Here is a 140,000-nt window from a genome sequence, read left to right as displayed (position 1 = left end):
GGCAATGATTAAAAATCATGATACAACCCTAAAGTCTTAAACAAAACTTTAAATCATTTATTTAAAAAAACTTTTGCAGATTCATATTAGATCATATACGTTTCATTATAATTCCTGGATCATTTATTACTATATTAATGAGAGAAATGCAGAATTGACGCATGAATTATGCGAAGGGGCTGACGAAGATGTACCTATCTCGACCCCTTGCCAGATTCCAACAACTTCGCCCTTCAACACCCTTCCTTCGCTTACGGAGAGGGCCCCTCGAAGATTATGGTATGAGAAATTGGCCGAAGAGCTCCTATATTCGAGGGGGCTGCCTTATGGTACGGCCATCAGACCCTCGGCGACCTGGCTGACGTCACGGCTGCGCAGAACCTTCAGATTTTGTCTGGGCCATGAGTAAACCCCGTAATCCTTTGACCCTGTACTCGACGACAGAGTAAGGCCGTGGCAGCGTGGTACGATATTAGGGTGTTGGTGGTAGCGAGTGTTCTGAGTGCTAATTGGTTCACGGATAGAGAAAGTCAAATCCGTCAGGATTACTTTATTAAAAAAAATACACAGAGGTCATTGACACGGACAAGACATTCAAGGAACGTGTTTTGTGTGTATATGCGTTTGTGTAGATGTAGTGTAGCTTGACTGACATAAATGTTGGCGTGTGTGTGAAACAATATGTAGAAGGGAACTGTAGCAAGACGAGGACAGGCAATAGAAGACAAACGAGTAACAAAAATACTTAACAATGAAGACGCGACACAACAGACAGGGAGACATTGCACACGAGTACACTTAATTAGTCTGTGGTGCAGCGCCACATTTTCTTGGGTCACCGGGGAAGCAAAGCACACCGCTTTCAGCGGTGGCTGCTACAAGGGCTCCACGGGGCATTCTATCTTGACGGTCCGTTTTATTCTACCACACCGGATCGGGGTCGAGGCTCGCGCCATGACCCCGACCTCTACTTTTTATTTTGTTTTTGCCGGAGAGTTTATATATGGGGAGTGGATGCAAACCCCTCCCCAACCAGCCTAGATCAGGGGCTGGACTTTTTTTTTTTTTTTTTACGTCTCCGCCTATTGCGCCGGTAAGCTTGCTTGAGGGGCATGGATGGTATTCCGCCCCAGCCCGTCATGGCGCAGGCAAGTGTTTATAGTGGCGCCATCTTCTCTTGGCTCATGCTGCCCCCCGGAAGACTTTTTGATTCTTGGACGGTTTCCTCTAGAGTCCGGGTTGATGGGTGGTCTTCAGGACAGCATGTGGGTAGTTTTAAGCCACTCGGCGGTGACTGAAAAATCCGAGGTGGTAGCGTGGGGATTCGAACTCGTGTCGTCCATCACGTGGTGAATGTGGGCCCAGCACGCTACCACTTCAGCCACCACCTACCCTGACTGACTCCTCACCATGCATAGGGCAGGGACGCAGGACTCCTTAGAGGATTGATCCCCCAGTTACCCCAAAAATGAAGCATAAATAGGAGAGAGAAAAAGAAAGAAAGACAGCTCGGGTAAATTGAAGACGGTGCATTCGTCACCCAGATTAACCTGCCCGTTTCATTCAGACCTAATTTAACCGATTCCACGCGTTCCTTTATATTATGGAAATTGACCAAGCCTTCTTAGGCCTCTGTGAATAAAAAAAGGCCCTGCTTGCTATCCTCGGGCTTGCCTCTCCAGTAAAATGCGTGACCCCTCTTAACCCGGTAGCAGCGACGGGCCAAATTTGTGGCTTTACCGTGTAGCAGCGACGGGCCAAATTTGTGGCTTTACCGTGTAGCAGCGACGGGCCAAATTTGTGGCTTTACCGTGTAGCAGCGACGGGCCAAATTTGTGGCTTTACCGTGTAGCAGCGACGGGCCAAATTTTTGCCATGATATAAACCCCCAAAAATAGATGATGCATAAACTGATCACAAATGCGTTGATATATATTATGAATTCGCTTGCGTGAGTGATGATTTTTTCTCATTTTTTCTCGCTTAGAGGGGCCTTTAAGGAACATGATCCCCGCTGCTACCGGGTTAAGCATTTTATGTATGTCAGCAAGCAACTTCACCTCACTGAGTCTCACAACATCCATCTACCTGTCCTTCTATTTATCCATTTGCCTATATCTGTGTAATCTAACTATCGATCAATCAATCTAGCTACCTCTGTTAATCGAGGGAACCAATATCTCTTTTCTCCCCCACAGCGACGAGAAGCACCCAGCGCCACCCCACGCTGAGCCATCTTTCCCTTCAACGAGACTCAGCCACAACACAGATCATCATGTCCCGCACTTTCTATTTGCTGCTTTTACTTGGTGAGATCCTTTGTTATGGCCCTTACATGCAAGCATAAGTGTGTGTGTGTGTGTGTGTGTGTGTGTGTGTGTGTGTGCAAGAGAGAGAGAGAGAGAGAGAGAGAGAGAGAGAGAGAGAGAGAGTATGCTTCTGGCCAGTTACGTGAATTAGTTTTGTGTACTTTTGGAGACTCTTTGCTCAAACTCTATCTTACAACATGGCAGTGATCTGTTTCCCAGCACAGTGGCACCTTACTTGCAAATGTCTTTCAGCAACCGCCTAGATTGATATAGTCAAATTATTTACATGGGGTTCTGTGTCATATGTGGGCCCATTAAGATGGGATATGTTTTAACTTATGTAAGGCAGAAACACTGAGCTTATCATATTGTGGCGCTCCACTATCCTGGGTGTAAAATGTGGCACTTTTGTGCAGGACCTTTACCTCCAGAACCTTTATCTCCAGTTTCCTTTCCAACCGTTCTATCTCTGCTGTGGTAGACGGTCACTGTTCTTCCCCTAAACCTATCAACAGTGGTGTCCCGCAGGGCTCTGCCCTATCTCCCACTCTCTTTCTATTGTTCATTGTTGATTTTCTTTCCAAAACAAACTGTTCTCTCCATTCCTACGCCGATGACTCTGCTCTGCATTACTCAACTTCTTTTGTCAGAAGACCCTCCCCACAGGAACTAAACAATTCCAGGCTGGAGGCCGCAGAACGCATAACCTCAGACCTTACTATCATTTCCGATTGGGGCAAGAAGAACCTGGTGTCCTTCAACGCCTCAAAAACTCAATTTTTCCACCTATCCACTCGACACAATATCCAAACATCTATCCCCTATTCTTCGACAACACTCACCTATCACCTTCTTCAACACTAAACATTCTCGGTCTATCCTTAACTCAAAATCTCAACTGGAAACTTCATATATCTTCTCTTACTAAATCAGCTTCCTCGAGGGTAGGCGTTCTGTATCGTCTCTGCCATTTTTTCCCCCCTCTCAGATGCTATCCATATACAGGGGCCTTGCCCGTCCTCTTATGGAGTATGCATCTCATGTGTGGGGGGGCTCCACTCACACAGCTCTCTTGGACAGTGTAGAGTCAAACGGCCGTACCATACATCTCCCCCGCCACCTTCCTCTTCCTCTCCCCTTACACGGTGTCCCCTTTCTGTTGGGAACTATAACTTGACCTCGACCCCTTCCCTCGCTAGAGGTTCTTAGAGTTGAGTTGGTAGCCTCTGCAAACGCCTCTACATGGAAATCTTGATTATTGAAGCAATATACATACATTAGTGTGATCATACTATATAGTGTGATTATACTTTGGTGATTATACCAAATAAAATGGTTGATTGAATGGTAAATATATAGGTATAATTGCGTACATAGCGTGAGTGAAAAGGTTGGCATCTCTGCGCGGCCCATGCTTCCACCCCTCCACCGCTCCACGCAGTCAGTCCAGGGGCCTACACGTGCCCGCTGCTACCACTTCTCTGCCCCTCGCTACCATCCCGTCAAGCAAGGAGCCGTTAGAAAAGTGATCGAGCCCCATCGGAGCTATAGCAAAAGACTACCTGCTTGAGTTAATTAATCAAGCAGGTGTGTCGACACGACAAGGGTTAAAAATCATGATACAACCCGAAAGTTTTTAACAACATTTGAAGTTATTTGTTTAAAAAAAAAACTTTTGCCGCTTCATATTAGATCAAATAAGTATTATTATAATTCCTGGATCATTTACTACTATATTAATGAAAGAAACGGCAGGATTGACGCATACAATATGCGAAGGGGCTGACAATGATGTGCCTGTCTCGACCCCTTGCCAGATTCCAACAATTTCGCCCTCCAACACCTTCCCTTCCCCTCCGGAAAAAAACCTTCGAGTATTATGGTAGGAGAAAATGGCCGAAGAGGTTCTACAGTCGAAGAGGTTGCCTTATGGGACGGCCGAAAGGCTCTTCGTTTCATCAACTCCCCTCCTCATACTGACAGTCTTCTGCATCTTAAATTCCGCCGTCATGTTGCATTTCTTTCTATTTTCTATCGATACTTTCACGCTGACTGCTCTTCTGAACTTACTAACTGCATGCCTTCTCTTCTCCCTCGGCCCCGCTGCACTCGACTATCTACTCTAGCTCATCCCTATACTGTCCAAACCCCTCATGCAAAAGTTGACCAGCATCTTCATTCTTTCATCCCTTACACTGGTAAACTCTGGAACAGTCTTCCTTCGTCTCTATTTCCTCCTGGTTACGACTTGAACTCTTTCAAGAGGAGTGTATCAGGAGGCCTCTCCACCCGAAATTGACCTCTCTTTTGTCCACTTTTCACTTTTGCCTTCGTAGGGAAAGCGATTTGCGAGCTTTTTTTTTACATCTTTTTTGTTGCCCTTGGGCTGATGCCTTTCCTGTAAAAAAAATAAAAAAATAAAAAAGAACATTTTTTCTTTACAAAAATTCACAAGTGACATATATTAACTATTTCACCCGTAGGTGTTTTAATCTTCCCTTGCTTTTGGAATTGATGAAAGAGTGCATCTGACAAAGTTAAGACTTCAATACAGGCGTCGCAATGCAGATATGTGTTTAGGCTATGCAAGACGAAGCCAGCAATATATGCAATTATTTTGGTGCAGTACCTTGAAAGAAGCCAGGCCACAATCACAAGCTTTCTGCCAATACCAAGATGACCGCTGGTCGACTTGACAGGCTACACTTTTTCCAAGAAGGGGGAGCTCCTATCATACCCCCAGAGGTGAAACATTCAAGCTTCATGTCAAGTCGAGTCTTGAAATGTAACGATACTGTGTTTCCTCTCCAGAGACTGAAAGACCTGGCATGTGTTCATGAGTATGCAGTGGCAGTCTCACATCGGTTTATAGTATTTCCACGAGAATCTGGCGGGCGGGAGGTGGCGGCTGGGGGGTCAGCCAAGGTCAGCACCGCCCCGCGTCCTGCCACACACTTTCAACACCTCCCTCTTCCTCTCATATGTCAGATATTTACTAAGATTTTTGCTTGCGCTGGAAAATATTGAGAAAAGTAGCACTGGCAGGCTTGCTGGGAATCAGGACCAATATAGGGCTCTGCCGAGTAGAGCTGTCATAAGGAGAGAAAAGAAGAGGAATGTCAGGACTTTCGCTGAGAAAGTCGAGGGACATTTCAATACAAATAATCTCTGACCCGCTTACCGAGCCCTGAGGAAACTCCGCTCCAAGTCACCCTTTCAGGTGAGCGTTTTCCGAACAGCAGATGCATACCTCGTGTTAGATATGGATGAGCGGAGGGCTCGTTTGGATTAATATTTTGAGTAGTTATAGTACATGGCAGACCCTCTAAGCAGGCAATTTTCGGTTGCTGGGTTACAAATGGCGGATGCTGATCCACAAACCTCTCTTAAGGTCCGAGAGGCTGTAGCGAGGCTGAGCGATGGAAAGGCAGTTGATATATATTTTATATAAATATATATATATATATATATATATATATATATATATATATATATATATATATATATATATATATATATATATATATATATATAACATCAGGTTACCATCAGTGCGGAACTGCTCAAAGCTGAAGAGAGGCCATGATCCGCAGGATGCATGCGATATTGACTGCCGTAGGCAATCCGGAACCATTCCTCCGGATTGGAAAAATGGGCAAATCGTCCCTATATGGAAAGGTAAATGGAACAGCCAAAAATGCAACAACTTAGTGTAACAGACAAGGTGTTTACCCATCAATTGCTCATGGCAGATTTGCAACCAGTTACTAAAACTGCAGAACCCTGAGCAGTCCAGGTTCATGCCTGGTAAATCGACACCTACCGTATTCTAGCGCTTCGTGTATTGGTGGAGCTCCGACGTGAGATTCGACAAGGGATTCTTGGACCCTATGCAGATCTCAAGAAGGCGTTTCATTCACTGCTTCGGGAGACACTCCAGGATCTACTGCGACTCCGTGAGATTCCTGCAAGGACCGTTGGTCTGGCCTGTACTCTGGGGCTGAGTTCTATGAAGTGTGTTAGTGGGGGAGGCGTGTCTTGCTTATTTCCCGTTAACGCGGGAGAGAGACAGGGCTGCGTCTTTGTCCCATCTCTTTTTAACACTTGCATGGACTGGATATTATTTTTTTTTACAACAAAGGAGACGGCTCAAGGGCAACAAAAAGAGTGTAGAAAAAAAGCCCGCTACTTGCCGCTCCCAAAACAAAAGATAGTATAGAGTGGTTAAAAGAGAGGTCAATTTCGGGTGGAGAGGTGACTTGATACACTGTTCTTGAAAGAGTTCAAGTTATAGGCAGGAGGAGATTCAGACGAAGGAAGGCTGTTCCAGAGTTTACCAGTGTAAGGGATGAAAGAGTGAAGATGCTGGTTTACTCTTGCATAAGGGTTTGGACAGCATAGGGATAAGCTAGAGTAGAAAGTCTAGTGCAGCGGGGCCGCGGGAGGGGGGGAGGCATGCAGTTAACAAGTTCAGAAGAGCAGTCAGCATGAAAATAGCGACAGAAGATAGAAAGAGAGGCAACATGGCAGCGGAATTTAAGAGGAAGAAGACCGACAGTATGAGAAGGGGAGTTGATGAGACGAAGAGCCTTTGACTCTACTCTGTCCAAGAGAGCTGTGTGAGTGGAGCCCCCCCACACGTGAGATGCATACTCCATACGAGGGCGGGCAAGGCCCCTGTAAATGGACAGCTTCTGTACGGGGGAGAAGAACTGGCGGAGACGATACAGAACCCCCAACCTCGACGAAGCTGATTTAGTGAGAGAGGAGATATGGAGTTTCCAGTTGAGGTTTTGAGTTAAGGATAGACCGAGGATGTTTAGTGTAGGAGAATGTGACAGTTGAGTGTTATCGAAGAATACGGGATAGGAGTTTGGTTTGTGAAAGTTAACAGTAAATAAATTATGACTGCCATTTTTTTGGCTTGAAGCTCTGCTAATCCAAACAGGACCGGGTCAGATGCTGTTTGAAATGACGGAATATTACTGTTCGTAATCCCTTCCTCCCTCTTCCTGCAGCCCCCCACGGAGTCCTCCTCACCAGCCAAACGAGAGAACTACAGGTCAGCTTCATCCACCCTGAGTTCCCTGTTGTCAAGATTAAGGCCAACTGCGACCCGTCTTCAGGTAAGGACACACACACACACACACACACACACACACACACACACACACACACACACACACACACACACCACTCAATAGCTCAGTGGTTAAAAGCTCTGCGCTGTCAGGTTTCGCGGCCTGACAGGCATAGGTTCGAGCCTCGCTCAGGTCGGGATTATTCCCCTTACAAGGAGTGGTTACTGTCCCCCCTTGAGCAAGGGAGATGGGCGATGTGCTGTGTGGAGGTCCTGGTAGTATCCAGAGATAGACTATAATGAGCTTGCTTTTGTCAGGACAATACTTGCTGGTAATTGCCAGTCCATCCCTTGACCAGGCCGTGGTGAATTACACATACACATGGTTAGCACGCTCACCTCACAACCGAGAAGTTCTGGATTCGATTCCCTGGCGAAGTGGAGACGGATGGACAGTCTCTTTCAATCTATTTTCTCTCCCTTTTTTTGGCCTTTGCCGATGATACTTCTTTATTCTCTCCTATTCCTGATCCTCGAATAGGTCTCCTGTGGCCACTTAGTTGAATGCGGATCTTGATTTGATTTATTTCTTTGTTGTTAGCGTTGGACCATAAGATTAAATCCTGCCAAGGACCTCTGATCCACCACATCCTGATATCTTAAAATATTGATTGACACCCAAGTAACTCTTGTAACATCTTGTAACTCTTTGAAATTACTTGGAGTAACATGAGGATTCAAGTTGACTTTAGAGAATCATATTAGGAAAACTACCCCTATTTCCCATAAGGTTGTGTATTGTTTTTAACTTTTTTCCCCTTAATTTTACCCTTTTTGAGGGCTGCGGTCCAGTTTGGATGTCGGCAGCTCCATCTGGCGTGTGCTTCCAGACGACTGTTCCTCTTTTTCACAATGATAAGTTTGCAGCAAAAGTCAGCACCCCCCGGTGTCTCATTAGGCATTGTTTTTGTCTACCTTTTTTTTTTTTTTATATTCTTCTCCCAACTCTGCCGTCGCTCTTTCATTTTCATGTCCTTGTCTGTTCATCGAGGTTTGGGTCTTAAGATTTTTATTTTATTTTTATTTTCTCTTGATGCTCTTTCATAAATCTCAGTAATAATAATAATAATAATAATAATAATAATAATAATAATAATACAGGTAACTCTCGATTTACGCGAGTTTGGTTTACGCGTTTTTTTAAATAACGCGGGGTCCAAAATCCAAATAAATGTTTAATTTACACGTTTTTTCACTTATACGCGATATTTTATGGAGTGGCCACCATATGTCTCCAGCAACTGGACTCATACGGCGCCGCGGCCACACAGCTAAGCTCAGTTCTTCCTGTGCGCCACTTGAACAACAATACAGTACCCACGCTGCCACGCTACTCAACAATAGGGGTAGGCAGGTACCGGTACCAGTATCGGTACTAGCGGTACCAGCTATACGGTACGGTACCAGTACCAGAGTGCTCGGTACCGGTACCAATACTAGCCAGCCGTTCATGGTGTCCCTCATTTCTTCCTCACACGAGTGAGGCTGAGACTGAGTGCCTGAGTGGATATCTCGGTGATAGATATTCTCTCTCTCTCTCTCTCTCTCTCTCTCTCTCTCTCTCTCTCTCTCTCTCTCTCTCTCTCTCTCTCTCTCTCTCTCTCTCTCTCTCTCTCTCTCTCTCTCTCTCTCCACTGAATGAAGTGAATGAGCATATTATTCCCACCATCACTCGTAGGTTATGACAGACAACTAGGCAAGACAATTCACACGGTTCTGGTGACACGCGGCATGCAGCTGTTTGTTGTATGGGTGTGGTTGTGTGGTTTGTAAACAATGCAAATGGCGGCCGGGCTGGTATTGCGCGAAATAACTCGTACAAGACTCATGATGTACAGTTTCTGATATCATATTTACCCCATTATTCTCACTAATATTAATTAATAATGAACACATGGATATTTTTTCCAATATGATTTTTTATGTAGCTTGTACTGCTCCTTAGTCTTACAATCGTAAGCCACCTGTGACATCAAGATCAAGATCATACAAATGGCGCCCGACGAAAAAACAGGACAACAGCAAGGCATGGGCGATCGTCCACCGATTTAATTTTTGTATAGTATTTATTAACTCGCCCTGTATTCTATGGTAACATATTATAAGACAGCTATGGACTATGAAGGATTATAAACAATAATAAAGGTAAGTTTGCCGTTGTTATTGGGTAAGACGAAAGACAGACCCTTAAAAACACCCCAAAGAAAGAAAATCATTAAAAAAATTTACATTCGACGTATAACGCGCAGGGCTAAACTTTCAGGCATTTTTTATGTGAAAAAGGTGCGCGCTATACGCCGGAAAATACGGTATTTATTTTTCGACAGAAACCTACCTCTTGTTTGATTTACATTGTTTTTGATTTACGCGACCTCTTCAAGAACGCAATACTCGCGTAAATCGAGAGTTACCTGTAACAGATAAATAAACAATCATTCATATTTACATTACAAATTCACAATATTTCTTTATTTTCGTGTTCTTAACAATTTGAAGTATTCCTAGTAGCATTCAGTACTTAACTCCTGTATTCCTTCCATCTCCGGCTGTGTGACTCTAAAGCCGGCCACACACACGCAGGCCCGCCCTGTCCGGCCGACGAGAAGGGGGGGTTGTCGAGGCCCACACTCACACAGGCCGCCTCATGAAAATATACAGTACACGTCAGACCACCGGGCTACATGAAAAACACCCCGATACCCGCCCCTTTTCGTCGGTAGGACGGTCTTGTGTGTGTGGCCGGCTCGTGACAGCAAAAGCCAGTCACGTATCCACATAAGGGTTTCAATACGTGCCACTCCACCCTGCTTAGCTAAACTTAGAAAAAGACAACCAGGTTTTGTTAATTAATCTCTCTCTCTCTCTCTCTCTCTCTCTCTCTCTCTCTCTCTCTCTCTCTCTCTCTCTCTCTCTCTCTCTCTCTCCTACTCTGTACTGTATGTTATTGCAGGTCGAAAGATGATTTTGGATGTTTACAAGTGCCCCATGAATGCAAGTCAACCATATTTACCAGTGTCGTTAAAGGGAGTCTGCGAGGTAAGTGTGTGTGTACTTCTAATTTGACCCTTACTTATACTTGCTTCATGGTATTTAAGTAAAGCGTCGCCCTACACATAAAAGTACATCAATAAGCTGTTGACTCGGTTTCTATTGTAACAGGCAATCCGTTGAAATGATAAGGGATACTTTTTTTTTGCTTTTCCATCTCTCTTATGCGCCGCACTGTAGTCCGACACATGAATGAAGTCAGTTTGGGAGTGGCCTACGAGATCCCTGCATCTCGGAGGAGAAAGGAATCCCTAGTAAACATTTTTATTTTGGGTGTGACCGGGTTGGTGCAGATACGGCGCCCATCGGCAGAACAAGGCCTAGGACTAGCCCAAGTCTATATACACCAAGTCAAGTCATACGCAGGTTTGTGGGAGGAGACACGGCCGAGGCGTGGTTTATGCGTGACACTGCTTGGAGCCAAACTAGAGAATGTAGAAACAGGGATTTAGAGAAAACGAAGAAAGGCGGACTAATTTAAATCAATCACTTCAACATGCCCTCCCTCACACCCCACACCGCCGTTTGTAGGCATTGGAATTATAGTCACGCTATAGCACAATAAAAAGACATATTTTTTCGTCAGTGGCTTGCCTGAGCGCGCTGTGAAAGAAGGCGAGAATGCACATCCAGAGTGCACATACGGCCCCAACTTTAGTCGCCCCTGAACTGGCGGGTATTTTTGGGGGGGGGCACCAATTGACGTCATCCCGCTGCTCCGCCCCCAAAACCGCCTCCTGCGCGTACCGGTCGCAGTTTTGAAGCAGAGTGACTTCTATCCTTAAACTCTATCACAGAGCAATATATTTCAGTTCACGTTTTACATTATTTAGTAGTCAATGATTGGTGGGCGTGGCAAGAGTACACGTCACGGCCATACGTCATGGCAGACACACCTCAGCCCGCTCCCAGTGCCCCAGCTGACATTTGCCTTTTTGATGACTCGCCTTTCGATCAGATTTTGATGGCATGTCTCTAAGACAACTACCCTAATGAAGCAGAGTAGATACTTGGTTATATTTTTCCTAATTACGTCGGTGTCTGAAACACAATGTGTTTTAATGCCGTGTCAATCAGCAACCTAGTTTAGACGCTATTGCAATAAAACGATATGTCGCGGGCCTTGAAATACATATTTTTTTTTAGTAGGCTGCACTAGGAAAAAAAAAATAACGTGTGAAACAGTTGAGTGAAGCAGTCGAGCAGGGTGCTGGCAGCGCCACCTGGACACAGGTAGAGAGAGGTGCCGCAAGCCCATACTTCATTCTTTCAAGGTGCTTCGACGGAGGCTGGAGGAACTTTCTGTAGAGAAGGAGGTGGGGGGGAATAAGGAATGTGCACTAGTCACTCCGGGTTCCCAGAAATAGGTTTCTCAGAGATCAAAACCGTCATTTTGGGAACCCTCCATGACTATACTCTGCCCGCACACCTGTAACACGGGGAGAGAGGGCGCCGGTCTCGAGGGACGTAAGTGAACAAAATGGTCGCTGACCACTCGTCACAAACGCAAGTCATTTGTCATAAGTGCAGCCGCTTCTCCCGCCGGTGACATGGGTAGGGAGGACGCTGGTCCGGGAGGGAGTAGTTGACCCGCGCCTCCGAGGACGAAAGCGAACATAAGGACGCCAGGCATTCGCCACAAACACGGCCGCCCTTCTCGCCAAGGACATGGGAAGAGTGAGCGCCGGTCAGGGAGGGGATAGAGATCCACACCTCCAGGGACGAAGGTTGACCAAATGGACGCAGGACAAGCGAACCATATGGACGCTAATTACTTGACACAAACACGGCCGCTCCTCTCGCCTGACGGTGGCACGGGGAGAAAACCGCCGCTTCAAGGGACAAGGAACTTAAGCAAGGTACAGGGAATCCAGGCCAAGCAAAATTATCGTCTTGACGGAGCGAGGCGGCTTACAAGAATGAAGTGTGGGGCTTGCGGCACCTCTCTGCGTGTGTCCAGGTGTAGTGCAGCCTAGATTTAATATAGTCTACAAGTTGCGATATTTGCCGTTTTTCTCCAGGCTTTATCGCGAGAGGGAGTATCCCGCTCACATTATAGCTATTGTGCACTAGTCATGCGGGAGTCCCAAAATAGTCGAATATGACGGATTTCCAGACAACAGTTTTCCTTAGAGCGAGTTACAAAGAAATATATATTATTATTATTATTATTATTATTATTATTATTATTATTATTATTATTATTATTATTATTATATACTCAATCATTATTTTTTTGTTCTTATTGTTATATTAAAAAGATTCTTCTATATTAATGATAATAAAATGATAATATTAATAATAATTACAATAAAAATAATGATGATAATAATAATAACAATAATAATAATGATAATAATAATGGTAATAATAATAATAATAATAATAATAATAATAATAATAATAATAATAATAAGGTAAAAATAAAACTTACTGTAATTATTATTATTATTATTATTATTATTATTATTATTATTATTATTATTATTATTATCATTATTATTATTATCATTATTATTATTATCATTATTATTATCATCATCATCATCATTATTATTACCTCCGCATACGAAGTTGGGAGGAGGTTATATTTTCGGTCCGGTCAGTATGTTTATTTATTTGTTTGTTTGTTTGTTTGTTCGTGAACAGTCTCCTGTGCACAACTTTGCAGATATCTCAACCAATTTTTCAGGGAAGCTTCGTGTCCATCCAGAATAGAACCCATTAAATTATTGATGTCAAAGGTCAGAGGTCAAGGTCGCACAAAACTTCAGATTGGCCATAACTTCGGTTCTCGTCATCGTAGAGACTTCAGACTTGGTTCATATATTGGTTCATGGAAAGACGCACCTTGCATGGCCTTGACCATGACCTTTGACCTTGACCTCGAAAAGTTCGCCAAGGTCAAAGTTTGAAAAAATAGAATTTCATCAAATTTCGAAACAAATGCTTCCATATGATGCAGAGGATCACAATTGATGGCCATACCAATTTTCAGGACGATCTTTGGCGGAGGTGTGCACTCTCCGAGTGCTATGCGTCTAGTTATTATAATTATTATTATTATTATTATTATTATTATTATTATTATTATTATTATTATTATTATTATTATTATTATTATTATTATTATTATTATTATTATTATTATTATTATTATTATTATTATTATTATTATTATTACTATTATTATTATTATTATTATTATTATTATTATTATTATTATTATTATTATTATTATTATTATTATTATTATTATTATTATTATTATTATTATTATTATTATTATTATTATTATTATTATTATTATTATTATTATTATTATTATTATTATTATTATTATTATTATTATTATTATTATCATTAATTGTACATTATTATTAACACTTTTATTATTATTATTATTATTATTATTATTATTATTATTATTATTATTATTATTATTATTATTATTATTATTACTATTATTATTATTATTATTATTATTATTATTATTATTATTATTACTATTATTATTATTAGCATTATTATCATTAATTGTACATTATTATTAACACTTTTATTATTATTATTATTATTATTATTATTATTATTATTATTATTATTATTATTATTATTGTTATTATTACTATTATTATTATTGTCAAAATTATTATTAGCATTATTATTATTATCATTACTAATACTCTTATGGCCACCAAGTTTTCCTGGGAACATTTTCTACTCGACTACTGACCCGCGGTGCCACACAAAGATGTTTAACTTGATGGTGGCACGAGGGAAAAAGGCTGACAGCCACTGCTACAGAACGTCGCAGCGCCTCTGTCAAACACAAGGCTCGCCTTTTGTCGGCGCCTTCGTTCCTCGACCTCTAACTCTTGTAAACGGACAGCATGATGTGTGCTACTACGTCATTGGTTTTTCTTGTTAGCCATTCACCCGTAATAAAGTGTCGGTAATCAGACAGATTATTTTCCCTTGAGAGGATCACTGCATCAAGAAACCGTGTCATAACATGGCCTAAAAGAACGGCGTGACGGGGCTCGAGCTGTGAGCATTGCTTTTAATTAACAGAGTCGCGGAGACGTATTATAATAATCACCATTTGTTCTCGCACAGGAGGAGGGCGGGACACACTGCCTCACCGAAGACCTTCGGGGCGAGGATTGCTTCGCTATATCAGGATATTTTTGGAAAGAAAAAACCTTGAAGTACACGTCTTCCGAGCTCAGCCTGGCCAACGTGACCTTTTTCAGCAGAGAATTTACGGTTGAAGCCACATCCTGGTGAGTCTTACCCGTTGAAAAAGCCTCGAAGTTTTTGTAAAAGTTGATTCCATTCAGAAGAAATAAATCAGTTTAACCCGGTAGCAGCGACGGGCCAAATTTGTGCCATGATATAAACCCCCAAAATAGATGATACATAATCTGATCACAAATGCTTTGATATATATTATGAAATGGTTTATGTGAGGGGTGATTTTTTTCAATTATGTCTGAACCCTTCCCCCCTTCCATGCCACGCTCACAACGCTCATGCCCCGACTCCCCTTAGGCGGTACGTAATTTTTGAACGGCCCTTTGCATGCACTAGGAATGCAAAGAATTGTGGTCCTCCAAACTCTACAACAGACATCCTTCTGTTGACACTGCAGTAGTAAGTGTTGTCTCCTAATGTATATTACTATTTTCGTCTTAATTACTTTTCTGAACCTGCTACGTAACTGCGCTCACCTCCCAACCTTTCCACTGCCTCACCGTACCTCATTTTATATTCCAGCTCGTCTCCTTGCTGTCTAACTTTTTAATGCAAGAGTTAACAGGCATCTTCATTCTTTCATTCGTTTCACTGATAAACTCTAGAACAGCCTTCTCTGCAGCCACGCATTTTTCCATGCAGTTCATCTCTAAGCTGGGGGGCTTCGTGGTGCAGAGGTTAGCACACTCGGCTCACAATCGAGAGAGCCCGGGTTCGATTCCCGGGCGGAGTGGAAAAATTCGGGCGGCTTTTCCGATACCCTACGCCCCTGTCCACCCAGCAGTGAATGGGTACCAGGTATTAATCGGGAATTGTGTCCCGTCTGGGGTCTGTTCCCTTCTCCTATAATTCCTTCCCCCTCCTGTCTCTCTCCGGCATATGATCACAGATGTTGCGCCGACTAAATGAAACTTTCCAACTTTTTATCTCTAAGCTGTTCAACTTCTCAATGCAAAAGCTAACAATCATCTTTATTCTTTCATTTGTGGCACTGATATACTCCGGAGCAGCTTCACTGAAACAGTCCCTCTTTCTCTGCACGTCCTCCTTTCTGTGGCTTAAACCATGTCAACAAGGGAATATAAAAACGCCTCAAATAAGATAAAAATCATGATTTCGGAGTCCTGCTGTGTTTTTTGTGACAGCGTTTTCTTTGTGAACTCCTTGCCGGCTCTTTTATTTGCAATTTTGTTTTGTTTTTGGTTTGTTCCTTAGGCATAAAAAATAAATGTTCTCTGTGCAGGAAACAACAAGGCAACACATCGGTGCTCCACCTCAAGCCAGTGGCCGGGATTCCCATCTACATGCTCAAGCTCGAGGATGCCAGTCAAAACAAGGTAAGTTTCCTAAACTGAGGGCAGACTTATCTGGTAGAGTAACGCAGTGCACTCAACCACCGCGAGCTGTGTCCTTCTTTCATAAGAACATAAGAACATAAGAACGCAGGAGTCTGCAAGAGGCCGGTAGGCCTGTACGAGGCAGCTCTTTCTGAATAATTCTTTCCATTGAACGCGCCACATCCAGAACGGAATGGCATGCCCCTAACCTTAGTGCGCCCACAGTTTTCCCGTGAGTATCGCCTCCCAGCCTGTAAGGCTGGGAGACGGGAGTCCTGGAGGCTGAGCGATGCCGTAGACATGTGCTGCGGCCTGTTACACACCTCTTTGGTCCCTTATTCTAGCCAAGATGGGCGGCCTTTCCTGGCTCAGAGAGGTATATCATCTAGGTCGCGTCTTGGGTGACCATGAGCCAAACGTCCACCACTATATCAGGTGATGGCTGCGTATATCCTTCTGCTACCCCTTGGGCGGTTGGGCTTATAGGCCCAACGAACAGCCTCCTTTTGCAGGGCCTAAGCCCCGTTCACACTGTGGCGACTCTGGGCCACGACAACCCGGCGACTTTTCCATTTGACAAGTTGGTTCCCACGCTGCAAGAAGGGGGGAGGTTTTATGGGGGTCTTGGTGTCTTGCCGACTGTCTGGGACATTCGGCCAACTAGTTGCCAGCATGTCGTGCTAACCCTCACGACTCCAGACTCCCGTCACGACGTCGGCGCAGCATTCGGCAACAGTCTCAAGACATCTTTCAAGACATGCCCGACCCTTTCACAGCAACACCCAAGACCTCGTGTACCCTAGAGTCGTGGGTAGTCGTGCCCCAGAGTCGGCACAGTGTGAACCGGGCTTTAGTGGTGGGTTGGAGCGTAGGAGAGTGAATTCTTCCTCAAGACGTTTATGGCATCCAGTACTTTGACAGGGCTGGAGGGGGGGGTAGGAGAGCATCAGTGCCTCACCAACCACACCCACACCCTTTTCTTGGGGACCGCCATGGTGGTGCAGACGAGACACGCTCGAGGAGCCAGGTCCGGGGTTAACCTCCGGCGAGCCCTCCGTGTGTGTGCCTGGAACATCTCGGTAGCAGCGAGGGGCCAAATTTGTGGCTTTACCATGTACCAGCGACGGGCCAAATTTTCGCAAGACATAACCCCCAAAATAGATGATGCATAAACTGATCACGTATGCGTTGATATATATTATGAATTGGTTTGCGTGAATGATGATTTTTTTTCTTATTCTTCTCGCTTAGAGGGAAGGGCCCTTAAGAAACATTATCCCCGCAGCTACCGGGTTAACCTCAAGGAGGAGCAGCAATTACCCCATCGCGGCCATCAGTCAGCTGAGCTCAGAAGGTTGAGAGCGGACATAGTGGTGCTCTTTTAGACGAGGAGACCTGGCAATGGAGAGTTCAGTAGTTGTGGTTATACCTACCACTGGTCAGGCCAGAGCGATGGTGCCCGTCTCAAAGGAATAGCTATAGCCATTTCTAGCCGACTGCAATCCTTCGTTGCACGGGTTACTCCGACTGATGAGCGTATGATGCTGGTGGGGTTGAAGCACACCTTGGGCTTCGTATTTCTTATTGCAGTGAACTCCCCTACCTAAATGTGTGAACTTGAGGAGATAGTGTGAACTTGAGAAGATAAGAGGTGTTCTCTGCCAAGCTCGACCCTATAGTGGTGTGGAGTGAGAAAATAAAAGTTGAATTGTGACATGTAAGGCCCCTAAAAGTTGCCATTTGTCCGACCTAGCTTGCATGTAAAATTTTGCATTCTAAAGCCAACATTTTCTGCCCTTTACACGCAGTTTCTGAATGATCAGTGACAGAGATTGTAACTGCAGTTTTGGAAGACGTAAAGCTAAGAGAGTAGAGGAAGGGGTTGAGTGGTACAGGAACGGAAAAAATGAAGGAGATAGGGAAGATGAAGTGGAGAAAAGAGAGTAGTGGAAGGTAGAGCGGTACGGGAAGTAAACGGACAGTAAGGGAGATATAAAGGAAAATGAAGCTAATAGAATAGTTCTATGGCATAGTGACATCTGAAGACTGCAGTGATGTCATCGACAGAATCAAAGTTGCAGATGGCGGCTGCTGATCCATTAAGACGAAACTACACCCTCTCTTGCAGAGGTGAGAGAGACTGTGAGGATATATGAAGGGTGGAAAGGAGGCTGGGGTCTGTAATTTCAATGCGGAGATGGTGAAAGTCGGGAGTGAAGCAATGATCCATGGGTTGTATGCGGTACTGTTTGCCATGTCCGGTACCATTCCTCTTGACTGGAAAAGGGGGATGAGTGTCCTTATTTGGAGAGGATAGAGGACCAACAGGAGTACTACAATTACCGTGGTATTACGCTGCTCAGTTTGCCGGGCTATGGGATTAAGGGCCAGTTTCACAGTTCCCCATGATTGGTTAGTAAGCTCCCAAACCAATACCAGAACCTTCGAAATTTCCATGTATAGTGTCTGGTGTTTATATTTAAGTTCACAAATTTGATGAAATTATACAGGAAAAGTCTTGTGTATTTAGTGTGGCATCGAAGACCTCACCATTTTGGAGTGTATGGGATTCTGTAGTTTGATTCGGGCTGTTACGAAGACACTGTATTGGACTGTGAAATCGGTTCTAAGATTAAGAGTGGCGTAAAGTGTGGGGGAGGTATGTGCTTCACTCGTCCTGTCTTGGTGGGATGTCTTGTGGTCGGGAGCAACACGTATTCTCCTCTGGACCATTTCAGCCGCGGACGTTTTCTCCTAAGTCTATATACACCAAGTCAAGTCATACGCAGGTTTGTGGGAGGAGACACGGCCGAGGCGTGGTTTATGCGTGACGTTGCTTGGAGCCAAACTAGAGAATATAGAAACAGGGATTTAGAGAAAACGAAGAAAGGCGTACTAATTTAAATCAATCACTTCAACATGCCCTCCTCACGCCCCACACCGCCGTTTGTAGGCGTTGGAAGTACAGTCACGCAATAGCACAATAAAAAGACATATTTTATCGTCAGTGGCTTGCCTGAACGCGCGATGAAAGAAGGCGAGAATGCACATCCAGAGTGCACATACGGTCCCAACTTTAGTCACCCCTGAACTGGCGGGTATTTTGGGGGGGCTCCAAGTGACGTCATCCCGCTGCTCCGCCCCAAAACCGCCTCCTGCGCGTACCGGTCGCAGTTTTGAAGCAGAGTGACTTGACTTGGTGTGTATAGACTTAGGTTTTCTCAACAAAGCTCCCCTATGGATATTTTCCCACGTGGACCTTTTACCCCCTGCATATATTTGACAGCAGTGTGTCACGATAACGAACACTGGCGAAAAATGTAATACTAATTCAGTGGGGCAAGCTCACTATTATGAACATTATGTGTACTATTAGGTAACATTGTCATTATTGGGAGTGGCTTTTGATGGTGATGTTATTATTGTAGTACCAGTATTATTGTTTTTTTTTTTAGAATTGTTGTTGTTATCATTATTATTATTATTGTTATTGTTATTGTTATTATTATTATTATTATTATTATTATTATTATTATTATTATTATTATCATCACTATTATTATTATTGAAAGACTGTCTAGATGGTGTCTGCCGCTGTCTCCCCCATGTGTGTCGAGACTCACTCTGCCACCTAACGTCAGCTCGATGGGATGTAGCTATGACCATTCTGACATATGGTTTGATGACACACAGGCCTATATCTCATCAAACCTTATGCCGGGTAATATTCAATTCGTCATTACTATTATAACTCATCTATGTTTTATCTCCTTGAAGAGCGGGAACTGCAGCTCTCTGGTCCTGACGGGTGGCACGGAGGAGCCATTTGACACAATTGTCTTCACGGCACACTGGCACCAACAAGTCTTCCCGGGCTGCACCTACAGGGTCTGGGTAAGGGCGTCACTCCTGTCATCATCATTATCATCATCTGTTGTTATAAGTGAAAGGCAGGAAGAAGGCCCTTCCTAACGTTGATGTTCACCTCTGTCAGTTTTAGTGCGATTTATTCTACTCCGGAAGAGGTTCTAATTCAATCTCTCCACTTTTTTCCCTCTTCCCTGACATCTACATTTTCTTAATTGACTGTTTATCACGTTGAGTCTCTCTCTCTCTCTCTCTCTCTCTCTCTCTCTCTCTCTCTCTCTCTCTCTCTCTCTCTCTCTCTCTCTCTCTCCCATCCCGAAGGGAGCCTCAGCTTCAACTTTTCCTACTGAGTACCGCCCAATTTCTACTACTCCTATCCTCTCTAAGATCTCTGAGAGGCTTTTGGCTAAACGGCTTTCCATATACTGTGATAATTTCAGTCGGTTACCTGATTCTCAGTTCGCATTCCGTAATGGTTTGGGAACATGTGAGGCTCTCTTGACTCTGTCTCATGACCTGCAGTCTCGTTTGGATCGTGGGCATGAGTCTCGAGATGTTGCTATTGATTTTAGTTCTGCTTTTGATGTTGTGAATCATAGGGCTCTAATTTATAAACTACAACTCCTTGGTATTGGTGGAAGTCTTCTCAGTATTTTTAAAGAATTTTTTAATAATCGATTACAGTGTGTGGCTGTTGATGGGGCCTGCTCTGCTTCTCTGCCTGTTGTTTCTGGTGTTCCTCAGGGCAGTGTCCTTGGACCTTTATTTCTTCTTTATTTCTGACTTGGGCATTAACCTCGAAAATAAGCTTATTTCATATGTTGATGATACAACTCTATACTCCGCTGTTCACTCTCCTAGCAACAGAGGTGAAGTTGCTGCATCTCTCAAAAGGGACTTGGCAATGATCACCGCTTGATGTCAACTTTGGGGCATAAAGATTAATGCTAATAAAACGCATTCCATTACCATTAGTAGATCCCGTACCTTGAATCCACCTCATCCTTGTTTGCATATTTTTGGTGAACAGATTAAGGATGTTTTTAGTATTCGTTTGTTGGGAGTCACTCTTGATTCTAAACTGACATTTGAGAAGCACATCCGTTCCATGTCTTCCACTATTGCACAGAAGACTTCATTAGTGCTTCAAAATATTTGTCTGTGACTCAACTGTAATAAAATCTTTTTATGCATTCATTTTGCCCCGCTTTGAGTATTGTGCTCCTGTTTGGATGTCTGCTGCCAATTGCCATTCAGAGTTACTTGACAGAGCTATCAAATTAATTAAATTTATTACTCCGGCACTTGTTCTTGGTCTTGATCATCGGCGTCAAGTTGGTGCCCTTACCATTTTAAAGAATAATCGGCATCCCTTATACAATGTTTTGCCTGATCCTTTTACTCCTGCACGGGTCACGAGGTTTGCTCTTAGTCAAAACGGTCTTGCTTTTAATCCTATGAATTTTGGTACGACACAATTCTCAAGATGTTTTCTTCCATCGTTGACAAGTGTATGGAATCAGTTACCCAAAGAAATTGTCCTTTCTGCAGACATTTCTACATTTAAGTCTCGTGTGAATGTCTTTTTCAAACAGTAATTTTATTATTCCTCCTTTTGGCGTTGACTGGCCAGTTTCTTAACTATTCGTTCCCTTTGCTTTTTCTCCAGTACCTTTTTGCATTTTGTGCGGTTCAACTTGTTGTATCTGCACCCTGAAGGGAGGCTTTGGTAGCTTATCATAATAATATATATATATATATATATATATATATATATATATATATATATATATATATATATATATATATATATATATATATATATATATATATATATATATATATATATATCAAAGATAGAGAGGCAGCTCACAAGAGGTACCAGAGCCTTCGCACTCCTGCAAACCATGATCTTTACATTTCTGCCCGGAATCGTGCAAAATCTATTCCCCGACTTACCAAAAACTCCTTCATTAATAGAAAATGCCAAAACCTTGCTTTTTCTAATTCTTCCCGGGATTTCTGGCATCTAGCCAAAAACATCTCCTCCAGCTTCACTTCTTCCTCTTTCCCTCCTCTCCTTAGTCCTGACGGCAGCACCGCTATCTCATCTATCTCTAAGGCTGAACTCTTCCCTCAAACTTTCTCTAAAAACTCCACTCTGGACGATTCTGGGCACATTTCTCCTACTCATCCCCCATCTGACTCCCTTATGCCTATTGTTAAGATTCTTACGAATGATGTTTTCTATGCCCTCTCTGGCCTCAATCCTCAGAAGGATTCTGAACCTGATGGAGTGTCTCCTATTTTCCTTAAAAACTGTGCTTCCGTGCTGACCCCCTGCCGTGTTAAACTCTTTCGACTCTGTCTGCCAACATCTACCTTTCCTTCCTGCTGGAAGTATGCCTTCATACAGCCTGTGCCTAAGAAGGGTGACCATTCCAATCCCTCAAACTACCGTCCTATAGCTTTACTTTCTCATCTATCTAAAGCGTTTGAATCAATCCTTAATTAACCGGAAGATTCAAAAGCACCTCTCCACTTCTGATCTTCTATCTGATCGCCAGTATGGATTCCGCAAGAGGCGTTCTACTGGTGATTTCCTTGCCTTCTTAACTGACTCTTGGCAAACAGTGATACCAGATCCCGTTCAATACATAAGCAAGGAGGGTGAGTGGCAGCAACTGTCTGTGAGTGAGTTTGAAGGAAACACCAGAAACTGTTTCGACTGGTATGCGAAACACTAAACGTTTCCTCGAATTAAGTAGGAATATATCTCACATTCAAAGTGTTATGTGCATATCAGCATGTCTGGCGGTCCTTCTACAAGTGTACACACGCCAAATTATCCACACAAGGCTATTTTCTTCCTCTCGACGGTGTTCGGCATGGTGAGACAGGTCCCGCACCCCACTCTTCAGCAGGGTCAGAGTGAAACTGAACCATGAACCTGTATTTGACACCACTCATCAGTTTACAACTTTGCCCGCCAGTCTTTGCCCGGTGAAGGAGTAGATATTGTGGGCTAAACTACATCTGGTAGCACTCTTTGTTGCCAGATTCATCAACCCTCATTCTCACTACCTATTGTGATCTGGTATCACTGTTTGCCCGTCGAGCATGCTCGATAGTGTGGACACGGCTTTAGTCATCCTCTCTTAGCCGTTTGCTATTGCGCTGGACATATCAAAAGCCTTTGATAGGGTCTGGCACAAATCTTTTCTTTCCAAACTACCCTCCTACGGTTTCTATCCTTCTCTTTGTACCTTTATCTCCAATTTCCTTTCTGACCGTTCTATTTCTGCTGTGGTAGACGGTCACTGTTCTTCCCCTAAACCTATTAACAGTGGTGTCCTGCAGGGCTCTGTCCTATCTCCCACTCTTCCTATTGTTCATTGATGATCTCCTTTCCAAAACGAACTGTCCTATCCATTCCTACGCCGATGACTCTACTCTGCATTACTCAACTTCTTTTAATAGAAGATCCACCCACCAGAAACTAAACGATTCTAAGTTGGATTGCAGAACGCTTAGCCTCAGACCTTACTATTGTTTCCGATTGGGGCAAAAAGAACTAGTGTCCTTCAACGCCTCAAAAACACAGTTTCTCCACATATCAATCGACACAATCTTCCAAACGCCTATCCCCTATTCTTTGACAACACCCAGCTGTCACTTTCTTCAACACTAAACATCCACGGTCTATCCTTAGCTCAGAATATCAACTGTAAACTACTCATCTCCTCTCTCACTCAATCAGCTTCCTCGAGGTTGGGCGTTCTGTATCGTCTCCGCCAGTTTTTCTCACCCGCACAGTTGCTATCCATATACAGTGGCCTTGTCCGCCCTCGTATGGAGTATGCATCTCACGTGTGGGGAAGCTCCACTCACACAGCTCTTTTACACCGAGTGGAGTCTAAGGCTCTTCGTCTCATAAGCTCCCCTCCTCTTACTGACAGCCTACTACTTCTTAAATTCCGCCGCCATCTTCTATCGATATTTTCACTCTGACTGGTCTTCTGAACCTCTTAACTGCATGCCTTCCCATCTCTCGCGGCCCCGCTGCACACGACTTTCTACTCAAGCTCATCCCTATACTGTCCAAACACCTTATGCAAGAGTTAACCAGCATCTTCATTCTTTAGATCCTTCACTGGTAAACTCCGGAACAGCCTTCCTTCGTCTGTATTTCCTCTTGCCTATGACTTGACCTCTTTCAAGTAGAGTGTATCAAGACACCTCTCCATACGAAATTGACCTCTCTTTTGGGCACTGTATGCTTTTCGCTGTGTGGAAGCAACAGTTAGCGAGCTTTTTTCCTACTTTTTCTTTTTGATGAGGCATATACAGGGGAGGGGAGGGGTGCGGCATGCAGATCATAAACACTTTGTTCTCCTCTTCGTTTCCTCTTTGCTTCAATTAACAGAAGAGAGTAGTACAGCATTATCTCTGAGGACATATTCTCTCACTTTCCACACCTATATTAGTAGTAGTAGTAGCAGCAGCAGCAGTAGTAGTAGTAGTAGTAGTGTTGGTGATGATAGTAGTAGTAGTAGTAATAGTTGTTGTTGTTGAACCATTTGTGCTAGAGGTAGTATAGTGGTAGTATTAGTAGTTATAGTAGTAGTGATGGTAGTAGTAGTAGTAGTGGTAGTAATAGTAGTAGTAGTGGAAGTAGATAGTAATGGTCATAATACCAGTGATGTAGTAGAAGTAGTAGTAGTAGTAGTAAAAGTAGTAGTCGTAGTTGTAGTAGATATAGTAATAGTATTGGTTGTAGCTACCACTGAACAAGGCTTTCACGTTGTTTGGAGAGCTGAGCTTCCAGGTATCGGGCCGAGAGACTTAAAGCACTGCTCTTCTCTCCCTCATGTTTACCTTGTGGACCATGATTCCCCTTCCCCTCTCTTATTCTCAACAGTTCAGGCCGAGGACCGAATGTCAAAAAGATATGATCGGCGCCAAGGACAAGGAACTGCCGAGGCTTCAGTACGTACAAGCGAGCAAAGAAGTAAGTCAAGCAGATGGATTTATTAATTTACTTCGTTACTAAAAATACATAGTAGTTAGCTAGCTAAGAGCTGAGTACTTAATTTGCTTAAAAGTTACTTGGTTCTTTAGCTACTGATTTGGTTGGCTTATTAATGAGTAACTTAGTGACCTACTTCGTTAATCTACGAGTTAGTTAATCAGAACCTTTGCTATATAGCTTGTTAAATGGTTAACTATTATAATAAGTTTAACCTGGTAGCTGCAGGGATCATGTTTCTTAAAGGCTCCTCTAAGCGAGAAAAATGAGTAAACATCACCCCTCACACAAACCATTTCATAATACATATCAAAGCATTTGTGATCAGTTTATGCATCATCTATTTTGGAAGGTTTATATCATGGCACAAACTTGTCCCGTCGCTGCTACACGGTGAAGCCACAAATTTGGCCCGTCGCTGCTACACGGTGAAGCCACAAATTTGGCCCGTCGCTGCTACCGGGTTAATGAGTAACTTAGTTGTTTACTTCGTTAATCTACGAGTTAGTTAATCAGAAACTTTGCTATATAGCTTGTTAAATGGTTAACTATTATAATTAGTTTAAATTACAGTGTACGAGAGAGACACTCAAGGGAGACTCATTTGACCAAAAGTTGCACAGAGCTGAGACTTCGAATCTGGCGGTCCGAAGGATGTGTGGACTTTCCTCTTGTAACAATATACCTTGAGAGAGAGAGAGAGAGAGAGAATTTACAGCTTGACAGTCACACCACACATGTTAGACGTTTTTGGTGGATATTTGTTTGATTTTTTTTATTTTTTATACATAGCAAAGGAAACAGTTCCTAATGTATAGACACTTGCAGAGTCGTATGTCACTTTCTGCATACCTGAATGAGATGAAATATGATAATCTGAAAGGCTATAGATCGTTCGAGTATGACCAGACTATATCGATGCAAGTCCTCTGTTTGCGGTTCGTATGTGGTGCCCTCGGCTCTCCTGCTTTTCATTTAAGGCACCACTGAGTGTGTGGGGGTTCACAAGAAAACAAAACTAAAAACCATAATAAAAGAAATAACCGCGAAACCAATTCGTGGTGTGGAATGGAGTCTAAGACAACCAGGAGAACGTTAAACTACACTGACAACCCTACTCTCTCCTCGTGTCTGTGTTAATGAAGAGGAAAAAAAGAATTTTGGTAGCGTGTTAAGTATGACACGAAGGAGGAGGGAGTAAGGGTGACTCCTACAAGTGATTAACGTGGAATATGGGGTAGGGTAGGGAGGAAACAAGCAGTGTAACATTATATGGTCTTGGTTTATTAGGACGCTGGGTATTTATAAATAATCTGCCACCCCTTGAAGAGGCGGGGGGAAGGAAGACGATTTAACTCAACCTCTCCTGTAACGGCGACGGGACAGCGAGTCTTAAAAGGACCAAGGGCGACGGAGGCCTCTATAGTGACAACCCTGTCATTATTCTGTTATTACCAATATGACAAGATAATGCAATACATACAAAGAAAATGGGGGGAAAAACATTTATAAATATATAGGCGACGGCAACACTCCCCTTCCTCCTACCAGTCACGAAACTCGCGTCAGCACTTTTCCCTACCTATCTTGATGCGTCACAGAGGCCACGACAGGGTGTGTGTGTGTGTGTGGGGGGGGGGGGAGATCGCTAAACTCCTTACAAACACGCCGATTTGACGCCCATCCTAACTAGTGTGTGTGTTGGGGAAAGAAATTAAAAGGGGCTTCCCAATATGACTGGGGAGGAGGTGGTTACAGGCATTGAGGGATGACTTATCTGCCGGCGAGGTGATGCCTTATGGCTCCTGGGCTGGGTGCTCCATTCACCGGGACGGCGAAGGTGCCGGGGGCACTCACTGTTAGCTGTAAGCCGGGCGAAGGGTATCAGATGACTGACTGTGGTAACCCTTATAAATCATGTGGACACTAATTTTAACTGGGAAGTTATATCCAGAGAGAACAGCGCCTACCTGTAAGCCGGGCGAAGGGTATCGGATGACTAACCTCGCCCAGCGCGGTGCATGGGGGCGGGAGTTACCTCGTGAAGGGGGAGGGGGTAAGAGAAGCAACGGATAGGAGAGAGGGGGAGTGCGTGCCGCTGATCGCCAGTTACCCTAACTAATAATTATGAAGGGAAGGTTATATCCTTCGACGACGGTTCGAACCTTTCTCAATAAGTTTGGAAGTGAAAATTAATGTCCAGACGTTATGTGCTCGTTTTGGGGCACTACACGTATACGATGGCTCGAGTGTTTTTTGTATACACAAACATTCAAATATATCACTGAAAATATAAAGTTGATCTTCACGCAATCACGAACGCGCAGGTGCCACATCTACGTTCGCGAGTGGACAGACGGAATGAAACGGATTATAGGAGTGGTTACTCTCCCCCCTTGAGCAATGATGATAGGGTGTCCGGTGTTTGAGGTCCTGGCAGTACACATAGATCGACTATAAAGAGCACTTGCTCATGTCGGGAGGGTACCTGCTGGCGATTACGAGTCCAACACGTGATCAGGCCGTGGTGATTTTTACACACACACACACACACACACACCTGACCGAGGTCCGACGTGGGTCACGACGCTCCGAATGGAGTAGCTGGGGCCAGCCTGTTGCCCTCCCCCCTTCCCCTACATTTCCCTCTCCCTTTTCATCAAAAACCCAACACCGTAAGAAACTTTTGTGACATCAAGCTTAATCATGGTGACAGACAGTGAGTGCAGTGCGTGTGTGGTGCCGTGAAGACACTGAGGAGTAGAAATGGCCAGTCTAAGTCTATATATACCAAGTTAAGTCACTCTGCTTCAAAACTGCGACCGGTACGCGCAGGAGGCGGTTTTGGGGCGGAGCAGCGGGATGACGTCACTTGGAGTTAAAAAAAAAAAAATACCCGCCAGTTCAGGGGTGACTAAAGTTGGGGCCGTATGTGCACTCTGGATGTACATTCTCGCCTTCTTTCACAGCGCGTTCTGGGAAGCCACTGACGAAAAAATGTCTTTATTGTGCTATTGCGTGACTGTAATTTCAATGACTACAAACGGCGGTGTGGGGTGTGAGGGAGGGCATGTTGAAGGGCTTGATTTAAATTGGTACGCCTTTCCTCGTTTTCTCTAAATCCCTGTTTCTACATTATCTAGTTTGGCTCCAAGCAGTGTCACGCATAAACCACGCCTCGGCCGTGTCTCCTCCCACAAACATGCGTATGATTTGACTTGCTGTATATAGACTTAGTGGCCAGTGCATAGGTGGCCACGATAACAGAAAACCTTATTCCCGATACCCAATAACTGATAATGGAAAACCTTATCGGTGATAACCGATATTCGTTAACTGGAGACACAAATATAGGCGATAACCGATACCTGATACCCGATATAAATCCGCAATTCCGATACCAGCTAGCGATAAGTCCGATAGGCGAAAACGATACTATATTGATATTTCAAATGAAAAACATGGATGAATTCAAATTTTCATTATCTATATTTTTGAAAACTTACAAAACCTGAAAACCACACGTTGACACGTACATATAGACGGTAATACTAGAAACGCCTGAACCGGTGTTGGGTTATTTGGCGTTCCCACCGTCAAAAGCTGGAGCTTTTGTTTACAAACACTGGTCTCTCATGAACTGGCCCATCACTACTTATTCAGTTATTCTTACTGATCACCATTAACACTTTAACAGTCACTTCAGAAAAGAAGCACTGAAGCACTGGGAACCGGAACACTGGCACTCACTCCGTCACTCGAGACGCAGCTGAGAGGCCACGCGCCACGCCGCCACGTGGTAACAAGCCACTGGTCTCTGTTTGCGCTCTTTACAACGGGATCGCAAATTTCAGGCGGTGAATAATAATTTTTGGGGCAAAGTTAAAATATTTTTCTCTCTGATATAATGGTTTTTGAGTCTAACAAAAAAAAAATAACCTAGTGTTTTAATGTTGTGATCTAAGTATGAAATATCTTCACCGAAGATATTTCATACCCGAAGTTTTTTTTTCGTACAACACCGGGCGCCCGGGCCACGCATACGCAGAAGGGAGGAGACAACGTTTTTTTTCCGAGAGGCGGAAAAAAACTAGCGATTATCGCTAGTTTTGTTACAAAAGTAACGAAGTATCGATATTTATATAAATAAGTAGCGGATGGCCGATAACCCGATTTTGTTATCAGCGATAAAGTATCGCGATAACTTATCGCGATAACGCCCAGCTATGGGCCAGTGTGACGCCGACACGGCCTTTCCAATAAGCCGACGCCCCAGGTTCCCCCAGGTACACCAGCCCGACCATCATGCTGCTGGGAGAAGTCGGTTCAGGCGCAGTGCAGTGTTGAGGCCCGTCACTCAGGTGGGCAATCAGCACGCCGCTCACCATACAAGGCAGTGCAGACGACAGACGTTCCCATGCCTCCTGCCGCTCGGTCCGCCTCTTCCCGTCTTGTCTCTCCGGCTGCATGGATTAGCAGGTCATCGCTAAGCCCATAAGCTGAGTGACGACCGACATCGCCTCGACCTGCACCCCCGCCATCAGCTGAGACCTGACCTTTTTTGACCTGGGGTTGACCTGGGGCTTAACACCTGACCCGCCACCCGGAAGACGACACCACCTCTCGCACCGACGCACTGCACTCCACCACCTCCCCCCCCCCCCTTCCCTCCTCTATTTCATCACAACTTTTCCACAATGTAATCCACAGACCCCCTATACCCCTTTTATATTGCACTATTTGAACATTGTATTTTTAATATGTATATTTTCAACTTAACAGCTGCAATCACTTGATAAACCGATTATTATTATTATTATTATTATTACACACACACACACACACACACACACACACACACACACACACACACACACACACACACACACACACACACACACACACACCATTTTCTTCTGGATCATTTTATAAGACTTTTTCTGGACCAATTTATAACACGCACACAATATCAGTGCTGCTAATACGTACATGGTTGTTTATTTTTTCTTCCACATGAAATACTGGTCGAGGAGCCTAGGACCGGAAAACTCTTTGTGGCGTCAGTGGCGACGGCGGGCTTGTTGACCTCATTGGCTATGGTGCTGTTGTTTGCCGTCATTCATCACGCCTGGAAGTCTCGACGAATTCAAAGTTCAGTCCCGGACAGAAGTGAAGACACAGATAGCATAACACCTCAGTCAACTGCCGAAAACTTGCAACTAATATGTAGGTACCGTTAGTTTGAGTACCGGTAATACCGGTCCCGAGAACTCCAGTACCAATAGTACCGGTACCATATATGCTGTCAGTATGTATAATAGGTAGGGAAAGTTGGCACCAGAACTTTGCTAATATCTGCTGTAGTGTTATTAGATAATGAGTCTTTTCATAATACCTATATACTGATTTCTTATGTAGAAAGTAAGTACTCAGAGAGAAAGGGCCGGCACACTCCGGTACTGGTACCGGTACTAACGGTACCAACGATGATGTCGAACGCAGCATGGCTCATGCTTGATTTTTTTTTTTTTTCATATATTTATTTATTTACTTATTTATTCATTTATATATTTACACACACACACACACACACACACACACACACACACACACACACACACACACACACGAACTATCCTTTTAAGATGTGTGTAGCCTAGCATCGTAAGCTGTTCCCTACATAGTAGCAGCATTTTCCATGGCGCCCGCCGCGTCATTATATATATATATATATATATATATATATATATATATATATATATATATATATATATATATATATATATATATATATATATATATATATATATATATATATATATATATATATATATATATATATATATATATATATATATATATATATGTATAGATATATATATATATATATATATATATATCTATATATATATATTAAGCATATTAAAATATAAGGCTAATAATAACTTTTATAAGATGATGTGTGTCATCCCAAGGAGTTCTCCCCACACTGAACGATAACGTTTCATAAATCCATTGTTCTTCCACACTCAAAAAGGATCATTTTATCATACGAGTTAAAATCATGTGCAAGTATTAACGTTGATTATTGATTTTATGTTACGGTTTGAGTAAAAGAGTTGGACATTATAGTAATATAAATAGCGGAAAGATCAGCCATTGGTAGTTGCCAGAAAGCAGAGTCAAATTAGTGACACGATAATTGTTTTAGCATTAAATGGATATTTTCACCCCCAACAAAGTACTGTTACTTTCTTTTATTTATAAGCAAGTGTTTTTATCAGGTATTTTACAAATTTATTGCTTGTGAATCAAATTAATGATTTCTCCCCTTGGTCTGCCTCACGTAAACAAAGATAAACCACGAAAGTCGCCGCCAGTGACGGTGCGCAAGGCGGCTCCCAGAACCGTCCTGCTGGTGTACACGCCAAACCTTCACCGTCAGATGGCTGCCCTCGCCGCCCGCTTGAAAGAGATGACGGAACTGCAGGTATGTGTATTTACCCAGTTGTATTTACCCAGTTGTAATTTTACAGGGCCTGGGCTTACGCTCGTGTGGTCCCGTCTCCGTATCTATAATTATCCAACTTTTCCTTGAAACTTTGCACACTCTTCGCCGATACTATTTCTTCACTTAATCTGTTCCAAACCTCTATATTTCTTTGTGGGAAGCTATATTTCTTTATGTCTCTTGAGCATGGTGTGTGTGTGTGTGTGTGTGTGTGTGTGTGTTTTCGTATTTTTCATATAATTTTTTTAAACTTAACTAGTTTTTTTTTTTTTTTTTTTTTTTACGTTATTGCCTATTGCGCCGGTAGGCATCTTCCCGGTGGGGCCTGATGGTCGGCCCAAGGCTTCTTCCAGGTGGGGCCTGATGGTCGGCCCAGCCCGTTCTGGCGCAGGCGAGTGTTTATAGTGGCGCCATCTTGCATTGGCTCATGCTGCCCCCCGGAACTCGTTCTTGATTCGCTTGGACGGCTTCCTCTAGAGTCCGGGTTGATGGGTGGTCTTCAGGACAGCATGTGGGTAGTTTTAAGCCACTCGGCGGTGACTGAAAAATCCGAGTGGTAGCGTGAGGATTCGAACCCGCGTCGTCCATCACGCGGCGAATGTGGGTCCAGTACGCTATCACTTCGGCCACCGCCTACCCTAAGTTTGACTCTCACAATTCATTTCGTAATTCATTCCCTTCATCAAATGATCGGTTTCATTATATTCCAGAAGATTTTATTATAATCTTTTCATGTGAACTACGAAAATAAACTCCTCCCCTGTAACCATTACCTGTAAATCATTTGTCCGTCAAAAAGTAGACCTTGCCTCCTCTCCAATGCAGCGGCCTCAATGTGCTTGGTGGATGCTGGAAAAGGTGAAATGTTTTGGGAGCTGGCTGGGCTGGCGTTGGAAGGCTTATTTCCAATAGAACTAAAGACACTGTCCACTGAAGTGCAGTAGGGAGCCAGTACAGTGAAGGCCGCGCTGAGCCATGCCGTCGCTGTGATCAGAGTAAAGACACCGAGCACAGAACACAAAGATGAAGTATTGAGTATTGCAATATTGAGCCAGTTGATAGGTTGAGGATTAGCCCCTTGTCTTCGGATTTCCTACAAGAAGACATCACCAAGCTGCAGGAATGGAACGAAAAGTGGCTGCTACAATTAAATGAAGAAAAATATAAAGTCATGCATTTTGGGAGGGGATATCCAGCACACCAATACCACATGGAAAGCACTCCACTATCAACCACAGATGCAGAGAAAGGCCTGGGAGTGTATGTTACCAGGCTACCACTGAAAGGCAAATACGTGTCAATCGCAGCGGATGGGTTAAACAGTGACCGTCTTCCAGGGACGGGCGACAAAATCCCCTCTAAAAAGGAGGACATAATCCGTAGGAGAGTAATTTAGAAGGCAAAGATTTGTGCCAGACTGATAAAGGCTTTCGAGATAGCTAAGGCAACAACAAAAGGTTCACCGAAACAACTGAGAGAAGATGACCAGGGTGGCCTTCTCAGACGCTTCCACCTCTCATGCCACCTACATCCCTAAGTCTATATATACCAAGTCAAGTCACTCTGCTTCGAAACTGCGACCGGTACGCGCAGGAGGCGGTTTTGGGGCGGAGCAGCGGGATGACGTCCCTTGGAGCCCCCCCAAAAAAATATACCCGCCAGTTCAGGGGTGACTAAAGTTGGGGCCGTATGTGCATTCTCACCTTCTTTCACAGCGCGTTCAGGCAAGCCACTGACGAAAAAATATGTCTTTTTATTGTGCTATTGCGTGACTGTAATTCCAATGACTACAAACGGCGGTGTGGGGTGTGAGGGAGGGCATGTTGAAATGATTGATTTAAATTAGTCCGGCTTTCCTCGTTTTCTCTAAATCCCTGTTTCTACATTCTCTAGTTTGGCTCCAAGCAGTGTCACGCATAAACCACGCCTCGGCCGTGTCTCCTCCCACAAACCTGCGTATGACTTGACTTGCTGTATATAGACTTAGGTCTGAGGCACAGGAAGAAGAACTGGTAGAAGGAAACGTACGCATCTAAACAGTGAACCCGAATCGACTCCAATAGTTATTTATACACCTTTAGATTGTTGAGAATCTAGTAAACTAATATATAACACTACCTATATGCTGCTGTGCTCCCCAGATTTTCAATACATCCTAACTTCAACGACTTCGTTCAAGTGGAGCACCGGAGAGCAGAATGGGGTCAACGAGACATACATCAAGGTAGCCACTATCAATAAAATTTGCCTACACCACTATAGCGTACTTGTGTCGTCCAAGAAGCCCCTATTGACAGCCTACAGCTAAGTCTATATACACCAGGTCAAGTCATACGCAGGTTTGTGGGAGGAGACACGGCCGAGACGTGGCTTATGCGTGACGTTGCTTGGAGCCAAACTAGAGAATGTAGAAACAGGGATTTAGAGAAAACGAGGAAAGGCGGACTAATTTAAATCAATCACTTCATCATGCCCTCCCTCACACCCCACACCGCCGTTTGTAGGCATTGGAATTACAGTCACGCAATAGCACAATAAAAAAGACATTTTTTCGTCAGTGGCTTGCCTGAACGTGCTGTGAAAGAAGGCGAGAATGCACATCCAGAGTACACACACGGCCCCAACTTTAGTCACCCCTGAACTGGCGGTATTTTATTTTTTAGCTTCAAGTGACGTTATCCCGCTGCTCCTCCCCAAAACCGCCTCTTGCGCGTACCGGTCGTAGTTTTGAAGCAGTGACGTGACTTGGTATATATAGACTTAGACCTACACGTTCTACAGCACCTAAAAAACAAAAATGATCTCCAGTAGAACCCCCCTGGCCGAATCTATATAAGTGATCACAGAGGTCAGAAGTTGATAGATGTTGAGGATTGTTTAAAAGCTTTAGAAAGACAAGAAGCTACACTCTTAGGACGGTAGTTTGAGGGATTAGAGCAGTCACCTTCCTTAGGCCCAGGATACATTTGGGCGTACTAGCAGATGTTGGAAGGCAGAGAATGAAAGTTTGACCAGGCACTCCATCTGGTCCATAAGCCTTCTGTAGATTCATGCTAGAGGAGATATAGAACTAATCATTCTTAAGATTTATTTTATAGGCATAGTGAAGTCATATGGAGGATGAGTAGGAGGAATATACCTTCCCTGAAATGTCCGGACTGAGGAGAGGTGGGAAAGATGAAGAAGGAAAACTGTTAAATATATTTCTGGAGAGGGGGTGGCTGAATGGATAGCGTGACGGCACCGCGTTCAGGACGACGCGAGTTCAATCCCCGCTCGGTGCCACCAAGCTGGGATTTTTCAGCCGCTGCCGAGTGGCTTAAAACTACCCACATGCTGTCCAGAAGACCACCTATCAACCCGGACTCTAGATTCTAGGATTAAAGATGAGCTCCGGGAGGGCAGCATGAGCCAATGCAAGATGGCGCCACTATAAACACTCGCCTGCGCCAGAACTGGCTGGGCCGACCATCAGGCACCACCGGGAAGAAGCCTTGGGCGACCATCAGGAACCACCGGGAAGAAACCTACCGGCGCAATAGGCCACGACGTAAAAAAAAAAAAAATAAATAAATAAAAGTCTTTGGAAGAATTAAAGATACCAAGGTTGTGACATTTTCTATTTATGAATGAATTTTGGGGGGTCGAAGATTAAACCGCGTGATTCCGAGTATAAATGTAAGGATCATAACTAGCAAGAGTTAAAAGGCTTAAGCTATTACACTGGGCAAATTTTCCGTGGATCTTCAGTCAAACCACTATTTCCGCTGGCTTGGTTCTCATATTTCCGTGGTTTTCTGACGTGTCTGACGATCTTCCAAAGCTACGGTAGATTTCACCGAAGGACGACGGTATTACTCACCATCATCAGCAGCAGCAATAACAAGAAAGAAATGAGAACCACGCTAGCGGAAATCGTGGTTTGACTGAAGATCCACGGAAAATTTGCCCAGTGTAATATATAGCCTCTTTAGGTACCTTTTGTGATCTGTCTATAGCACGAGAACAAGCGTGATTGAACTAGAGCTTTTTAGCATAAGTAGTAGAGAGGGTACGTGGAATGTGTGCCTCCATTCCAGAGACAATCACCTCCGTAATGCGCTGGACACACACGGAGGGGTCTCTGAACTTGAAGCCGTAATTTTTACATGGGAAATCGAAAAATTACTATAGTACAACTTCAATTTGTGGTCCATATATTATCTGAATTTCTATCTATCTTTGGTCAATGGACTCTATAAATCTGTACCAAATAAATCTTAGTGTTGGGGTGAGTAATATAAGATCTATATATTTGTATCTGTCTGTGGGCAATAAATCATCTAAACCTAAATCTTTCCGTAGCCAATCAAACTATCTTAATCTGCATATATCTGTGGTCAGTGAACTATGTTAATCTGCATATATCTGTGATCAGTCAGTGAACTATCTTAATCCGAATCTGAATCAGTCTGAATCTGTGCACTGCTAGATCCAGGACCTTCACGATATGAGGGACCAGGACAAGCTGAACGACCCGGTGTGTGGGTGACTCGACGCCTCATGGACCCCAACACCCGCTTCGTGCTGGCCTGCTCTACCGTCCACCACGACAACAAAGAGCCCAGTCAAGAGCTTCAAGGAGGCGCCACCCACTTCCTCCTCGACGACTTCCTTCAGCACTTGCGTTTATCCAGTCTTGCCTACGACTACACGCCTCCATCTGGTCAGGTACGACTATAAGAAAATGGAGTATAGGGCCAGTTTCACAGTTCCCCATGATTGGTTAGTAAGCTCCCAAACCAATACCAGAAGCTTCGAAATTTCCATGTATAGTGTCTGGTGTTTATATCTAAGTTCACAAATTTGATGAAACTATACAGGAAAAGTCTTGTGTACTTAGTGTGGCATCGAAGACCTCACCATTTGGGATCTGCATGGGGTTCTATAGTTTGGTTCGGGCTGTTACGAAGACACTGTATTGGACTGTGAAATCGGCTCATAGATCTGCTTCTGTGTATAGTTCTTCAATTTCTTTTCTGAGATAGAACGGAGTATAATAATATTCCTCGTGGTAAGAGTCGTGCCTCATTACTTTTTTGTAGGCCTGTTCTTTGAGTTAACTCCTCTCACGTAATTGACTGCTCCTTCGGCCACCTCTTCGGATTCTTTACAGGAGCAACGAGTAGCGAGTTGTTGTTTTTTTCATTGTTGTTTCCTTTTTTTGTGTGCCCTTGTGCTGTCTCCAGACCAGACGACGAGAGACCCAGAGTTCTTACTACTTGGAAGAGGCTTTAATTTGGATCTTGGGGGATAAGCTTTTATGAAACTAAGTAAAAATAAAGAAAATGTAAACAACAACGCGGTGGATTGTTCACTGAATTGCCACATATTCTCAACAGAAGTCAAAATCCTAAACGGCGAGAGGAAAACAGATCTTAGTGTTGTGAAGTAGTTTACAAGTGTCTTACAGATAATGCTTAAAATAAGACAGGATCGTACAAGGAAAAGTTTGACGAACGTTGAATCACGTAGCAGAAAGAGGTGTCAGTCAATACTTTCATTTGTTTTTTCACAATTTTATCATCTCATTGCTGCTATTAGTATTGTGTTCAACGAACTTATCATATCCACGTAGCTTTGCGCCGCGTCTCCGGTGGCCTGTGTTTGGCAGGTTTTACAGGACAGTTCCTCATGGCTGGTCATGTTAAAGGAAGTCACATGCCTTGTGTATAAGGTAAAAAACAATCAAAGCACTAATTCTGCTTTTCTTTGAATAATAAGATTAACAAAATAATTTAATAAAAATAGTATATAAGAGGGGCGGTGGCCGAGTGGTCAGCGAACGGACACGGTGATTTCAAGGATCCGGATTGAAATCCCACCGCAAGACGTTGACAGTTTTCAAACGTCACCGAGTGGCGGAAATTTAGTCATATATATATATATATATATATATATATATATATATATATATATATATATATATATACATATGTATTTATATATATATATATATATATATATATATATATATATATATATATATATATATATATATATATATATATATATATATATATATATATATATATATATATATATATATATATATATATATATATATATATATATATATATATATATATATATATATATATATATATATATATATATATATATATATATATATATATATATATATATATATATATCTGGCTGCCGACCTGAGAGGTGTCTTGATAACTCCTCGAACCTCTTTCTTATCAATTTCTGCAACATTCATGGTCTTCGTTCTAATTTTCATTCTGTGGAACACCATCTTTCCTCCTCTAAACCTCACCTTCTCCTCCTCACCGAAACACAAGTTTCTGAGGCTACTGAGAGCAATCTCTACTCTGTTCCCTCCTACTATCTCTATCCTAAATTTCAATCGAAAGTGGATGTTGCGCCTATGTGCGCAACGACATCACTTGCTCCCGTGCCCACAACCTTGACTCTTCAGAATTTTCCATCATCTGGCTAAGACTATTGTCATTCTATAAGTAAATGCATCTGTGCTGTTTATCTCTCACCTAACTCTACTAACTATGTAAAATTCTTGAACTCCAAAGTGGAGCACATCTTGACCCACTCTCCCTTCGCTGAAATCGCCATTCTAGGAGATTTCAATGTTTATCACCAGCTTTGGCTTTCATCCTCTTTCACTGACTACCCTGGTGAACAAGCCTTCAACTCTGCTCTTTTCAACGACCTAGAGCAGTTGGTTCAGCGCCCTACACGTATTCCCGACCATCTTGGAGACCGGCCCAACATACTAGACCTCTTCCTTACCTCTACCTCTAACCCTTCTGCTTACTCTGTCAAACTGTTCTCTCAGTTGGGCTCCTCCGATCACAATCTTATTTCTGTATCCTGTTCTTTCGCTCCTGTACACCCTCTGGACCCACCGAAGAGGCGATGCTTCTGGCATTTTGCTTCAGCTTGGTGGGACAACCTGAGGTTGTACTTTTCCGATTTCCCGTGGAATGATTACTGCTTCCAGGAGCGAGACCCCTCTGTGTGAGCCCAGCGCATCACAGAGGTGATTGTCTCTGGAATGGAGGCATACATTCCACGTACTTTCTCTACTCCTAATGCTAAAAAGCCTTGGTTTAATCGCGCTTGTTCTCGTGCTGTCAAATATAGAGAGGCAGCTCACAAAAGGTATTAGAGTCTTCGCACTCCTGCTAACCATGATCTTTACGTTTCTGCCCGGAATCGTGCCAAATCTATTCTCCAACTTTCCAAAAACTCCTTCATTAATAGAAAATGCCAAAACCTTGCTTTTTATAATTCTTCCCGGGACTTCCGGCACCTAGCCAAAAACATCTCCTCCAACTTCCCTTCTTCAGCTTTCCCTCCTCTCCTTAGTTCTGACGACAGCGCCGCCGTCTCATCTGTCTCTAAGGCTGAACTCTTCTCTCTAACTTTTTCTTAAAACTCCACTCTGGACGATTCTGGGCATATTTCTCCTACTCATCCCCCATCTGACTCCCTTATGCCTATTATTAAGATTCTTACGAATGATGTTTTCTATGCCCTCTCTGGCCTCAATCCTCAGAAGGCTTATAGACCTAATGGAGTGCCTCCTATTGTCCTTAAAAACTGTGCTTCCGTGCTGACACCCTGCCTGGTCAAACTCTTTCGCCTCTGCTTGTCAACATCTACCTTTCCTTCCTGCTGGAAGTATGCCTTCATACAGCCTGTGCCTAAGAAGGGTGACCGTTCCAATCCCTCAAACTACCGTCCTATAGCTTTACTTTCTTGTCTATCTAAAGCTTTTGAATCAATCCTTAACCGGAAGATTCAAAAGCACCTTTCCACTTCTAACCTTCTATCTGATCGCCGGTATGGGTTCCGCAAGGGGCGTTCTACTGGTGATCTCCTTGCCTTCCTAACTGACTCTTGGTCATCCTCTCTTGGCCGTTTTGGTGAAACCTTTGCTATTGCACTGGACATATCAAAAGCCTTTGATAGGGTCTGCCACAAATCTGTGCTTTCCAAACTACCCTCCTACGGTTTCTATCCTTCTCTCTGTACCTTTATCTCCAGTTTCCTTTCTGACCGTTCTATTTCTGCTGTGGCAGACGGTCACTGTTCTTCCCCTAAACCTATTAATGGTGGTGTAGCAAAACAAATATTTCTTTCACTTTCAATAACTTTCAGAATGAAAGTAGTGGTCTGCCTCTCTGAGACCATTTCAAAAGTAGTAGTCTGCCTTTCTGAGGCCATTTCAAAAGTAAAGTGATTTTGAACATGTAATTATTTCAATCAGATAAATAACATTTCACATTTCTTTTTACTGACGTACTGCTAGCAATTTTTGGAGCATTTTTAGATGTCCATGAATCGCACGATTAGGGTGTTGCCAGTAAACGCTTGGTTTATCTGATATCTGTGCGGTATAGAACATGAATTAACCAACACTAACTACAGCTACGTTACCTCCGCCTCCTGCATCTCACACAACAATCTGTTTAACAGCTTTGAAGATGAGCCGCAAGTCGAGGTGAGGGATGTGACGCCGGGCCGTGTGTACCAGCTTCCTGCCCACCTGCCTCAACTGGCCCAGAACCTTACCCTCGCCACACCCTCCACCACCACCAGCCCGTCGAACACATCCTGTTAACCCATATGATGCAAGACCCCCCAATTAACCCTATCCGATCCCACGTTTTTAAATATTCACGCTCGTAACACCTAGCCTCGTACTCATTTATCTGAACAACGATAACGCTCATGAACACTAAGTACTGGTACCGAATCAATAGTGTAAAACAATAGTGAATAATGAGCGAAAAGAAACTAGTGGAAAGTAAAAAATAAAAAGTGTATCGTTTTGATCGAAGTGCCTGAAGGGAGGCCAGATTTGTCCCCCCTCGGATCGGGTAGGGTTAAGCAATTCCTGAGCGAATGACAGAGTACACCCAGGGCAATGTATGAACCTGAAAAGCACTCCTCCCTTTACCTTGCACCTCACCTCATCATCGTCATCATCAGCATAATCAGCCATTACTAGTCCACTGCAGGATAAAGCGCTACCTCAGGGGCCTCCATCTTTCGGGGGAGGCTTCGTGGTGCAGTGGTTAGCACACTTGGCTCACAACCGAGAGAGCCCGGGTTCGATTCCCGGGAGGAGTGGAAAAACTTGGGCTGCTTTTCCGATACCTTACGCCCCAGTCCACCCAGCAGTAAATGGGTACCAGGTATTAATCGGGGGTTGTGTCCCGTCTCCTGGGATCTGTTCCCTTCTCCTATAATTCCTTCCCCTCCTGTCTCTCTCCGGCATATGACCACAGATGTTGCACCGACTAAACCAAACTTTCCAACTTTTTCCTCCATCTTTCTGTCTAAAGTTAGGAGTACTCCCTCAACCTGACAAATACTCTAATTTCCTCTTCTCACCGAGTCATCTGCCTGTATCTGTTATCAGTTTTATGCATGATGTGACCTGCCTTCGCCCATTTCCTATTCTAATATTCACTAAAATATCTTCAGCCTTTGTCTGTTTCTGTCTGTCTGTCTCGCTTCCTATCTCTCCATATTATACCCAGCATTGTTCTATCAATATAAGAATAAGAATGAGAGAATGAGAACGAGAATTAACGTTATCAGGCAAATGAGTGCCCGTGGGTTGAATCGACTCGGTAACTTGCCCAGGTTTACACTCTTATTTTATATGTTTGGACAATAACTATGTGTTCATTGTACTTCTGATAGTACCCAAAGACCTCTACATTCCATTATTGTTACCTAATTCTGTGTTAAAGCCATGGGAGATGGATTACAGATGATTTCCTTGAAATTTTCACCAAGGAATCATTCGTATTCTTTTGTGTCGCTCTTTTTCAAGCTCAGTTTTCTCGCCTGCTATACAGTGTTTCACCACAAATATTATTTTGTCTTACCGATGAAACGTTATGCTGCCATCCCTGCCTCTGTGGGCGCAACCAAAGGCAGAGCAAGCCGGCATGAAGGCAAAATGTTGAGGTGTGTGGGTGTCGCTCGTCCGGCCAGCCGGGCAATGTTATGGGCCATGACTGCTTCACTCCTGTGACGTCATGCCCTCTCCTCACCCGTTTTCGTTCGCTAGCCAGCGAACGAAAGCCTTCCGTGCGCGATCGGGTCTTACAGTCGCTCTTGGCCGCTGCTTTTCGCTCGCTCGCGAACGAAAAATCGGCGTTTTGGTAAGGAGATTTTGGGGAGCGGTTGAGGTGACGAAAACGAGATTTGTAACCAATGCATTCAAAGTAAATGAGTAAATCTGCAATGATATAACATACCTAGCATGCAGAGAGCATATATAAGGCAAATAATTATTCAAAACACCTTTATTTTTGTTGTACAAGCGTTTTATTGGGCAGCGTATCGTACACCGCCAGCACAACAGAGTCTGTCGTCTAAGCCAAAGCAATGGATATTTTCGGTAAGTACATTTAGTGTTTTATTTATCTATTGACATTTCTTTTTGAAAATGTTGTATGTAGTTGTCTTCGTGGTTCATACGAGTGTGCTGATAGGGTTAACAAACTATTGCATACCTGTGGATTTGGTGGCACTCAATCAACATGAATTCTATTATGAAATATTAAGAATATATAAGACAGCCACCCAAAAAACATTCAAGGTATAATGGAACTATTCAAAGTAGTTGGTCCCAGACAGTGGGGAAGAAAAAACAAAAACTATGGAATTACACCCATCACGGGTAGTCACCAGTTTATTTTGAATATATTTTTATGTACTAATCAGTACGACTGTTTGTGTTATGAATAACTAGATAAGAAGTGATAGGCTTCTGTCTTACAGTGAAAGGTAACTATATTAGCTCTGATAGATTCAGACGGCATTAGGGTACTAATTATTAGGTTTGCTCAGTTCCGTGGAATCATATATAATTCTCAATCTATTTAGTCGCCATATTTTATTTTAGCAGCAATAGGTTAATTATTATCCTTAGCAGTGATAGGTTACTATCCTAATGTTGAGCTGCAGCTCTAAGATAGTGTCATTTGCCCTGACAGCTACTTCACAGTGTTTCCACAGCAATAAGATGATTTTTCTCACTTATTTAAAATACTGACTACAATATTAATTTCTTAATAATTTTTGGGAATGGCAGTTAAGGAGATTTTTTTATATTTTCTTGAAATAGCTGTGTTGTTATTCTGTAAATATTTTGCTCCATTGTTCTCGTCATTGTATTCTGGTGCAACAGTTATTTCCATACGATAAAGCATCATAGGTTACCCCAAAAATTGAAGGCAGTCTCTGAAATATACCACTCAGGTCAGGCCAAAATCTTCAGGTAGGTTATGTAGGATTGTGCAGGATAGGTTCGACTCAGCCCCCTTCCTATCTTTCAGTTTAAAAAAATTAAAGTTGGGGGCAAATGCTATAGCTGCATTAGCATTACAATTTGTTATTCCATTCATCACTCTGTCCCTCAGTCACTGTTATAGTGTACTTGTTTAAATTTTCCAGCTTGTTTCTTTCTCAGTTCTCTTGTTTTCTGCACACCCAACATTTATTTATTTTCATCCTAATTTCAACATGACAGCATTTTTTTTTAATAATACTTTATGTACATATGTCTCTCCCATAGGATGTGGAATTCTTCTGAGTCTTAGGATGCTTGTCACAGTGAAATACCTGGTCACAAGCAATTTCCTCTTCACCATAGCTGACTGCATATAAATTGTCGTCATCAGGTAGCAGGGCTATTGGAGATGTCAACTGATATACCTGGTACCCTTTCTACATATAATTTCTCTATCAGAGGAAGCACACCATGTGTCCGAAAAAGTTTATGATGTTGCTGGTATGGCAGGAGTTACAAAGAGTGTCAGGGTCAAGGTTAGACTACACCGAGGATCAGTCCGCTCATTCTCAGTAGTGATGTACAGGCTGACGGATGAGGTCAGGCAGCAGTCTCCGTGGACCATGATATTTGTGGATGACATTGTGATATTTAGTGAAGGCAGGGAAGAAACTGAAAATGAACTAGAGAGGTGGAGGTATGCACTGTATAAGTGGGATGAAAATCAGCAGGAGCAAGACTGAGTACATGTGAGTGAGCCCTACGGAGATGGTACAGTGAGGTTTCAGCGAGTGGAGTTGGCAAAAGTTGATAAGTTCAAATACTAGGGCTTAACAGCCCAAAGCAATGGAACGTGTGCTACAGAAAGGAAGAAAAGAGTACCGTACTGGCCAGATGGAATGTAGGGAGAATGGTGACACGATCATCCAATATTTCTGCTCCAGGACAAAGCCCTGGGGCTGTCCTGTGGTGACTGTGTCCATTTATAGCATCAAAGAGCAGTCAAGATACAGATATCATAAAAGACCTTTTGGTGTAAGAAAATCTTTATTTGGTAATAAATTTACCTGTATTTTCAACATGGAAAAATAAAATATTAAACTGTGTAATCCTTTTTTTCATCACATGTACTAAGGCTAAATAAAGCTATATTATCAATAAAATATTAATATGTAATGATAAATTCTTTACCCCATGCTAAATTAATTAATAAAGGTAAAGTTGGAGGCATATGCTTTAATGGCATGTGGCCTCATTGCTCATCTCCATCTTATTGGCCCTAGAGCTGGTTGTTGGTAAGAACTAATTATCCTGGGACATGGCTAGTGTGACAGGAGAGTTACCAGTTTATTATCCCCAGGTTATCCCAAATATCCATTTCTTTGAGTGAAGAAACAATTCCCCCTGCTTTATTTCTTAGTATTTTTAGATTAATAATACTCAAAACCATTATAATTTATAGAAAATATACAAATTCAATAGAAGTAATAAAGAAAATAACTAATCTAAGAAAACCTAACATAACCGTACCAGAACTGTCAGTGCACTGGACTGTCAGGGCGGCGGCTGCAGTGGTTAGGTTTGTTTAGGTTATGTCTGTTTGGTTGAGGCAGCAGTCTCTGTGGACCATGACATTTATGGATGACATTGTGATGTGTAGTGAAGGCAGGAAAGAAACTGAAAATGAACTAGGAGGAGCAAGCCTGAGTACACGTGAGTGAGCCCTATGGAGATAGTACAGTAAGGTTTCATTAAGTTGGCAAAGGTAGATAAGTTCATTTACTAGGGCTTAACAGTCCAAAGCAATGGAATGTGAGCTACAGAAGAGAAGAAAAGAGAACCGTACAGGCCAGATGAAATGGAGGGAGAATAGTGACAGGATCATCCAATATTTCTGCTCCCTGGGGCTGTCCTGTGGTGACTGTGTCCATTTATAGCATCAAAGAGCAGTCAAGATACAAATATCATAAAAGACCTTTTGCTGTAAGAAAATCTTTACCTGGTAGTAAGTTTACCTGTATTTTCAACATGGAAAAATAAATTATTAGACTGTGTAATCCTTTTTCATCGCACGTACTAAGGCTAAATAAAACTATTTTATCAATAAAATATTAATGTGAAACAACGATAAATTCTTTACCTTTACCCCATGCTAAATAAATAAAGGTAGAGTTGGGGGCATATGCTATAGCTGCATGTGGCCTCATTGCTCATCTCCATCTTGCTGGCCCTAGAGCTGGTTGTTGGTAAGAACTAATTATCCTGGGACATGGCTAGTGTGACAGGAGAGTTACCAGTTTACTTTCCCCAGGTTTTCCCAAATATCCATTTCTTTGAGTGAAGAAACAATTCCCCCTGCTTTGTTCCTTACTGTTTTCAGATTAATAATACTCAATACCATTATAATTTGAAGAAAATAAACAAACAAGTAGGTAGTTCAATAGAAGTACTAAAGAAGGCTAACTAATCTAAGCAAACCTAACATAACCCTGCCAGTACTGTCAGTGCACTGGACAGTCGGGGCGGTGGCTGCAGTGGTTAGGTGGTGCTACTTTGGCTTGTTATCTACAAGAAAAAAAATATCTACACCGTACTTTGGCTTGTTATCTACAAGGGAAAGTATCTACACCGTAGAAATTTTATTTTGTAAAGATATCTACATGGTAAAACTAGTTATAACACTTTTGGTTTTGGTTTGGTTATGTTACGTCTACTTAGGTTAGTTACTTATAATGTACACCTTCATATTATGGTTAAATAGCATATATTTTTGCCCTTTGCCCACAGTTTGGAAGAGTACATGATATTTTGAAGTAGCAGAGCTAAACCATTTACCAAAGACTGTAAATATTCGTCCTTGGGGTGTTTTATCCTCTACTCCCCCTTTTTTTATCACACTGAAAAGGAGAATGATCAGCTGGGAGGGCCGCACGTCAAAAATGCCCAGGAGAAGATTAAAGAAACACTGGTACATTGGTTAGCAGGTTCAGCAGCAAATCCGTGTGTCCGTGTATGAATCTCAGCTTGATCAGTCTACACGCAGCTCACCCAGCTGTTCATGGACCCTTTTGGGCTGACCAACTAATGGGTATCTAGGAAAACTTTGGGAAGATAAATTGTGGGTAGCAGGAATATCACACTGGCCCTGTCATTATTATTATTACCCACCACAGACTCAAGGACAAGTAAGGCGGACAAACACAGAGGCCGCACGCAGCTTTGAGGTATGCCCACAACTTTACCTGGAGACGAGGTAATCCTGAAAACATGATTTATCTCGAGAAAAACGACTTCGGTCGCCGTACAGTTCATGGTACGCGCCGAGAAATCACGTGACTTTGTTTACGTTTTCACGCTCACGCTCGCCAACCTCGCCCGACCAGTTATACCAACACTGCCGACGATTTAAGTTCGGTGCGGGTCTCGTTGGGGAGCGTAAATCTTTGAGTGTAAGACGGGCGCCTGGCTCTCGTACGCCAGCCAACAAACCTGGTGCGCGTTTTCGTTTTGCCGCTCCCGAAAGGACTGTAAGACCGGCCCATTGGAACGCATCGTGTGGAGGCAGCGGTGTGCCAGCCGTAGGAATCTTGAGTGACAAAATTTTCAACACTACCTTCCACCGCTGATTGTGTAATACTGACAGCATGACACCATGTCGGACTTGTTTGACTTATTCTTTATTGCATGAAGGAAATATCTGCCAAGAGGCCGCACTGATGCATTTCTTTAACCACGGGACTGAGTGTTACAGGATATGTCGATGAATGCTCTTAGTTTGCCATCAATAATCATCATAACAAGTGGTGGGATTCATTTTTTTAAGAACATGTTCTCTCACTCCAGGACTTGCTAACAACAGGTTCTCTCACTATCACAGTCTCAAAAGCAAACCATTATGCAGGTTGGCCCGATATAAGTGCAAAGATTGACCTTTGGGTTGCCACATGCTACAGTCTAGCAAGTGAAATTATTGATTTTAGTTATTTTCCCAACTTTTAAAAAACAGTTCAAATAATGGTTAAAGCAAAATTAATACTGAGCAGACAGTATATGCTTGATTGATTGATTGATTGATTGATAGTTTATTGTTGCAAGTAAAACAACAAAGGAGAAGGGAGGAACATGCCATCCCAACCCCCAGGCAGTACAGAGTGTGATTATACAACTAAGGATACATGTGTAAGTAGCACCAGGAAACTAAAAAGATACAATGGTAGGGGATGACTATTAAAATGTTTGGGTAATTGTAAATGTTATCCATTAGACTATTACCAGTTGTGATAATGCGTTGTGCTAAATTTTTATAACTGTTTGCAATTATAAAATGTTTGTTTTTTCAATTTTTTTTAATTAGTTTATTAGTAATGCTTATTTTTTATATATTTTGCTGCATATTATTAAGCAACCTTTACTTGTGAGTGGTAATATCAGCTTATAATAGAAATGTGTTTGAATACTGCATTTACATTACATGTTGCCATTTTGAAAAGGAAAAATAATAAGGAAAATGCTTTAGCTTAAGTCTTTTATTCATGATCTTTCATTGTAAAAATTTCCAAATAGCCACTTAATTGTCAACATAATCTTTAGCCTTTTTTGTATTTTCACCCATGTTGTCATCAGCACTGTGTTTTTTCTAAGCCACTGTTATTATCATATAGGGTTAAATCCATGCACATTCTACTTGCAATACATTGATTGATAGTTTATTGTTGCAGGTAAACAACAAGGGAGAAGGGAGGAACATGCCATCCCAACCCCCAGGCAGGACAGAGTGTGATTATACAACTATTAATACATGTGTAGGTATTCGTCATGTCAGCCTTAATTGCCTCTTCCACTTTTTGTTCGTTTTGACCGCCTCCACCAAAACTTTATACAGAACTCAGAAAATCAAAGCAGAGAACAATAGTGTCTTCCATTTAGCGTAACCTGTTTTTGGGTCGTGATCTGTAGAGTCCCTTATATAGCATCTTCCATTTAGCGTAACCTGTTTCTGGGTCGTGATCTGTAGAGTCCCTTTAAAGGGACTCTACAGATCACGACCCAGAAACAGGTTACGCTAAATGGAAGACACTATTAAAGTGGACCCTGGCACTGACTATACGCTTAGCTATGTTAAGAATAGACTTAGGCATTATTCACGTGATAGCATTGCTACCCAACTCAGACACTGCTGTGACAATGGCAGCGCCAGCAACCTCCACTATGTTAGTGTCTCCCAGCGCTGTGTTTACCCCTATGGAATGCCCTCTCATTGCTAAGTTTAAGCCACGGGACTGCCTTGACCTGCCCCAGACAATTTGTTGGCTCCTGAACCATGATGTCCTCCCTGCTATCCTCAAAGAACACCCTCAGTTTGCACCAAGGTGGTGATGCCGTGTGTGGCAGCCTGAACTACTGCCGTGCTATACAAGGCTGTGATCTCTGCAGTATTTTACTTTAAGGACTAGTATTTACTCTATCTCTGTATTCATTCCCATCTAGTGCTTGGGCAATGTTCTCCGTCCCCACATTTTATTGTCTTATTGTCCAGGGGGAGGTACCGCCCCCTCCCTTGTTGTGCTTTCCTTCCTACCATTGTATCTTTTTAATTTCATGGTGCTCCCTACACATGTATTAATAGTTGTATAATCACACTGTCCTGCCTGGGGGTTGGGATGGCATGTTCCTCCCTTCTCCCTTGTTGTTTACCTGCAACAATAAACTATCAATCAATCAATCAATCAGGGACTATACAGATCACGACCCAGAAACAGGTTACGCTGGAAGAAATTGAAAATAGAAAAAACTATATTACAACGATATGGAACAAAAGAAAAAAGAAAACTGAACAAAACTAAAAGACAACAACGCCAATCAACAAAAATCAAGTATCAAGAATAAGAAATAAGTGGGAGCCGTTACAAAGGCAATCCCAAGCCCACTACTGGGCCAGGATTCACTAACGAGTTACGACGTTCGTAAGTCACAAAAAATGTCTTAAGGCAACTTTCGGCTGCTTTGGGCTATTCACTAAACAGTTACGACACTCTTCCGGCACCGTAACTTTACGGCAGCTCCAGACATGGCGTAAGGTATCGTGACCCGTACGTAGGGCAGATTTTCTCCACAACACAAGGAGGAATGAAGAAGAAGAGGAAGACCCGCTGCCAAAATAATGAACAAAACGTCACTGTGCTATCAAAACATTGCTTTATAAGGACGTGTCAACCGTATATAATACCATTCACTGAATATGTAGTGACTGTGAACTCCTACACTACTGAATCAAATATCCTGCCGTAAACACTCGTGATAATATATATGGAGGGCTTGAAATGCTCGCAGGAGATCCACCAGGGGGTAATGTGGGTACTCATACATGCTCGGTGAATAATTTAGTCTTAATTTGTAGTTTGTAATACCTTAGACCACTAGCACAACCAAGGATGGGCCGGGCTCCACCCGTTTACCGTTGATGAGGTTTCAGGCTCTGCACCCCCAAAGTTTATCTTGTCTTTTTCTCTGCCCTCCAATCTCCCTGAACATATTTTTGGGTGTTCCCTTGCCATTGTTTAGCAGATTTTAGCGACCTATTTTAGAGACACAAACTATTCATTACTGGGTAAATTATCATGTCTTTTTTTGTGGAGTTAGTTATCACCAGGAAGCAATTATGAAAGTACTAGAGTTGATTTGGTGAGTCTCATACTTGGGTTGACAGTTTACTCTGCTCTGTAACGATAGGCTACTATCCCCAGCGGCAATTATAGGTTACAATTTTAGCAGAGTTAGGTTACCATCCACTAGGTTAAAATGAGTCTGTTAGTTTGTAAATAGATTTGGGAGTGAAGACGGCTGGACAATATATGCCGCAGTGCTTGTTATAGTGAATTCTGGGGTAAATTTGCTGTAGCACTTTCATAGCTGAATTATTGTGGTAATAAACAGAGCCCCATTAAAAAGCATCATAACATATCACAGGAAATAAGTAATTTGCATCTCAAATAGACTGCTCCTGCTAAGCAATTACCCATTCTTTGCAACATGCATTATATGTTTGTTGGATATTTTGGTAATTGAGTCATCCCATGGCTCATTCTTGTCTCAATGATATTTACTGTATTAAGGTATTACATTTACTATTTAGTATGCTAGTTTTACTGGGTGTTATAGATGATGTGTCTAGTAAGGGTAGGGTGAAGTTGGGGGCATACGCATAGCTGTGTGTGGCCTCGGTGCTCATCTCCATCACATGGTAACCTATTGCTGGTAAATTAGCAACCTAGCAACACCTGTCAAGGTTTGATTCATCACCCAGTTGTATTCCCACTCATAGTTTCATAGCTACTATAATTGAAAAAGTATTTTATAATTTTAGGTTGAGGCAAAATATTTATATATATTGATATTTATTTCATGTTAAGTGAAAAATATATAATTACTTCATTTTCTACTTATAGCACAACATTAAAACCAGAAAATAAAGGTTCTTTGTCCATAGACTATAAAAAAAATCTTTCTCACCTTGAAATTCAAGTTATTTTTTGGGTATTGACAAGAAAATACTGTTTCTGTTTTTAACTCAAATATGCACTTTTTTCATTTATGTAACCTAACCTTACTAAAGTACTGACTCATATGTTGCTGGCACAAGTTGAGAACATAATGAAAAAGTGGGCATTGATATATACATTATTAAATATTTAAATGTGTTAAATAGTGTACTGGCAATAAAATAAAGGAAATCATCGAGCAAATTGGTGTATGGGTGTGTTTCGTTAAGAACTCGGTAGAGTTCTTCAAAAACAATGGCACTGCCCACTGTCAAAACACATTCCACTATACCTAGAAAATTTCCACGATGACTGTTGGCTCTCAAGATATAGCTGGAAGCCAGACTCTTTCTTGAGTCATCAGAGTTTTGAGAGAAGTCTTGGGCTTTCCAGGATGTGACACACACACACACTCACATACACACAAACACACAATTATATACTTTGAGAGTAAGAGTAGTAAAGTTGGGGGGATACGTAGTAGCAGCGCATGGCCTCGGTGCTCATCTTCGTAACATTGGCCCTTGAGACTGTGGTGGAAGGGAGCCCCCATTACCCCGGGACACAGGGCCAGTGTGATATTTGGGTTACCACAGATTACCTTCCCCAGATTTCCCCAGATATCCATTTATCGACCAGCCCAAGAGGGAGGATGAACAGCTGGGTGAGCTGCATGAACTGCCTGGGCCGGGATTCGAACCCGGGCCTGCGGAGTAGAAGCCAGGCACGCTAACCAGTAGACCACGGAGGCGTATAACTTTGAGAGTGACACAGGCTAAATGGACTTAATTATATTGCTTTTGAAAGTCACTTAATCTGACTTCATATATATAATAACAACTTCTTTACTAATATAATTAAAGAAAGAGCTGCTGGTATACATGAACACAATCACAACTTAAATTGTAAAAAAAGGGGAGAAATTATCTGACTAAAAATTAACTGCAGGACAATATGGCTGAGCTTATTATACACTTAATAAAATGTAAAGCATATAGCACCGTGGTGTGTACTATTTGGAGCAATTCTTCACAGCTTGCTATTAAACATCTTTTTATATGTTATTTCCAACAGAAAACAATTAAATAAATTGCAAATACAAAACATGTTTGAAGAAATCAAAAGAGACCTTTAGTGATGCATAAGAAATACAGAATTTCATGCCCTGCAATATTCAACAAAGTCCTGTAAAGGTCCAGCTATTGCGGTCATTCTGGTTGAGACGATTCAAGGAAATCTACACATTTCTGCAAACTATCCAGTAATATATGCTTGGTCTTGCTTCAGAATCTTTTATCTTGTGTCCATCTTGTGTCTCCTGCCTGGAAGTTTAAGGGTCCGACGCTGCACCACTGCTGGGACATATGGGCTGCTAGGTGTTGTAGCACCCACTACACTTACAGGTTACACTCAGTCTCCTATAAAAGGAAAATTATTTGCTTGGTCATCATACAGGATCATAAGAGAGAGAGAGAGAGAGAGAGAGAGAGAGAGGTTAAAGTGACTGGCTAGTAGTTAAAGGTTAAGAAGCAATGAAGTTGAAAGTTTACATAGTTAATAAACTTAATCTGTGGAAATGAAGAAAACAAAGAAATACAATACTTTCCAAAGAGCAGCTCGCTGTATTATGGCTTAAAACACTGTCACTACTATAAATGCAATAACAATAAGTAAAAAGCTCTTTCATAGTGCTTGAGATAAACTAACTTCCTATTAAAACATAGATACTTTAAATTCACTATTATAAGAATTTAAAGTATCTATGTTTTAATAGGAAGTTAGTTTATCTCAAGCACTATGAAAGAGCTTTTTACTTGTTGTTATTGCATTTATAGTAGTGCGACAGTGTTTTAAGCCATAATACAGCGAGCTGCTCTTTGGAAAGTATGCCGTTTTATCTACTTCCCAATATCTGAGCAGCTGACAATGTCTGAGCTCCACTCCTAATCCAAGCCACATTGCTGGGCAGTGCCCTGGTGGCAGAAGTGGCAAATCTTAATGACTGATATGTTTGCTAAGCTCTGCTGCTCAGTAAATGGCCTCACCTCTATGAAAATACTGAAATGACACCACGTACTAAAGTGTGTGTGCACCCATATCCCTTCCCCTCTCCATGGTGAGATAACTTGGTGCATGCAAGTATATTACACTTTTACCTACAGAGGAGGTCAAAACAGGGTAATGAGACTGATCATGGACAACTTGGAGGACAAAGTCATGGCTAAGAACTGACAGAAAGGCACGTTTATAACGTTACCTAAAGGATACCTTCATGCAGGTTAACAAAAATCTTTCACTCACTAGCACGTTTTAGCAACAATATACCAAGCTGACTCCACATGACAAGTGATTGGCTTACCTGAACTTCCTCACTTCATCTCCGTACTCCCGGTGGGGCAGACAACATCGTCTGCCTCTGTCACGGGCCACGTGCTGCACTGGTGGTGATTGGCTACTGTCTCTAGAGTACGTATGTATCGAGCGCTGCCATTGGTTGAACGAAATATGTCAACATCATACTACGCCGTCTGTCGGCGGGAGTGTGAAACAGCGTTAAGGCAGGAAAATCTAAACATGGCGGACTTAAGATTCTTTTGGGAATCGCAAGATACGACATTCTTATTTCCGCCATATTGGATCCACTTAAGATTGTCGTATCTGCGAGGCGTTAGTGAATCTGGGTCCAGGGTTCCTGTTCTTGCTTTAAACAATAGTTTGCTCCCCCAGTCTCCGACTTGCAGTGTACTCCCTCTGGTTTCTGTTTCCTACTGTACCATTTTAGCGTTGAATTGCCACTCATTCCTTCCTGCCATTTGACTTGTCCGTTCCTTTCTACTGCCTTCTTCACATCCCTGATCTCCATTTCATTCCACTCTTCCCTCAGGTGTTCTCTCCTTTTCCACCTCTCTAACTCTTTCCCCCAGGTGGACTTGTTTCCACTTTCTTGCAGCATTTTCTTTGCCCATCTCTCCTCACTACTCTTTTCAATTTTCTTAAGGAAGCCTAACTTGCCCTTTACAATTCTTTCCTTGAACGTACTCCATTCCATCTCCTCTGACGGCCTCTACCGCTGTGCTCCTTGGGGCTCCTAATCCCCACCGGCCTATACTGTGTTCTGAACCTTTTCTAGCTGTGCGATGTCCCCTTCTCTGTAGTGCGTTATCTCTGATCCATAGAGGCAATATGGTACACCTACTCCTTTCCACAGACTTCGCCCTACATATCATAGGTACCCTTCTGCTAGTCGCCCCAGCGCCACTCCTTGTCATTTGAGTGAGTCCTCCCTGACTTTGCATGTAAGCAAGGCAAGAGTCTATATTATATACTGTATTTTAAAATATAATAAGCCCCCAAAAAGTCCAATTACAGTAAAAAGAGCCCAAAAAGCGCCAACCCGCGGACACCATCGTTTTCCCGCGGAATTCCACGAAAAATAGCCCAACTGGGCGAGAAAACCGCGGACCTGGCGGAGTTGCTTCGTCGTCGTCGCCTTCAGGAAAGAAATGAATATATCCTTTTGTTGGTTGTAAGCTGGAAAACTTGAAAAAAAACACCTTTATCTCAACTAGCTTTAATTAATAGTGCTGTTCATGGGCCTTAAAACAAGATGAAGAAGAACAATGGTGGATTTGCGATTGAGTTGCCAGGTCGTAATTTCCCTTCAATAATAAAGTGAAACTGTGAAGCAGAACAATTTGACACTTGACAACACCATTATTGTGACAGTGACAGCCTATTTTTTTGTGTAATTATATAAGAAAGTAGCCATCATAAACTAAGTGGGAGAAAGAGGAGGAGATGAGTGATTGATGATGGTGTGTGCTGTGTGGCGATGATCCTGGTTACATTATTTTAATTATTCACTATTATCATTATTATTCACTATCATTATCAGCATCACGTGAGATAAGTGACAAGTGATGCTGCCATGGAGATATGAGGGAGATGAGTGGTTGGTGATTGTGTGGTGTGTAGTGGTGGTGATCCTGGTTACATTTTAATTATTCACTCACTATTTTTATTATTATTCACTATCATTATCAGCATCACGTGAGATAAGTGACAAGTGATGCTGCCATGGAGATATGAGGGAGATAAGTGGTTGGTGATTCTGTGGTGTGTGTGTGGTGATCCTGGTTACATTTTCATTATTCACTCACTATCATCATTATTATTCACTATCATCACTATTAGCATCACGTGAGATAAGTGACAAGTGATGCTGCCATGGAGATATATGGGAGATAAGTGGTTGGTGATTCTGTGTGGTGTGTGTGGTGATCCTGGTTACATTTTAATTATTTTATTCACTACCTTATTTATTATTATTCATTATATCACTCACACGTACGATAAGTGACAAATGCTGCTGGATGGAGATATGAGGGAGATAAGTGGTGTGGTGTTGGTGTGTGTGTGTGTGATGGGTACATTTATTGTGTGTGGTGATCCTGGTTACATTTTCATTATTCACTCACTATCATCATTATTATTCACTATCATCACTATTAGCATCACGTGAGATAAGTGACAAGTGATGCTGCCATGGAGATATATGGGAGATAAGTGGTTGGTGATTCTGTGTGGTGTGTGTGGTGATCCTGGTTACATTTTAATTATTCACTCACTATTTTTATTATTATTCACTATCATTATCAGCATCACGTGAGATAAGTGACAAGTGATGCTGCCATGGAGATATGAGGGAGATAAGTGGTTGGTGATTCTGTGGTGTGTGTAGTGGTGATCCTGGTTACATTTTAATTATTCACTCACTGTTTTCATTATTATTCACTATCATCACTATCAGGATCATAGATAATAGGTGACAAGTGATGCTGTGTGGAGATCGAAGGGAGATGAGTGGTTGGTGATGCTGTGTGGTGTGTTTAGTGGTGATCCTGGTGTTCTATCATCATTATTCACTATCATCATCACTATCATTATCAGCATCATGGGAGATAAGTGACTGGTGATGCTGTGTGGAGATTGAAGGGAGATGAGTGATGTGGTGATTCTATGTGCTGTTAGGTGGTGGTTATGGTGACTTTGCATCTATATATATCTTGATTTTCTCCTTATATTACCCTTGAAAGCATAGATATTTAGAGGAAACGAAGGAAGATAACTGGTAATGATAGGATGATTTGTTGAGATTGGTTATATAATACGTCCACCCATATATTGCTCTTCTTTTTGTCATGTCTTCTGCTAACCTTCAAACCTCTCGGAAAACCTTAGGAAAGAGTGTAGAAATAAAAACAGGTGTGAAAATAGCTGTGAAAGGTGATTATAATAGAAAGTGTGTGCTATTTCTCTAGAATCACACCCATATCACCTTAGGGCTTGACAGCTTTATTCTCTGATCAATTTTCATATGGTAATCATCTCTCGGATAACCGTTTCTATCATAAATTTACTCCTTTCTGAGATTTGAGCAACAATTATTATATTAGAAGGTATGTGGTATTTCTCAAGAATCACACCCATATCACCTTAGGGATTGACAGTTCTATTCTCTGACCAGTTTTCTTATGGTAATCATCTTTCAGATAACCGTTTCTATCATAAATTTACTCCTTTCTGAGATTTGAGCAACGATTAAATTATGAAAGGTTCTGATATTAGTAAGAATAGGTAAGTATTTACTGGCGATAAGTTTTTATTTGAGTGGCAATGGGTTACACAGTTGGTTAATTAGGAGACGAGATATTGGGTCGTCCATAACACAAATCTTTTCCTAGGTTACTGTTTTTGTGGAGATAAGTTTAGATAGTTTTTCAGTGGCGATAGGTTACGATTCTAGTGGCGATAGTTTACCATCCTTAGCAGCGATAGGGTACTACTAATTGTTAGGAAAAGATTTATCAAGAAGTAGAAAGTACATATATCAATTTCTCATGTGTTTCAAGAAGTGACAGCCCACCCACCCCACTTGGCTAGGTGATGTCTTCGTAAAAAAAAAATTCTCAGCTAATATTTTACTCTTATATATATGTTTTGCTTTCTTTTCAGTGTTGTGCCTTACCCAGACCATTGACAAGAGTAGCTGAAGAACACATCACCAGTAATGGATGGAGAGGTTAAGAGATATTCACATTTATTTGATCTAACAGTAACCCTCCATGACTTGAACACTTTTAAGAGTAACAAGACAACCAGTTTTAATTCCACTCCCTTCCTGTGACTTGAACACTCTCCGACAAACACTTTAATTTTTTCCTTTTGTTGTTCTCTTATCATTTTGTTGTAGGAGCCTGGAGCAGTGATTTCTGGACTTTATTGATTTGTTTTATCTCTTGTCTAAATGGGGGATTTTCTTGCAGGCGCCTGGTATTCTCGTCACGGTGGAGGACAAGCTGTGTGTGGTGAAGCTGAACCGTCCCAAAAAGAAAAACGCCATTCGAACGAGAGTGAGTGATGCTCCTATTTCCTCAGCACTCTTCTATAGTAATGGTTCCCTACCTTACTCATCATATTATTTTGGTCCAAATGATATTTAGTAATGATGATAGTTTTCTTTCACCTGGCAGAATATGTAAATACTTTATCCTTTAATTTGAATTCCTATCCGATGATGCCCTATTTTCTTATCTATCTTACCTTTTATGAATCCTTAACCAATAGCAATACAATTTTTAATCCATGAATAATACTCTTCTTTTGTTGATTCTTTTTTCCTTAACCCTGACCTCATTCCATCTATACTTAACCCTTATTCTACCCTTTATGAATCCTAAACCAATAAAAATACAATAACAATCTCTCTCTTAATTATCTTCCCCATGACCTCATTCCATCTATACTTAACCCTATAACTATAATCCGAGCCAATAACAACGCCCCCAACAGGAGTACCGAGCCCTCATTGGTGCGCTGCGTAAGGCCGCCAGTGACCCTGAGGTGACGCTGGTGGCAGTGACAGGGGAAGGGGACTACTTCACTGCCGGCAATGACTTTGTGGATGCCATGCAGAATGCCAGGTGAGCGAGGGAGTGGTTTTGGAGTCTCATATATAAATTCAGATGCTCATATATCTCTAAGCCTCTCGTTCTTTCTGGTTTTGTCTTGGGCAGCATCCATTCGGCTTTTTTGTAGTTGTATTTGTTTTTTCCCTTGAGCTGCCTCCCGTGCGGTAAAAAGAAAGAAACACACAAAAAATACCGTCAAGTAATTTATCTTGACACTTATTTTGCATGGTGTGAATTCTTTAGTTTGTTTTGTTAGCTCTTTGGTTTGTTGTTTAGTGTTTTTTTTTTTTTTTTTTTTTTTTTTTTTTACATCAAGGGAGGCAGTTCAAGGGCAAAAAAATGAACAAACAACAAATCAAAGGTCACTAAACACTGATCCATCAAAAGAGAAAAAGAAGAGATCAAGAGAGAGGTCAATTCTGAAAGGAGAGGTGTCTTTTTTTCTTTCTTTACAGTAAAGGAAACAGCCTAAGGACATAAAAAAGAAAATAATGAAAAAAAAGCCTGCAAATCACTGCCCCTGTAAAAAGAGTTCAGAGGAGTGGCCAAAAGAGAGGTCAATTTCGGGTGGAGAGGTGTCCTGATACTCTCCTCACGAAAGTGTTCAAGTCATAGGCAGGAGGAAATACAGACGAAGGAAGGCTGTTGTTGAGTTTACCAGCAGAAGGGATGAAAGAATGCACATGCTGGTTAACTCTTGCATAAGGGATTTGGATAGAATAGGGATAAGCAGGAGTAGAAAGTCCTCCTCCTCCAACTCCTCTTCCTCTTCCTTCCTTTTCCTCCTTCTCTCCTCTCTTTCTGTCACTCTTTGTCATTCCTCCTCTCCATTCTTCCTTTTCTCTTTCATTTTCAGTTCTTCATTTCTTTGTTGTTTTGTTGTTGGTGGTGGAATGGGAGGGGCAGAGGCATTCAGTTAGCAATTCCAGAAGAGCAGTCAGCACAAAAATATCGAAGTCAGTTCCTGGTTTGTTGTTTAATTAGGTAGTTTTTATCTTGATGTTTAGTTATCTCTTTATTATGTTGTCTAAGAATGTATAGTGCAGTGATGATTAACCCGTCCGCTGCGATTGGCACAGATTTCGCCTTCACTGGTAGCCTGGTAACATACACTCCCAGCTCTTTCTCTGCCTCTGTGGTGGATAGTGGAGTGTTTCCCATGTGGTATTGATATGCTGGATTTCCCTTCACTGGTAGCCTGGTAACATACACTCCCAGGTCTTTCTCTGCCTCTGTGGTGGATTGTGGAGTGTTTCCCATGTGGTATTGGTACACTGGATAGCCCCTCCCAAGATGCATGACTTTACATTTTTCTTCATTGAATTGCAGCAGCCACTTTTTGTTCTATTCCTGTAGCTTGGTGATGTCTTCTTGTGGGAATTCTGCAGCCAAGGGGTTAAAATGCTAATGTTTGTTCTAAGAAACCGTGAAGAGCAGTAATGGTTACGTTGCTTTCGTTTGCAGTTTTGAGCCGCTGGATGAAGACGGATCCAAGCAGAAAAAAGGCGATGCAAATAAAGTGAACGCCTTCAAAGAGTGAGTATTTATCTGCCCTGTTAATCATATATCTGAACTTCTACGGTGTGCCATTTTCCTCTCCTTGTAGTTCTTAATTCCTCTTACATCCCTCTTAGTTCCTCTTTTCTGGCTTCTCATACTTTTCTTCTTTTCCTGGTGTCATTTTTCTCACCTCTATCACATCTTTCCTTGTTCTGGCCCATCTCTTCTGGACTCTCATTTTTCTCTTATTCTGCTGAGGCTTGTTATTTCCCTCATTTTGTATCTGTATTGAATCTCTCTTAGTTACTCTTTTCCAGCCTTTCATCTTTCTTTTCTTTTTTCTGGAGCAGTGCCTTTTTTTTTTTCTTTTTTTTACCTTGAGCTGCCTTCCTTGCTGTAAAAAACCCTCGCTCTATCTCTCTTAGCGTTGTAGCAAGGTCTCCAATTCTCCTCTTTTTCCCAGCTTCATCAGTGAGTATTTATCTGTTCTGTTAATCAAATATCAAGCCTTCAATAAGGTGTGGCATTTTCCTCTTCTTATAGCTCTTTATTTCCTCTTACATCTCTTAGTTCCTCTTTCCTGGCTTCTTATTCTTCTTTACTTCTTTTGCTGGTGTCATTTTTCTCTTTTTGTAGCTTTTATTAGTCTGTCTTAGTTCCCCTCTTTTGGCTTCTCATTTTCTTCTTTTAATGGAACTTATTTTCCTCTTCTTGTAGTTCTATCATGTCTCTCTTCTGTCTTCTTATTCTTCTTTTCTTCTTTTGCTGGAGTGTCATTTTCCTCCTCTTGTATCTCTTATTACATCTCTTTTCCTCTCTTTTGGCTTCTCATTCTTCTTTTCTAGCAAGCTTTTTTGTTGTTTTATTGCCCTCAAGCTGTCTCCCTTTCTATAATAAAATAATAATAATAGTTCTCCCTCTCTGTATTGTAGCAAGGTCTCCCATTCTCTTTTCCTTAGGTTCATCACAGCCCTCATCGACTTTCCGAAGCCCCTGGTGGCTGTCCTGAATGGTCCGGCCGTGGGGATGGGAGTCACCACACTGGCCCTCTTTGATGTGGTGTATGCATCGGACAAGGTACTAAGTTTTCTGAGATGGTGTTTTGATGGGGTACTGTGATTGTGGCTTAGGTTAGCTTGTGATTGTTTCAAGTGATGGCAGACTAGAGGTTGAAGCTGTTGCCTGGTCTTGTATTTGTAGGAGGTAATATGTAAAATTGTAAGGTATGATAAGTTGTAAGGTACCCTGTTGTAAGTTATGAGGTACTGTGATTGTAACTTGGTTTAACTTGCGATTGAAACTAAACACTTAAATTTTACAGCCCACCCTACACACATCTACCCCTGCAAACTTTTCATTTATTTTCCTTTTCCTTTTCCTTTTTTTCATATATAAAGTCTTCTCCTTATATTGTCACTGTGAACCTGATAGTCGTCTTTTTCATGTCTTTCTCAACACATCATCTTCAAGTCTTCTTCGGTCTTCCAGCTGGTCTCCTCCCTTCTAGATCTACCCCCTTCCTCTTCTGAATACATGGCCCTTCTCCCTCTTCTTGACATTTTCTCTTTTCTTCTTTCATTTAACATCCTTACCTTTCCTTATGAAGTTGGATGTTTCCTCTTCCCACCCTTCAACAGGCCTCTTTTTCTTTCTTTTTTATAATAGTTTGATGCCTTATATCTTAACGCACACTCCCTTCCCTCCCACAGGCCACCTTCCACACCCCCTTCATTAGCCTGGGCCTGGTGGCTGAAGGCTGCTCCTCCTACACCTTCCCTCGCATCATGGGGTCGGGGAAGGCAGCCGAGGTTCTTCTGTTTGAGAGGAAGGTTTGTGATGGATTGTGTTTACTTGAGTCAGGAGGGTGAGGGAGGCTGGTTGAGGGAGTTGCTAGGCTTTACTATGGTGGAGTGAGGTGGGTGAAGGAGGAAGTGGTGAAGGTAGTGACTAGTCTTGACTCTTTATACTTGGGTGAGAGACTGAGAGTGGATGAAGATGGTGGGATGAAGAGGATGAGGGAGGCAGTGGTTGAGGGTGGGGTTGCTAGTCTTTATTGGGATGAGGATGGATGAAGATAGCAGGATGAGGGAGGTGCTGTTTATGACTGAGAGCTGTTTTGTTAAAGATTTGTAGTATTATTTCCTTTTCTTTCTCTTATGGTCTGCTTATGATGCTGGTAGGCTTTCTTGGTGGGGTCTGTTGGTTGGCCCCAGCTCATTATGGCACAGGCAAGTGTTTTATTGTGGCACTGTATAATGGTGTTTGGCTCATGCTGTCCCCCAGAGCTCATCTTTTATCCTTCATTAAAGAGTCTGGGTTGAGAGGTGATCTTTAGGACAACATGTGGGTAGTCTTAGCACTCTTAGGCCACTTGACAATGACTGAAAATTGTCAGTTTGTAGCAGCGGGCAGGCCTCAAACCCAGGTCCTCCAGGATGCTGTGCCTGCATGCTAACCACTCAGCCACTGCCTGCTTTTATTTTTCTCAATTTTCCTGTGTATGTAGCTCATAATCTTACCTTTTCAAGTGTCCCATATCAAACGTGTAGTATCTGTGTCCCAATAGTATACATAAATTTAATGAATTGCATGATAAACAGCAGAATGTTATGAACTTGACTCCATCCTGCAAAAAATATAAATAAGTGGGAACGACCAAGATACAAATTCCACCAAGCTAACACTTCAGAACATTGCCAGCTGACAGCACAGGAGGCCTTCGAACGAGGCCTAGTGACGGAGGTGTTCCCCCACGACAGCCTTCACCAGGTGTGGCCGAGGATACGCCGCTACGCCAAGCTGCCGCCCAACACACTCGTCAACGTCAAGAGGGAGATCAGAGGCCACCACAGGGACATGCTGCATAAGGTACGCTCACATGTTTCTTTAATTGTTGGACACTTGATTTCCTATGGTATGTCAACTGAGTTTTTCTTGTACCATTGACTCTATTTAATATCTACAACAAAATCAACTACTTCTACTACTATTATTATGATTCTACAACATCAACAAAATTTACTACTACTATGACTACAATATCAAGACTGCTACTACTGCTACTACTAAAACTACACAACATTCACATTAAAACAACTTCAACATTAAAAAAACACATTAAAACTAGTACATTCACAACTATTCACATTATCAACCAACTTAGTGTAAGGGAATGTAACTTCTGAGGTCCCATTCAGTAAGTTCTGCAGGCTGTCACGCTTCGGAAACCTAATTTTTTTCTCCATATCTATAGGTCAATGATATAGAGATGGACTACCTCCAGAAAGCGTCCAGGAGTGAGGAGGCTCTCACCGGGATCATGAATGTGTTTGCCAAGAGGTCCAAGCTATGAAGGGTTGCCTGGTGCTGTCTTGTATATATGGGAAGTCACAAAGGGAGTTCAATTGTTAAGTCTTTCATAGTATTGTGGTAAGGAATAGTCACTGTTCTTTGAGGGATATGTATGGTTATGTTCCTCTTCTTTTTCTTCATTCATAGTCCATCTCCATTCTTGAGGTCGGACTTGCGATGATTCTTCTCAGTCTTGCTTGATCGAGTGCTAATCTTTCCTCTATTTCTAACACTACCAAGTCTTGTTGTCAATCTTGCTTGATCCAGTGCTAATCCTTCCTTATTTCCAACACTACCAAGCCTTGTTCTCAATCTTGCTTGATCCAGTGCTAATCCTTCCTCTATTTCCAACACTACCAAGTCTTGTTATGTTTTTATTAATGTTGTGGTAAGTTCTATTCTCTATTCTTTTATGGGGAACGTATATACAGAGGGAGATCAATACTTAGTGATGTCTTTTATAGTATCATAGTAAGTTCTGTTCAGTATTCTTTTATGTAGATGTAAGCACAAAGTTTAATAGTTACATCTTATAATACTGTGGTCACTTCACTTCTTTTATGGCAAATGTGTGTACAGAGAGGGCCAAATACTTATGCCTTTTATAGTATTGTGGAAAAGTCTATATGTTGTTCTTTTATGGGGGGTGTATAGAAAGGGAGATGAATAGGTATATCTCCTATAATATTGTGGCAAGTAGTACTATTAACTTCATTTATCAGGGGTGTATGTGAAGAGTTTTATAGTTCTTTCATAATATTGTGGTAACTTCCATTAACTGTTCTTTTATGGGTGTGTGTATGGAAGCTTTGTCAGTGGGTCATGGTGCTACTTAAGAATGATAAGGCTAGTGAGGTCAGGGAAGGCTCCGAGAAGTGTTGGGCTTGAATAGAGTTGTGAGGATGAGAGTAAACAATGCATTACCTGTCATCGTGGCTGCTGTGTGGATTTGGGGGAATATATGTTTTTAAATTAAGATTGTTTTATTTTGCAAGACACCATAACGTTAGCCTACGAACGGTGTCTATTATTTATTTTGTATGCCACCTCAATGTCAGCCTACAAAGTGTCAATTATCTAGTTTGCAAGTCACCTCAATGTCAGCCTACAAAGTGTCTATTATCTAGTTTGCAAGGCACCTCAATGCTAGCCTACGAATGGTGTCTTATTATTTATTTTGCAACCCACCTTAATGTTAGTCTATGAACAGTCTATTTTTTTTATTTTGCAAGCTACTTAAATGCTAACCTATGAATGGTGTCTATTACAGGTAACTCTCGATTTACGCGAGTTTGGTTTACGCGTTTTTTAAATAACGCAGGGTCCAAAATCCAAATAAATGTTTAATTTACACGTTTTTTTCCACTTATACGCGATATTCTCTCTCTCTCCCTCTCTCTCCACTGCATGAAGTGAATATTTATTTTCGATAGAAACCTACCTCCTGTTTGATTTACATTGTTTTTGATTTACGCGACCTCTTCAAGGACACAATACTCGCGTAAATCGAGAGTTACCTGTACTGTGCAACTCACCTCAATGTCAGCCTACAAACAGTGTCAAAATCAAAGCCTGTGTGCCATTACTTGCCATTTTATTGTTTTCTTCAAAAAAGTATTGTAAACTTTATATATATATACTGATACACACCATCCATGGCAATGAGAGGGAATGCCACACAGTTTTCCTCGCGTCCTCCGGCACAACTCAACAAAAGCATATCCTTACACCAAACACCTACTTCATGAAAGGGGCAGCCCACACTAGCGAGTCTGCCTCCACATGGAAAATAGATTACACCACAAACCCCCCGCCTCGACGCCGCTACTAGGAGACCTTCTGCTTCTTGGGGGCGGGGGCGGGCGGCGGCATGAGATCCTCGTCCTTCTTCTTGTAGCCCTCCGTGTTGAGGTACTTCATGAGGATGTCCTTGGTCACGGGGTTCTTTATACTGTTGCACACCGCTGGAAGGTACGATGGATTTGTTTGTTATGCACACAGTTTTTTATGTACTAGGAAAAAAGCAACAGGACGATAGTAATTTTTTTTACAGCAGAGGAAACAGCTCAAGGGCAAAGAAATGGAAACAATAATGAAAAAAAGCCCGCTACTCACTGTTCCTATAAAAGAGTACAGAGGAGTGACCGAAAGATAGGTCAGTTTCGGGAGGGGAGGTGTCCTGATACCCTGACAATGATGATGATAATAGGAGAAGGTAGAGAAAGAAAAGGAGTAGGAGGAACAATTTGAACTTCACACACACAACAGCTTACCAAGATTTAAGACAGACAGCTAAGAGATGTGGTTTGAAAGAGATACAGGAGAGAATGAGACAGAGAAGGTCGCAATGGTTTATACATTTGAGAAGAGAGACAAAGGGCAGAGTGCTGAGGACGCTGGAAGGAGATCATGGAGAGGAACAGTGTAACAAGACAGCAGTGTTAGAAATAGAGGAAGGATTACCACTGGATTGAGCAAGATAGAGGATCACTGCAAGTCTGACCCCAAGAATGAGAGACGGATTATAAATGAAGTAACTTACCGACAGCAGTAGTGTAACTGTTAGGGAAAGACTTGTCCGTCCTTTCCCTCATGAATACCCAGCGGTTATTCTCAAACTTGCACTCGATGATCCGGTTGTTGTATTCTCGTAGCTGTTTGGTGGCCTTCATCATGGCAAAGGGTTGGTTTAGGCCCCCCACCCAGAGCTCCCCAACTGTCTCTGTGAGTAGCCTGAAAATTTAAGTTACGAAATATTTAGGTGTGCCGTTCGAGTGTGGAGGATCCAGAGAAAATGGTTATGGTGCGTGTGTTTTGTACTTGTTTTAGTTTTCCTCTTTTTAGTGTTTTATTGAGGGTCTGATTATGTTTTTTGTAGGTGTTGGTGTTTGTGGTGTTAGTGGTTTAAGGCTGTGGTTGGTTTTATAAGACACTTTGGTTTCTCACAGCTATTATTTCTAAAGGTCAAAGAATGGACGAAGGGCCAAACTACCACCAGGGTCATAAAACTACTACAGGAAATGCCCTAAACTCATATGAGGTGTTGGTGTTCGTGGTGTTAGTGGTTTAAGGCTGTGGTTGGTTTTATAAGACACTTTGGTTTCTCACAGCTACTATTTCTAAAGGTCAAAGAAGGGAAGAAGGGCCAAACTACCACCAGGGTCATAAAACTACTACAGGAAATGCCCTAAACTCATATGAGGTGTTGGTGTTCATGGTGTTAGTGGTTTAAGGCTGTGGTTGGTTTTATAAGACACTCTGGCTTCTCATAGCTACTATTTCTAAAGGTCAATGAATGGACAAAGGGCCAAACTACCACCAGGGTCATAAAACTACTTCAGGAAATGCCCTAAACTCTTATGAAAGCTTCGGCAAATATGTGAACTTGGACGACAAAATGTTTTAAAATGCGCCGTTGTGACAGACTTTTCCTCCTTATGACATTGACAGTTGTGAGAGTGTGAGCGATCTGAGAATTCAAGTTGTAAGAAAGAAAGGAAAAACTATGTACTATCTATCCACTGTAACCAAGAGATAAGTGAGCAAGGAAAGCATGTCTGGAAATTCAAGTCTTAAGTGACAAAGGGAAAATAATGTACTATCTATGGACTGTAACCAAGGGACATGTCTAAAAATTCAACTTTTAACCCGGTAGCAGCGATGGGTCAAATTTGTGGCTTTACCCTGTAGCAGCGACGGGCCAAATTTGTGCCATGATATAACCCCCAAAAATTAGATGATACATAATCTGATCACAAATGCTTTGATATGTATTATGAAATGGTTTGTGTGAGGGATGATTTTTTCTCATTTTTCTCACTTAGAGGGACTATTAAGAACATGATCCCCGCTGCTACCGGGTTAAAACACTATCCTCAAAATTATAAAAATGTTAGGTCGCTCTTTTCCGCTATACGCCTCATGCATACTCACCCTTCGCCTCCCTTCTTCACAATCTTACACTTGAAGTCGACTGAGTTATGGCTGGCAGGCTTCCACTTCAGGACGTGGTCGCACCTCCCAGTTGTGTACGGCTGGAAACATGACAAGCGTATCAATGAGACTAAAACGTACATAAAACTAAAAGGAAAAAAGAATACATCTGTTGCCTCTCTCTCTTTCCTTGTTCCATTAAGAAAAGAGTATTATGGTGTCTGTGCTCACTCCTAATCCCATTAAAAAAAGGTAAAAGTATATCAGTAAGAATCAGAGTATAAACATAAAAGACTTGGTAAGCACATTGCCTCTATCTGTCTCCTTATTCCATTAAATAAGAAAAGATATTCACTTCTTGTCCAGTTAACCCCTTGACTGCAGATTTCCTACAAGAAGTCCTCACCAAGCTACAGGAATGGAACAAAAAGTGGCTGCTACAATTCAATGAAGAAGGATGTAAAGTTCTGCACCTTGGGAGGGGAAATCCAGCATACTAATACCACATGGGAAACACTCCATTATCCACCACAGAGGCAGAGAAAGACCTGGGACTAGATGTTACCAGGCTATCAGTGAAGGCAAAATCCGTGCCAATCGCAGCGGACAGGTTAAAGAAGTAAAAAGAGAAAATATGCTTGTTGTCTGTGCTGTTTCTTTGACTATTTAAAAAAAAAAGTTAAGAAGAAAAACATACGGAAAATATAAGGATGTCAAATGAAGAGGAAGAAAAAGAAGCCTAACCTCACTCCTTGCCCCATAAAACAAAGTAAAAGAAAAGGAGATCTGCATGTTGTCTGTGCTGTTTCTTTGCCCATTAAAAAAAGTAAAGAGAAATACATAAGGGAAAATAAAGATGTTAAACCAAGAAGAAAAAATCTATGCTCACTTCTTGCCCCATAAAAAAAGTTAAAAGGAGAAGACTACTCACGTCTGGTTCAGGCTGGAATATAAGACCATCAGGCTCGTGACACAGTTTGCTTTGGAATTCCTGGCTGAGTAGCTTGTAGGTCCAGTGCACGGTGGCCTCCCAAAACTCCTTCCGCCGCACCCCAAACGGCTCCTTCTGCTTGTTGAGGAGACCCTTCTCGATCGCTGCGTTCCTTGGCAGAATGATGTCCGTCTGTGAGGTGGAAATGTATTGAGAATCACCGCAGGAATTCTTTCTTTCTCTCTTTTATGCAGCAACGGAAACAGCTCAACGGGGAAAAATTAATATAAGAGTAGTCTGACAAGTGCTGAATTATTGTGTGGATTTTGTTCTTTCTTTCTCTCTTTTATACAGTACTGGAGGCAGCTCAAGGGTTATAAATAAATAAATAAAAAGCCTCCTAAGTGCTGAATTAGTGAGTGGATTTTTGCTTTCTATCTTTCATTCAGTAATGGAAGCAGTTAAAGGTAAAGAGCAGTAATATAAGGGAAAATAAGGACATTAAACAAAGAAGAAGAGGAGGAAGGAAAAAAAAAGAAAACGATGGGAGAGCAATATAGACTGAGACTTATATCTATGCTTAAGTCACCGCTGCATTAAAATGAATGACGTGCTCTGTTAACTCCGTCCAAACTAGATAAAAAGAATAAATAAAATAAATAAGTAAATATATAAAGACTACAAAACACTGCTCCTGTGATAGAAAATGGAATATGTATGTATGGAATGTATGTAATGTCTGTATGGTTGAGGTAATGAGGTTCAATGCTTATCAAGAGAACTGTCACTCGTTAACATGAAAACTACTCACCATGATGCGTTCATATCTCATGTGGAAGGTGTCCTGCAAGACGTCCCGGCCCTGGATTCTGATCGCGTCATAGATGAGGTAGCGCGGGTACTTCACGCCCGTCTTGGGGTCGGTGTCGATCACCATCTCCTGCGAAGGTGAGGGTGGAGGTCAGTTCAGTTGTCAGTTTTTAGTTTATTTTTTCAGGTCATAGAAGGAAAAAAAAGCCAGGGGGAAAGAGTGGCAGAGCGATCACTGTCTTACCCCGTCAACTAAAGTGTCAGAGAGGTGGATCATGAGGTCGTGCTTCTGTCTGAACTCCACCTCTGGCGCCTGGAAGATGCAGTGGTCCCGGTCTGCCAGGTACACCTCGCGACGCCCAGCTGAGAGAAGGAAACACAGGTCAACAAATATAGCACAAAAAAGTAAGACCACAGGCAGGAAATTCTAATCCCATAAAACACTACAAAAATTCCTTGTCTTGAGTTTAGTATCAATACAGAAGGCAAGAAATCTGAGGAAATCTGCAGGAAATCTCTTTAGTATCACTGTGTGCATCACGAAAAGCTTAGTTTAGTTTAGGCATTAAAAAAAGACACTGCGCTGGACGGTGGAATGGACCCCAGACTCTCACTTACCTATTAGCATCATGTACCTGGTGCCGTCTGCCTTCCAGGACACACGGTACGGCTTCTCCCCTAAAAGCAACAGGTTCTCCATGTCCATGCTCACTGGCTGGCACCCTGGAAACCCAGTGCTGTGTGGGGGAAGGTGGCAAAGGTTAGGGGTGAGGAAGAGGAGGACAGCTACAAAATTTAAGTGGGGATGAAGATAGATGGAATATTTGAAGGTCTAATGGACAGTTGCAATATTTAATGGGTCTGAAGAGAATTATGAGAACAGCTGCAATATTGAAAGGTAGAATAATGGTCAGATGAAGAGTTGCAATAGTTAAAAGTAGAAAGATGAACAAATTTAAAAGTGGGGTGAAGATAGATGGAATATTTGAAGGTCTAATGGACAGTTGCAATATTTAATGATCTGAAGAGAACTATGAGAACATTTGCAATATTGAAAGGTAGAATAATGATCAGATGAAGAGTTGCAATATTTAAAAGCAGAAGGATTGTCATGATTTCATCATTCAAGGAGTGGCCTGTGGCCGCGGGAGTCCCCACCATTTTGATTGAGAGAGCGGGAAGAAACACTAGCAGGCGGGAAACAGAAGCTTTTCAAATCATTTCGTTAATACTGCCAACGCTGAGCTATGTGTGGGCTGCATGACCCACTATGACCAATTGCATGTGTTAGGTTATTAATAAATAACAATCCATAGCCGTTAGGGCGTTTTAGCGTAAGTGTTGCACAGAAAACGAGATGCCGTATGGCGAGAGCTGGCATCTTGACCGCGGAACCTGGCCTGAGCATTGTGGGACGGCCGCCATCTTCCAGCCATCTCTCCTGCCCAGACTCCGCCGCGAGCACACGTCCCTCGCCGTCCTCCCATACCACGTTGAGCATCGTGGGGTTTTCCTGCCTTGTAGTATCCACAATTCCAGTGATTGTATACTCAGGTCTAGGGAAGCCCGTGGGAGGAAGAAGGGCACGGTGCGTTGCAGTGAGGAATGAGAAGAGGACAGAAGGACTCCAGGCCTAACAGGCCATGAGGAAGATCAGGGTGTGGCTTGGCTTCTCCCCACCTGCAGCTAAGTAATCTAATTCCAGGGATGTTTTAGCATAGCTACTAGGTTGCTGTGTGCTTGGTGTTAATTAATTATTCTTAATTTCCAGCGAGTTTCTTTGTTGTTTTCAATAAACTTAAGAGCACGTTTATCTGGCTTTTGCTTACCCTATGAGAGATGTGATTGGTTAGATATTTAAATAAATAATAAGGACTAGAGGGGCTGAGTCTGATAACTCAATTTCCAGTTATTTATTTTATATTTTTTTATTGCTGGGAATTTACGGGTTTTCAGAAGTCCAGACCTTTCAAGAACCCCACAAGGATGAACAAATTAAAAAGTGGGTTGAAGATAGATGGAATATTTGAAGGTCTAATGGACAATTGCAATATTTAATGGGTCTGAAGAGAATTATGAGAACAGCTGCAATATTGAAAGGTAGAATAATGATCAGATGAAGGGAGTTGCAATATTTAAAAGTAGAAGGATGAACAAATTTAAAAGTGGGGTGAAGATAGATGGAATATTTGAAGGTCTAATGGACAGTTGCAATATTTAATGGTCTGATGAAAACTGACAACACCTGCAATATTGAAAAGTAGAATAATGATCAGATGAAGAGAGCTACAGTATTTAAATGTAGAGAAATGATCAAATTAAAAAGTGGGGTGAAGAGAGATGGAATATTTGAAGGTCTATTGGAGAGTTGCAACAATACTGAAAAGTAGAAGGATGATCAAATGAAGACAGCTGAAGAGATGAAAACAGATACACTATTTCAAGGAATGGATAGATAGATAAATAAATAAACTACTACTACTACTACTACTACTACTACTAAAATCAAATGTGGGAAGAAGACACTTGCAATATTGAATGGTCTAATGAGGAAAATTGCAATATCTAATGGTCAAATAGGAATAACTACAAGACTTAAAAGTGGGAAATAAATAAATAAGCTACAACTACTACTACAAAAAAATAAATAAATAAATAAATAAGTAAAAAAAAAGAAAAAATAATAAAGTCTACTCCCCTTCCAACCTCCCATCACTCCGCCTCACCTGCCCCAGTTGCACATCTGTTGTATCCGCTTCTGCAGGTCCCTCAGCTTGGGGTTGTCAGTGATGGGGGTGACACCCGAGATCCCCTCCATGAAAGTCGGGTCCTTCTTCTGCCGCTCCCTCTTCCTGCCCCCACCCCCGCCACCACCACCGCTGCCTTTGGGGGCGTCACCGTCGTCGCCAGTGCTGTCGTCAAACTCTGCGGAGATTGATTTTTTTAGTGTGTGATGTGGGTACAGCAAGAGGAGGGTAAGGGACATGTATTCAGAAGAGCTGCAGAGGTGGAGGTAGAAGGGAGGAGACCAACTGAATGACCAAAGAAGACCTGGAGACACTGTGTGGAGAAAACATGAGGATACACATCATAAATATGATCATCATATACACTCCTTCCTGGAGTGTATATGACATCATATAAACGGGAAGAGACTCACAGCCCATCCAACAACATAAGTGAAAATAAGGATGTTAAACAAGAAGGAAAAAAGAAGATGAAGATCTATCTACCTATACCTAACAAAAGATAGAGGTGCAATTATGTAATTCAACATGGCCTGATCACACTGAACTCTGGACTTCCAATCCCTAGCCTTTGAAGCTCTGGTGACAGATCTTTGTGAATGGTTGGAATCTAAATTTCTTTTTTTTAAGTAACTGAAGCAGTTCAGGGCAAAAAACAAAAAAAAGTGCTAAATTCTGCTCCCATAAGAAAAAACAGAGATAAAATTCCTGATTGTGAAGCCTGAGAGGATGAGGGAAGATTTCACCATTAGAAAATAGAAATGAGTGTCCAGAAGTGAGTGCTAATATCAAATGGTGGAGCCTGAGAAGATGGGAGAGTGGAGCTTACCATTACACCAGTCAGGGAGGGGAGGGGGAGGAGGCGCTTCATTGGGGTTGTCTCCCGACCTCTCGTACATGACCCGCAGGTAGTCAGCTTTGTAGATGCCCGGGGCCCTGCGGAACGGGGTCCAAGAACAATCCAGTGTGGTGGACAAAGTGTGTGGTGTATCTGGAGGTGTGTGAAATGTACATCCAGAATGTAAATGTCAATCATAGCAGTGATGGCGATAGTGATTTATATAGTGAAATGTAAAGCCAGAATGTAACGATCAATTATGGTGGTGATTGTGAGTCATTTATACATAGTGTCGAATGTGGAAAAAAGACGTAGAGGGAATAACAAAAAATCCGGCCATCTTGCAAATGTGAAAAGTAAATCACAGATACAAGTTAAAGAAGACAAGATGTGGTAATAGTGTCGAGAAATTTGGCTTTCCATTTACAAGCACTGTTGATGTTTAGGATGAACTGGATAAGGAAGAGGAGGTGGAGGCAAGTAACATCAATGACTTAAAAGCTAAACTGGATAAGAGTAAACAAGATAACACAACTAACTCAACTACTAGATAAATACACACACACACAAATACACACACACACACACACACACACACACACACATACATACACATATTATTGAGCAAAATGGAAAAAGTAGACAATGAGGAGATACTACTAAAAGAAGAAATTACCACCAGGAACACAAGAGGACATAGAGAAACTGAGGAAGGGAAGATGCTTGAGAGACATAAAGAAATATAGCTTCCCCCAAAGAAATATAGAGGTTTGGAACAGACTAAGTGAGGATGTAGTATCGGTGAGGAGTGTGCAAAGCCATAGACTTCACAATCTCTTGTTTCAAAAATTTAATATTTAAATATTTTCAAAACCAAAGCAGCTAGCGACCTGAAACTAAAACAGGCACCTCCCTTAGGCATATATGAGTCTCCATGAGCAGCGGTATCAAAAAATTCAAAGTCGTTCCCTAATAAAATCCCGATTAATTGTTTTTATATAAGTATAACAAAATTTAAAAAAGGCTATAAAATCCTCAGATTTTACGCTAGATGCACAAACATCACCAAATGCAGAGATAATCACTTATATTTTCAGAATCAATAGCAATATTTAGCATATCTTATAAGTTTTTGAAATAGCTACTTATTTTTTTTTTAGTGCAATTTTTACGTAAGTTTTAACATCTGATAAATCACTTAATTTTCACATTAGAAACTTAATACTTGAGGAAAGCATGCAGAAACATCTTAATTTTACTCAACAAAAGCAAAATATTCATTTTCTATATACAATCACAACTTATTTTGGTTGAATTCGATGTCACTATTGGCTATCTGGCCCTCGTCCTGAACAATCACTTTAGCCTTTTGGCCTATGATTTGGGGGGCCGGTCAGTTTCCTGGACTTGTACGTCCCTGTTCCTCGCCGTCTCCTTCCTGCCCTCCTCGATACTGCTCCTCTTCCTGCCGGTCGGCTGCTTCAAGGCCTTGTTCTTCCTCGCTTCTGAGGTCACGCCCTTGGAGAAATTAGCAAACAGTTGAAGAGGGACCTGCTGATGTGCGGCAAGATGGTGTTGGCCAGGTTGTGCCCTCCTGGCACCTGTACCCCTGCAAGGTCGGGTCTGAGGCCGCCAGGAACTCCAGGAGGTGCCTGAACCCCCCTGTGGCGCATGGCAAGGGAGAGGAACCTCAACCTGCGCTCCTTCTTGTCCTCCCTGCACATCAGGGAGTCCCACAGCGACATCCCGAAGGGCGCCATGTGGGCCATTGGGAGAGATGGCCGCTTCAGGACCGCCTGCCCGTCTCCAGCTCTCCCTGTCGACCAGCTCGACCAGGCGTCCGAACATCACAGAGGCGGGTCGCCTCCCGAGCTCCACGGTAATCTTCATCTCCTCCTGCTGGGCAAGCTCCTGCACTGATGGCGTGGCTCCTCCACAGTTTACTCCACCCTCATATCTTGTGTCTCCTCCGTCACTTCCCTCGATCCACTGCCTTCTGTGTCTTCTTGTATCGTCCTCTGGATCCTTGCAGTGGTGGGGAAGGGTACAGAGACGATGAATAACTGTAGGTCCTTTACTTGGAGAGTAAACAGAGGCAGGACCGCGATAATCCGTTAGAGATGGGCAGTGCCCAGCTGACTGCGTGCCTAAGGAAGAACTGAGCTGAGTTGCCATGTAGGCACTAACTAAACGTACATTTCTTGTTTCCTAATACGTAAAACTGTGGACTTCACTATCCTACAGTTATCATTCATTTTACGTAAAGATTTCAACCTAAAGTTACGCAAATTTGCCATTTTTTACACAACGTTTTCAAAGTGCACGCATGGTGCTATTTTATATAAGTTACCTTGAATCCTCGACCAAATCACTCTAGAGACACTCCTGCCTGCTTGTATGCACTAAAACTTGAAGATTTCGTCCTGTTTCCACTTAAATTCGGAGTTGTCGCAGTGAAAGTCGCCATAACAATCGGCCCCTTACGCGAAGCCAGCGCGCCAAGACTGAAGAGATTTCCCGTCAACTAGTTGTGAAGTCTATGGCAAAGCTTTAAGGAAAAGTTGGATAAATGTAGATACGGAGACGGGACCACACGAGCGTAAAGCCCAGGCCCTGTAAAACAACTAGGTAAATACACACACACACACGCAAACTCTTTAAGGGAAAACTGGACAACTACAGATACGGAGACAGGACCACTTGACTGTACCTCAGGCCCTGTATACTACAACTAGGTAACCACACACACACACACACACACACACACACATACCTGGCCTTGGCAAACTCGCTGATGGCAAAGTCCACGCCCCAGTCATGTTTGTTGATGAAGTAGGAAGCAATCATGAACCCAGAGCGATTGAAGCCATGAGTGCAGTGAACACCTAATGAAGGAAAAGACACATGAATGATAAGTAAGACTCCTGTTAAATACACATACATTAAAATGACCCTCTTGTTAATTATCCTCACATAAAAATAAGACTCTTGGTAATTCACTCTAAATAAAAGCACACTCAATAAGATGTTTCATATATTTTTTAATGGCAAGGAAGGGAGCTTGAGGTAAGAAAACAAAAATAGCGACAAAATAGACCTCTAAACACTGCTCTGGTAAAAGGAAAAAAGAACAAGAGGCTAAAAAAGAGGTCAATTTTGGGTGGAGAGTTCAAGTTGTTGGCAGGAGGAAATATGAACTAAACTATTAAATATGATAACCTACACAAGAATTTATTAGGGTGAAGGTAATTTCACTCATCAATGATTTCCAACGATGTTTTTCTAATGAACTTTACAAAGACGTTGGTGAACACTGTACAATATAAACTAAACAACTGTATATAACAACCTACAGAAAACATCAACCAATTAACCAAAGCAAAAATAACCCCACTCACCAATGATCTCTAATGGAGTTTTTCTGATGAACTTTTCGCAGATGTCGGTGAACAAGTTGACCTGCTCCTGGTTGGGGCACTCCCCGTGGCCCCGGCATTTGAGCTTGACGTAGCGAGCCCCGGCGTTCTCAATGTCGGAACTGTCGTAAAACCTCTTAGTGTTGGTCAGGTCCACCCACAGCCCAATTTTGACCTGGAGTAAAAATAAAAATAAAAAAGAGGAAAATGGGTGAGGGTGAGTCAAGGTGCTGAAAACTATGGGAAGCAGCTCAAGGGCAAAAATTACAACAGAAAATAAAAAAGGCCCGCTATGCACTGCTCCTGTAAAGAAAATAGAATGAGGCCAAACAGAGAGGGTCAATTTCTGAGGGATCGGAGATAAGTTGGTACAAAATTTGACTTAAAACCTGATCCCAAATTTTGAGATGAAATTTTCTGATAGGTGAGTCTAGATGGTGAATTTGGCTGGTTCAGAATATCAATAAATTAATGCTATCTATCCATATTTATATCCTGTAAGTCTGCCCTCTCACTTTATTGCTCCAGCTGGAATTTTATCAACATCTTTCTTTATCATTACTGGTCAAAGAAAATAAGGCATCCAGGAAAGCAAGCAGCAGTTGAAGGTCTGGCCACTACCTTTCCTTAACCTTGAATCACAAAATGAACCCTTCTTTAACACTTAACCTTAACCATTCCTTCCCCTGTACATTTTCTTATATCACCTCACCAGCCTCCACCTTGCCCCATACCTTGTAGCTCTTCATGGAGTCGAAGAGCATCTCCGGAGAAAACCTGTGCTCTGGGGGTACCTGATCGTCAAACTTCGAGCTGAGCGGAGTTTTAAACACGAGGAACTTGCCGCCGATGAGGGTCTGGCTCTTCCTGGGGCAGAGCAGCCATCGCGGTGGGATGGGCCCCGGCCCCGACCTGTCCCCGCCTCCCCCCGACATCTGTGGGAGTGCAGGGAGGGTTAATGCACATGTATAAACAGTTCATTATACAAACCCTAAGTCTACATGTCCAAAACTTTTAGATGTCAACTTGGACTCTGACAAAACTCTCTAAAGAGGATCAAATGGAGCTCCAATGGACAGCATGAGCCAGGCAAGAAGGGCGCCACTATAGAAGACTTGCCTGTACCACTAACTGCCTAGGACAACCATCAGGCCCCATCATGATAGTAAAAAAATAAAAATAAATAAATAAATAAAAAAGTATAACACATGCATGATGAAAATAGAGCTGCAAGGCAAGCCCACAACCAGGATTTGAAATTAGAGTTTTAATTTTATATTATTGTACTTTTCTTTCTACCTTTCCAAGTTAATTTAAGCATTTATTAGCATCATGGCTCTAGTGCATGAAATGTGGGTAGTATCGTAAAGAATCAAGTCATGTGTCGTGAAAAGTTGTAACCCTGGCAAGATTTTCTGTTTATTTCCCTCGTGCCCTTCCAATGTAAGTTACCTGTTAGCTTAATTAGTTAGCTTAGTATTTGTCTGCAACTCAAACAACTTCTGAGATGGATAATGAATCTTTGGAGGGGGCGAATTCCCCCATACCCACAGACCTGCTGGGAGGGGAAGGAATTAATTAATCAAATAAATAACAACAAAGTGAGACAGGGGTGAGAGAAAAAGGATGTTTACTGTTTACCGTTTAATAAAATAAAATAAATAAACAACAAAGTGAGACACGGGTGAGAGAAAATGTATGTGGAGCAGCCATTGACCCTTCCTCGCCATTATCAAGTGAGTCAAGGCAGCCAGGAATCAGGAAGGGAGAGGAAGCCACATAAACAAAACACACGGAAAAAATGAAGGAAAGAAAACGAAAGGAAAGCAGGGAGAGGAGGGGAGAAAACACTAATATTATCCCTTTCTTGTCCTTACAAACACTACTATATCCGTGAAAGAAAGAACATGTAAGAGAAAGAAAAGGATCAATCCCACAAACCAAGCATAAACAAAACACATGGAAAAAGGAAGGAAAGAGAGCGTAAGGAAAGCAGGGAGAGGAGAAAACACTAATATTATCCCTTTCTCGCCCTTACAAACACTAATATATCCGTGAAAGGAAGAACATGTAAGGGAGAAAACACTAATATTATCCCTTTCTCGCCCTTACAAACACTACTATATCCGTGAAAGAAAGAACATGGAAGGGAGAAAACACTAATATTATCCCTTTCTCGCCCTTACAAACACTACTATATCTGTGAAAGAAAGAACATGTAAGGGGGAAAGCACTAACATTATCCCTTTCTCGCCCTTACAAACACTACTATATCTGTGAAAGAAAGAACATGTAAGGGAGAAAACACTAATATTATCCCTTTCTCGCCCTTACAAACACTACTATATCCGTGAAAGAAAGAACATGTAAGGGAGAAAACACTAATATTATCCCTTTCTCGCCCTTACAAACACTACTATATCCGTGAAAGAAAGAACATGGAAGGGGGAAAACACTAATATTATCCCTTTCTCGCCCTTACAAACACTACTATATCCGTGAAAGGAGGAACATGTAAGGGAGAAAACACTAATATTATCCCTTTCTCGCCCTTACAAACACTACTATATCCGTGAAAGGAGGAACATGTAAGGGAGAAAACACTAATATTATCCCTTTCTCGCCCTTACAAACACTACTATATCCGTGAAAGGAGGAACATGTAAGGGAGAAAACACTAATATTATCCCTTTCTCGCCCTTATAAACACTACTATATCCGTGAAAGGAGGAACATGGAAGGGAGAAAACACTAATATTATCCCTTTCTCGCCCTTACAAACACTACTATATCCGTGAAAGGAAGAACATGTAAGGGAGAAAACACTAATATTATCCCTTTCTCGCCCTTACAAACACTACTATATCCGTGAAAGAAAGAACATGTAAGGGAGAAAACACTAACATTATCCCTTTCTCGCCCTTACAAACACTACTATATCCGTGAAAGAAAGAACATGCAAGAGAAAGAAAAGCACCAGTCCCACAAACCCTGCATAAACAAAATGTAATGCGGGGAAAACTGAGAAATCAATAACCTGTAATAACTGATGTGATGCTCGTGAATTAGGTGGTTACGAACCGCAAGACAGACAGACGAACCAGATGTGGAGCTGGTGGAGTGACTACGCCTCGGCCGAAGGTGCCGAATGATCATTAGTTAGTTTTTTCACAGAGGATTGACGAGCAGAATTTTTCACCTGTATTGAGTGAGAACCAGATGCTTCGAAACTCTTTCTGAACTGGCGGAACAGGCCAATTTGGATGTTAACTAAACCACCGATAAACGCGTTCACTACCCTCTGGCTAGCCGCGGGCAGTGGGAAGAGGTGAGAAGCCGACTGTGTGAGAGTCTCCCTCACACACCATCTTGACCTCACCCCCACAGGTACGTTGAATCCAGTTCCTAGGCACCAAGCTTGTTAGTGTTATCTTGATACAATGTTAATGTTACTTAAAGAGTTTCGAAGCAACTGGTTCTCACTCAATACAGGTGAAAAATTCTGCTCGTCAATCCTCTGTGAAAAAACTAACTAATGATCATTCGGCACCTTCGGCCGAGGCGTAGTCACTCCACCAGCTCCACATCTGGTTCGTCTGTCTGTCTTGCGGTTCGTAACCACCTAATTCACGAGCAACACATCAGTTATTACAGGTTATTGATTTCTCAGTTTTCCCCGCATTACAAAAACACATGGAAAAAGGAAGGAAAGAGAACGTAAGGAAAGCAGGGAGAGGAGGGGAGAAAACACTAATGTTATCCCTTTCTCGCCCTTACAAACACTACTACATCCGTGAAAGGAGGAACATGGAAGAGAAAGAAAACCACCAATCCCACAAACCAAGCATAAACAAAACACATGGAAAAAGAAAGGAAAGAGAACGTAAGGAAAGCAGGGAGAGGAGGGGAGAAAACACTAACATTATCCCTTTCTCGCCCTTACAAACACTACTATATCCGTGAAAGGAGGAACATGTAAGAGAAAGAAAACCACCAATCCCACAAACCAAGCATAAACAAAACACGTGAAAAAACAAAACAAAATAAAACGAGAAAACTTAACGGGTCTTACCACCTCAACCAACGAGGGAGGGAGGGACGGGGGGGCTGCGAGGTCAGGATTCCCTTATTTTGAGTAGGTCACGGGGTCAGGGGTCACACGAGGGGAGTGGTGGGGGCGTGTCACAGGTGGGAGAGGTGGGAGAGTGCTGGGAGAGGGTGCGTGGCGGGGAGAGTGTGTGGACCAGCTGGGGAGTGAGAGGCAAGCTGGAGGTCGCTTACTCCCCGGGGATCACTGAGATTTGAGTCTGAAATAAATAAAAAATCTCATATATCCAAAGTATATATAATCAAAGGAGGAAGAAATGATTGAAAAAAGTAACGAGGAACACAATAAATAGACGGTGGAACAGATTCGTAGAAGTTTTGTGCATTTCGGATTAGCATAGTTATGGTAGTTTGACCCTTCTACTGTACCATAAAAAAGTCTAATACATCCAAAGTACACATAATTCAAAGTATATAGTCAAAGGAGGAAGGAATGATAATATTATGATGAAAAAGGTATAACGATCGAGGAACAGTAAATAGACAGTATACGTTCGTAGGAGCTTAATTTGTGCATTTCGGATTATAATGGTAGTTTGACCCTTCTTCTGTACTATTAAAAAAGTATATAATCAAAGGAGGAAGGGATGATATGGTGAAAAAGGTAACGAGGAACACAATATAAAATAGACGGTGGAACAGATTCGTATAGGAGTTTTGTGCATTTCGGATTAGTAAATATAATAGTAGTTTGACCCTTCTACTGTACCATCAGAAAGTCTCATACATCCACATTATATAATCCAAAGTATATAATCAAAGGAGAAAGGAATGATATGGTGCAAAAAGTAACGAGGAATACAATGATATAGCAGATGGAATAGATTCGTAGGAGTTATATGCATTTCCAGGGGTAGTAATAATGACTGGTGGTAGTTTGACCCTTCTTCTGTACTATAAGAAAGTCTCATACATCCAAAGTATATAATCAAAGAAGGAAGGAATATGGTGAAAAAAATAACGAGGAACACAAGAAATAGCCGGTGGAACAGTTTTATAAGTATTTCCAGGGGTAGTTATTAATGACTCTGGTGGTAGTTTGACCCTTCTTCTGTACATACCATAAACGTAAAAGAACTCTCATGAAAGCCCGATTAATCTCCTTGTCGGCTTTTTTGAAATAGTTGACATGAGAGGCAGAATAAGCGTCTCCTTGCTTTTTTCTCTATTTCTTCATTCCTCTTATATTTTCCCCTTTCGCTCCTTTCTAATCAATCACAATTCTGCATCAACTATCAATCAATCAATCAGTTCTGCTTCTCGCTCCTGGTTACTGTTTCCTATTCTTTTTTTCCCCTCTATATATATTAATTTCTCTTCATTTTTCCACTGGACGTTAGTTTAGCCGTTTCATGAGCCTCTACCGGCCGGCATCACATGTGGAGGTTCAATGTTCGGAAGTGTATCGTTATAACAAGACCAAAGATTTAGATAGATTTCCATAGATATTCAGACCGCACAGACTGTATTAGATGGTCTGCCTAACTCACTATTATATAACTAACGGGAAACATATATACGGCCCCGCGGGGTAGTTGAAATTGCAGTATAAATTAATCAAATGGAATGATAATGGCCAACAAGACTACATTTCGATACCTTATGGAGTTGAAGAGATCTCGAACAAGACTGTTTGGGGAGTAACAGAAAAATATAACCTGACCTCGATCTATATATAGTACTAATTATAATAAGTGGCCCACACCTATACACACATCTTAAAGAGTTCTATCTTACGACCATTAATTATTGTGGATTAGCTGGGGATTAAGGAAAGAAGGGAGGGAGGGAGATAAGGCCGGATAGGGGCGCATATGGGAGGGAATGAGGAATTTATAGGAAAGGCATTAAGGAAAGCAAAGGAAGGGAGGGAAAATGAGAATATGGAAAGGAAGGAGGGAATATATAGTCATAAGAGGCCTATATATATAGTGACACATCCGTACTATACATCTCATATTATTTAAAGCCATTCCTCGTTCATCTTTACAATGCAGCTATTTATTACCCTTTATTTATCTTTTCAGAGTCTACAAAATGGCGTTGATAGAATTTTGAGAAAGCTGAAAATCGACTAACGGTAAAATTGAGAAGATAAATACTGTAATTTCGAATAGGAGTGGATGAATCTCTCCCTCTCTCTCTCTCTCTCTCTCTCTCTCTCTCATGTCAGTCAGTACACTTTATCACGTCATTCAAAAGGATCATCTGCATCGTTTACACTTATAACAATACATTTACAACCGTTCTTCAAGCCCACCATTTCGCCATCCAAGAAAACATATTTGACATTAAGCTTTCATAGGAGTTGTATATGCATTTCCAGGAGTAATTTTATGACCCTGGTGGTAGTTTGACCTTTCCTCTGTACCGTGAACCTGAAGGAACACTCATTAGAGCCCGACTGACCCCCTCTTTGACCTTAATTTGAACACATATTTGACAAGGCTTTCGAAGGAGTTGTAGGCATTTCCAGGAGTAGTTTTATGACCCTGGTGGTAGTTTGACCCTTCCTCTGTACCGTGAACCTGAAGGAACACTCATTAGAACCCGACTGACCCTTTCTTTGACCTTAATTTGAACACATATTTGACAAGGCTTTCGAAGGAGTTGTAGGCATTTCCAGGAGTAGTTTTATGACCCTGGTGGTAGTTTGACCTTTCCTCTGTACCGTGAACCTGAAGGAACACTCATTAGAACCCGACTGACCCCCTCATTGACCTTAATTTGAACACATATTTGACAAGGCTTTCGAAGGAGTTGTAGGCATTTCCAGGAGTAGCTTTATGACCTTGGTGGTAGTTTGACCCTTCCTCTGTACCGTGAACCTGAAGGAACACTCATTAGAACCTGACTGACCCCCTCTTTGACCTTAATTTGAACACATATTTGACAAGGCTTTCGAAGGAGTTGTAGGGATTTCCAGGAGTAGTTTTATGACCTTGGTGGTAGTTTGACCTTTCCTCTGTACCGTGAACCTGAAGGAACACTCATTAGAACCCGACTGACCCCTTCTTTGACCTTAATTTGAACACACATTTGACAAGGCTTTCGAAGGAGTTGTAGGCATTTCCAGGAGTAGTTTTATGACCCTGGTGGTAGTTTGACCCTTCCTCTGTACCGTGAACCTGAAGGAACACTCATTAGAACCCAACTGACCCCTTCTTTGACCTTAATTTGAACACATATTTGACAAGGCTTTCGAAGGAGTTGTAGGCATTTCCAGGAGTAGTTTTATGACCCTGGTGGTAGTTTGACCTTTCCTCTGTACCGTGAACCTGAAGGAACACTCATTAGAACCCGACTGACCCCCTCTTTGACCTTAATTTGAACACATATTTGACAAGGCTTTCGAAGGAGTTGTAGGCATTTCCAGGAGTAGTTTTATGACCCTGGTGGTAGTTTGACCTTTCCTCTGTACCGTGAACCTGAAGAAGCACTCATTAGAACCTGACTAACCCCTTCTATGACCTTAATTTGAACACATATTTGACAAGGCTTTCGAAGGAGTTGTAGGCATTTCCAGGAGTAGTTTTATGACCCTGGTGGTAGTTTGACCCTTCCTCTGTACCGTGAACCTAAAGGAACACTCATTAGAACCCGACTGACCCCCTCTTTGACCTTAATTTGAACACATATTTGACAAGGCTTTCGAAGGAGTTGTAGGCATTTCCAGGAGTAGTTTTATGACCTTGGTGGTAGTTTGACCTTTCCTCTATACCGTGAACCTGAAGGAACACTCATTAGAACCCGACTGACCCCCTCATTGACCTTAATTTGAACACATATTTGACAAGGCTTTCGAAGGAGTTGTAGGCATTTCCAGGAGTAGTTTTATGACCCTGGTGGTAGTTTGACCCTTATCCTCTGTACCGTGAACCTGGAGAAGCACTCATTAGAACCTGACTGACCCCCTCTTTGACCTTAATTTGAACACATATTTGACAAGGCTTTCGAAGGAGTAGTAGGCATTTCCAGGAGTAGTTTTATGACTCTGGTGGTAGTTTGACCTTAATTCCTCTGTACCGTGAACCTGAAGAAGCACTCATTAGAACCTGACTAACCCCTTCTTTGACCATAATTTGAACACATATATGACAAGGCTTTCGAAGGAGTTGTAGGCATTTCCAGGAGTAGTTTTATGACCCTGGTGGTAGTTTGACCTTTCCTCTGTACCGCGAACCTGAAGAAGCACTCATTAGAACCTGACTAACCCCTTCTTTGACCATAATTTGAACACATATTTGACAAGGCTTTCGAAGGAGTTGTAGGCATTTCCAGGAGTAGTTTTATGACCCTGGTGGTAGTTTGACCCTTCCTCTGTATCGTGAACCTGAAGAAGCACTCATTGGAACCCGACTGACCCCCTCTTTGACCTTAATTTGAACACATATTTGACAAGGCTTTCGAAGGAGTAGTATGCATTTCCAGGAGTAGTTTTATGACCCTGGTGGTAGTTTGACCCTTCCTCTGTACCGTGAACCTGAAGGAACACGCATTAGAACCCGATTGACCCCTTCTTTGACCTTTAGAATATAGCTGATGTGAGAAGCGAAAGTCTTAAAATACCGGCAAATGTGGCGGAGATGACGTACAAATTGGTGTAAAAATACCTAAACTAATATACAGAGAGTTAATATTAGTATTAAATCAATATAAAAGTACCAACATAAGAAATCAACATTGAAAGGCCCAAATTTTAACAGTAACGCAGACCGCAAATTAAGTTGTCGTACTCACTCGGCCCCTGATGGACGCGCATATATACCAAATTAACGTATAAAGACCTAAGAGAGTTAAATCAATATGAAAAGTATCGAAACAACTTACAGAATACCAAAATAACATAGAAAGAGCCAAAATAACAACGATATAGTGCACCATAGTATCGTAAAGTCACTCCTTGATGGTCGCCCAAGTACAAGTCAATAATAAGGGTACAAAGGGTCATTTTAATATATAGAGTGTCAAATCAACATAAAAAAATATCAACTAACATACAAAACACCAAACTAACACAAAAAGAACCAAAATAGCAATGATCCAGAGCGCCAAAGTGTCGTATTTGCTTTCTAATCGTCGTATTACTGGCAGGAAAGTGAGAACCGCTGCTGTTGTAGGAATCAGCTCGCAGCCGTAAAATAACTCGCAGTGCGAGGTTCAACTTGCTTACTTTTTCTATATTCCACTCACCGCTATCGTTTACTTGTCCTGTTTTGGCTTCAATTCATGAAACAAACATCAGAGCAATTTTTTTAATCAAGAGAAGGCTATATAGCAAACGAATAGGGTAGATTTTTAGAAAGAATTACCCCACGTTGATGTTCACTCTATTTATGCCTGTTTGGTCTGTTGGTGTGGTGGGTTGGTGTCTTGCACGTAATATCAACCATTATAAAGATAACAGGTGGACAAAGTAGAGGAAAGTAAGGCAAATTAATAGGTTTTCCGGCATCAGAGCGAGTTATTTCCCCGGGGAGGTATTTCTCGCCACACCGCCATAGGGAAGCGAGGGAGGAGGACGCTAGGCATGAGGCTCAAGCTCGACCTCAGCGATTTTTTGGAGGACGAGAGGAAGTTTTCGGTGCTGAAGGTGAAGCCGAAGGAGACGAAGACGGTGCAGGATGTGATCACCAAGATATCCCAGCTCTTCAGCGTCCATGGCGGCGAGGAGGAGGGTGAGAACTGAGGCTGGACTCTTTGGGGTTGAGGTTTTGTTGATTGTTTTGTTATTTGTCTCATTTTTCACTTTTTTTTTGTTTATTTTGTGTTGTTTTTGTGTGTTTGTCAGGTGTGTGGGGATGGTAATGGTGAGAACTGGGACGGACTTTTTCGGGATTGGGTTTTCGTTTATTATTCCGTTTATTTATATTTTCTGGTTAATTATTTTCCTGTTTTATTATTTCAGTGTGTTTGAGGGTGTGGGTCGTGTGTGTGGATGGACTCTGGTTCACTCACCTGGTTTTTGGCTGCTTGTTTATTATTTCGTTCTGTGTCTCCTTTTTTACCTGTTTGGTGTTGTGTTGTGTTGTGTTGTGTTGGTCAGGTGTGTGGAGGCAAGGGGAGGGTGAGGCAAAGCCTGGGTGGGTCTGACTGACTGTAGACTGTTGACTGGTGGTTTCCATGTGTTGGTGTGGCCATGGGGGGGTGCTGGACTGGGATGATATTCAAAAGAGTGTGGCCGCTTCTTGCAAAGTTAATACTAACAATATGGTTTCCTTTTTGGTCCATGAATGCAGTGTAGTAATAAATGACTTCTGGAAAATAGGAGGGTTGAGGGGGGTGGGGCCCCCCTGTTAGGTAGGTTAAGTTAGGTTCTGATCTTGATCTTAATAATAATGCACAGGGCACCTGTGCAGTTGTATAGCACGCACATTGGTGAGGTTTAAATTTATTCAGCACGCGGTGTGGGGGTGGTGGAAATACACAGCGAGGGACGGAACAAGGTGTTAGTGGTGGTGGTGGTAATGGGTGGGAGCGGGGCAACGGCGGGTGCACAACAGGCATTGAAAAGTCAATCATTATGTGATTTCCAGAAAAAAATACTTTCTCCATTATAAAAAGCATCATATTTTGCCCAGACATAAGCAGTGTTGAAATTAGTAGGCTACCCTCTCGTTAATAATCGCCATGGAATGGCACCCCAGTAAAAGTATAGTTTAGCTTTCCCCGGTTGGGTTTGTTTCCACCAGCACACCTACTGATATGTTTGGCTGGCTGGGGCAACCCCGTGTGGCTATGAGCAGCTGAATAGCCACATATAACAAAATGTGGAAACATAGGGGTCAAGGGGGCAAAGGCCTTGTGAGGGTCAGAGTCAGAGTTGCATCCTTAGAATTTCCTGGAGATGGAGTTTGAACTTTTTAATTCAGTCACCACACCCCTGATTTTAGTGGCAATAGGTTACTGTTATAGTGGCAGTAGCTTACTATCCTTAGCAATGATAGGCAGCTGTCCATTACCATAGTTTAAGTGGTGCTCTGTTAGTGTAGAGAGTGTGGTGTGGCAGGGCGTGGGGTGTGTGGGGTGACCTGCAAAATCAATATCTTTTATGTATGCCTCTTGCCATAATTTTACTCTGCAGGATAATATTTATGAGTAATTGTTTTTACGGGCATTATTTTATCGTGAATTTCTCTATGTGCATTAATATTTGGGATTATTTTTTTATAGACATTATGTTACTTTGACTCTCTCTCTGTGTAGAGTATTTATAAGTCATTGTTTTAGTAGTTATATTATTATGACTTTCTTTGTGTGTGGCTTTAAATTTATAAGTGATGATTTTTTAAAGTTATGTTATTGTGACTTCTTCTGTCAGGTGAGGATGAGGATGGGCGGCCTCGCTTGGGGCTCTTTGACGAGGGCTTCTACATCCTCCCCAATGAGACGTCGGCTGTTCTGGAGGATTCCGGCGTCCTCAAGTGAGTACCCAAGAGGAGATTTACTGTTTTGGTGTTTTAAATTCTTTGACAAAACACTGCTATGTTTTCAATTAATTTTTCTACCCCATATTTAAGCCCTTCAATATGGTGACTCCAACATCGGCGTCACCATCGGCGTCACTGAATGGAAAGGGTTAATCCTCTTCTAAACCTCTTAATCCTCTTCCATTTCCTCTTAACTCTTTCTATATTGTGACGCCGACGTCTGCGTCACTGTATGGAAAGGGTTAAAAGCATTACCTTTGATTTCTCTCAGTAGCTCATATATGGAGCATGTTTTCATGTCCAAAGTATGATTATTGTTAGATGAAGAGTGGTCCCCTTCAGTTAGTTAGCTAACGAACATATAGTGAACCCTTGATTAGTTGGACTTCTTAGCACTCAGGAATCATCTGACCACTGCTGCCTACCCCTCGCCAAGCACCATATCGAGGGTGAGTTGGTGGTGGTGAGGCAGTGAGGGCAGTGGTGCTTGTAAACAAGGGCAAGTCTGAATGCATAGTTGTCAGTGCCCTTCTGCATGTTATTGTGGTTATTCTACATTTTCATCACTTTCTTTCTTTCTTTTTTTCTTATGACTGGAGTGTCAGTGTGGGTGTGGAAATGGGTAACTCCATACTCTCCTTTTATCTTATTTGGGGTATTTTTCAATTTTTCACCCAGTTTTCTTGATATGTGAAAAAACTAGAAATGACCCTCGACTGAAAATTACGAGCCATCAGGATTTCTTAAGTATTGGATGCTGGATTACCAGACTTTTACTGTTATCCCATTCTGGCATCATTTGACATGCTTAGGAGAGCACAACACACCAAAACTATTCAGACTCATTCCAGACAGCCCCCAGTGAACTCTGAAAACAATATAGTAGTGTCCATTACTTGCTTTAACTTAACACTTTGAATTTCCAGACTCAGATCTCTACCAAGGCCGACCACCAAAGGGAAGAAGAAGAAGAAGGTGAAGAAGGAATCTGTGCCAATTGTGGTTGTGGACGATGGTGAAGAGAGGCGGGAGAAGACGCCGCGGGGGGAGAACGAGGCGGAGAAGAGAGGCACTGGGCAACAGGAGGGGAAGAAGAAGGACAAAAACCGAGGGCAGGTCATATTGAAGGAGGAGGAGGAGGAGGAAGAGGAACCACGGAAGAGCAGCAAGAAGCGGAAGAGGTCCCAGCTTACCGAGGATGTGGAGGAGGTGCAGGGACGGAAGAAGAGTCGGGTGGTGGAGCGGGAGCCTAACGTGGAAGAGACGAGGGAGGTGGAGCAGGCGGAGGAGAAGAAAAAGCGGAAAAAGGACAAAGCCAACCGTGAAATCTCCATCGTTTACACATCCGTCGAGAAAGTGAAGGGGAAGAAACAGCAACAACAACAACAACAACAGCAACCCTTTAAGCATTCATATGACGCGGAAGGAGGCCACAGGAAGAGCCATCAGCGAGTACCCACAGTGGAAGCAGAGTGGAAGTCCCCAGAGCCTCATCTCGTCGAGCGGAAGAAGCGGAAACTCAAGGAGGACAAGGGTGGCGATAGCTCATCCTCATCCTCGTCCTCGAAGGGAAAAGTTGCCACCACCACCACCACCAGCAGCTTCCTCACAACACTCGACAGCAACACCTCAAGCAGCAGCAGCGACTTGGAGGTGGACGACAGACAGTTAGTGAGTGACTCCTTGGGGGATCGTAACAAACACCAGGGCGGGGACATGTTAACCAAGAGGAAGAGGAAGAGGAAGAGAAAACACAATAAGGGTGCAAAAGGGCAGCTGGACTCCGCCACCACCAGCCCCTATACCCCAGACCAGCCCAGTAGCTTTAGGGGTGACGGGAACGCTGCGAGAGGTGTAGGACGGGCCGCCTCATGGGGAATGGTGACGCCGATGGGTTACCCGCAGACGCATGTCATTTTCAACAGCGAGGACGAGGAGGTGAGCATCACAGACCAGGAACCGTACCAGCGCAAAAACACACGATCGTCCCGCACTGCAACCTCAGGACAGACCTCGCAGGCACTGGCCACACCACGCCCATCCATAACCGGGCGTGTAAGGGATATATCCAGGGAGAGAAGGCCGTGTATAGCTTCACCCACATCCCCGAGTGGAATCATACAAGGCAGACATAACTCGCCTTTGCTCCAGAACACGGACATGGAGGTTGGTGAGGTCGTGCGCGGCGATAGACACTCCCCGCCGTACCCCGTGTCAGGCAGGGGGCTAGTGCAGAAACGGCCCGCCCACAACAGCATGGAGGAGCTGGCAACGCTGCGGAAGATATGCGAGAGCAACACGATAACAATATGCAAAGCGGACGGGCAGAGAGAACCGCCAAAACCGAGAATGGGGTCAAGGCCTTCTCCCACTCCGTTGTCCTCCCCCCTTGCACGTGCCCCGCCCTCCCCACCACCCTTGTCATTCCATGGGAGGCGCGACAACAGACATAGTGGTGCCTTACAGAATCTGGCAGCCATGAAGAATAGAACCACGCCGGAGGTCTTCTCTGGGGTGCGGGCGGCCGGCGTGAGATCCATCAGACGACGCAGTGGGGCAGCCATACCCCCAAGACCTCCACTGACAAACGGGAGTTCAGAACCATCCGCCAGGACCCCCAGCTTAGAACCACATGCCAGAACCACCATGAACTTTGAACAACATACCAGAACTACAGTCAACTTAGACCCACCCACGAGACCCACCATGAACTTAGAACCAGCAAGCACCAGAACCAGCAATGTCGAACCACCTACCACCAGAACCGCCACTGCTACCACCACCTCCGCCAGTTTACCGGATGACGACCCACTCCAGATCTTGTCCAGCAACTTGAGCGAGATACGAAACCAGTACAACCAGGAACGCCGGCAGCCACCATCCGCAGGGCGTCGACCGGGGGCGCTGAGTAACTCCCTGGGTGCTCTCCTTTCTGGTATGAGAATGAGGTACGAAAATGACACGGAAGGCTCATCGTCAACCACCCAGGGGAAGGAAGTCGGGATGCCACCTCAAACCACCCCAGGGAATAAAGTGGATGGTGGTAAGGAAGGTTCTGATCTCTTGGTTCTTGACTGCGAGGACGTGGATGGCAGTGCGACGATGGGTTCAAGAGAGAGGGAAGTGACGCCGGATATCTACTGTGTGTCGCCGTCCAGCTCGCCAATACCACAGCCTCAACAGCAGATCAGCAAATCCACACCACAGCCGAATGTCCCCCAGGCTAGGCCACAGCAAGCCAGCCCATTCAAACACCCACAGCAGCAGGGTCTCGCATCTCAACCCACACAACACCAGCCCAGCCAATCTAGACTCCAACAACAGCTTAACTCAATCAGACCTCAAGCCAGCCCGAGATCAAGCCCTCAGACCAGTGTACGACCATCACCACAGGGAAGTCAACCTAGACCACCACAGCCACAGGGCAGCTCAAATAGACCTCCACAATCATTTAAATTACCGACACAACAGACCAGTAGCCCAGGTCTCTTACAGCAACCTCACCCAGCCATGCTACAAACCAACCCAGCCATATCACTCCACTTGGCGAACGTAGGTGTGACAGTACATCCACTTAGACCGTCTGGTCCAGCGCAAACGTCCACTCCGTTTCGACCAATGCAGCAGAGTAACCATGTGAGGCCTATGCAGCAGGGTAGCCCATCCACGTCGCTACAGCCTAGACCACAGGGTGCGGCCCCGAGCCCTGCGACCTCCAAGTGGGCTGACGATGATGATATAGTTGACCTAGAGAGTGAGGACCAGTTAGAGGAGGTGCCAAGTAAGACCAGTTTCACGGCAGCGCAACCACCTCCACAAACACCACCACTCCGCCAACCACCACCACTAACACCGATCTCAACCACGGCAACCGAACGGACGCTGAGCCGAGATAAGGATGGTGTCGTGGTCATGGATTACGCTGAAAACAGAAAAGGGGACAGTGCCGCAACCCCCACCAGTGTCTTAGGGAACCCAGACAAAGCTAACGTACCCGCCTCTAGGCCCATGGAAGGTAGTATGAGCACTGGGCAGTACATTGCGGACATCCTCGAGGACTGTGAGATGGTGGGGCCGTCAGGTGGTAGTGTGAAGGGTGGGCCCGGAGATACAGTTCCCAGAGACACATCCCGCCCTACGCACTGCACCGAGATTGTGGACGACGACGATGACATTGTGCTGGATGAGGATGAGGTGATGCTTGACGAAGAGGAGGGAGAGGGTGAGGAAGAGGAGGTGGAAGGGGAAGAGGAGGAGGGCGAGGATGAGGAGATGGAAGAAGAGGAGGAGGAGGAGGAGGAGGAAGGTGAAGGGGAAATGGTTGAAGAAGAAGGAGGAGAACCGGAGATGATTGAGGAGGAGGAAGGGGAGGCGGAAATAGTCGAAGAGGAGGAGGAGGAGAGAGAAACAGCGGAGGTGGTTGAGGAGGAGGAAGAGGAAGGAGAAGAAGCTGAAATAGTTGAGGAGGAGGAGGATGTGGTGGAGGAGGTACAGGAGGATGAGGACGAAGCAGACATATATGCCAACATGGACGGGGAAGAAGAGGAAGAGGGGGAGGAGGAGGAGGAGATAGAGGACCAAGAGCTCTCTGATGTGGACTATGAAATCATCGAGGAGAGTGACACTGAGAGAGAGCCAATCAAACCCACATCTCAGGAGGGTGTCGATAAAAGTGCCAACTCTAACAGGACTCTAGGTGGCACTCCTTCATCCACGACCTTTCCCTCATCAACAGAAGGTAAGAAAGACACACCGGGATCTGACTCCAGGACGCTAAAGGATGCGGTAGAGGTCGCACCCATCACCGCACCTCTCGCCACACCAGCAAAGTCCCCACAAGCCACAAAGCAACAGGAAGCCACACCCGTGATGGAAATCCTTGATGATGACACACCTTTCGCCGCACAACCTAAGGAAGCGTTACCTGTCCTACCAAAGTCGTTAGAGGTCAAGCCCGTTCAAGTGAAGCTCCCCGAACTGACGCTGATCAAACCCAAGCCAGTGGAGGTGACGCCGGTGAAGGCAAAGGCGTTAGAAATCATTCCCGTCGATCTCGAGTCGCTGGAGGTCAAAGCAATCGATATCACGTCGCCCAAAAGTGTCGCCTCTCCCGTGAAACCCAAATCACCGGGAACCGAAACTGTGAACGCCAGGACACAAAAACCTGCCGAACCTGAATCTCAAGACATAATCGCAGTGCAGAAAGTCGCGTCACCCAAGGAAACAGCCTCATCCAGCACCCCATCCAAGCCTGGTGATAAGACCGAGACGCAGAACAAGGAGTCCGAACCAACATCATCCGCTTCAAAACCATCCACTGCAGCCACCACCACAACAGCAACTACTACTTCCGCAACTGCCCAGGAGAACGAACGGATGAAGGACCTGCTTATCCAGACCTTAAAGGAGGATATGGTGAAGGAGATCAAGTCTACTAAGGTAAGTGAGGGGATGGAGGTTGTCCCTATAGGCTCGGTGTCCATGCGGCGGCGTTCACCCTCCCCGGAGATGATCGAGGTGACGCCCGCTTTGCCCGTCAACACCAGAGCGCAGGACACACACGTACACACACTCATACACCACACGACCATCACCAACATCGTCCCGTCACCCGCCATGTTGCCACCCCCTCAACACCCCCAGCACCCTCTTCCTCACAGCCAGCAGACCCCACAGCAGATACAACACCATGCCCCATTCCGACACCCCTTCTTACCGTCGTTCCCACACCACCACCCGCATTTCGGTCTCTCCCCAACACTCCACGCCCCATACTTCTCTCTCCCGGCGCAGTTTGCTCTCGGACAGCTCATGAATCAATCCTTGTACCAGTCCCTTCCGTTCCCTGCACCCCACCCTCACCACCCTCACGGCACGCCACCCCACGCCTCCCATCAGCCTCGTGTACCGAATCACCCCTCTGTGGCTGCCCTAAGAGGTGCGCCAATACGAGCAGGTGCGTTTAATCAGGCCCTGCAGCAGGCGCACCCCTCGCACCACCAGCATCCCCTCTTGGGCCTTCCACTGTCCACGGTAAGGCCTGGAGGTTCGCCACAGCAGCGTCACCTCATGGCTATGGTCGCACAGCAATCGTACCAATTCCCACAGCAGAACCCTCATTTTTAGTTCACCCCCGTAGCCTAGAAAGCAGACCGAACCCATACAGGAGCTTCAGGTTAGAGTATCAAGACGCCTTCCCATCCGTAATTAACCTCATTTCTGTCTATATCTGTTTGCTTGTCCAGGAGTAGAGATTAGGGGACTTATTTTTTTATTTTTTTTCATTTGTTTATTTCCCGTGAGCTGTTTACCATAATAAAAATAGCGCCCGCGTCAGACGAAACTCTAATTTTTAAGTCTGAGTGAGTTAAGTGTGAGATAGCTTGAGTCCATTCAGGAGGTTCAGATTCCATTATATAAGTGAAACAGAACCCAAATTTTTAAGCCTGAAACATATAGGATAAACCAAGCTCTTTCAGGAGGCTTAGATACCATAGCACACAAGTCAGACAACCCAAATTTTTAAGCCTGTAATGCATGGGATTGACCAAGCACTTTCAGGAGGTTCAGATCTCATAACACAGCCACAGAACCCATTTTTAAACCTTAACTGAGCTCGTTCAAGAGGTTTAGATTCCATAGCACACAAGTTTGACACAGAACCCATTTTTAAACCTGTAAGTATAGGATTGACTGAGCCCATTAACCCGTCCGCTGCGATTGAAACGAATTTGGCTTTCACTGGTAGCCTGATAACATATACTCCCAGGTCTTTCTCTGCCTCTGTGGTGGATAGTGGAGTGTTTCCCATGTGGTATTGGTGTGCTCAGTATCCCCTCCCAAGATACAAGACTACATTTTTCTTCACTAAATTGTAGCAGCCACTCTTTGATCCATTCCTGTAGCTTGGTGATGTCTTCTAGTAGGAAATCTGCAGTCAACGGGTTAAGAGGTTCAGATCCCATAAGACAAACATCAGACACAGAACCCTAATTTTTAAACCATTCCTGGACCCTTCCTCCTGTCCCTTCCTCAGTGTTTGTGTCCATGACGTATCGTATCTTAGCCGACCTTTTGAATACTCTCATAGCATTATTTTCAGTAATTTTAAGTCACGTATCTATTTTTATTTATTTTTATTTTTTATTTTTACGTCTATAGTGCCGATAGGCTTGCTTGAAGGGCCTGGATGGTGTTCGGCCCCAGCTCATCATGGCGCAGGCAAGTGTTTATAGTGGCGCCATCTTCGCTTAACCCTCGCCAGCACCTCTCCAGCCTTTATTTATTCATCACTAACCTAATGTATTATACCGTAGTGACCTTAGATTGACGTAGAGTATTTGTAAGGGATTTTGTATTGATTTACCAACTGATAGGATTAAGGTGTTTTTCTCGTACGTGTTTTCGTTGCATATATCTCGGCTAAGTTTTGACCTCCAGTGTTTTGCGTGGAGTGAACTCTTGCAAATGATAACACAGGCATGGTGACCTGTTCTTCGTCTCCTTCTTCCGCTGGTGTGTCTTCCTCCACTTCTTCCACTTTTGATCCTTCTTCTTCCATGGATACATCTTCTTTTCTACCAATGCTTCATCCTCTTCTTCCTCGGGTGCTCTTTAGCCTCATCTTGTGGTAGTGACTGTTGTGGTCGAGCGGATTTGCCGGTGATGAGAACAATGCATAGAATCATAAGTTATCCATTTGGCACCCATGACGGACTCTGGCGTATGGAAATATCTCGTACTATTGTGTTTAGTGTTTATACAGAGGCTAAGAAATAGGAGCAAACTACATGGGAAATCTTAAGGGGCATATTTTTAAACATTTCGGTACCCAAGTTCACATATTTAACAAGGCTTTCATAGGAGTTTCGGTCTTTTCCAGGGGTAGTTTTATGACCCTGGTGGTAGTTTGGCCCTTCCGCTGTACCATGAACCTAAACACACTCTCCTTAGAACCCGACTGATTGATTGAGGGATTGAGTAAGTGAGTGAGAGTTTGTCTAGGCTTTCACAGGAGTTTCGGTCATTTCCAGGGGTAGTTTTATGACCCTGGTGGTAGTTTGACCCTTCCTCTGTACCATGAACCTAAACACACACTCATTAGATTGGAAATAGTTGATTGAGGGATTGAGTGAGAGACAGTTTGACTAGGCTTTCATAGGAGTTTCGGTCATTTCCAGGGGTAGTTTTATGACCCTGGTGGTAGTTTGACCCTTCCGCTGTACCATGAACCTAAACACACACTCCTTAGAACCTGATTGATCTCCTTTTCAGCCTTTGGAAATAGTTAATGTGGGAGTCTGAGGCATTTAGTATCAGGTGTAAAGTAGAAAATTGACTGGTGGAGAATATACACCTGGATTTTATTGATATTTATTTATTTATCTTAAGGGGCATATTTTTAAACATTTCGGTACCCAAGTTCACATATTTAACAAGGCTTTCATAGGAGTTTCGGTCATTTCCAGGGGTAGTTTTGTGTGTTTTATGTCTTTAGTAACAGTTTTTTTAATTATTTTTTCATTATTATTTTTTTTTTTCTACGTCCTTGCACTGTCTCCTCTGCTGTAAAAAAAAAGTAACATTGCTGATTTTTCTTTTTTGGGTCGATGGTTTTGTGGATTTATTTTTTTATGTCACTTTTCATGACTGAGTTTACGAGACCCCACCACTTCTAACTGACTCGCAATCCCAAATATTGAAGTAAAAGCTGAAACTCTTAATAACTTAATAACAACTCTTAATAAATAATGATGCCAATAATACAATGTTAAAAAATCTGGCGACGGTAGTTTGGTTTGTGTGGTTACGATAATTTTTTGGACTGGTATCAACTCTAAATACTGTCATGATATTGCTACTCGGAAAATGACTGGACTTGCACTAACTTCTTGGACTGAAATCAATTCTAAATACCATCATGTTTTTTGCTACTCGGAAACTGATTGTGTGTACGATAACTTCTTGGACTGAAACCGACTCTAAATACAATCATGTTTTATGCCACTCGGAAACTGACTGGGCGTACAATAACTTCTTGGACTTGAACCGATTATAAATACTGTCATGTTTTATGCCACTCGGAAACTGATTGGGCGTACAATAACTTCTTGGACTTGAACCGATTATAAATACTGTCATGTTTTATGCCACTCGGAAACTGACTGGGCGTACAATAACTTTTTGGGCTTGAACCGATTATAAATACAATCACGTTTTTGCTACTCGGAATATCGGGCGTTCGATAAACTGGGTATTCCTGGGCATGGATTCAATATTGGTAATGCATGATAGAGGGCATGGATTAGGTTAAATGTGAATATATACTCTACATCATGGCTACTGTCAATATACTATAGTTCTTGGTAGCCTGATATAGCCCACGAATGGTAAAGGCGAATCATATGCATACTCGAGGTTTTAAGGTCAAAACATGTATCATAGGTTTTATATATATGTGTATGTGTGTGGCTGGGTGGGGTGGGAAGGGAGGCATCGGGAAGTTCTGTCAGTGGTGTTCCCATGTATAAAAATGTATGCAATGTGTCTTGTGTTCATGGGATCAGAATGTATCTTCAACTCCTTAACTTGACAGGGATGGTATTAGTGTCATCATTAGTGTCTCCTTCTACCTGTATTTGAGGATGAGGATGTATAGTAGTAGAAGATTCCTGTCTTATGCGCTATAGTCCAACTCACCTGTGAAGTCAGTATGGGCAGGGTGTTTGTGTAGTTCCCCGGCCATAGCGCTGCCAAATCTTATGTATACAGTGTAGTGGGGCAGTGTAGTTACGAGGGAGACTGAAGAAAAGGTTGAGAAAGCGGAGATTTGTAAGAGAAACAGTGTAGTTATGAGGCAGATCGAAGAAAAGGTTGAGAAAACGGAGATGTGTAAGAGAAACAGTGTGGTTACGAGGCAGACTGAAGAAAAGGTTGAGAAAGCGGAGATTTGTAAGAGAAACAGTGTAGTTATGAGGCAGATCGAAGAAAAGGTTGAGAAAACAGAGATGTGTAAGAGAAACAGTGTAGTGGGGCAGTGTAGTTACGAGGGAGACTAAAGAAAAGGTTGAGAAAGCGGAGATGTGTAAGAGAAAATGGAGTGATGTGAAGGGTGACTATGGTATATGTGAATGTGGTCTACAACGAAATATTTGCTACACAATTTTATATAGTACATAGCTGACATATAAGGAAGTGATGTATATAGTCTGATGGAGGAATTCGGCCGTTCATCCCCCACTATCAATGAGTTTCGGCAATTCTATAGGACTAAGGGTATAAGCCATTTCATCGCCCAAGAACACATATTTAACAAGGCTTTCATAGGAGTTGTTGGCATTTCCAGGGCTAGTTTTATGACCCTGGTGGTATTTTGACCCTTCTGCTGTACCATGAACCTGAAGCAACACTCAATAAAACCCGACTGACCCCCTCATTGACCTCTAGAACTAGCTGATGTGAGAGGCGGAAAACAACGACAGAACGGGTTATCCGGCACGAGCTAACCCCCATTCGCCCTTATAAACGAGGTTCTGTATTTATTTATTCATTTATTTTATTTTACGGTAAAGGAAACAGCTCAACGGCAAAAAGAAAACAGTAAAGAGAAAAAAAAAGTCCGCGAATCACTGCTCCCATAAAAAGAGTTAAGAGGAGTGCCCAAAAGAGAGGTCAATTTCAGGAGGTGATGTGGCAGCGCTGTGAAGTCTTGGGCATCCTTGCAACCTGACTTCGTAGTTGTGTCGGACAATAGTTAGTGGGTAGCCGAGGAGAGTTTTAGTAGATAAGTGAATATTGGGGTAATGATTCTTAGGGTTCCAGTATATTTTTGTCATTGTCATTGCCTTCATTGCTCTGTCGCTGTCATCATCATCATCATCATCATCATCATCCATTATCTTTCCTTGTGGCTCATGCACTGACAAACGCATCGGTCATCCTCCTCCTCCTCCTCATCATCATCATTTTTGTCATCATTATCATCGTTCATCATCTTTCCTTGTGGTTCATATACTCATGGAAAACCATCAGATTGTCTTAGCCCGTCCGCTGCGATTGGCACGGATTTCGCCTTCACTGGTAGCCTGGTAACGTATGCTCCCAGGTCTTTCTCTGCCTCTGTGGTGGATAGTGGAGTGTTTCCCATGTGGTATTGGTATGCTGGATTTCCCTTCACTGGTAGCCTGGTAACATACACTCCCAGGTCTTTCTCTGCCTCTGTGGTGGATAGTGGAGTGTTTCCCATGTGGTATTGGTATGCTGGATTTCCCTTCACTGGTAGCCTGGTAACATACACTCCCAGGTCTTTCTCTGCCTCTGTGGTGGATAGTGGAGTGTTTCCCATGTGGTATTGGTATGCTGGATTTCCCCTCCCAAGGTGCACAACTTTACAATTTTCTTCACTGAATTGTAGCAGCCACTATTTTTTCCATTCCTGTAACTTGGTGATGTCTTCTGGTAGGAAATCTGGAGTCAAGGGGTTAAAATTTCCTCACTAGTTTCCTTAAAGTTATTCACTCGCTTGACATTATCTTTCCCATTCATCTCATTCATTCATTTGCTGTACTCTGCCTTGCCTATCTTTGTGTGTGTGTGTGTGTGTGTGTGTGTGTGTGTATTTACCTAGTTGTAGTTTTACAGGGCCTAGGCTTACGCTCATGTGGTCCTGTTTCCGTATCTGTATTTGTCCAACTTGTCCTTAAAGTTTTGCACACTTGGCCGATACTACAGCCTCACTTAGTCTGTTCCAAACCTCTGTATTTCTTTGCGGGAAGCTATATTTCTTTGTCTCTCGAACATCTTCCCTTTGTGTCCTCTCGTGTCCTTCTCTTTGTAGCAACTCCTCATGTTGTGTGTGTGTGTGTGTGTGTGTGTGTGTGTGTTTATATTTACATCTTTCCACATAGTTTATCTCGAGAATTAAAGGATAGTACATGTCTGCTATACCTGATTTTAGCATTAAGTTAAGTTCAATTTTGGTGAAACGATTTTAACTTTGAATTTTATAAGAGCAGTTGGTAAGGTTCTGTCACGCTTTCATTTTCACATCCTTATTAACTCTCATCCTCTCCGCTCTTACCCTTAAACCCTTATTAGCATTTCTCTCTTTTCCTTCCCCTCCCGTGCCTTTCCTTTCCTTCACTCTCTCCATCCCTTCTCTCCCCTTGCCTTTCCTTCCTTCCTTCCTTCTGCCACATTTTTCTTTTCCTGCTTAGTTTTGTCATTTTTGTATTCTCATAAGGTGAAGACAAAATTTTGGGGCATACATTAGTAGCTGTGCGTGGCCTTAGAGAGAGGCAGTTCAGTTAGTATTCAGGGCTATATTACAAGTTGAACCCGAGAAGTTTCAGGTCCCTACAGAGTTTGGTTTATGGGGCTGTATTACAAGTAGACTCCCAGAAGCTTTACTAAGGAATACTCAAAGCCCTTGTTATTGGTTTGGAGGCTTGCTAACGCATCATGGCGAACTGTGAAAGTAGCCTTTAGTAAATAGAATCACCACAGTCCATGACGCAACAAAACTGTACCAACGCCGTTTTCACAAATAAAATCAAAACAGCGTGACGGAAATAGAAAAAACGCCCCCACAGCTTTCTCTTCCACCTCGTCATTTCACAGTTAAATGCCCAAAGCCTCGACGGTGACTGCAGGTAGGGTCTGGTCAATCCCTCGACGCACTGGAGTTTGGGGTTGTGAGGTTAATTGAAAGTTCGCTGTTGATTCGCCTGTTCCATTTACGTACCTGTCGACATTCATCAGAGTGCAATAGTATCTCAAGCTTGCATTTATACTTTGTTACTTTTTATATTTGATTGTGATAGTGTGGTTGACTCTGTGTGTGTGTGTGTGTGCTTTCATGGTAATTACATATAATCTCTCTACAAAAAAAATACATATTGAATTTATATATACATTAATTTTTATTATTTCAAACTGTAATGATTTTTCCCTTTACCTCGCATCAACCTCTTTATGTGCAATCTCAGTTTCATCATCTCATTATTTTCTTATAGTGAACTCGTATACTTATGCTTCATATTATTTCAAACTGTACTAATTTCTCTATCTCATATCAACTTATTTATTTGCGATCTCAGTTTCATCATCTCTTTATTTTCTTCTTATAGTTAACTCGTATACTCATGCTTCATATTTCAAACTGTACTAATTTCTCTATCTCATATCAACTTATTTATTTGTGATCTCAGTTTTATCCTCTCATTAATTTTTTTTTTCTTTCATTACCCACAGAACTGTCTCGCATAAGGGGTTCATAAAGTTTTCCATTTTTATAGAAGATAACTATATAATAATACAACACTTTCACATCCAAACATTTTAAAACATTTTACCATTATCAGCCTTCAGACACTTACGTAAAAAAAAGGAAAATTCGCATTGTCCTTTTGAGCTCGAGACAGACAATGGCTTTCAAGAAGATACATATATAATAATCGTACATTGACACATCCAGACCCCTTGCAATTATCAGTCTCCAAACATTTACGTAAAACAAAAATATACACCAATAATTTTTTTGAGCTACTGTGCATAAGTTTCCCACAAGCTGTATGGCCCTTACCTTCTTTTATATGTATTTGTATTGCAGACATAATATTTTCTGAGTGATAAAATACGTAATGGACAGTCCGCAAAAAAAGTATCTAACACATTACTACCGACCTTAACAATACAACACCATTATAGTTTTCACACAAATTCTATCCAAGTCGACCCATGGATGTTAATACTTTTTTTATATACATAATTTTTTTGCCGACCGTACACCCAATGCAGGAACGGTTCATTTAGATCGTTAATTTAGCTCTTAGGAGTCTCATGGTATGCTGTTTCTCTGCTCAGGTCCGACAATCCCGCATGACAAATACTTTAACTCTTTTATTTGACGTTTGCTTTCCTCTTTCTTTCTTTTATGTATATCCAATGTAATTTTCTCTCCTAGGCTATAATGATTTTCCATGCATTTCACTCCTCGGATCTGTTACCAACCTACCACATCATGACAAACGCTTCCTCACTTTCAATCTTCCTTCTTCTCCAACCTTCCCTTCCCTCACACCCATCTTACCATTCCACTCGTCCTCTTCCCTTCCCTATACCATTCCACCCTTCCCCTTCTTCCTCACCCAGTTGTTCCATAGACCTGCTCCCGATAACTGCTATGCAAGGTGAAATTAATCATAAGTAGACTGGTAATGAGGCTTAGTTTCCTTGGCCATGTGACTAGAGTATAGAGTTTTGAAGGTTTGTAAGGTTACTGGTCCATATACGTTGATCCTGCCAGTGTTTGCTCCTTGTACTACACTTGTATGGCGATGGAAAGGATGTTTGAGGCTTGTGAGAGATGTGTTTATGTATAGAGTTGTTTTAGAGACATGGAAAGTGCAAGATAGATAGAATATAGAGTCTTGAAGGGTAGATCTATAGGGTTGCTCATATACGTTGATCCTGACAGTGTTTGCCCCTTGTATGGTGACGGTAAGGATGTTTGAGGCTGGTGAGAGATGTTTTCATGTATAGGGTTTTGAATGGTAGATCAAAATACGTTGATCCTGCCAGTGTTCGCCCCTTGTATGGTGATGGGAAGGAAGCTTGAGGTTCATGAAGAGATGTTTGTTTATATAGGCTTTTTAGACCCATAGGAAGTGCATGACCATGGAGTGTTTTGTGAGGACGAGAGACTATTTTGTTTATCTGTCATGGGGAATGTATTGTGAGTTTGAGAGATTTGTCTTTTTAATAATGTGTTTTTTGAAGACACAACACGTACACATACTCAAATAAGTATTGTTACACATTCAGTACGGTACAAACTGACACTAGGGACGAATCCATTGATGATAGGCTGCTCATGTTGGTATCCCTGCGTGTGTGTGGTGTGGCTTCCCTTGCCTGAATCTAGTGAGCCGCACTCGTAAATGAAGCTGTAGAATTTGAGTTGGCACAGTAATGCTTCATGAAACACAGGTGGAGCATTGCCAACCCTGCCCAGACTACCGGGTTGCTCAGTGTGAAGCTCGTCGGACCCCACAGTGACGATACTTTTTTGAGTGTGTGTACGAGTGTGAATTTAAGGGGTAACACATGGGATATTTCTGTTAGCCGTAAAGGAAAGACTACACCAATGTTACCAGATTGTCGTAGTACTCAGCATATTGTATCTTATCAGTTTCAGACCCAAAACTCTCACGATCTTCATTATTTTATAGTTATCGTTAAAAACATCAATTAGTCTTTATTTTATTTATTTATTTTTTTTTCCGTCAAGTAGTTATGGTTCACCTATTCACACCCTCATTGAACCTCACCTTCCCCTATCAATGTGACCTTTTTTGTTTGTTTGTTTGTTTGTTTAGTTTTGCCCTTGAGATGCTTCCTTTACTGTAAAAAAAATAGAAAATGAAAAGATAACAGAAAACACTTTGTACCGAGTGTGACAGTCTGGTATAACACTGATGTACACTTTCTGCTAATACTAAGTGGCTGGTGTGACCCTGTTAAGCAGTGGTGTAGCCTTATGGGGGGTATAACACTTTTTCTCTGGGGTATAAAAAAATTTCACTTCTTTCGATCCTCAAATCTGTGACGGAATCCATTTAACCCAGTAGCAGCAGGGATCATGTTTCTTAACCCGTAAGCTGCGGGACTGAGATTCTGAGTGCGTCGCCTAGTGCGGCTATATCAGCGAGAGATTGACCTTCAATAAATGATATCTAAGTTACATAAACGTGTCATAATATATACCAAAGCATTCTGTAGATCGAAAGTTTATGTATCCTCATATTTCTTAGATTTTCTATCACAAAATTTTTCTGGCAGTATCTGAAGCCATGAAACTTCGCCCGCTTCAGGCTACACAGCAGCTTAAGCCGCCAGAAGGCGCATAGCTGCAGTTCTGGTTAATGGTCCCAAGCAGTGAAAATGGGAAAAACATATTGTCAAACCTTTTCATAATATATACCAAAGCATTTGTGATCAGTTTATGTATCATCTATTTTGGGGGGTTTATATCATGGCACAAATTTGGCTCGTCGCTGCTACACAGTAAAGCCACATATTTGGCCCGTCGCTGCTACTGGGTTAAGCCAGTGATGGGTAGGAAACATATTGTCACCCTTATAAATAACTGCTTAAGGGGGAAATTCAATTGGAAAAAAAAATTGAAATTTTTTCCTTGTATCATGAACACGTCCTCTCACCCAACCCGGGTGACTTTACTACAAGCGCATAATTGCCATATAAATGAAAAGCGGACACACCCGCTTATCCACTAAGCTTTGTTTTCCTTGTATTTCTTTCGTTTTTTCTGCCTTTTTCTTAATTTTTCTGACTGATAGCGGTGTATGATACTTTGGGTCTGTCTGATGAGGAGTGGGAGCGGGTGGCGTGCCGCATGGCCTTGGGCTCAGTGTGTGAAATAAGACGGGAGTGGGTGTACGTACTCTCGTCACGTCATTCTCTCTTCCAGGGTGATGACTTTTGTGCGCTTGTTTTGTCGCACCAACTATAGTAAGTGACAATGCCACGTACGAGTGCAAAAAGAAAGTCGAAAAGTGAAGCAGGCCGCCAGAACATATTGAAAAGGTGGAAGAAATGTGACGATACGCATCAGCCACCCTCCCAGGAGGGTGTCAAAGACTTCACAGCATATACGCCACGGAAAGCAGTAAAGAAGTCAAAGAAGAAAAGCAAGACAACACCTGGCCCTGATTACCAGCCTGGCCATTTCAAAACAAACTGTCCTGGCAACAAGGAGATGGGGTGGGCTAAACTGAGACCCAGTGAATGTTATTTTCATTTTAGATATATATAATATATCAAAAATATGTTATATAATCTAATGTGATTATAACAGGGGACCAGGAGCCTTGGTTTCTTTGGAGGTCTACCGGGCAAGGGAGAACTCACCTTCCGTAGGGGCTATACAGGTGACATAAACATGATGTAAACATGGCCTGAACAACCTAAACAACCACTACCAACCTTCCAGGAAGTCCGAAGAGTTATATAAGTAAATATTTGGATTTGGTGCATGTTGGAGTGATTTTTTTGGGGTATTGAAGATGTTCACACAAAAATGCATTTTTCTCAAAACTTGTTTTTTGGCGCACATAATGTTGAATAACTATTAGTAATTGACCATTTTTAGAAATTCAAGTATCAAAATGATCACCACCCTCGTCTTTAGTAAACGTACTATCATCAAGCATTAATTTCCTCAAATAAATTTATGACAAATTTATAAAACTCAAATTTTTGACAAAATAAAAGGTAACATTTTGCGGTGTAATAAATTTGTTGTAACTTCAGCCAGGTGTACGAAAATAGTAACATAGGTACTTTATTGTGTATATTATCTGTGATCAAAAGGAAATTGCCATACTATTCATAGTTTTGAAGTTATCACGTGATTTTGAATGTCTTTCGTCATCGCCAAACATAACACACTGCACAAAAACTACGGCATCTTTCCTTACCATATTACTGGCATAGAAGCACTGCATATTAATACACATTGGGTAAAAATATTATTCACCTAGGTGAGAAAATAAAGGTAGGAGGACCCAAAAACCGATATCAGTGCCAAGCGGCCGAATTTCCACCTTAAGTAATTTTGCAGCAATTTCCAGGTTTTTGTCTACATCAGTTTATCATCATGTGCCGCCCATTTCTGTATAGTTGCCTTCGTTCACCATTCAAGGTTTCAGTGTTCTAGAATTACCCTTTTCATTTCTGCCTAAATCTTAAGCTTTTTTTTATGTATTTATTTATTTATTTATATTTTTTTTACGCCTATTTCGCTGGTAGGCTTACTTGAGGGGCCTGGATGGTAGTCGGCCCCAGCCCATCATGGTGCAGGCAAGTGTTTAAAGATGAGAATAATGAGATAATGACTGTTGTTTTCTGATTTCCTGAAAAGTAGAGAATAATGACTTGGGCAGCTTGTTTACGAAGGTGACGACATGTAACAGGCAGTGCCATGTAGTGTGTTCCAGTCGCCGTTGCCAGATTGTTGTACTCAGAGCATAGTATTTACCATTTTCCGATGCCTAACTATTGCCAAGAAACATCAGGAATTAACTATTTTAATGATAATTTTAAGTGAATCTCCTTACTGGGGTCCACAAAGCATACTATTTACCGGTTTCTGACGCCTAACTATTGCCAAGAAACATCAGGAATTAACTATTTTAACGATAATTTTAAGTGAATCTCCTTATTGGGGTCCACGAGACAGTTTTTGGGTTGGATGTCGGTAAATATAAGATGCTGAGTATGACAATCTGGCAATTTTGGTTCCAGTGGTGCTGTTCAGGTTCTGCCATCATGTACGTATATGCAAACACCCGTACCTTACCTCAGCCAATCAGCGAGTACGCCATGAAGGGAACAAAAGCCGCCGGGATTAGTTTGGTTCTGGCGTTTGTGATGTTTCCGTTATGGCAGGAAGTTGATCAGTCATGTGAGGTGGTGATGTGTCTCCGCTCGTCCTGTCCCATTCCTCTATCCTTCTTTTTCCCTTGTTTTCCTCGGTACATGTTCTGGCGTCTGTAATGTTTCCGTTATGGCAGAAAAACGATCAGTTACGTGAGGTGGTGAGGTGTCTGTCCGCTCGTCCTGTCCCATTCCTCTATCCTTCCTTTCCCTTGTTTTCCTCAGTACATGTTCTGGCGTTTGTGATGTTTCCGTTATGGCAGGAAATCGATCAGTTACGTGAGGTGGTGAGGTGTCTGTCCGCTCGTCCTGTCCCATTCCTCTATCCTTCCTTTCCCTTGTTTTCGTCAGTACATGTTCTGCCGTTTGTGATGTTTCCGTTATGGCAGGAAAATGATCATTCACGTGAGGTGGTGAGGTGTCTCTCCGCTCATCCTGTCCCATTCCACTATCCATCATTTCCCCTGTTTTCCTCAGTACATTTGTGTGTGTGTGTGTGTTTGTCCGTTCATCAATCCCTGGTGCTGGAAGATTGCCGTATTGTTTTCTCAGGCTAAAAACTTCCATTCGTGCATCGGTCAACCATTTCCGCTGCATGAATTTTACAGTAACATCGCAGTGACACAACTTCCATCATTCGCTTGGATAACATCAATGCATTTAACCCATGGAGGTAGAATTGGTGGATTCGACACGGCCCGCTAATCCCATCCATCGAGGTGAAGCCATCAAACTGTCAAATTTACGGCCAAAAGATGGGGGTGGGCGAGCCTGGCCGAGCCCATTAAGAGTGAGCCTGACCTGACAACACCTGACACCTGGCCGTAAAAATGACAGCTCGGGTAGATTCACTTAACCCGTCCGCTGCAACTGGCACGGATTTGGCTTTCACTGGTAGCCTGGTAACATGTATTCCCAGGTCTTTCTCTGCCTCTGTGGTGGATAGTGGAGTGTTTCCCATGTGGTATTGGTGTGCTGGATATCCCCTCCCAAGGTGCAGGATTTTACATTTTTCTTCATTGAATAGTATCATCCACTTTTTGTTCCATTCCTGTAGCTTGGTGATGTCTTCTTGTAGGAAATCCACAGTCAAGGGGTTGATTTGGCTGATGTCGACTCCACCAATTCTACCTCCATGATTTAACTTATACACAATTATCTAAACATGTATTAATGGAAGGCTTGTCTGCAGTGCTGGTTCTAGGTACAAGCAATCCAAGAAGCTGCTTGTGGCTCATTTGTACACAGTGACCCTTGAACATTCATTGCTGGAAAATATAACCCACTCAGCCGTGAACTCTTTACTATAGAATCTCCACCAGGCAGATTAAGCAACCCACCTTCATTGTCCTGTATTGTGACCTTTTTAAATACACCTCAGGACGCACTATAGGGCCTTGAGTCTATCCTGGTGAGGGCTGAGAGAGACCTAGAACCAGCACTGCCTGTCTGAGAAGGGTGTGGAGAGGCATTGACCAACCCTGTGTATGTGAGACTGTGAGTGTGTGTGTGTGGGTGTGTGTCCCCATGTACATCTCGGCAGTGCCTCTACATCCCACTAGAACCAGCACTGCCTGTCTGAGAAGGGTGCGTAGAGGTGCTGGCCAACCCCATGTATGTGTGTGTGAGTTTGTAAGTGTGTGTGGGTATGGGTGTGTGTCCCCATGTACGTCTCGGCAGTGCCTCTACATGCCACTAAAACCAGCACTGCCTGTCTGAGAAGGGTGTGAAGAGGTGCTGGCCAACCCCATGTATGTGTGGTGATACTGTGAGTGTGTGTGTGGGTGTGTGTCCCCATGTTACGGCAGTGCCTCTACATGCCACAAGCAGCGTCGTATCCCTGGTTGGTGTGTGTCAGCGTTGTGTCCAGTGGTGCTGTGTGGTGGATGTCTAACTAACACTTGGAGGTGAATACAGCATCATACGAGGGTGGTGTTTGTACTCCTCCAGGTGTCGTATCACTCTGTACAATGTAGTTCAGTAAAGATCTTCAGTAAAATCCCAAAGCCAAACTGTAGAGGATTTTATTTCAACTTTGAGGGGACGGTTGAGGTGTGTGATCAGGGCGAAGGAGAGCGTGTGAGGCGAGTGTGACATGACTTACGATAACATTCACAAAGCATTAAGAGCAGAGAAGACAAACAAAGAAGTTGCCGGAAGATAAACAAGCACTGAGATGAATTGCAAAGAAGTCTGATCATGTACAGTTTGGAAATAAGATATCAAACACCCATGGAACAATTGAATAGAGTTTGAGTGAAATTTAAAGGCTTACTGCTGTGTTAATTAGGTGGGTACAGATGGCTGCAGTCCACCCACAGCATAACACCATGTCTATAGCTTTCACTTAAGTTCTGTTCAGCTGACTCATGAGTGTTTGATACTCTTTTGGCCGACTGTGCTAACTAGACACAATAGCAGAAGCACAGACATGAGAATAGTGTGATAAAACCTCAAATATGCCTAGCTAGATGGATATATATGTTGAAAAGTGTTTAAGACATCCTGGAAAACCATGAATGTCTAACCACAAGATTAAGAGTCAGAAGAAACTCATGCTAAATTGAAAATGTGGTCATGGAAGCTTCAGTTTACAAAGACAAATCATCACTAATTGATGGAAAAATAGAACATACCCTAAAAAAACATTAAAAAAACTCATGCTGAACCCGAACAGTTGTCACATAAGCTTCAAAATACAAAGACAAATCACCACGAGACTTAAAAACAATAGAACGTAACCTAAAAAAAAGAAAAAAAAATCGTCCTGAACCCAAACAATTGTCACGTAAGCTTCAAAATACAAAGACAAATCACCACGAGACTTCAAAACAATACAACGTGACCTAAAGAAAAGAAAAAAAAAAATCGTCCTGAACCCAAACAATTGTCTCGTAAGCTTCAAAATACAAAGACAAATCACCACGAGACTTAAAAACAATAGAACGTTACCTAAAAAAAAGAAAAAAATTCGTCCTGAACCCAAACAATTGTCTCGTAAGCTTCAAAATACAAAGACAAATCACCACGAGACTTAAAAACAATTGAACGTTACCTAAAAAAAAGAAAAAAAATCGTCCTGAACCCAAACAATTGTCACGTAAGCTTCAAAATACAAAGACAAATCACCACGAGACTTCAAAACAATAGAACGTAACCTAAAAAAAGAAAAAAAAATCGTCCTGAACCCAAACAATTGTCACGTAAGCTTCAAAATACAAAAACGAGACATAAATAATAAAACGTAATCCCAAAATCCTCCGTCACACAAGCTCAAACTCACACCTCTGGCTCAATGGGGTAGACTAGCACAGCGGCAGGCACTGACTAGAGCGTAAGGGAGCAAAGCCACCACACTGGGTTGGGTCCGAGCTGCCTCCTGCCTTTGGTCAGCGTCAGCCCTGCTCTCCTCGGCCCTAGCACCCCAGGTAAGCCACACCCTCTATCACTAAGCACGCAATCCGAGTCCCTCCATATAGTTTGGCTTCTGGGATTTTACTGTGTGTCACCAAGCTTGAAAGTTTTTTAAGTCAGGTGTAATTTGTGGATGTCAGGTAGTGTTTGTTTTTGTGGATGTTGTGAATTGGCAAAGCAGTAAAGCCTCCAGTCGCTGAAGTATATGGGGGGATACTTGTGTGTGTGTGTATGTGTGTTTTATTTATTTGTCCTTATACATTTATATTTATACAGGAATGGGTCTTGCATCTTGTTCCCTTATTTTTGGTATTTGCTTATATGATTCCCTAAACTGTGTACCTCCAACAAAGACAATTTTGTTTCTTAGTATTTACAAAACAGAATTTCCTTATATCATTATTATCATTCTCTTTTGTGTGTTTGTGTCTTTGTTTGTTAGTTTAGTATGCACATATGGTAAGCCTTGTAAGAATTATGATATTTAAGTTTTAATGGATAAGCAAGAAATACTAGAATATAAGCAAAGTTAGGTGTTGTGTACCTGTGAGGACTGATGTGATATCTCGTCCAGTCCACTTTGGCTAACTTGAGTCTGGTGAGTGGCTGAGAGACGGCTAAATAGGTAATGAATATGAGGGCATCAAAACAGTGTGGGTATGCATTAGTGTGTTCCTCTCATACCCATGCAGCCACTTTTTTTTTCTCCACAAAGTAGTCAACACCACAGGCTGTATTGACCCAGTGACACTAAAGATGATTGGACAGAAATCACATAATAATTCCATTTTGTGTCAGCCCTGATGCTTCTGCTGTCAACTGACCAGGGAGTGACTTAACAAATGCCACATGTAACCTTGGCCTCCAGTTTACTTAAATTTGGGGTCATGTGCATTGGACAGACACCACAGGCTGCATGGACCCAATGACACTAAACATGGTTGGACAGAAATGGCCATACTGAAGCACACAGGTTAAAGATAAGAATTAGAGGACTGTGAGGGTCAGGCCATTAACAAAACCTTAGCTTACATAGAAAAGTAAGAAAAAGAAACGTAATCCAACAGCAAAAAAATATACACTGCCATTCCTCTTTCCTTCACCGAACGACACCTTAGTTTACTTAAAAAAACAAGACTGAGAAACTTTATACCATTAGTAAAAAGAGAATCACGTGACTACTCCTGTTTGCTTTTGACGGAGCAGCGATTAGCAGTCTTTTTTTTGTCTTTTCTTGGTTCATATATTTCTTTATTTTTATTTCCATTTTATATAAAAGTAAGGGAAGCAGCTCAAGGGCAAAAATAAATAAAAACAAAAAAGCTCACTAGAAAAAAAGTCCTCGAGCTGTCTCCATTACCTCAAATAAATAAATAAATAAAAATAATAATAAAATAATCAACAAATAAAACCTCTCCGTTCCTCAGGGCAGCGAGAATGAGGCCATCAACAAAAAGTTTCAGGTCTTCCCCGTGATGACGTCGCCCCCGGAGGTTGGTGACTGCATAGCCCTGAAGACGGTGGTGCTGGAAGGCTTTGGGCTGGCACTCTCAAACTACCAGGTGGCCACTGTGCTTGCTGTCGAGGGCATACTCATCAAGCTCAAGTTCGAGGGTGAGTATGAGACTTGAGTATGTCTTTAGATACTCCATTACTTCTTCTTTTGAGGGGAAAAGGCAGAGTTGTCGTCAGCTTTCATTTTCTTTTTTTCTTTGTTTAACCCGGTAGCAGCGGGGATCATGTTTCTTAATGGTCCCTCTAAGCGAGAAAAATGAGAAAAAAAAACACTCACACAGACCGTTTCATAATATATATCAAAGCATTTGTGATCAGTTTATGCATCATCTATTTTGGGGGGTTATATCATGGCATACATTTGGCCTGTCGCTGCTACACGGTAAAGCCACAAATTTGGCCCATCGCTGCTACATGGTAAAGCCACAAATTTGGCCCATCGCTGCTACATGGTAAAGCCACAACTTTGGCCCATCGCTGCTACACGGTAAAGCCACAAATTTGGCCTCTCGCTGCTACACGGTAAAGCCACAAATTTGGCCCGTCACTGCTACCGGGTTAAGAAGAGAGAGAAAGGTTAGTTTACTCTCCTTCACTTTATAGGAAGAGAAGAATGGATTACTGTACTCTTCTCTTCCTTGCAAACTCTTATTTACTGTATAGGAAGAGGGGAAGGAAGAGGCTAGTTTAGGGTTGGTTTAGGAAGAGAGAGGAAGGTTAGTTTACTCTCCCTCACTTTATAGGAAGAGGAGAATGGGTTACTGTGCTCTTCTCTTCCTGTCAAACTCTTATTTACTGTATAGGAAGAGGGGAAGGAAGAGGCAAGTTTAGGGTTAGTTTAGGAAGAGGGGAAGGTTAGTTTACTCTCCCTCACTTTATAGGAAGAGGAGAATGGGTTACTGTACTCTTCTCTTCCTGTCAAACTCTTATTTACTGTATAGGAAGAGGGGAAGGAAGAGGCTAGTTTAGGGTTAGTTTAGGAAGAGAGGGGAAGGTTAGTTTACTCTCCCTCACTTTATAGGAAGAGAAGAATGGGTTACTGTGCTCTTCTCTTCCTGTCAAACTCTTATTTACTGTATAGGAAGAGGGGAAGGAAGAGGCTAGTTTAGGGTTGGTTTAGGAAGAGAGAGGAAGGTTAGTTTACTCTCCCTCACTTTATAGGAAGAGGAGAATGGGTTACTGTGCTCTTCCTGTCAAACTCTTATTTACTGTATAGGAAGAGGGGAAGGAAGAGGCTAGTTTAGGGTTAGTTTAGGAAGAGAGGGGAAGGTTAGTTTACTCTCCCTCACTTTATAGGAAGAGAAGAATGGGTTACTGTGCTCTTCCTTACAAACTCTCCTTTAATGTATATGGGAAGAGGGGAAGGAAGAGGCTAGTTTAGGGTTAGTTTAGGAAGAGAGAGGAAGGTTAGTTTACTCTCCCTCACTTTATAGGAAGAGGAGAATGGATTACTGTACTCTTCTCTTCCTTACAAACTCTTATTTACTGTATAGGAAGAGGGGAAGGAAGAGGCTAGTTTAGGGTTAGTTTAGGAAGAGAGAGGAAGGTTAGTTTACTCTCCCTCACTTTATAGGAAGAGGAGAATGGGTTACTGTACTCTTCTCTTCCTTACAAACTCTTATTTACTGTATAGGAAGAGGGGAAGGAAGAGGCTAGTTTAGGGTTAGTTTAGGAAGAGGGGAAGGTTAGTTTACTCTCCCTCACTTTATAGGAAGAGAAAAATGGGTTACTTTACTCTTCCTTACAAACTCTCCTTTAATGTATATGGGAAGAGGGGAAGGAAGAGGCAAGTTTAGGGTTAGTTTAGGAAGAGAGAGGAAGGTTAGTTTACTCTCCCTCACTTTATAGGAAGAGAAAAATGGGTTACTTTACTCTTCTCTTCCTTTGAAACTCTCCTTTAATGTATGTAGGAAGAAGAAGGTAATGTGTTCGTTTTCCCTCGTCTTCCGTTCACAGCGATGAGGTCACCAGAAGACCCTAAGAGGAAGGCTGACATGGTGGTTCAGGAGTTGGATTGGCGAGACATGGTGGAGCCCAGACTTATCTTCAAGGCTGTACTTAAGTAAGGAGGCTTTGGAAAGGTCGCCTGAATGTTCCCGACCTTATTGTTGTATAGATTCTGTGATGATGTGTCGATTTTCTTTTATTATTTTTGTTTTTCTTCTTGTTTTCGTCTTTTTTTCCCTTCTATTTCATGTTGATCTTTTTTTTCTCTTGTTTTTTGTTCCGGAAAGGTCGCCTGAATGTTCCCGACCTTATTGTTGTATAGATTCTGTGATGATGTGTCGATTTTCTTTTATTATTTTTGTTTTTCTTCTTTTCGTCTTTTTTTCCCTTCTATTTCATGTTGATCTTTTTTTTTTCTCTTGTTTTTTGTTCCGGAAAGGTCGCCTGAATGTTCCCGACCTTATTATTGTATAGATTCTTGGATGGTGTGTAGTTTTCTTTCTTCTTTTTTGTTTCTCTTCTTGTTTTTGTCTTTTTTTCTCCTCTTTTTCTCTCATTCATGCTCTTGTTCTGGAAAGGTCATCCAAATATTCTTGACCTTATTGTTGTATAGATGCTCTGATGGTGTATTTCTTTTATTCTTCTTCCTTTTGTTTGTTTGTATTTCTCTATTTTTGCCTTTTTTTTTCTTGTTTTTGTTCCGGAAAGGTCGCCTGAAAGTTCTTGACCTTATTGCTGTATAGATTCTTCGATGGGGTGTAGTTTTCCTTCTTTTTTGGTTTTCTTCTTGTTTTCATCTTTTTCTTCCCTCCTTTTTCCTTTTGATGCTTTTTTTCTTTTGTTTTTGTTTCGGAAAGGTCAGCTGAATATTCCTGACCTTATTGTATAGATTCTTCAATGGTGTGTAACTTTCTTTTTGTTCTCATTTTTCTCTTTTGCTCCTTTTTCTCCTCTTCTTGTTTTTGTTCTGGAAAGGTCAGCCGAATATTCCCGACCTTATTGTTGTATAGATTCTGTGATGATGTTTGTTTTTTTCTTTCTTCTTTGTTTCTTCTTTTTTCTTTTCTTTTTTCCCTTTTTTTCTCTTATTTTTTGTTTGGGAAAGGTCACGTAAATATTCTCGACCTTATTTTTTTTTAGATTCTGCGATGGTGTTCAGTTTTCTTCTTTTTTCATTTTTTGTTTTATTTTTCATTTCCGTTCCTTTTTCCTCTTGTTATTCTTTCCTTTTTCTTCTTGTTTTCATCTTTTTCTTCTTCTTCTTTCTTTTTTCTCTTCTTCTTTTTTCCTTTTTCTTCTTATTTTCGTCTTTTTCTTCTCCTTCCGTTCCTTTTTTCTCATGTTATTCTTGTTCTTGTCTCGAAAACTAACCTAAAATTCTTGACATACAGACTAACGAACATAAGCTAATTCCGTGTCCCAATTCGTGTTGTTTATGCATTGAATAGAGAAGCCTAGCATTGTATTTTCCTTAATTTTCCTTGCAATTCGTGTTATTTATGCTGTGAATAGAGAAGCCTAGCATTGTATTTTCCTTAATTTTCCTTGCAATTCGTGTTATTTATGCTGTGAATAGAGAAGCCTAGCATTGTATTTTCCTTAATTTTCCTTGCAATTTGTGTTTTTTATGCTGTGAATAGAGAAGCCTAGCATTGTTTTTCCTTAAATTTCCTTGCAATTTGTGTTATTTATGCTGTGAATAGAGAAAGCTAGCATTGATTTTCCTTAATTTTCCTTGCAATTTGTGTTATTTATGCTGTGAATAGAGAAGCCTAGCATTGTTTTTCCTTAAATTTCCTTGCAATTTGTGTTATTTATGCTGTGAATAGAGAAAGCTAGCATTGATTTTCCTTAATTTTCCTTGCAATTTGTGTTATTTATGCTGTGAATAGAGAAGCCTGGCCTTATTTTTTCCTTAATTTTCCTTGCAATTTGTGTTATTTATGCTGTGAATAGAGAAGCCTGGCCTTATTTTTTCCTTAATTTTCCTTGCAATTTGTGTTATTTATCCTGTTTTTCCTTAATTTTCCTTGCAATTTGTGTTATTTATGCTGTGAAAAGAGAAGCCTAGCATTGTTTTTCCTTAATCTTTCTTGCAATTTGTGTTATTTACGCTCTGAAAAGACAAGCATATTTTTATTATTATTTTTATTATTATTATTATTATTATTATTATTATTATTATTATTATTATTATTATTATTATTATTTGTAGCACTATCTTATTTATGGTCCAAACAGATAGCCTAGCATTTTATTTTTTTCCATTTTTGTATCACTAATTTATGCTCCAGATAGCCTAGCATTTTTTTCCCCATTTTCGTAGCAATGTCCAATTTATTCTCTGATAGCCTTGTATTTTTTTTTTTTTTTCCATTTTCATAGCTCTGTAATTTATGCTCCAAACGGATAGCCTTGCATTCTTTTTTCTGAGTTTTTGCAGCACTGTCTAATTTATGCTCCAAATAGATAGCCTAGTATTATTTTGGGGGGATTTTTTGCAGTGCTGTCTAATTTATGCTCCAAACAGATAGCCTAGCATAATTTTTTTCTGATTTTTTTGTATTTTTTTGTAGCATTGTCTAGTGTATGCTCCAAACAGATAGCCTTGCATTCTTTTCTTATTTTTGCAGCAATGTCTAGTGTATGCTCCAAACAGATAGGCTTGCATTCTTTTCTTATTTTTGTAGCACTGTCCAATTTATGCTCCAAACAGATAGCCTTGCATTCTTTTCTAATTATTTTTGCAGCAATGTCTAGTGTATGCTCCAAACAGATAGCCTTGCATTCTTTTCAAATTATTTTTGCAGCACTGTCTAATTTATGCTCCAAACAGATAGCCTTGCATTCTTTTCTAATTATTTTTGCAGCACTGTCTAATGTATGCTCCAAACAGATAGCCTTGCATTCTTTTCTAATTATTTTTGCAGCACTGTCCAATTTATGCTCCAAACAGATAGCCTTGCATTCTTTTCTAATTATTTTTGTAGCACTGTCCAATTTATGCTCCAAACAGATAGCCTTGCATTCTTTTCTAATTATTTTTGCAGCACTGTCCAATTTATGCTCCAAACAGATAGCCTTGCATTCTTTTCTAATTATTTTTGCAGCAATGTCTAGTGTATGCTCCAAACAGATAGCCTTGCATTCTTTTCTAATTATTTTTGTAGCACTGTCCAATTTATGCTCCAAACAGATAGCCTTGCATTCTTTTCTAATTATTTTTGTAGCACTGTCCAATTTATGCTCCAAACAGATAGCCTTGCATTCTTTTCTAATTATTTTTGTAGTACTGTCCAATTTATGCTCCAAACAGATAGCCTTGCATTCTTTTCTAATTATTTTTGCAGTACTGTCCAATTTATGCTCCAAACAGATAGCCTTGCATTCTTTTCTTCTTATTTTTGTAGCACTCTCTAATTTATGCTCCAAACAGATAGCCTAGCATTTTTTTCTGATGTTTGTTGCAAGGTATCTTATTTATCCTCGGAATCAACAAGCCTAGCATTATTTTTTCCTAATTGTGTATCAGTTCATCTTATTTACGATCCAAATATACAAGCCAAGTATTTTTTATTTAATTTTTGTAGCAATTTATTTATCCTCTGAATAGACAAGCCTATCAGTTATTTTTTTCTCATTTTTGTTGCATTATTTGTATTATTTATGCTCTCGAGTTGACAAGCCAAGCATTTTATTTGAATTTTTGTCTTATGATCTGTCTTATTTATGCTCAGAGTAGACGAGCCTTTTTTCCCCTTGTTTTCTCTATGTATTTACGCAGAAAGTTGTGTCGTTTATACTCTCCTCCTAGCATTTGTTCTTCTAATCTTGTGCATATTAATTTGTCTATACACTTCAGCAAACATAGCCTATTTTTGTAACAGTATTTCTCTTATTTATGCTCTGAATCAACAAGCCTTATTTTTTCATTGTTTCCTCTATGGATTTTGCGCAGAATAATATGTCGTTTATACTCTCCGCCTAGCATTTTTTTCTTTTAATTTTGTGCATAGTAATTTGTCTATACACAGCAGCGAACATAGCCTATTTTTGTAACAGTATTTCTCTTGTTTACGCTCTGAATTGACAAGCCTTATTTTTTCATTGTTTCCTCTATGGATTTGCGCAGAATGTTATGTCGTTTATACTCATTTAAGCCTTTTTTTGTCTAATTAGTCCAGTCATCAGTGAACATAGCCTATTTTTGTAATCATTCCTCTTATTTATGCTCCAAATAGACCCTTTTTATTTTCCTGGTTTTCTCTATGGATTTATACAGAAAGTTATGTCGCTTATACTCTCATTCTAGCATTTTCTTTTCTTCTAATTAGTCCATATAAAAGTCAATCGAACATCCCTATTTTTGTAGCAATTTCTCTTATTTATGATCTGAATAGATGACCTTTTTTTTTTCTTTCCTCTATTGATTTGCGCAGAAAGTCGTGTCGTTTATACTCCCATCAGATGTGCCTTTGTTTCCTTGTGTTCTGTATGTATGTTCCTTATGTATCCGTATTGAAAGGTGTCTCGGTTCATGGCTTATAACTTGCGCCTTTCCCTCTTGTATATTGTTTCTTGTATATATATATTTATACAGTATACTTGACCCCTCGTTGCTGCGTCTCAGGCCTGTATTGTCAGATGTTTCAGGCTATCATGTCAAGTATTTCCAAGGGTCACAAATTCGGAATGAGAAGGAGGAAGAGGAGGAGGATGAGAAAGGAAGGAAGGAAGGAGAGGAAGAAAGAGAAAGGGGGAAGGAAGAAAGAGAGAAAGGAGAAAGGAAGGAAAGAATGAAAGGAAGGAATGAAGGAAATGAGAAAGGAAGGAAGGAAAGAAAGAAAGGAGAAAGGAAGGAAAGAAGGAAGAAAGAGATAAAGGAAAGAAAGAGAAAGGGGAAAGGAAGGAAGGAAGGAAAGCAAGAAAAGAGAAAGGAAGGAAGGAAGGAAGGAAAGCAAGAAAGAGAGAAAGGAGAAAGGAAGGAAAGCAAGAAATAGAAAAGTGAAAGAAAGAAAGGAAGGAAGGAAAGCAAGAAAGAGAGAAAGGAAGGAAGGAAGGAAAGAAAGAGAGAAAGGGGAAAGGAAGGCAGGAAGGAAAGAGAGAAAGGAGAAAGGAAGGAAGGAAAGAAAAAGAAAGAAAGAAAGGGAGAAGGGAAGAAAGGAGGACACAGAGATTCACTTTGTTTGTGTCTGCTGAAGCTGTTTTTTTATTTTTTATTATTTTTTATTTTTTACATAGAGAGGTCAGGGAGGGAGTATTGAGACCCTTTGTAACATAAGGCTAATACTGATTCCTGCTCTTTGATAGGCTAGTGACATAATTTACTAGTTTGTGTACATGTGTCCGTGTCGAAGCCTTTGTTTTTTTTACATAGAGAGGTGAGGAGGGGAGGAATGAGACCCTTTGTAAAATAAGATGATTGCTGGTTCCTGTTCTTTGATAGGCTAATGACACTGTTTACTTGCTATAGATGTTTCTGTACTAAAGTCTTTATTTTCATTTTTATTCCTTATGAGACGAGGAAGGAAAGGTAGCCAGCTCCATTTGTTTATTAATAAGAAAACTACTAATTCCTGATGTTCGACAGACTAGTGACATTGTTTAGTAGTTTGTTTACGAGGTTATGTGCTGGGTGCCTCTGTCTTATTATTTTTTACATGAGACGAGAAAGGAAAAGTTGTAACGACCCTTTGTAACATAAGAAAACTACCAATTCCTGCTGTTCAATAGACTAGTAATGATATTGTTACTAGTTTGTTTACAAGGTTATGTGCTGGCGCCTCTTGTCTTATTTTTTTTTACATGAGACGAGAAAGGAAAAGTTGTAACGACCCTTTGTAACATAAGAAAACTACCGATTCCTGCTGTTCAATAGACTAGTAATGATATTGTTTACTAGTTTGTTTACAAGGTTATGTGCTGGTGTCTGTCTTATTTTTTTTTACTTGAGATGAGAAAGGAAAAGCTGTAACGACCCTTTGTAACATAAGAAGAACTACTAATTCCTGATGTTCGACAGACTGGTGACATTGTTTACTAGTGTGTTTACAAGGTTATGTGCTGGCTCGTCTGTCTTATTTTTTTTTTACACGAGAGGAGGAAGGAGAAGTAGTTGTCGATAGCTTTGTAACATAAGAAAAACTACTAATTCCTGATGTTCGACAGACTAGTGACATTGTTTACTAGTGTGTTTACAAGATTATGTGCTGGCGCCTCTGTCTTATTTTTTTTTTACACGAGAGGAGGAAGGAGAAGTAGTTGTCGATAGCTTTGTAACATTAGAAAAACTACCGATTCCTGATGTTCGACAGACTGGTGACATTGTTTACCAGTGTGTTTACAAGGTTATGTGCTGGCACCTCTGTCTTATTTTTTTTTTACATGAGAGGAGGAAGGAGAAGTAGTTGTCGATAGCTTTGTAACATAAGAAAAACTACTAATTCCTGATGTTCGACAGACTAGTGACATTGTTTACTAGTGTGTTTACAAGGTTATGTGCTGGCGCCTCTGTCTTATTTTTTTTTTACATGAGAGGAGGAAGGAGAAGTAGTTGTCGATAGCTTTGTAATATTAGAAAAACTACTGATTCCTGCTCTTTGATAGACTAGTGACATTGTTTACTAGCTTGTTTATATTTGTCTGTGCTGAAGCCTGTATTGTTTTTTGTTTGCATAAGAGAGGAAGGGAAGATAGTCCCAATCCTTTGTATAATTAATAATAAGAAAACTACCGATTCCTGCTCTATGATCGACTAGTGACATTGTTTACTAGCTCATCTATATTTGTCTGTGCTGAAGCCTCTATTGTTTTTTGTTTACATAAGAGAGGAAGGGAAGGTAGTCACAATCCTTTGTATAATAAGAAAACTACAAATTCCTGCTCTATGATCGACTAGTGACATTGTTTACTAGCTCATTTATATTTTTCCGTGCTGAAGCCTGTACTGTTTTTTGTTTACATAAGAGGGGAAGGGAAGGTAGTCACAATCCTTTGTATAATAAGAAAACTACAAATTCCTGCTCTTTGATAGACTAGTGACACAATTTACGAGCTCATTTATATTTGTCTGTGCTGAAGCCTCTATTGTTTTTTGTTTACATGTAGGGTTGCACCGATTAATCGGCAGGTAATCGGTAATCGGCCTTATCGGCCATTTTGCCGATTAATCGGTAATCGGCCTTTCGGCCGATTAATCGGGCCGATTATCAAAATTTTTTTCTCTCTTTTATGGTGCAATGTACATAACACTATCATTAATATTGAATTATGGCAGTAATTATGGCAACTTGATTAACTCAGTTTCTTAAATATTTTATATATACTCATTCATTAATTATTTGAGAGATATATTTCGCGGTCATTCCTTTCCCCTTCATTAGGCAAACATGAATCAATACCTACTCAAGAACTTTTTTTCCCCAAAAACTATGGCAGATGGCAGACAGTGTATGGCAGATGGCAAACGCGTGCCAAATTATGGCAGAATTCCATAATTATGGCAGACAGCGCAACACTGGCCGGTGGTCATTGATGTTCACCGTACTGGTACTGGACACGTTCTGTTACAGAGTTCGTATGATACCCTCATACCATTTTCAGTTTTACCTAATTGATGGACAATATTTATGTAACTTTTTCATCATTGTAGCTACACAAAGCTATTATTTAATCAAATTAATATATACGTAATCATTCTGCATATTTTATAGTATACTAATAGAAAAATTAGAACAAGCGTGTTTTTAGATTAGAATTAAGCTAACACAGTGTAAAACACAGTAAATCAGAACAAGACGTGAGAGATTGATAAACTCTCTGTACACTATCATTTCTAGTAGCATCTGTATATACGTACGATCACCACAAGAACGAGAAAACTGACAAATTTTAACATTAAAATCAGGATGTTGCCAAATCATAAGTAACAAATTACAAGAAGTATTTGCTCTCCATACAAAAGATGACAGCTGCCCAGTAAACAAAGTTGTAAACATGAGAGTAGAGGTATGTCTCTAACTTTGTGATATCAGTATCCACTCCAGTAATAATATTAATATTAATCTCATTTACAATTTCAAAGTAATCGGCCGATTAATCGGTATCGGCCGATTATTGGCAACCGATTAATCGGTAATCGGTAATCGGCCCAACTGCTTATCGGTGCAACCCTATTTACATGAGAGAGGAAGGGAAGGTAGTCACAATCCTTTGTATAATAAGAAAACTACAAATTTCTGCTCTTTGATAGACTAGTGACATTGTTTACTAGCTCGTTTATATTTTTCCATGCTGAAGCCTGTACTGTTTTTTGTTTACATAAGAGAGGAAGGGAAGGTAGTCACAATCCTTTGTATAATAAGAAAACTACAAATTTCTGCTCTTTGATAGACTAGTGACAGTGTTTACTAGCTCATTTATATTTTTCCGTGCTGAAGCCTGTACTGTTTTTTGTTTACATAAGAGGGGAAGGGAAGGTAGTCACAATCCTTTGTATAATAAGAAAACTACAAATTCCTGCTCTTTGATAGACTAGTGACATTGTTTACTAGCTCGTTTATATTTTTCCGTGCTGAAGCCTGTACTGTTTTTTGTTTACATAAGAGAGGAAGGGAAGGTAGTCACAATCCTTTGTATAATAAGAAAACTACAAATTCCTGCTCTTTGATAAACTAGTGACACAATTTACGAGCTCATTTATATTTGTCTGTGGTAAAGCCTGTATTGTCTTTTGTTTACATAAGAGAGCAAAGGAAGGTAGTCGACTCCACTGTATAATAAGAAAACTACCAATTCCTGCTGTTCGATAGACTAGTGGTGTCATCGTTTGCTTGCCTGTATGTATGTCTCTGTGCAGCGCCTTTACTGTCAAACATTTTTTACATATGACCGGATAGGGAAGGTTGTTGTGGTTCTCTGTAAACATAAGACTACTATATTGCTGGTTCCTGCTATTCAATAAACTAGAAAGGCTGTCTGATACTTGCTTTACAGTCTACAGTGGCTCTCCTAAAACACACTACCCCTCCCCTTAACCTGGTAGCAGCAGGGATCATGTTTCTTAATGGTCCCTCTAAGCGAGAAAAATGAGAAAAAATCACCCCTCACACAAACCATTTCATAATATATGTCCAAGCATTTGTGATCAGATTATGTATCATCTATTTTGGGGGGTTTAAGTCATGGCACAAATTTGGCCCGTTGCTGCTACACGGTAAAGCCACAAATTTGGCCCGTCACTGCTACACGGTAAAGCCACAAATTTGGCCCGTCGCTGCTACACGGTAAAGCCACAAATTTGGCCCGTCGCTGCTACACGGTAAAGCCACAAATTTGGCCCGTCACTGCTACACGGTAAAGCCACAAATTTGGCCCTTCCCTGCTACACGGTAAAGCCACAAATTTGGCCCGTCACTGCTACACGGTAAAGCCACAAATTTGGCCCGTCACTGCTACACGGTAAAGTCACAAATTTGGCCCGTCACTGCTACACGGTAAAGCCACAAATTTGGCCCGTCACTGCTACACGGTAAAGCCACAAATTTGGCCCGTCACTGCTACACGGTAAAGCCACAAATTTGGCCACAAATTTGGCCCGTCACTGCTACACGGTAAAGCCACAAATTTGGCCCGTCACTGCTACACGGTAAAGCCACAAATTTGGCCCGTCACTGCTACACGGTAAAGTCACAAATTTGGCCCGTCACTGCTACACGGTAAAGTCACAAATTTGGCCCGTCACTGCTACACGGTAAAGCCACAAATTTGGCCCGTTGCTGCTACACGGTAAAGCCACAAATTTGGCCCGTTGCTGCTACACGGTTAATGACAAGTATTTTAGTTTTTTTGTGTGTGATTAGAGGCACCCCCTCTCCCTCTTTTCCTTCCCCCTATAGCCCCCCTCATTCCTTTTGAAAAACAACAACAAAAAGTTCCCCCTTCCATAGCCAACCCATTCATTTTAAAACATTTGTATTTATTTCTCTTTGCACAACTTCAGCTTCCTTTTGCATTACGTCCCTTTGAAAACAATAAAAAAAGTCCCTCCTTCCATACCCAACCCATTCATTTTAAAGCATTTGTATTTATTTCTCTCTGCACAACTTCAGCCTCCCTTTGCTCTGAGTCTTTAAAAAACAACAATGAAAAGTACCTCCTTCCATAGTCAGTCCATTCATTTTAAAGCATTCATGTTTCTTTCTCTTCGCACAACCTCAGTTTCCCTCAGAAAAACAATAAAGAGTCCCCATCCTCCATAGCCCATTCATTTTAAAGCATTTGTATTTCTTTTTCTCTGTACAATCTCGGCTTCCCTTTGAAAAAACAATAAAAAAGTTCCCCCTTCCATAGTCAGCCCATTCATTTCAAAGCATTCATAAATCTTTTTCTATGTACAACCTCAGCTTCCCATTGCACCAAATATCTATGGAAAAAAAAAACTGCCATTGGTTTGAAAATTCAATTCCCTGACCATCATTATAGGTAGATAAGGTCACAGTTCTGTATTTTAGCTTTCCGATAATAATGTAAACTTTCCAAAATGTCTGCCAGGTGTCTTATATAATTGTGTGTGTGTGTGGGATGCAAGTTTTATACAGCCTTTGAAGATGGTTAGCTAGTAGGTCAACTTAATACACCTTAGTCTACCTACCAACATTTTCATTTTCATTCTTTCTTTTTATGTACATAGATCCCAAACATTATTAACCCGGTAGCAGCGGGGATCATGTTTCTTAATGGTCCCTCTAAGCGAGAAAAATGAGAAAAAATCATCACTCACGCAAACCATCTCATAATATATATCAAAGCATTTGTGATCAGTTTATGTATCTTCTATTTTGGGAGATTTATATCATGGCACAAATTTGGCCTGTCGCTGCTACACGGTAAAGCCACAGATTTTGCCCGTTGCTGCTACACGGTAAAGCCACAAATTTGGCCCGTCGCTGCTACATGGTAAAGCCACAAATTTGTCCCGTCGCTGCTACACGGTAAAGCCACAAATTTGTCCCGTCGCTGCTACATGGTAAAGCCACAAATTTGTCCCGTCGCTGCTACACGGTAAAGCCACAAATTTGTCCCGTCGCTGCTACACGGTAAAGCCACAAATTTGGCCCGTCGCTGCTACACGGTAAAGCCACAAATTTGGCCCGTCGCTGCTACCGGGTTAAGGGTCATTATGGTTATGGGATAGTTTAATTTGTCTTGAAGGATTAACTTGTGTATTCTGCTTTTCTTTCAGTGTATTTATTATTTATTGCAGTGGTCCGAAACATTATTAAGAGTTGTTATGGTTGTGGAATAATCTGTAATTTGTCTCGAAAGATTAATTTGTGGCTAATCTTCTGTCTTTCTTTAAGTGTAATTATCTATATTTATCGCACTGGTCCGAAATATTAAGGGTCGTTATGATTTTTATATCGTAATTTGTCTCGAAGGATTAATTTGTGTCTAATCTTGTCTTCCTTTCAGTGTGTACTTATTCATTATCATATTGGTCCAAAATATTAAAAGCCGTTATGATTATGATATCGTAATTTAATTTGTCTCGGGAGGTTCAATTTATGTCTGACCTTGTTACGTTTAAAAATATGACCTAACGTTGCTATGGAAGGAAAGGGGGCGGGGCTTAGGAACCAACTTAGCGTGAATTGACTATCGTTGTGGGTCAGTCATAGATACGTGTCTGCCTCTAGGGAAAGTACGTAGCTGGCACTAGTACAATATAAGAAGAAAAAAAGAAAAAGATTGAAAAGAAGTGGAAGAAAAACAACAAAAGATGAATATAGATTTGAAAAAGAAAGTGTGGCCTTAATAATGGACGCTGGAAATTAAACTAAAATGAGGAAGGCTGAGGAAGGAAGAAGAAAAAGATTAAAAAGAAAAACATTAGTAATAAGTATGAAGTAGTGGAAGAAAAACAACAAGATGAATATAGATTTGAAAAAGAAAGTGTGGCCTTAATAAATGGACGGAGGAAATGAAACCAAAGGAGGGAGGCTGAGGAAGGAAGAAGAAAAAAGAAAAAAAATGATTAAAAAGAAAAACATGGATAAAAAGTATGAAGGAAAAGAAAACAACAAAAGAATAATAATATAAGTTTGAAAAAGAAAAATATGTGTATCTTCCAATTTCTTTTATATAATTTGGTAGCGAATAGGATTTTTTTTAGTTACTCATAATTTCCCGTTGAGTTGTAGGGGACACCAGCAGCGGGATGTGTTCATTCATATATTGCACTTGGTTTTATTTATGTACATGATGACTGTTTATTTTCATGTAGGAAACTGGAAAAAATCTGCAATATAACAAGGTATCGATATATATGTGACTTTCTTTTAACCTCTTATGGTGTAGCGAGCGAGCGAGCGAGAGAGAGAGAGAGAGAGAGAGAGAGAGAGAGAGAGAGAGAGAGAGAGAGAGAGAGAGAGAGAGAGAGAGAGAGAGAGAACCAGGAGCAAGAACAGAGAACATAAATCAAGAAATAACAGACAGAGAACCAGGTAAAAACAGACAGAACCAAGAAACCAGGAAATAACTTTTTTTTTTTTTTTTTCGGTATTTCGTTGGGGATATACCACAAGGTAGAGAGAGATGCCCAATGCTTTAAGTGGAGGCCCAACAAACGGGGCTGGGGTGACGGAAAGAGCCCACCTTTACATTCCCAATGGCACCGGTAAGGACTCGAACCTATACGCTCCAGCATCTCGCCGGCACGCAATAATTAAGGCGGAGACGGTAACCACTGGGCCACGGGAACCCCCAACAATGGAGAAACAAACTTTTCTCACGTTTTAGTTGTTTTGGCTTACTCAGATGGTTTATTTATTTATCTGTCCCTCTATCTATTCATCCTTATCTATCTATCTATCTATTTTGTATCCCCGTTAAAAAGGGTCATAACCAAGACCAAGACCAAATTTCGTCTTCCCGCGCGCGTCAGTTTTTCTGACTTGTGGTTCGTGAGCGCGCGTGTTCGTGGATTTCTTGACGATTTTCCAGCTTCTACAACTTATTTCGTCCATGGTAAGTTTATGAGGTGACTTTTTTTTATGTCAGTGAGCTTTATAGTCTGCTGACAGATGTTACTGTTGGTGTTGATCTTGTTTTTCTTTTAATTTCCTAGCCTTTACGTAGGTATCTTACATCGTCCATGGCAAGCTGGTGACGTGACTTTTTTGTTAGAGACATTTGTAGCTGCTGGAAATGTATAGACAATGCACAGATATATGATAGCTTGCAATTTATATCTGTACTTTTTATTCAATTCTACGGCAATGAAGATGACTTTGTGTTATTAGGGAGCTTTTCAGCCTCAAAAATGTAATGGGCATGTAGCAAAGAAGCTTAACAGACGAAGAAATAGATAAACGATGGCTTCCAATTCACATAGGTACTTTTTTTCAATTCTACGGCAATAAAAATGACTTTGTGTTATTAGAGAGCTTTTCAGCCTCAAAAATGTTATGGTCATGTAACAAAGAAGCTTAACAGACGAAGAAATAGATAAACGATAGCTTCCAATTCACATAGGTACTTTTTTTCAATTCTACGGGAATAAAGATGATTTTGTGTTATTAGCGAGCTTTTCAGCCTCAAACATGTAATGGTCATGTATCAAAGAAGCTTAACAGACGAAGAAATAGATAAACGATAGCTTCCAATTCACATAGGTACTTTTCTTTTCAATTCTACGGTAATATAGGTGACGTTTTTATTACAACAGAACGCTAGAAACAAAAAAAAGCAAGGGGAGAAGAGGAGGAAGAAAACATTTGCAAACTTTTACATACGTAGCCTAATAGACGAAGACGCTTCCAATTCACATAGGTACTTTTCTTTTCAATTCTACGGTAATACAGGTGACGTTTTTATTACAATAGAACGCTAGAAACAAACAAAAAAAGTAACGGGAGAAGAGGAGAAAGAAAACATTTAGAAACTTTTACATACGTAGCCTAATAGACGAAGACATTTCCAATTCACATAGGTACTTTTCTTTTCAATTCTACGGTAATATAGGTGACGTTTTTATTACAATAGAACGCTAGACACACAAAAAATAAGAGGAGAAGAGGAGAAAGAAAACATTTAGAAACTTTTACATACGTAGCCTAATAGACGAAGACACTTTCAATTCACATAGGTACTTTTCTTTTCAATTCTACGGTAATATAGGTGACGTTTTTATTACAATAGAACGTTAGAAACAAACAAAAAAAGTAAGAGGAGAAGAGGAGAAAGAAAACATTTACAAACTTTTACATACGTAGCCTAATAGACGAAGACACTTCCAATTCACATAGGTACTTTTCTTTTCAATTCTACGGTAATATAGGTGACGTTTTTATTACAACAGAACGTTAGATACAAAAAAAAAAAGTAACTGGAGAAAGAGGAAGAAAACATTTACAAACTTTTACATACGTAGCCTAATAGACGAAGACACGTGACTACGATAACTTGATAATGACTGTGATGTTTTAGTTGGTTTTCATTTACTTAGGTTTATTTATTTATATATCCGTCCCTTTATCCATCTATCTATCTTTCTATCTATCCATCTATCTATTTGTCTGTCAAAAAGCTTATGTCAACTTCAAAACACTTTCCGTATTCTACTAATGTATTCTTGTTTTAGTTCGTTTTCGTTTATTTAGTAGGTTTATCTATCTGTTCTTTTATCAATATCTATCTATCTATCTGTATGTATCTACCTATCTATCTATCTATCTATCTATCTATATCTGTCCTTTTATCAATATCTATCTATTTATCTGTATGTATCTACCTATCTATCTATCTATCTATCTATCTATCTATCTATCTGTCAACAAGCTTATTACAGTACAACGTTCTAGTGAAATATATTAATTTGTTTCAGACTTTCGATTGATTTTCGTTTACTTAAGTTTATTTATCTATCTGTTCCTTTATTTCTGTATCTGTCTATTTATATACCAATAAACTTATAACAACTCAGTTTTCTAATGTAATATAAGAATTTATTTTAGTTGATTTTCATTGTAGGTGGAATATTGATCTATCTAGCCTTTTATGTATTCATCGAAGTATTGGTTTATATATCAAGAGCCTTACAACAACTCAGCGTTCTAGTGTAATATAAGAACTTGTAGCACTATATTTCGTTCTTTCTCCGTCTTGCAAACGTTTGATCAGTTTTTTTCTTTCCCTGTTAACTCCTTCCTTTCCCTCTTACTCGAAAAAAAGCATTTATAGTACCGGCATATATTTCTTCTCAATTTTCGTCGTTTTCGTTTCTGTATCACACTTCGAGCACAATCTTCAGGCGGTTTTTTTATGTGCAGTTATTTTCCGTAAGGTTCTCGTGCTTCCGTCTCTACAATTCGTTCATGGCATCTAGGCTATAGCTCAGTCGTTCCTTCCCTCAAAAGTCTTCAAGTAGAGTCCAATATTGTTTCGTAGTTTCGTTTCTCTCTTCACAATTTTGAGCACATCCGCAACCGCTCTCATGTTTTAGTTGTTCTTCCCTTAGTCTATATATACCAAGTCAAGTCACTCTGCTTCAAAACTGCGACCGGTACGCGCAGGAGGCGGTTTTGGTGCGGAGCAGCGGGATGACGTCACTTGGAGCCAAAAAAAAAGTACCCGCCAGTTCAGGGGTGACTAGAGTTGGGGCTGTATGTGCACTCTGGATGTGCATTCTCGCCTTCTTTCACAGCGCGTTCAGGCAAGCCACTGACGAAAAAATATGTCTTTTTATTGTGCTATGCGTGACTGTAATTTCAATGACTACAAACGGCGGGATGGGGTGTGAGGGAGGGCATGTTGAAGTGATTGATTTAAATTAGTACGCCTTTCCTCGTTTTCTCTAAATCCCTGTTTCTACATTCTCTAGTTTGGCTCCCAGCAGTGTCACGCATTAACCACGCCTCGGCCGTGTCTCCTCCCACAAACCTGCGCGTGACTTGACTTGGTGTATATAGACTTAGGTTCTTCCGTCTATTCATTTCGCTCATGGCAGCTATAGTTGATTCGTTCCTTCCGTCAAAAGCCCATATTCTCAAACATTTCTCTACTTACACACCCACATTTCATAAAGTTTCCATGGAGCAGTGGTCACCGTGCATGGCTACGACTCCGCGGGTCTGGCTGGGTTCGAATCCTGGTCCGGGCAATCGGCGTGCAGTCCACCCAGCTCTTCATCCTCCCTTGCGGGCTTTTTTTTTTTTATTACTATTTTTTTTTTACAACAAAGGAGACAGCTGAAGAGCACAAAAAAAGGAAACAATAATAAAAAAAAAAGCCCGCTACTCGCTGCTCCTACAAAAAAGAATCAAAAGAGGTGGCCGAAAGAGAGGTCAATTTCGGGAGGAGAGGTCGATAAATGGTTACCTGGGGAAACTTGGGGAAGGTAAACTGTGGTAACCCAGATTTCACATTAACCCGCGTGGTTTTTACTCACCACAGACTCAAAGGGCCAACGGATCGGAGATGAGCACCGCAACCACGCGCAGCTATAGCTTATGCACCCACCTTTACCCTTTTTTTTTTTGTAGAGGAGGTTGTGTTAGTATTTCCATGGGTAGTTTTCTGAGGCTAGTGATAGTTTGACAAGACTTCTGCGCTATGGACCTAAATAAACACTAATGGGTACCCGACTAACCTTCTTTGTGGCCTTGATGATTATTTGTTGTGGGTACCGAGAGCGTCAGAGAATATACGGACACAGTTTTTGTTCAGTAGTAGGTCTCTCTCTCTCTCTCTCTCTCTCTCTCTCTCTCTCTCTCTCTCTCTCTCTCTCTCTCTCTCTCTCTCTCTCTCTCTCTCTCTCTCTCTCTCTCTCTCTCTCTCTCTCTCTCTCTCTCTCTCTCTCTCTCTCTCTCTCTCTCTCTCTCTCTCTCTCTCTCTCTCTCTCTCTCTCTCTCCCGTACTCCTAAAAGCAACCTGTCCGTAGAGGTATAAATGTGAGAAAAGAGGAGGAGGAGGAGGAGGAGGAGGAGGAAGAGGAAGAGGAGGAGGAGGAGGTAAGACAGGAACGTTTACTACCAACATCCATTTTGCAGGAGAAAGAAAATAAAGATGTTGGGTTCGTGTGTATGTATGTATGTACGTGTGTATGTATGTATGTATGTATGTGTGTGTTTGTGTTTTAGTATGTACGGTATGTATGTGTGTATGTGTGTATTTCTCTTTTTCTTTCTCTCTCTCTTTCATCCCTTCCTTTTTCTTCCTTTCTCTTCTTTTTTTATCCTACACTTTCCCTTACGTCTTATCCCCTTCCTCCTCTTCTCTTCCTTTCCATTTCTTTCTCTCCCTCCTTTCTCTTCTCGTCTTCCTTTCCCATCCCTTCCTTTTCCTTCCTTTCTCTTCCTTTCAATTCCTTTTTTATCCTACATTTTCCCTTTCCTCTTATCCCCTTCCTCCTCTTCTCTTCCTTTCCCTTTCTTTCTCTCCCTCCTTTCCCTTCTCGTCTTCCTTTCCCATTCCTTCCCTTTCCTTCCTTTCTCTTCCCTTCAATTCCTTTTTTATCCTGCACTTTCCCCTTTCGTCTTATCCCCTTCCTCCTCTTCTCTTCCTTTCCCTTCCTTTCTCTCCCTCCTTTCCCTTCTCGTCTTCCTTTCCCATTCCTTCCCTTTCCTTCCTTTCTCTTCCCTTCAATTCCTTTTTTATCCTACATTTTCCCTTTCCTCTTATCCCCTTCCTCCTCTTCTCTTCCTTTCCCTTTCTTTCTCTCCCTCCTTTCCCTCTTCGTCTTCCTTTCCCATTCCTTCCCTTTCCTTCCTTTCTCTTCCCTTCAATTCCTTCTTTATCCTGCACTTTCCCTTTCCTCTTATCCCCTTCCTCCTCTTCTCTTCCTTTCCCTTTCTTTCTCTCCCTCCTTTCCCTTCTCGTCTTCCTTTCCCATTCCTTCCCTTTCCTTCCTTTCTCTTCCCTTCAATTCCTTTTTTATCCTGCACTTTTCCTTTTCGTCTTATCCCCTTCCTCCACTTCTCTTCCTTTCCCTTTCTTTCTCTCCCTCCTTTCCCTTCTCGTCTTCCTTTCCCATCCCTTCCCTTTCCTTCCTTTCTCTTCCCTTCAATTCCTTTTTTATCCTGCACTTTTCCTTTTCGTCTTATCCCCTTCCTCCCCTTCTCTTCCTTTCCCTTTCTTTCTCTCCCTCCTTTCCCTTCTCGTCTTCCTTTCCCATTCCTTCCCTTTCCTTCCTTTCTCTTCCCTTCAATTCCTTTTTTATCCTGCACTTTTCCCTTTTCGTCTTATTCCCCTTCCTCCCTTTCTCTTCCTTTCCCTTTCTTTCTCTCCCTCCTTTCCCTTCTCGTCTTCCTTTCCCATTCCTTCCCTTTCCTTCGCTTTCATATCTTTCCCTTCCCTCCTCTTTCCTTCTCTTCCTGTCCCTCACGATCCCTTCCTTCCCTCCCTTGCCCTATCCTTTCGCTTCCCATCCCTTTATTCCCATTCCCTTCCCTTCCCTTCCCTCCCTTTTCTTCCCTCCCTTCTGCAGTACCATCCTTCTCTCCCTCCCTCCCTCTCACTCTGACAGCCATCAACACTAGCAGAAAAACTCTTTACAAATCTCAAGTCTTCTTTATACGTCACCAACAGACAAGGAGAGAAAGAAAGAGCTGAAAGGGAAGAGGAACTCGCTGTATTCAGAGTGGTGAGCGATGGGGGTGGTGGTGGTGATGGTGGTGGTGGTGGTGGTGAGGGAAGGGAGAGAGGGGTGGAGAAACCGGAGAGGGGAAGGGAAAAGGGAGGAAAGAAGAGGAGGGAAGGGAAAGGATAGGAAAGAAAGGGAAGAGAAGAGAAGGGAAGGGAAGGGAAAGGAAATGATAGGAAAGGAAAGAGAAGGAATGGGAAGAAACGAAAGAAAGGGAGGTGAAGGGAAAGGAAGGGAAGGGAAGGGAAGAGAAAGAAAGGGAAGTAGAGGGAAAGGAAAGGATAGGAAAGGAAAGATAAGGAATGGGAAGAAACGAAAAAAGGGAAGAGAAGGGAAACGAAGGGAAGGGAACGGAAAGGAAAGGAAAGGAAAGGAAAGGAAAGGAAAGGAAAGGAAGGGAAGGGAAAAGGACGGAATTGAAGGAAAGGGAAGGGAAGGGAAAGGGACGGAATTGAAGGAAAGGGAAGAGAAGGGAAAGAATAGGAAAGGAAAGAGAAGGAATGGGAAGAAACGAAGGGAAAGGAAGGGAGGGAAAGGGAAGGGAAGGGAAGAGAAAGGATAGGAAAGGAAAGAGAAGGAATGGGAAGAAACGAAGGAAGGGAAGGGAAGGGAAAGGTAAGGTCAGGTAAGGGAAGAAAGGTCAGGTAAGGTAAGGTCAGGTAAGGTAAGGTCAGGTAAGGTAAGGTAAAGTTAGAAAAGGGAATTAAAATATACTACAACCACACATATTTCTCTTTCTCCTTCTTGCAACCACAACATGGGACAGGAAAACAGCATATGGTGGTATATTAATAGATATGAATGGGTACTATATGCTAAGGGACAGATCCATTAGTAAACTCCACTCTTGTTTGTCATGACTGGGAGGTGGAAGAGGGGATGTGGAAGTGCTTGGTGATGGGTGGATGAAGTGGTGTGGATGCTGCTATACGTGGGAGGTGTGGGAGATGAGTGATGCTGGTCCCTGGGAGATAAGGATGCTAGGTTGAAGATGAAGGATGCTGGGATGGGAGATGGAGGTGTTGATTGAATATATGCCCTTCTTTACTTTCCCTTTCTCTTCCCTTTCCCTTTTCTTCCCTTCCCTTTCCATTCCATTCCATTCTTTTCTTTTCTTTTCCTTCCCTTTCCCATCCCCCTTCTTTCTTTCTTTCCATACCCTTTCTTTCCCTTCTCTCTTCTTTTCTTTTCTTTCCTTTTCCTTCCTTCCCCTTCCTTCCTTTCTTTTCCCTCCCTTTCCTTCCCTTCCTTCCCCTATATTCCATTCCCTTCTCTTTCCTTCTCTTCTTCCTTTCCCTTCCCTTCCCTTTCCTTCCCTTCTCTTTCCTGCTCCTTTTTCCTTCATTTTTCTCTCCCACTCTTTATCCTTTCCCTTTCCTTTTCTTTCTTCCTCATTTTCTCCTCCTTTCTTCCTTTCTTTTCCCTCCCTTTCCTTCCCCTATATTCCATTCCCTTCTCTTTCCTTCTCTTCTTCTTCCTTTCCCTTCTTTCCTTCCTTTCCTTTCCCTTTCTATTCCCTTCGCTTCTTTGTCCTCTTTCCTTTCCCTTCTCCTTTTTCCTTCCCTTTTCTTTCCCACTTTCCTTTCCCTTTCCTTTTCTTTCTTCTTCATTTCCTTCCCCTTCCTTCCTTTCTTTTCCCTCCCTTTCCTTCCCTTTACATTCCATTCCCTTCTCTTTCCTTCTCTTCTTCTTCCTTTCCCTTCCCTTTCCTTCCCTTTCCTCCCATCTAAGCTACCACCCACGTCTCCCTCCCCTACACACACACACACACACACACACACACACACACACACAGACCTCGAAACACCGCAAGCACATCCCTTAGAGTAACTTAACCACGCCCACACCATCTTGGCACTCATTCACCCACGCAGGCTCCCCTCCGATTGGCTAGTACCTCTGGAGACTCGTTTCGTGAGTGGCCGAGGCTGGCGAGGGGGCGGGGTCGAAGGGAAGGGGCTAGCCAATGAGCCTCGGTGATCCTGGTTCTTTTATTCCGGCGGCTCGCTTGACTGCCTCTCTTGCCTCTCAGCCTCAGTGTTACGGTGTCTGTCACGTTGTGGAGACGGGTGTGCTGTGTGTGTCTGTGTGTGTGTGTGTGTGTGTGTTGGGGAAGGCTTCGTGTGCGTTTGTGTGTACGTGTTTTGTTCTTACCTGTGTTTCCACCTGTGTTTTTTTTATATATATACCTGGCAGTGTTTGTTTGTTTGTTTGTTCATGTGTTAAGTTTGTGTTTTTTAAGTTTGGCATACGTGGGTTGTGTGTGTGTGTGTGTGTGTGTGGCTGAGAGAGAGAGAGAGAGAGTGTGTTAGTCCGAGCTCTAACCGTGTTCACAAACAAAACATCTTAGAACACCTATTTGACAAGCTTCTCTCTCTTTGTCTTTATCTATCTCTATATCTATCTCTCTGTGTGTTAGTTAGTGCGCTGATCATTAATGCAAGACTTCAGTCACTTAGTTATTCTTTGCTACCACCTACATATTTATTCGTTAACATCTTCAAGTAAAAGTTAGGTTAGGTAAGAAGGCAAGGTAAAGGTTAGGTTAGGTAAAGGTTAGGTTAGGTATAGGTCCGGTAAGGTAAGGTTAGATTAGGTAAGGTAAGGTTAGGTTTGGTTAGGTAAAGATAGGTTAGGATAGGTTAGGTAACGTAAAGGTCAGGTAAGGTAAGGTTGGGTCAGGTTAGATTAGGTAAGGTAAGGTTAGGTTTGATTAAGTTAGGTAAGGTAAAGGTCAGGTAAGGTAAGGTTGGGTCAGGTTAGATTAGGTAAGGTAAGGTTAGGTTTGGTTAAGTTAGGTAAGGATAGGTTAGGTAAGGTAAAGGTCAGGTAAGGTAAGGTTGGGTTAGGTTAAGTAAGGTAAAGTAAAGTTAAGTAAGGGAAGAAAAATATATTATAACTACACATATTTCTCTTTCTCTTTCTTGCAATCACAACAAATCACTTCTTGGGCTCACATATCTTTCCTCTCTATGTTTGGTTATAAATAAGAAAACAAAACACTGGTAGGCAGGCATTTATTAACAAGCGAGTAATGGTAGGATAGGAAACCGTGTGTGTGTGTGTGTGTGTGTGTGTGTGTGTGTGTGTGTGTGTGTAGAGAGAGAGAGAGAGAAAGGAGAAATGAATGGGAATGCAGAAGGGGAGAAAGGGAAGGGAAAGGGAGGGAAAATAATGGAATGGAATGGAAAAGAAGGAAAGAAAGTATAGAAGAGAAGGGAAAGGAAAGGGAGGGAAAAGAAGGAAAGAAAGTATAGAAGGAAAAGGAAAGGAAGGGAAGAGAATGGAATGGAAAAGAAGGAAAAGAAGTAGAAGAGAAGGGAAAGGAAAGGGAGGGAAAAAAATGGCATGGAATGGAATGGAAAAGAAGGAACGGAAGAGGAAAGAAAGTAGAAGAGAATGAAAGAGAAGGGAATGGAAGGGATAGTGAAAAGGAGGGATAGAAGGGATGTGTGTGTGTGTGTGAGAGAGAGAGAGAGAGAGAGAGAGATCCAACAGCCATCTCCTTGAAACAGATACAAAAGATAACCAAAGAAAGAAAGAAAGAAAAGAACAAGAAAGAACAGTACAAGATCACTCATATTTTCCTTCGTGTGTTTTGAGAAAAAGGACAAAAAAAAGAAGGAAAAATGTGAAAATAAAAACCTTTTGCTTCGAACACGTTTCCGAGCGTTCGAGCGACAAAGCGAACCACCACCACCACCACCGCCGCCGCCACCACCACCATCACCACCGCCGCCACCACCACCACCACCCCCTGATCCTCTGACTTACGTATTTCTCTCTCTCTCTCTCTCTCTCTCTCTCTCTCTCTCTCTCTCTCTCTCTGCCAGTCATCATGGGGGTGCTAACTCTCCTCCTCTTGGGTAAGTAAAACACACACACACACACACACACACACTGTTAGAAGAGGGTAATGTGTGTTTTCTTCTTCTTCTTCTTTTCTTCTTCTTCTTCTTCTTCTTCATCTTTTTTCTTCTTTTTCTTCTTCTTCTTTTTCTTCTTCCTCATCGTCCTTTATTTCTTTATCTTCTTTTTCTTCTTCCTCCTCCTTCTCCTCCTCTTCTTCTTCTTCTTCTTCTTCTTCTTCTTCTTCTTCTTCTTATTATTATTATTATTATTATTATTATTATTATTATTATTATTGTTTGTTGTTGTTGGTGTTGTAGTAATATAAATGTTTTCAAAGGTGTGTGTGTGTGTGTGTGTGTGTGTGTGTGTGTGTGTGTGTGTGTGTGTGATCGTCCGTGGTTTTGCTGAATAATGTAACACGAGAGAGAGAGCTGAGTCATGCGTGCATGCCTGCTAGCTGCCGCGTGGCTCAGTTAACTCTCTCTCTCTCTCTCTCTCTCTCTTAGCTGTTACTGTCCTTAAGTTATTATAATTTTATGGCTCATTTGTTTGACGTTATTATTATTATTATTATTATTATTATTATTATTATTATTATTATTATTATTATTATTATTATTGTTGTTGTTGTTATTAGTTATATAGAAATACTCGTAAAACTTCATCATCGCCATCATTATCTTCTTCTTCTTCTTCTTCTTCTTCTTCTTCTTCTTCTTCTTCTTCTTCTTCTTCTTCTTCTTCTTCTTTAGCTAGTCCTCTGCATAACAAAGGCCTTTCCCAACGTCCTCATCAACCGGCCTCTTGCAGACTCCTTACGTTCTTATGTTCTTATGTTCCTAAAACTTCCTCCTTCTCCTTCTCTTCCTCCTCCTACTCCTCCTCGTCGTCATCATCATCATCATCATCATATTCATCTAGTTGACTTCATAATAAAGGCCTTTCCCAACGTCCTCCACCTTGTAAAACCGAACCCTCTTCCTCTTCCTCCTCCTCCTCCTCATTCTCCTCCTCCTCCACTTCCTCCTTATCATCATCAACGTCCTCCACCTTGTAAAACCGAACCCTCTTCCTCTTCCTCCTCCTCCTCCTCATTCTCCTCCTCCTCCACTTCCTCCTTATCATCATCATTATCACTACAAACAAAGCCCTTTCCCAACGTCCTCCACCTTGTAAAACCGAACCCTCCTCCTCCTCCTCCTTATTCTCCTCCTCCTCCACTTCCTCCTTATCATCATCATCTACTCTACTACAACTAAAACCCTTTCCCAACGTCCTCCCCTATCTCCGACTCTACTCCACCCATCACTAACCTCCTTCTCCCTCTTCTCCCCCAGGGTGTGTGTGTGTGGGCTGGGGGGGCGCTCACCTGATGGACAACCTGGTGGGGGGCGCGAGTCTCCCCACCTGCCCCGCCCTCCTGCACGCCGCCCACCGCCGCCACCTCCACACCGCGGCGCCCATGCCCCCGCCCGTCCGCGGCAGGTGGCTCTCGTCCAGGTGAGTTGGCGCCGTGTGTGGCTCTGTCTACCTGGGACGCGATGGCATTTTTTTTTTTTGTGTGTGTGTCTAAGGTCCTTATCCTCAGACTTCCGCTCTTTCTTTCTTATTTCCCTCTGATTTTCTTCTTTCCTTTCTTCATTTTCTTTTTCTTTTTATCTTATTTTCTTTCTTCCTTTCTTTCCTGTATTCCTTTCCCCCTTTTTTTACGTTTTTGTCTAAGGCCCTTATCCTCAGACTTCCGCTCTTTCTTTCTTATTTCCCTTTAATTTCCTTCTTTCCTTTCTTCATTCTCTTTTTCTTTTTATCTTATTTTCTTTCTTCCTTTCTTTCCTGTATTCCTTTCCCCCTTTTTTTACGTTTTTGTCTAAGGTCCTTATCCTCAGACGCCGGCGGCTCTCACAACTGTTTGCAATTTCGGGTTCTCATGTGTGTGTGTGTGTGTGTGTGTGTGTGTGTGTGTGTGGATGAGGGAAATATGTGTGTTTTTTCTTTTTCATCTTTTGCTTCTTTCTTCATCTTCTTCCTCTTCTTTTATTTCTTCATCTTTTTCCTCCATTTACGTTCATGGTTCAGAAGCCTTTTGAAGACCTTTACGAAAGCCTTATTAAATGTGAGTGTGTAAGGTCGGTATTGTCAGACGCTTTTGGCTGTCACAATAATTCTCTAAGTCGGGATCTCATGAATTTTCGCCTTGCCAGACTATATACCACTAGGCTCATAAAACTATACCCATGGAAATTCTAACACAACAACCACTACGACAACCTTATCAAATGAATGTGTGAGACTCGAAATGTTGAAGAATACGGATCTAAGACTTCTATTCTCGTCGCTTTCGGCTCCCATAAAAACTGTTTCCAAATGAGATTGATTGGGTTTTCATGAGTGTGTTGTTGCTTTTTTCGCGTTCATGGGGCGGAAGCCTTGTCAAACTATCACCAGGCTCATGAAACTGGTACTACTGGAAATACTAACACATCAACCTCTACGAAAGTCTTACCAAATGTGTGTACGGGGGGGGGGGGATATTTGAGAATGCGCTTACGTAATAATTTCCTGAGACATTGTTTATATGATGTGTAGTGCTGAGTTATCCTTAGTTGGGTACAGGATGGGGTGGAAAATGCAACGAAACGGGGTGAGAGAAGAAGAGGGTTGGAAGTTAGACTAGAAGAGAGAGACAAGTATTCAGCTTCCTCGAGGTCGGGCGTTCTGTATCGTCCCCGCCAGTTCTTTCCCTCCTCTCAAGGGCTCCACACACAGCTCTACTAGACAGAGTGGAGTCAAGGCTCTTCGTCTCATCAATCCTCTTCTTATTACTGGTAGTCTTTTAAATATCACCGCCATGTTGCCTCTCTGTCCATCTTTAATCAATATTTTCATGCTGACTGGTATTCAGAACTTTCTAACTGCAGGCATATCCCCCCCCCTCCCCCCCCTCTTCCGCCACCCCGCTGCACTCGACTTTCTACTCAACCTCATCCCTATACTGTCCCAATCCCTTATGCAAGAGTTAACCAGCATCTTCATTCTCTTATCCCTTCCGCTGGTAAACTCTGAAACAACCTTCCTTCGTCTGTATTTCCTCCCGCCTATGACTTGAACTCTCCCAAAAGGATAGCATCAGGACACCTCTTCATCTGAAACTAACCTCTCTTGTGTATTTTTCTTTTGTCGAAACAGCGTCTAGCGGGCTTTTTTTGTTGTTGTTCTTGTTTTTCTTTCCTTGAGCTGCGTCCTTTGCTGTTAAGAGAAAAAAAAGAGAAAGGGAAAGACATGGCGAAAAGAGGGAATGTAGATGTTAACTCTAAAAAACTGGAGATAGAGGTAGGGAAGGATGATGAAGGGGAGAAAAAAGCTATGTATGGTGATTTTATAAAGGGGGTAGGAAGTCTGGGTATATATAAGTCTGTGTGTGTCTGTCTCTGTCTGTCTTACTCTGTTCCTGTCAGTAGGTTTTTTGCAGTCTGTCAGTATGTTATATGGCAACCTTGCACTACTTCTTTCGTCTATTCCTGTCAGTGGGAGCGACAGAAAGGAAGGGGGGAGGGGGAGGGGTGGGGTGGGTGAGGGGAGGCTTTTATAAATCTCTCCCAGCATCTTCATCTTCCTTTTCTTGTTTCTTTTTCTTCATAATTTTTCTTTGGTTTGTTTTTCTTCATTTTCTTTTTTTCTTCTCCTTTTTCTTCGTCTCCTTTTTCTTCTTGTTACTCTTGTTCTTGTTGTTCTTTTTCTTTTTCTTCTCTTTTTTCTTCTTGTTTTTATTGTTATTATTATTATTATTATTATTATTATTATTATTATTATTATTATTATTATTATTATTATTATTATTATTTTCCTCTTGAAGTTGTTGTTGTTGTTGTTGTTCGTCTTCTTCTTCTTCTTCTTCTTCTTCTTCTTCTTCTCTATCTCTGCATGTTAACAAAAAAAAATATTAAAGGTTGTATTCAAATCTCTCCCTTACTAAAATATACATCAATTAATACCAACTTCAAACAACAACAACAACAACAACAACAACAACAACAACAACAACAATGGCGGCAGCTTTCAAACAAGTTCTCGCCTTCGTTAAATTCCACAAACTTTACTTTTTTCAATTCATCTGTTTGTTTGTTTGTTCGTCCGTCTGCTCTCTCTCTCTCTCTCTCTCTCTCTCTCTCTCTCTCTCTCTCTCTCTCTCTCTCTCTCTCTCTCTCTCTCTCTCTCTCTCTCTCTCTCTCTCTCTCTCTCACACACACACACACACACACACACACACACACACACACACACACACACACACACACACACACACACACGCACACACACACATTCACACACACACACGCATACACACACACACACACACACAGGTAGAAAATTCAAGTGTGAAATGTGTGATAATAGAGAGAGAGAGAGAGAGAGAGAGAGAGAGAGAGAGAGTGATCACAGTGCCAGCTGTCTCTCTCTCTCTCTCTCTCTCTCTCTGCTTGTTCCACTCTCTCTCTCTCTCTCTCTCTCTCTCTCTCTCTCTCTCTCTCTCTCTCTCTCTCTCTCTCTCTCTCTCTCTCTCTCTCTCTCTCTCTCTCTCTCTCTCTCTCTTTATGTCACCTCATTATTATTGTTTCCTTCCTGACGTCAGTTGTGTGTGTGTGTGTGTGTGTGTGTGTGTGTGTGTGTGTGTGTGTGTGTGTGTGTGTACCTGTGTTTCTGTCTGTCTCTCTCTGTCTATCTATCTATCTATCTTTATCTATCCTGTCTATGTCCTGTTTCTCTGTCTGTTTGTCTTGTCTTCCTATCATTACTTTCACTATTCTCTTTTTTCCCTTTTTTCCCCTTTTCTTTCGTCTTTTTTTTCCTTCTCTTTAGTCTGCATCAAGTGTTCAAATATGTCGTCAGACCGCATAGTTGCCTTGATGGGCCTTGCCTCTGGTGCAGCGCGCGTATTTTTTTTATAGTGATGCTCGATAGAGAAGGAAAGAGGAAGAAAAAGAGGAAGGAGAAGAAGAAGAGAAAGAGAGAGAGAGAAAGGAGGAAGAGAGAAGAGAAGAGGAGGAGAAGGGAGAGATGGAAGGAGGGAAGGAAGGAAGGAAAGAAAAGAAAAGGAAGAGGAGAAGGATGAAAGAGGAAAGAAGAAGAAAGGAAAAAAGAATGAAGGAAGGTGTGTGTGTGTGTGTGTGTGTGTGTGTGTGTGTGAAGGAAGGAAGGAAGGAAGGAAGGAAAAGAAAGAACGAAGGAAGGAAAGAGAGAAAAGAAGGAAAAGAATGAAGGAGAGAGGAAAGAAAGGAAGACACAAAGAAATATATGAATGAAGGAAGGAAGGAAGGAATGAGAAAAGAAAGAAGGAAAAAAAGAAATGGAAGGATGTAGATAAAAATGAAATACGAAGAAAGGAGGAAGGAAGGAAAAAAGGAGAGAGAGAGAGAGAGAGAGACCTACCTTACGTTACTACAGTGGTCGGTCAGTCGTTTCTCCTCCTCCTCCTCCTCCTCCTCCTCCTCTTCACCTATCTCCTTGGCGGCTGATCAGTAAGTTAAAAGCCTGTCAGTTAAGTGGAAGGGTTTTAATGGGTAACTTGTCCATTGTGGTGGTGGAGGTGATGGTGGTGGTGGTGGTGATGGTGGTGGTGATGGTGGTGATCTGTCCTTGAGTGTTTTGTGTGTGTGTGTGTGTGTGTGTGTGTGTGTGTGTGTGTGTGTGTGTGTGTGTGTGTGTGTGTGTGTGTGTGTGTGTGTGTGTGTGTGTGAGAGGAGAGAGAGAGGGGGAGGAGGAGAGAG

The 140,000-nt window shown here is 41.9% G+C and overlaps 4 protein-coding genes and 5 long non-coding RNA genes across 37 annotated transcripts in view; 7 read left to right on the top strand and 2 right to left on the bottom strand.

Moving 5' to 3' along the window:
* Positions 1–43,944, top strand: part of LOC127002980 (putative zinc finger protein 66) — a 92,006-nt gene extending 48,062 nt beyond the window's left edge. For 8 of the 10 annotated variants that reach the window (XR_007756795.1, XR_007756793.1, XR_007756794.1 and 5 more), the window contains 11 exons: positions 2,199–2,309; positions 7,328–7,435; positions 10,400–10,485; positions 14,617–14,783; positions 15,998–16,091; positions 19,869–19,985; positions 24,880–24,969; positions 29,274–30,213; positions 31,344–31,477; positions 35,970–36,208; positions 40,004–43,944. Coding sequence is in view for 5 of the 10 variants with exons in the window: in XM_050869315.1 (XP_050725272.1) it covers positions 2,199–2,309; positions 7,328–7,435; positions 10,400–10,485; positions 14,617–14,783; positions 15,998–16,091; positions 19,869–19,985; positions 24,880–24,969; positions 29,274–29,477 (977 nt within the window). In the remaining 5 variants the exon portion in view is untranslated. Of the gene's footprint in view, positions 1–2,198; positions 2,310–7,327; positions 7,436–10,399; positions 10,486–14,616; positions 14,785–15,997; positions 16,092–19,868; positions 19,986–24,879; positions 24,970–29,273; positions 30,214–31,343; positions 31,478–35,969; positions 36,209–40,003 lie in introns of those variants that run through there. The other 2 variants (XM_050869314.1, XR_007756796.1) reach the window with 2 other exon arrangements.
* Positions 43,945–53,849: 9,905 nt separating this feature from the next.
* Positions 53,850–63,175, top strand: LOC127002982 (enoyl-CoA delta isomerase 2-like). 15 transcript variants are annotated; one of them, XM_050869331.1, is made up of 9 exons: positions 53,850–53,903; positions 56,393–56,459; positions 56,704–56,790; positions 57,230–57,360; positions 58,813–58,884; positions 59,808–59,925; positions 60,558–60,677; positions 61,549–61,716; positions 62,102–63,175. In XM_050869331.1, the coding sequence occupies exons 2-9, from the start codon at positions 56,448–56,450 to the stop codon at positions 62,198–62,200; spliced, it is 807 nt and encodes a 268-aa protein (XP_050725288.1). In that variant the 5' UTR covers positions 53,850–53,903; positions 56,393–56,447; the 3' UTR covers positions 62,201–63,175. The 15 variants fall into 15 exon arrangements, with proteins under 15 accessions (XP_050725288.1, XP_050725275.1, XP_050725277.1 ...); XM_050869318.1 differs by lacking the exon at positions 53,850–53,903 and adding an exon at positions 54,029–54,122; XM_050869320.1 differs by lacking the exon at positions 53,850–53,903 and adding an exon at positions 54,032–54,096.
* A 601-nt stretch (positions 63,176–63,776) lies between these two features.
* On the bottom strand, positions 63,777–79,153 carry LOC127002977 (mRNA-capping enzyme-like). Of its 4 annotated transcripts, none has more exons than XM_050869299.1 (14): positions 78,947–79,153; positions 76,327–76,432; positions 75,609–75,809; positions 74,857–75,049; positions 74,232–74,343; positions 71,450–71,556; positions 70,600–70,798; positions 68,492–68,610; positions 68,118–68,236; positions 67,875–68,003; positions 67,064–67,255; positions 66,133–66,233; positions 64,742–64,932; positions 63,777–64,163 (listed from the first exon to the last, which is right to left on the bottom strand). In XM_050869299.1, exons 3-14 carry the CDS (start codon positions 75,807–75,809, stop codon positions 64,027–64,029), a joined length of 1,800 nt encoding a protein of 599 aa, XP_050725256.1. In that variant the 5' UTR covers positions 76,327–76,432; positions 78,947–79,153; the 3' UTR covers positions 63,777–64,026. The 4 variants fall into 4 exon arrangements, with proteins under 4 accessions (XP_050725256.1, XP_050725254.1, XP_050725252.1 ...); XM_050869297.1 differs by having other exon boundaries at positions 76,327–76,429; XM_050869295.1 differs by lacking the exon at positions 76,327–76,432.
* LOC127002990 (uncharacterized) lies at positions 68,617–70,118 on the top strand. The gene is made up of 2 exons (XR_007756801.1): positions 68,617–69,905; positions 70,069–70,118. It is a non-coding gene; the product is annotated as an uncharacterized LOC127002990 (long non-coding RNA).
* A 5,327-nt stretch (positions 79,154–84,480) lies between the features above and the next one.
* Positions 84,481–112,037, top strand: LOC127002976 (serine/arginine repetitive matrix protein 2-like). 2 transcript variants are annotated; one of them, XM_050869294.1, is made up of 5 exons: positions 84,481–84,659; positions 86,303–86,405; positions 87,338–91,850; positions 109,709–109,895; positions 111,753–112,037. In XM_050869294.1, the coding sequence occupies exons 1-5, from the start codon at positions 84,512–84,514 to the stop codon at positions 111,860–111,862; spliced, it is 5,061 nt and encodes a 1,686-aa protein (XP_050725251.1). In that variant the 5' UTR covers positions 84,481–84,511; the 3' UTR covers positions 111,863–112,037. The 2 variants fall into 2 exon arrangements, with proteins under 2 accessions (XP_050725251.1, XP_050725250.1); XM_050869293.1 differs by lacking the exons at positions 109,709–109,895; positions 111,753–112,037 and having other exon boundaries at positions 87,338–92,537.
* On the top strand, positions 102,688–106,880 carry LOC127002989 (uncharacterized). Its single transcript, XR_007756800.1, has 2 exons — positions 102,688–105,159; positions 105,286–106,880. It is a non-coding gene; the product is annotated as an uncharacterized LOC127002989 (long non-coding RNA).
* LOC127002991 (uncharacterized) lies at positions 111,869–116,636 on the bottom strand. Its single transcript, XR_007756802.1, has 2 exons — positions 112,203–116,636; positions 111,869–112,050 (listed from the first exon to the last, which is right to left on the bottom strand). It is a non-coding gene; the product is annotated as an uncharacterized LOC127002991 (long non-coding RNA).
* LOC127002988 (uncharacterized) lies at positions 116,636–120,073 on the top strand. 2 transcript variants are annotated; one of them, XR_007756799.1, is made up of 4 exons: positions 116,636–117,798; positions 118,237–118,582; positions 118,723–118,851; positions 119,930–120,073. It is a non-coding gene; the product is annotated as an uncharacterized LOC127002988 (long non-coding RNA). The 2 variants fall into 2 exon arrangements; XR_007756798.1 differs by lacking the exon at positions 116,636–117,798 and having other exon boundaries at positions 118,124–118,582.
* Positions 120,074–132,412: 12,339 nt separating this feature from the next.
* On the top strand, positions 132,413–135,746 carry LOC127002975 (uncharacterized). The gene is made up of 3 exons (XR_007756790.1): positions 132,413–132,452; positions 133,899–134,249; positions 135,573–135,746. It is a non-coding gene; the product is annotated as an uncharacterized LOC127002975 (long non-coding RNA).
* Positions 135,747–140,000: the final 4,254 nt, after the last annotated feature.

Source organism: Eriocheir sinensis, chromosome 24 (assembly GCF_024679095.1).
Source record: "Eriocheir sinensis breed Jianghai 21 chromosome 24, ASM2467909v1, whole genome shotgun sequence".
NCBI classification, from domain to species: Eukaryota; Metazoa; Arthropoda; class Malacostraca; order Decapoda; family Varunidae; genus Eriocheir; species Eriocheir sinensis.
Note: the sequence above shows the minus strand (reverse complement) of the source record. Positions and strands in the feature narration are given on the sequence as shown.

What these genes read in the sequence shown, in the direction of transcription:
- LOC127002982 (XM_050869331.1), top strand. An exon ending in GATGCCATGCAGAATGCCAG is followed by an intron (nt 57,361 to 58,812) that starts GTGAGCGAGGGA and finishes TTTCGTTTGCAG; the next exon opens with TTTTGAGCCGCTGGATGAAG. An exon ending in TGGTGTATGCATCGGACAAG is followed by an intron (nt 59,926 to 60,557) that starts GTACTAAGTTTT and finishes TCCCTCCCACAG; the next exon opens with GCCACCTTCCACACCCCCTT.
- LOC127002977 (XM_050869299.1), bottom strand. Translation starts at nt 75,809, where the DNA reads ATGTCGGGGGGAGGCGGGGACAGGTCGGGGCCGGGGCCCATCCCACCG. An exon ending in AGCGAGTTTGCCAAGGCCAG is followed by an intron (nt 71,557 to 74,231) that starts GTATGTGTGTGT and finishes CCCGTTCCGCAG; the next exon opens with GGCCCCGGGCATCTACAAAG. An exon ending in CCTCCCTGACTGGTGTAATG is followed by an intron (nt 70,799 to 71,449) that starts GTAAGCTCCACT and finishes CAATCTCCGCAG; the next exon opens with AGTTTGACGACAGCACTGGC.
- LOC127002976 (XM_050869293.1), top strand. Translation starts at nt 84,512, where the DNA reads ATGAGGCTCAAGCTCGACCTCAGCGATTTTTTGGAGGACGAGAGGAAG. An exon ending in CCATGGCGGCGAGGAGGAGG is followed by an intron (nt 84,660 to 86,302) that starts GTGAGAACTGAG and finishes TTCTTCTGTCAG; the next exon opens with GTGAGGATGAGGATGGGCGG. An exon ending in GAGGATTCCGGCGTCCTCAA is followed by an intron (nt 86,406 to 87,337) that starts GTGAGTACCCAA and finishes TTGAATTTCCAG; the next exon opens with ACTCAGATCTCTACCAAGGC.